A 144,179-nucleotide genomic window follows, 5' to 3' on the forward strand; every position below is an offset into this window, starting at 1 on the left:
CTTGGGTGGGGTTGTAAATTGGATGAGGTGAGGTCTCAGGGAATCACCAGGGTGGAGCAAACAGAAATGGCTGCCAGTCAGCCCCATTTCTGGCAAACAGAAATGGCTGCCAGTCAGTCATAGGAACAATGACCCCTGCAAGCACCTCCATCTGGGAGAAAGCCGCCCCAGAGTTTCTGCCTCGATGCCAGACAATCCAGTTTCTCTTCATATGTGCCAGTTTCCCCCAGAGCCTCGCCCTGGTGCTGGAGCTCAGAGGAAGCAGGATCGTACAAGTTCAGTTTGTGTGCTTGCCTTTTAAGAGGAACAGCTGGGTCTCCAGCAGACTCTGTGTCATGACTCCCAATCCCCTCTGGTTTTAATAGCCCATAGTTATGGGGATTTCTTTTCCCAGCTCTGGGACCCTGGGCTGGGGGTCTGGTATGGGCCTGGCATCCCTTGCTCCTCTGGGTGGCTTCTTCAGAGAAGATCTCCCTCCTGATTAAAAAAGTGGCACATGTGGGTGGCCCGTTCCACGCCTCTGCACCTTTTTCCAGTCTCTGTGCTTTCTTCTTTACTTCTCTAGTTGTAGGACTTCCATTCAGCCAGCTTTCCGGCAGGTTCTGAATAATGGTTGTTCTGTATTCCAGCTGTAATTTTGATGTTGTGGGAGGAAGCGAGTACAGGCATTTGCCTACACCACCACCTTGGTTTAAAAAGCATCTGATGCTTTTTAAAATATATATATTTTTTTATTGATTTCAAAGAGGAAGGGAGAGGGGGAGAGAGATAGAAACATCAATGATGGGAGAGAATCACTGATTGGCTGCCTCCTGCATGCCCCTCACTGGGGATCGAGCCCACAATCCAGGCATGTGCCCTACAGTGCGCAGGTCAATGCTCTAATCCACTGAGCTATGCTGGCTGGGCTCATGTGCTTTTAAAAGATTCATTTTACCCTTTAGAAAAGCTAAGTTCACAATCCTTAAATGCCCTCACTAAGTGGCAGATGCCTGGTGTTTGATCCACTGGATTTACTTTTTCCCAATTCCGATGAGGCTTTCTGTTCTAACTGTAGCAGTAGCTTCCCTTCTTTCTCTCTTTTAATCAGTAAATATATTTACATATAGAATATGCACCATAAATACATAGAGATATATATGTACTCTCACATATACACGCATACATATTCACTTATATACCTTTAAAAACCAATTGAACTTAGGAAACATTGAAAAAATAACCTCAAATATAGTTTTAATATATTTCATACCCAGACTAGATTACCAAACTTGATTTAAAGCTCACCTTATTTCTCTTCCTGAGGTGATTTCATGACGCTGGGACCTCAAGCTCTTGGATCAAAGCTTTGCTACATCTCTGCAGCTGTCTTAACTACTCTAGAGAGAACAGTTTGAGTCCTACCAAGCTCACCAAAGAGACATTATTTAGCCTTTCTCACACCCCAGCTCTCAGAGCACCACTTCCTGTCTCCCATATGCAGTAGTCTAAAGGGAAGAAAGTGCTATAATAGAGGGTCATTCTATTGAGAGGATAAATGCCCTCCCGACTAGGTCTTCTTCAGTCCTCAGTGTTTTTCTTGCCATTTTGCTCTTGATAAGTGTGAGAGCAGTTAATCAATCATAGTGTACTGGCAAGGAGTCAGGTGATTTTAATGACTGTCCAACTTTGCCGTGAGTTAACTGTGTCACTTGGGCAAATCACGGGTTCCCTAACTCACCAGTTTTTTTAATTTGTTTTTTTGTTTTCTGCAAAAAGCTGTATTTTCATTTGGTCCAATGCATGGGAGAGGCTCCAGGGTGGTTAAAAGGATGCCTAGGCTTTCAGGGAGAGGCTGCAAAAGCCAGACACCAGTGGAATGCAGAGGGGCCTCTTAAAAGGCTCTGGACTCCAAAGGCTCCTCATCGTGCTTGAGGGTGAGCCTTTCCAGGACCTAGTCACCGAGCCCAGCCTGGGGGCTGGACAGGCTGCAGAGGTGAGTCAGGTGTCACCCATCTTCTTAATGAGTTTCACCTCATCCAGGATGTGTTTTTCCAGGAAGTCACAGAGCTGAGGGTCCACACAGGTAGAACTCAGGGCATGCAGATCCAAAAGGGCCTGGTTCGGGTTCTTCAGGGCCATGGCAGCTTCCATGAGTTTTGCCCCACTCACCTTGGGAAAGCATCAGCATGTCCTGGAAGAGAATGTGGCCAGTGTGCTGGTTTTGTATTGTTCAGAGACACTCAGCACCCTCATACTTCTCAACCAACTGGAGGAAGAAGTGGCCCACGCCCTCTAGAACCACATGTTGAAATAAAGCGCAGAGAGAGGAGGCCTGCAGAGGCAGTTGATGGCAGCCTCCACCTCAGTGAAATAATTCTGACAAATTTGGGAGCTCATGGTTGTTCAGCAATAAGGAACTAAGGTATAAAAAATAAACAACAACAACAACAACACACATACACACACACAGGGTATTGGCTGGTTTCAGGAAGCTGAGGATGGCTAAGGTGGTTTTGAAGGTGGTGACTGGAAAAGAGGTTGGAGGGTGGTCAGAGGCGGGAAGAAGGGGTGTCCCTGGGTCTGTTCCGTTCCGGTTGAAGCAAGAGACAGATATGGGGGACCGCCAAAGGCACTGCCTAATTCTCCAGTTCTTCATCTATAAAATGAGATAATGGGATATTTTGATCTTAAATTTCCTTAAAATTCTAGTACAAATCCATTCCTGACAATCTCCTTGTCATGTTGATCTTACAGGGCAGGGAAAAAGTAGGTTTACAGTTGTGAGTACACAAAACATGGAGTTAATAAAGCTATTTTAATAATCATAACCTGTGTGTATTTTCCCATACAAACAACTGTAAACCTACTTTTGTTCCATCCTGTATATGTAGTGATTCCCCGCCCCCCAACTCATTGTTGACTGCAGTCATTACCTTGATTTATAATATTTTCTTCATAAAAATTAAAATTCCAATATTCTGGCATATAACCAAAGCTTTCTGAACAAATTTAAACAAAAGATTCAGCCAAGTTATATTATATTAAGCTCTAGATTCTTCTACTGAAGTGTCTTTGTCAGATATTTGTTGAAAAGTTGTCATTGCACATTAATGTATTACAGTATTGAGAATTTGTTCACTGACATTACCTATAATGTTACAAACTACCTTTCGAAATGAAAAATGTAAAGTCACATGACTGGTAACTGAACGATTATGTTAGTAAATACAAATGTGATATTCCAAAAAGGCAGGCTAGCTGGGCAGAATTATAAAAGCCCTGAGAGTTTCCAGCTGGAGTGGAGTTGAGGACATGGGAGTGGGGAAGGCTTCTGGAGAGAATGGGCTGAGGCCAACAGAAACCCCAGGCATCCTAACATTTAAAGGATTGGCAGCTGGAGAACCTCCATCCAGTCAGAGAAGCTAGGAGGGAGAAACTTTCAAAAAACAGGAAGTGGTCAATAGTGTAAAATGTTAAATATAATAAGGATTTAAAAAGGATTTTTTGCTAGGAAGAAGTCCACTCAAGTGACAGTAATTGGGGTTTATTTTAAGGGTACTTTATGGAGTTTCAAATAAATCCAAGAATAAAATCCATACACAACTGGACAACGAAAGGACTGGCTGCTGAGATCTGAAAGGCCACCTGGAGCCAAAGCTATGCCCTCGTCCCTTTCCCAGTGGTCATCTCTGAGCAGCTGTTTAGTTATCTATTCTGAGCCAACACCTTTCTCTGTGGTTTCTTATATATGACTGCAGTGGCCTCCTAGATCCATTGCCTCCTCACCAACTGCCAACTTTCCTTTGATCTTAATTCAAATTCATGCCAAGCTCTTCTTTTTGAGCCTGTACACACAAATCACAAATTTTGGGCCATTCTTTGGATTGACTGCCTTTAGATCAGATATCTTCTGTTTAATCAGTTGTGATGGTCTGGGGAGTTGCCAGGGGGGAATCTCATGGTAGAAAGAATATCCAGGTCTACTTGACAGTGTCTGTGGGCTGTGGCACAGCAGGTTCAATTAGAAGGGGTGTGGATTGGCTACTTTAAGTCAAAAGAAGTTTGTGCTATAGAATAAATTGACCAGCATGTCCAGCACAGGGTCTATTTAATTGAGCTACTGAATTGCATATATCATTTTGGGAAGAATGCTTTCAGTAGAATGGGAGTATATAAATGAATACAACATGTAGATTATTTCAGGCAGGAAATAAGGGAAGCTAAAGGAAGTATAAAAACTTGATAAAGGAAATTTTTTTTAAAATTGAAAATATAGGAATACTGTTAGAAGTTTTTTCCTGAATGGAATGAAGGGAAGGTAGAAAATAGGAAAAGAGAGAGAGGGTGATTGATGGAACGGGTTTGCTGAGGAGAGAGAGCAAAGGGAAGGATACATCTAAAATGGCAGAGGTGATGGCATATTTTGTGATGTAGGAGGAAAGATGTTTCAGTGAGAATTGACTAGAATATGCTTCACTAACAAAAAACTCTAAAATCTTAGTCTTTTTAAAAAAGAATTTAATTCTCACACTACTACATTTCTACTTTTCTTTGCTCTTCACGGTAACTTTGATGGAGCTCAGATATCGCTGGTTTGTATGCTGAGGGGAAGAAAGCTCTGGCTGGTCTATTTGCAATTAAATGCTCTGACCCCAGAAAAACACATGTCATTTCTCCATGGGAATTATTGGTAAGAACCCATTAACTACTCTCCAATTACTAGGGAATCAGAGAGAGTGAGAGTAAAAAATGCTAGAAAGGTGCATAGTTGGGGTATTTGGTGAACAACTTAATGACTACAACAAATAAAGAAAACGATGAGAGTGAATGTCAGGGACTCTGTGATTATTTCTGAGAAATTGAGAGAGACTTGTAAAGCAGAAAGTGAGCTGCACATTAACGGGGAGGAATGAGTTAGTGAAGGTTTGAAATAGTTGCTTTTCATCTGTCTACATTGCCAACCTCAGTGTATTGGTTCTTTCACAGACTTGTTACCTCATGTGTGCAAGATGGATCTAGTACATCCCCACACAAAAACAGAAATGGAAGACAGGGGGCAAAAGGTTTTTGTCCTTGCTTTTTCCCTGTATCACAGAAGAAAATACTTTCTTTATATCTGTTTGAAAAGAAGTACATGCTCATTTGTAGGCCAATCACTGGTCAAGAGAAATGGGGTTGCACTGATTAATTTCAGATGGATCATTGCTCATACCATGGGACTGGACACAGCTGCTTGAACAACACTAGGGTTCTGTTATTAAGGAGAACAGGAGAAATTGCTATTGGATAACAGTGACTGCTATAAATAGGGACTGCTCTTCTCAATGCATAATAAGACCACATGCTCAGGATGCAAAATTATTATCATTGCTTATTCAGGTTTTAAAAAAAATGTATGGATACAGGCTTTGAGCCAGCTAAGAAATTTTCACCAAGGGGATAGCATTGTAATACTGTGTCAGAACATTGGATTAGTACCCCTAGACACCTAATTTTTCTTGGTTATACATGTTGGTTCGAAGAATTTTGCTGATTGATCTATGTGCATAGTTTTTTCTCCCATCAGGTTGCTCTTAGTTGAAATGGCTACCATAAGTATGGTAAAAGATCTGGTCACTGTGGAACTAAAAATACCAGAATGGTAAATGTTCACTAGTCTAGGTCCGTGGTCGGCAAACTGTGGCTTGCGAGCCACATGCAGCTTTTTGGCCCCTTAAGTGTGGCTCTTCCTAAGCCTTAGGAGTACCCTAATTAAGTTAATAACAATGTACCTACCTATATAGTTTAAGTTTAAAAAATTTGGCTCTCAAAAGAAATTTCAATCGTTGTACTGTTGATATTTGGCTCTGTTGACTAATGAGTTTGCTGACCACTGGTCTAGGTTATTGTTTTAAAAACTTAAATATATAAACTTATTTCCTTGCTTAATTTTTTCACAGGGATGCTATATGAAATGAAGACATATGCCCCAAATTCAGGTCTTGTATTAGGTATCGTTGACACTTGAACAATGGAGGGGGTGAAGTGCTGACCCCTTGAGCAGTCAAATATCCACATATAATTTTTTAAAAAATATTTTATTGCTTTTTAACAGAGAGGAAGTGAGAGGGATAGAAAGTTAGAAACATTGATCAGCTGCCTCCTGCATATTCCCTACTGGGGATGTGCCCGCAACCAAGGTACATGCCCTTGACTGGAATCAAAGCTGGGACCCTTCAGTCTATAGGCTGATGCTCTATCCACTGAGCCAAACTGGTTAGAGCCACATATAATTTTTGACTTCCCCAAAATGTAAGTTGTCCCTTGGTATCCCTGGGGGATTGGTTCTAGGACCCTGTGTGGATACCAAAAAGATGGACGCTAAGTCCAGGAGGATAGATTTCGTCTAATATGATTTGTCTGCCTCTTCTATCCCCCACCTGCTCGGGATCTTTCCTTCAGCTCTGGCCTTACACATAGGCCCTATTTGCTGGTTACCTACCTGGCATAATTTGACAAACACTAACCAAGGTTACTAGATTCTCTGCTAATCACTAGGATCTACAATTCCATCATTGAAGATGTACTCCTGTCTTAGTCAATTCGCGCTGCTATAACAAGTGACCTTAGACTGGGTGGCTTGTGATTAACAGAAATTTATTTTACACAGTTCTGGAGGCTGAGAAATCCAACATCGATGTGCCAGCAGATTTGGTGTCTGGTGAGAACCTGCTTCCTGGCTCATTGATGGCTGTCTTCCTGCTGTGTGCTCACGGGACAGAAAGGTACAACTCTGGTCTCTTCAGTTCATTATAAGGGGCTCCACTCTCATGATCTGATCACCCCAAAGGCCTCAATTACTAATATCATCACATTGGACATTAGACATCAACATATAAATTAGGAATGGGGCATAAACATTCAGTCCATACAACTTCCTTGGCATTGCTTTCTATTCTTATGCTAACTCCACGGCCTCTCCAACAGGTAACACATTTGCCTGAAAAGTGTGTGGGTTTCATTGTGCCTGCTTCCATTAGCTGTGGTACTCTATGGTATTAGCCATCAGTGGTTTAGGTGGGTGAGAGTTGTGGGTTGTTGCAGTGCTGACTCTGCTCCATGGCCTATTTTCTGTGCATAGTCCGCCCATAGATTGTCAGCAGAAACTTCAGTGGGCCATATGAAGCAGAGTGAGAGTCTTCTTCATGCCACCCTCTCCATCTGCTCCCCTTTCCACCCTTGCATAAATGTTCAGTTGACCCTCCCACCCATTCTCCCTCCAAAAATCAGTCATCCTTTTGAGAAAATGATGTCTCAGAATTTTAGCACATTTAAATTTAAATGACATGGTTAAGAGAGGTAAACATGTGAAAGTTTGTTTTCACTTATGCAACAACTGTTTATATAAAAAATTATTTGTCAATCAAATTTTTATAAATGAAAATATGTTTTAAATTCTCCAAGGAATATTTTTTACCTGAAGGAACCCAGCATTGAGACTTCTAGAAAGTAAAGATTCCTTTTTCGGGGATACAGATAATCAGAAATTGTTCTGTGAGTTTGGAGTTTAAAGACAGTCTCTCTCTCTCTCTCTCTCTCTCTCTCTCTCTCTCTCTCTCTTTCTCTCTCTTTGTCTATTTCTAATCTATGCAGGTGTTATTCTGTTGTGTACAAATTGAGATTGTATACTTATTACAATGTTGGGGGTTATTTTCAAATTGTGAGGCAATAGTTCCCAGTATAAACCTGAATTAATTCTCAAAATTGATCAATAAATCTCTCTCTCTCTCTCTCTCTCTCTCTCTCTCTCTCTCTCACACACACGCACCCCCCCCCCCCCACATATCCTAATATATAAAAAGTCAGGGGCTGTCATGACCTAAATGACCAGATGGATGACCGAACAGTAGGCTGTGCGGGGCAACCAGGCCGGCAGGGGGGTTAGTGAGGGACAACCAAACAACTGAATAGCAGGCTGCGTGGGGTGCCCAGGCCGGCAGGGGGGTTAGTGAGGGATGACCAAGCGACTGAACAGCAGGCTGTGTGGGGTGACCAGGATGGCAGGGGGGCTAGTTAGGGGCAATCAGGCAGGCAGGCAGGTGAGCAGTTAGGAGCCAGCAGTCCCGGATTGTGAGAGGGATGTCCGACTACCGGTTTAGGCCCGATCCCGGGGATTGGGCCTAAACCAGCAGTCAGACATCCCCTGAGGGGTGGATTGGAGAGGGTGCAGGCTGGGCTGAGGGGACCCCCCACCCATGCACAAATTTCATGCACTGGGCCTCTAGTATACTTATAAATGACACTGCAATTGAAGCATGGAAAGGAGGGACTGTGTAATTAATTCTGAATAGTGAAGGGGACTGAGAAACTTGAGGAATGTTGATGAGTGAAAGTTGTGATTGGCAAAATGATTTGCAGACCTTGATTGGAATTTTCTCTGGGGACTGTTTGTCTCTCAGTTATAGCTAGTTTGATTTTTTAAAAATAAAATGTGAATTTGATTTTTAAATTATGATTTAAATCTCTCCTAGCACAGTTGGTACCATCACTTTGTGATTGCTAACCCATGCTTATACGTAAAGGAATTTATTAGGAAGCAAAACTATCTTTTCTAACTATTCTTTCTGCCAGAGTGCAGTGATATTACTATTAACAACAACAACAACTAACACATTTGGGCAGATTCACTTAATTTCTGTGTAATCTGAAGTTTTCTTTCCTTCTTGACATTCATCTTATTGTCTTTAATAACCTAATTGCTTGGACTGTTAAGTAAACAGAGAGGATCAGTTTATAATACGGGTCCTTAGATATCCTGCTGCATTTTCCTGGTCCTGATAGCAGGATCTTGGAGGGTAACTAGTGTTCATTTAAATGAAGTTAGTACCATGTTCTGGCTGAGCACAACTCCTCCCAACAAATAATTTGATTTGTCTCCTTTAAATCCTGCAGATTGCAGAGACCAAAAACAATCCATATAAACCTAAACAGAGGGTATCAGTTGTTTGACTGCTGTAAAGAACACAGGTCCTGCAGAGTGAGAAGGATTTTCTCTGAAGTTGCTTTATGTCATCTTTGCTACCTGTGAGTTATTCAGGGAGACATAAAACCCAGAAACTAATGATAGTGTTTAGATTATTTTGGATTCCACTTGTGGCAACCCAGAGTTTCTGATAGATCTAAACAGCTAAAACTTCTTATGGGATTCTATCTTTTATGCATTTTGCTAAGCATAGTGATAAATAATATTAATTATGTGAGAGACCATAGACTTCCTGAAATTCTCATTGTTCTTAAGTAACCACAGAGAAAGGAGATTATTTAAAATAATTCTTTAATAGGATATTAGCATTACTCCATTAAAACTTAAAAGATAATAATGGGCCCTATCTAGTTTTGCTCAGTGGTTAGAGCATCAGTTTATGGACTGAAGAGTCCCAGGTTCGATTCCAGTCAAGATCACGTACCTCAGTTGCAGACTCGATCCCCAGCCCCTGTCGGGGCACATGCAGGAGGCAACCAATTGATGTGTCTCTCTCATATCAGTGTTTCTCTCTCTGTCTCTACTCCCTTCTTTCCACTCTAAAAAAATCAATAGAAAAAATATCCTCCGGTGAAGATCAGCAACAACAACAACAAAATGATAATAGAATATTATAAACCAATGGGAAAGTAATAGATTAGTTCACGAACAGTATTGGGGAAATCAGTTAAAGTTAGTGTCCTCCCTCACACCTCATATTTTAAAATTAATCCCAGAAAGGTTAAAGAGTTTAGTGTAAAATATGAACACAAAACATACAGAAGAAAATATAGGTGACTATGCATCTTATTCCATAGCTTAAATAACAAACACTTATTTCTCATAGTTCTGGGGAGACTGGGAAATCTAAGATCAAGACACTAGCAGATTTGGTGTCTGGTGAGAGTTCGCCTCCTGGTCCATAACTGTCTTCTCATTGTCCTCTCACATGGCAGAAGGGGGAAGGGAGCTCTCTAGAGTCTCTTTGTAAGGGTGATAATCCCATGCTTTGCCCTCATGACCTAATTACCTTCCAAAGGCTTCACCTGCTAATACCATCACATTGGACATTAGGATTTCAATTTATAAATGTTTTGGGGACACAGACATCAGATCATTGCACTATTAAACTAAAGGGAGGGGTTCTAAGCATGAAAACCATCAGAAGAAATGATGCAAGTAAAATAGTTCTATTTGACATTCATAGTTGAACTGTTTCAGAACTGTGGGAGGATGTCCTCTAGCAGTATGAATTCTCCTTAGTTTCTGAGTTGTGGATGAGCTGCTGCTGTTGTGGGTGTGATCCTCAGAGCCATTTCTGGAGGACTAAATAGAGTGAATGTGCATGCCTTGGAATGTGAGCTGGGGACAGCCATGTAAATAGCCTTGTACTGTGTTTGAAGTCTTTGAGCTTTTTGAAATCATACAGGGGTAGCAAATTACAGTTACTTCAGTACTCTTAATTTGCTACTGCTATATCTCTCCTACTCTCCCTATTAGAATAACTTGCCACAATTCATTTATGAAATGATAGCACTGAAAAGTGAAAGTGGAAAGAGAGAGAAGGAGATAAAGGAAAGGAAGCATAAAAGGAAAGGAGAGAAGAGAAAAAAGAAATAAGATCCAGTCTTGAAAAATGCAATTTTTTCATGCCTTTGCAGGTTGGACAACCTGATACTTCAAATTACTGAGTATTATGGTGAGTATTTTCTTTTATCTCAAGGCTTCAAGCCAAAAGCTATACCTTCCTAGTATTTTTGGTCTGATTGAGAGAAGCCGAGGTGAGGTAAAACCCATGGGCATTTTCTCTGAAAAGAGAGCTAAACATTTATGCTTAAACATTGCCAGCTGAATGTGCAAAAATCTAGTCAGGCCAGTTAATGCTCTTTCTTCAGAATTGCATAACTAGCCCGCATAGAGTCACCCAGAGGTTCTTTCTGACCCGCTCCATACACTTTATTTTTTTCTTCTGTTAGCTGTTCACCCTCTGACACTTACTAAAATACTGTGTTCTCTCATGAATACCTCTTCCTCATGGTAGTCTTTTTGATTCCTTAAGCATGACTTGTTGTGACACTTCAAGACTGTGGGTCTTTAGTTATGACTTTGCTTTGATCCTGGGCCAACACTTTTCTTTTGAAAGGATCTACTTGTATAAATACATTAAAACTGCTGAAGGGGTCCTCCCCACATTGACATGGTGAAGACAGAGGGCTGCTCCTTCCAGAAACCAAAAGTACCAAGGAATCCTGATTGGTTTTCTGCCCCAAATATTGTTGTGGATGTTGAAGCACAGTGGCTCAAGTTTCTTAACTAGACATGACGTTCCCCTTTTAGAAAGCCATGTGTAACCTACATAACTAACTACTTGAGTGACCCTACTTCTTCTAACTTTATCTAGTTAGCCAAGACTGAACATGTCAAATGGGCAAGTTGTGTTGGGTAAATCTCATAAAAGGCAAAAAGCTAGAGACCAGCATGGGACCAAGGAATAGAAAATCAGGATGTAATTGATGATTCTTCTTTTTTTTTATGTGAGAGGAAAAAGTATGAATGTGTCGGCTGGAACATTAAAAGCTCTCATACTTGGGAAAGTTCTCCAAGTAGGCAACTGACAAGAACACACCCAATATTTCACTCTCTTGAAAATGAAATGTGAGTTATAGTCATCCTTAGAGTTTGGGTTTTTAAAATTTTGGGGCTCACATTCTGGAAATGTACTAGTTGACATGCTCCTTCCTCCACTCTCTCTCACGATTTGGTATACTAATCTCTGTTTTCTAAGTCATCAGCTAGCATGTCTTTTAAAAGATAAGAGTTTTAAAGAATGTAAGCATATATTCATTGACCAAAACTACTCCCATGAGTTGGCATTACTGTTGTGTGGCACATTGAAACTAATTTTTAAAAAGAGGAGTTAAAATAGATTTAAAAGGTGGAGAATTTTGTCTGATGTTTGGTTTGTATGAATAGATTATACATTCATATTAGAAGTTAGGAAAAAGATACTGAGGTGTAAAATGTTAGAAATACAAAGTTGAAACTGAGCCACAAACTTTGCTAAATTTGAAGTTCAGGTTATGTGGATGGTAGATAGGACAAGGACATTTAAAGGAACCCAGACATGCCCATGAATGAATGACTGTCATGTTGCTTATTAAAATACATTTCCCCGACCAGAGCTGATGTTGTGGTTGGACTGGCCCTTGTGGTTCTTATTATGATTGCAGAACTCACCTCAGAGGCAGCAACCATCATGGAACTTTTAGAAAACAAGGTTTATTACCCACATTTTCTGCAGGATACATGGCAGGCTCCACAGTGAGGTTCAAGTTGCCCGAGAGGGAGGGAGCGTGGACCTAGAGCTCTGCCTTTATTTAGAGTTGAGGGTGATATAACTAGGGTTTTGAGGGTTCATTCTTTATTGGAAAATTTAAAACATAAGAGCAAAAATTAGAGAGTGGGAAGGAAGAAATAGGGTCACTCAAGTGGTTAGTTATGGAGGTTACACATGGCTTTCTAAAAGGGGAACGTCATGGGTGGGAGTGGCTTGGCCATATCTAGTTTGCTTATAGTAGCTGTGTCATACAGCCAGCACTATATTTATTCAAGATGGGTACATTGGCAGTTAAAAGCTTAATATCAGGCACTTACACCACTTTTGAAGAAAGAAAGGACCTGAAGCAGTAAGAGAACCTAGCTCCCTTCTCCTACCCTCTTGACTGGCTACTAAAATTCTCTGCCCTCCCCCCAACACTCACCTTTTTTTTAAAAAAAAATTTTATATTAGAGTATATTTGGTTTGAAATTTCAAATAAAATTTCAAGTTAGAATTCATTTTTGAAATTAGAATACGCTAATTTGCAAGTCATTTCACAATATGTGAGCATTTTAATGTTAGGCTGAACTTCAGCTATGAACCAAGGCTCAGGTGGATGATCAGAGTGAATAATCATATATGTTAATTTTTGGCATGACCTTTAGTGGGAGAGACAAGGAGTTTATTAAATATCTCAAGAGTGGAAAATTCAATTAAAAAACTAATGCTTAGGAGGTCAAGATTTTCCATAAAATCCCCTGTACCTTTGCCTTTAGGAGTCTGGCTAAGGTGCTCTAAATTCATCTGCTTTTTTTTTAAAAGGGGAGAGTCATCTGTCATGGTGAAGAATGACTTTCCTGCCCACTTCTGTGTCAGTTTTTATGATACCTGTGGCAAAGAGCCTGTTGGCAGGCGACCCCCCAGTTCCATGAATGGGCTTTATTTTTTAATCAGAGAACTTGTGATCCTTGACAGGTGGACTCTAGTGGCTTAGTGTTTGATGCACAGACTTGAACTAAGGAAGCCTGGATTTTACCCACCAAAAGGCAAGAAATACTCTTATCAGGGTCCCACAGGGGACTGCTGTTCAGGAAACTTTTGCGGTGTGGAACTGTCACTCACCTGTGATTCTGCATAGGGGAAGGAGGATGCATACAGTGTGAACTTAAAAGCTGGGAGGGTAGAAAGTACAGGAATCTTTCCTTTACCCAGTTCTGCAAGTATCCAGTGAAAACCTGTTTTAATTGGTTCAGATGCACAGCCACACTATTGGAGATTTGATTTACAGACAGTCACTGTATTCTGAACTTCATCTTCTTTAAGGAAAGAGCCATGGACAAGATTGCTAAACTTTTACAACAAACTAATCCCAGTTCTGGATTGAGAAGCCTCTTATGTGCAGAGGGTGGATAACTCTATGAATATACTGAAATTCATTGGCTTGTATATTTTAAATAACTGAATTTTATGGGATATGAATTATGTCTCAGGAAAACTGCTACAAAGCAATAATGACAAAGAAAAACCTCATGTAACCATGTACCAAGTAAAGAAATCAAACACCTATTGCATTTGTTTTCAGATTTGTTGCTTGTTTATGTCAACCAATACTGGTTTTGCATTTACTGTGGTTGTCTACAACTTAACTTCAAAGAAATCTTATTTAGAAAACCAGTGATCAGTATGAAGAAAAATATTATGGTGGAATGCAGATATCTGAAATGTAGGAAAACTAGAGTATGCAAGATGTATTATTGGATTTTGTTTACTTTAGAACACAGCCATTTCATCTGCTATTTCCTCATTATTTGTTTAGGTTTTATTTTCTGAGTGCCTACCATGCATCTGGAACATGCTAACTGCCTTTCAGGAGCGCACTGTCTAGTAGAGATGGTAAGCAAGACTAAGCATTCCAATCAGACTGTATGTAAATCTTGAAGGGTTCCCTGTTTTGGAGGAGATTGTTGCAATGTTTTAGGAATATGAGGAACAAATAGGACAGGGAGTAAAATCATCAAGGAAATAAACACAGATGGAAAACACTTTGAAATATGGTCAATGCATTATGAAGTTATCTTTCCTTCCCCAATTTTTTTGAGCAAAAATTGATTGGAATCAGAGAGTACCAACCAGAAGTGGTTAGGAGCACTCTGCTGAAAGGGAAACCTACATAGAAAAACTCTGAAGAAAAGAAAGGAAATTATTTGGTTAGTTATCATTTAAAGCCTACTTGGTTGTTATGATTGGTTGTCTTTAGTGTTTTGATTTTGTAACTGTAAGGCATTCACAGGCTTAGATTTTGTTTTTGTTTTTTTTTTAGGTTTTCTTGCACAGGCCACCATGGTATTACAGCCACATTAGTCTAAAGGCCTCTTTGTTTGATTAAACTCTTCCTCCCTGTCTTCCTTCCTACTTTCCCTCCTTCATTTTCAGTAGGATCCATGTGACTTGAAAAAATTTAATCCTTAATAAGATTATTTTGGGTTTCTTATCACTTCAAATAAAGTTCAGTACTTGAGCCACAATTTATTGTTTTTGTAAAATATATTTTTATTGATTTCAGAGAGGAAGGAAGAGGGAGAAAGAAAAAGAGATAGAAACATCAATGATGAGAGAGAATCATTGATCGGCTGCCTCCTGCATGCCCCATACTGGGGATGTGCCCTGACCAGGAATCGAACTGTGACCTCATGGTTCATAGGTTGGTGCTCAACCACTGAGCCACGCTGGCCAGGCAGAATTTTTAAAAATATGCAATACCTGACTATATAGTCAGTAACTCTGACCTCTTTTCCCTTAGATTGTCAAATCAAAAAATAACAATAGCCAACACAACAATAGTCATCCGGTGTGAATGCCCTGTCTTGAACTATAAATATATAGATCATATAATAGAGTTGAATCTTGTTGGTCACATAATAAGGTTGAGTCTGATTGGTTACTTCTTGGTCCCAGAAATCATTATGTACAAGTATAGGCACCTGATTTTTTAAAAAGTAATTTTGGAGCTAAAAGGGAAGGTAATTACTATTATTATTATTATTATTTTGTAAATATATAAAAATTATACCTTTTTTTTGGTCACATTGGCAAAAAAATAGAAAATGGGTTTTTTTGTGTGTGTGAACCACAGAATTTTAGCAATTAGATTTTGTATGCCATGAGATGAAAAAAAGTTGAAAATCACTGTTCTAGACCACAGAAATCAAGATGAGTAGGAGCAAAGTGAGAACATGGAGGGCAGATGAACACTGAGAGAAGTGGTAATATCAGTGGACTGAAGTCCCTGCAGCAAGGAAGAATGACTGGAATTGAGCAAATAAAAAAGTCATCAGGAAGGGCAGGAGTTAATAGAGAGAGTGGGTGCTTTAAATCAAGATTTTGAAGGTGATGTGACGGCGATGTTTGAGGCTAGTGGATACGATGTTGAAGAGATTTTGGGGGGTAAGGAAGTTCAGGTACTGAGAGGCCAGGATATAGGAAACCTGGCATAATGGATATGGAGATCCCCAAGAATGTCAAAACAGTATGTTAGAGAGAAACACATCAATCCAGGGTGTGGTCTTTCCCAAATAAAGGGAAGTGACTGCAAGATCAATAGATGACAACAGCAAGTGATTGGTGATACAGATGTGTCTCTCAGGCTTTAGAGCAGTGGTTCTCAACCTTCCTAATGCCACAACCCTTTAATACAATTCCGCATGTTGTGGTGACCCCCAATTTCATTGTTACAAATTAAACATAATTAAAGCATAGTGATTAATCACAAAAACAATATGTAATTATATATGTATTTTCCGATGGTCTTAGGTGACCCCTGTGAAAGGGTTGTTCCACCCCCCAAAGGGGTCGCGACCCACAGGTTGAGAACCGCTTCTTTAGAGGAACAGAGGAGAAGAGGAAGACAGGCAATGACTTGGTTGATAGGGATCAAAAATCTTAACTCAGTGGTTCACAGGCCATGGGACAGAAAACAGCCACCACTTGAGAAAGCCTCAGGGAAAGCAATTTCTTTGAGGCATAGCCAAGTTTCAGTCCAAGCAAGGAGAGGCTGAGGACAAAGGACGTTAGTGGATAACTGACCATGAATTTCATAGTGTACATTTGAGGGTTTAGGTATTTGGGGAAAGATAGAAAATGAGGACATGTTAGAGAATATACACAAACAGAATGGTGATAAGAAGAGCAGTGAAGATGGAAAACTTAGTTGATTTAAATAGAAAATATTGGGACACTGGATGGTGATCATCTGTAGGTCATGTGATATGGTGGCTTAGGAGAGGGTCAGGGCATCCTCCTTGGGACAAGTTTCCTAGGCAGTCCCTATGGCTCTGTGACTCTGAGAAACCTGTAGTAAGTGATGTAAGGACATCTGTGTGGTCTGTTTGGTGTTTTCAAAAGCCATTCTGCTTAGGGGAGATAATATAGGTCTTTGCCAGAGAATGGGGGAAGGGAAACACTGGATTTTTTTTCTTGCTTCTATATATACTAGATATAAGTACACGAATCTATACCTCTAATGTTCCCTATCAGAAGAATGGCATCTATCGTGCAGCAAACTGTAGAAATCAATGTGTTCAGCCCCTAGAGACTTGGCTAACAAGGAGTTCTGTCTTTTCTTTTTCATCCTCCTCCCTAGTTTTTTTGTTTTTAAATAGGTCCTTGGAAAATAGGGTTTCTCTCATGTAAGAATCTCTCTGCTTGGCTGTCAATCACTCTGAAGTTCATGGTGGCTAACCCTGCGGCTACCTGTGCCATCGCTGTCCTCCTTTATGTCCATTGACCCCTGATGTTCTCTTTGACTGACCAACCAGCCCCTTCTGTTTCTGTTCACATAGAACCACAAAGTCCCAAGTGACCTTATACATTTATAAACTGTAGCAGGAGCCATGGATTCTGCTAATATTCAGGCCTACTGCTCAGTCTGGCCCACACTGCTGGCCATCTTCTCTCTGGTGACTTTCTTTGAGGAGCCTGTTATCATACCCTTTATCTGGCCTGAAACTCAGTTGGGAACTGTGTTCTTATTCTCTTCTGTAAGCTTAAAGACCCTGTGCTAATTAATGCATGTGGCTAGGTATTTGTTTTAGTGTCCCTGGATAAATAATAATCTGTTAAGAAACTCCTGAATAGTCCATGATAGTTGGGAGACTTGTCTGTCTAAAACAATGGTTCTCAGATTTTGACCTATACTGGAATTATCTGGAAGGCTGTTAAATCAGATGACTGGATTCATCCCAAGGCTTTTTATTCTGTAGACCTGAAATGGAGCCAGAGAATTTGGTAAGATCTCAAGTGATGGAATGCTGCTGGTCATGGAATCACACTTTGAGAACCAATGGATTAGAACATACTGGAAACTTCTTTGAAATTGTATTGTCCAATGCCAAATGTCATCTCAAAAGAGTTTCAACTGTGACTCAGTCAAAATATTCATATACTAGTCAAAATATTCATATTCAAAATTCATGCACGAATAGGGTCCCTAGCGGCTGCCTGCTGCCAGCCACTGGCCTGGCCAGGGCCTCCCTTCCCCTGCTTCCTGCTGCTGGCTGCTGGCTGGGGCCTTCCTTCATTCCACACCTCCCCCTGGTGGTCAGCGTATGTCATAGCGAGCAATTGAACTCCTGGTCGTTTAAACTCCTGAGGGGACACCTTGCATATTAAGCTTTTATATATATAGACTAGAGGCCCGGTGCACAAAAATTTGTGCACTTGGGGGGGAGGAGGGCCCCTCAGCCCGGCCTGTGCCCTCTTGCAGTCTGGGACCCCTCCGGGGATGACCATCTGCTGGCTTAGGCCTGCTCCCCAGGGGATTGGGCCTAAGATGGCAATCAGACATCCCTCTGGCAGCCCGGCAGCCCTCAGGGGATGTCCACTTGCCAGCGGGGAGCAGGCCTAAACTGCAGTCGGACATCCTTAGCGCTGCTGAGGAGGCAGGAGAGGCTCCCACCACCACTGCTGTACTGGCAGCCATCAGTCTGGCTTGTGGCTGAGCCGAGCTCCTCCAATGTGAGAGCGCCTTGACCACCAGAGGGCAGCTTCTGCATTGAGCGTCTGCCCCCTGGTGGTCAGTGTGTGTCATAATGATCAGTTATTCCCAGTCCTGCTGTTAGGGTCAGTTTTCATATTAACCTTTTACTATATAGGATTGAAGTCTGGTGCACGGGTGGGGGCTGGCTGGTTTGCCCTGAAGTGTGTCCCGGATCAGGGTGAGGGTCCCGCTTGGGTGCCTAGCCAGCCTGGATGAGGGGATGATGGCTGTTTGCAGCTGGTCACACCCCCTTCAGGGTGGGGGTCCCCACTGGGCTGCCTGGCCAGCCTGGATGATGGGATGATGGCTGTTTGCAGCTGGTCACAACCCCTTCAGGGTTGGGGTTCCCCATTAGGGTACCTGGCCAGTCTGGGTGAGGTGCTGAGGGCTGTTTTCAGGCTGGTGGGCAACTGAAACTCCCAGCCTCTCCTTTTTTCATTTTTTTTTATTCTGGGATTTATTTACCTTCTATAGTTGTCACTGGAGCTGAGAGCCGGCTCCAGCTCTGAGGCCATTGCCGGCTGAAAGCAGGTACCTGGGTTTGTTTAGATTCTATAATTGAAACTCTGTTGCCATCACTGGCCGCTCTAAGCTCTGAGGCCGCGCTGGCTGAAAGCAGGTTTCTGGAGCTTGTTTAGGTTCTATAATTGCAACATTGTTTCATCCGGAGCTCAGAGCTGGGCTGCGGCAGGTGGGGAACCTTGGCTTCCTCCTTCACTGGAGTAAGCAAGCCTCATGTTCTCTTCAGCTGCCTGGCTGCCGGCCACCATCTTGGCTAGCAGTTAATTTGCATATCTCGCTGACTAGCCAATGGGAAGGATAGCAAAGTTATGGTTAATTACCATGTTTCTGTATTATTAGATAGGATTATAAAAGTTAAATAAAAATTGAATTTATATTCTTAATTGTAATCTTTTTGAGAATAGTCACTATTTCTTTTTTTCATCTGTGTATCCTCTACAGTAGAAATCAGACTCGAAAGAGCCAGGTAAAAACTAAGATGAAGGGATACGGTTTGCATCATGTATGTCAGGAAATTTATCTAAGAATGGCTATATCCAGGTAAAAATAAATGGTTTCAGAGTCTAGATGTTATGGGAGGGTCAGCCTTTCTCAAAGGGAGTTAACATTCATCTAGCCATCAGTCAATCCCACTGAGGTATTGATTGATCCAATTTATTTCCTCTTCACAGGTAAATGAGATAAATTATGTTGAAATGAGGGTTTTGCCCACTGGATAATTTGAGTGAGAACAAATAAAAGCACTTACTACTCTACTAGATTGAAGCAGGAAAAAAATTGTTTACTTATTTGTTTACAAAAGATGACAATTCTAGAAGGGAGAAGGGAGCTAAGGAAACACATCTATAACCAGAGCCCATAACACACATCCCAAAAAGATAGGCTTCTTATACCTTAAGGATTCCATAATTAGTTATTTAGATGCTAAATTTAGAGCCAAGTTCATCTCTTTATAACAGGATTTATTGTTTAAGAATCTGCAACCTATCTTTGATTCCCTTGCTTCTCATTAGCCATCAGCCTAATTGACGTTAAATCCCATAAAATTGAGTAAAAACTTTGTAATTACTGTTATTGTGATAGGGTTCATACATTGTTCAGCAAGGATGGAATTCAGTGGAGCAGGCAGAGTGGGACTCTGAAGTGAGCTGTAGACAGAGGCCCCTGAGCTGTAGACAGAGGTCCCTGAGGGGTACTCAAGACTCGGCGGTAGCAGAGAGGAGAAAAAAGAAGAAAGAGATGTGTAGGAAGGGAAGGTTCAAGGCTTTGAAATACATAACTTTGAACTTGGTTTTAGTAAATTCTACAATACACAGTATTCTACTGTGGCTGGCATATGTGAGGGGTGGTTATGAATAGCAACATAGAATTGAACAGTCAGTCACTAACTCTTAGGGGAGAGTCCAAACACTTGGTGAAATTTGCTTTTGCAATGCTTTCTTCTGTCACAAGAATTAAACAAGGGGTTGCTCTCTCCATTCCACTCCCAATATCAGTGTCTCTAGTGCAAGTGCAGAGTAGGCGCATTGACTTCAGCTTATATTCTCATTCTCTTTAGGACCTCTTGTTCACCTCTTCTGATTCTCTAGGGCACTTGTATAATGGTTTTGTGTTTCTGCTATCAGAACCCTAAGTTTAAAAGGCAGAATCGGTGTCACCACATGATCCATTCACCCACATGATCCATTTATTTGTAATGCTTAAAAAAATTTCCCTGAGAACTTAGCACAGTTTGAGTGTCTGTAAGTGATTGCCTGGCATATCTGATACCCTAGCAGAGCTTTTCATCTTAGCAAATATCTTCCTGTGATTACATTACAGTCCATTTACTTGGGCAAGGGCTAAAATGTCCTAAGTCTCTATGTGTTGAGGGTGAATGTGGATATTGAAGCAGAAGGCTAAACATGTGAGTGAATTGTTCTTGATGTTGTTGTTCTCTATTATAATTCCCCAGGCTATATAGTTAGGAACAAGAAGCAAAGTGCCTTAGATAGTTCCATGGTTATCATATCCACCCCTCAGCAGTCTTGGGAAGCATAGACAGTAATTCTACAATGGCGTTTGTGCTACACATTTTCTTTATTGTTGTAGTTGTTGCTAATCCTCACCCGAGGATAGTTTTCCACTGCTTTTTAGTGAGCGTGGAAGAGAGAGGGAAAGACAGAGAGAAATATTGATGTGAAAGAAGCATATTGATTGGTTGCCTCCTGCACAAGTCCCGACCAAGGCCCCGGCCAGGGAGGAGCCTGCAACAGAGGTGCGTGCCCTTGACCGGAATAGAACCTGGGACCCTTTGGTCCGCATGCTGATGCTCTATCCACTGAGCCAAACCGGCTAGGGCACTACACATTTTCTTTTACCTCACATGCTTTAGTTGGCAATGCTTGGGGGTCCGCTTATAACTCTGTGAACAACTGTTTTAATTGAGTGATAGATGGGATATTTCCACCCAAGGTATGCTTTTCATAAGAGAACTAATCGCTCTTTATCAAACTTTATGTAAATATAGCCAAATTAGGTTTATTAAGGTGATGAAAGAGAATAGGGACTTTTTAATGGGTAGCAATGCTGTGCATTATCTAAAAGCCCAGCAGATGTAATGATGCATTAGAAATGCCAAGAAAATTTAATCAGTTTAGAAAAAATATAATGAAATGGTTGTTTAAACACTGTAAAGCTAATGTTAGAGTAATTATTTCCCATTGAGCAAGACATGGAGCACATTACTTAGGCTCTGTTTGATTAGTTATCCTGCCTGCACCATCTGGTCCTTTGATCCATTTTGATTTTCATATGATTTCTGAACTTCTGAATTTAAGTTTTAGGATGAATGAATAAATAAAATGACTTCTGCAGGAGACAAAGTTTTCACTAGCTCATGACGGGTTAAAACCACACCCTGTGCTCACTCCTGTCTTTCCTCCCATCTCCCCAAGTTCACCCTTACTTCTCTGTGAAAGAGAACCCTGAAATCCAGGATGGTGGACTTCCTTATTTTTTAAAAAATTGTTTTTATTAAATTTTAGAGAGCGAGAGGAAGGGAGAGTGATAGAAAGATAGAAACATTGATGAGAGAAAAATATTATCAATTGGCTGCCTCCTGCATGCCCCCTACTGGAGATAGAGCCCACAACTGGGCATGTGCCCTGACCAGGAATCAAACTAGTGACCTCTTAGTTCCTGGTTAGGTGCTCAATGGCTGACTCACAGCAGCCTGGCTGGACTTCCCTGCTTTTAAGATTAGGTAGCAAATATTGAAAAGTTTTGGTTTTCTTTAGGTGGTCTTTCTCTTAATGTGCAAGTGGACATAGGAACGGTTTTTATAACAATTATCTTCTTACCCATAGATAGGAAAGAGTGGGTTATAAGAACTAATAGTTTTGCTTCCTCTTTATGAAAGTTTATGTTTACTGTTGAAAATTCAGAAAATATAGATAATAAAAATAAGCAAATAAATATCACCCATAATCCTATTTCCCAGAAGTAAACATTATTAATATTTTGGGGGAATTTTTTACTAAAAATTTATAGTAAATCTACTCCTCTAATCTAATAATCATATAACTCAGAAATTAGTGTTGTGGGTAAGACTGCAGGAGTCCAATAGCCTGGATTCAAATTCTGATTTCACTTTGGATAAGTTATTTGTTTTCTTGGCACCTAATTTTCTCCACTTATAAAATGAAAATTGTAATAGTAATGACTTCATCGCATCATTGTAAAAATTCAATAAGATAATATACACAGTGGACTTAGAACAATGCCAAACACATGAGTATTATAAATGTCACCTGTTACTACTACTATTATTAATAATACTGTGAATATTTGCATACACATTTTTGTGTAGACATATATCTTCACTTCTTTTGAGCATATACCTAGAAGTGGAATTGCTAGGTCATAAGGTAACTCTATTTTACCATTTTAAGGAACTGCAAAAACTATTTTCTAAACTGGATGTACTATTTTATGTTCTCACCTAGTGTGTATGCATTCCAGTTCCTCCACATATTCATCAATACTTGTTACCTATTTTCTTTTTCATCCTAGACATCCTTGTGAGTGTGAAGTAATACTTCACTATGATTTTGATCTGCAATTTCCTCATGGCTGATGCCAATTTTACTCTCATAGTTCTCTCTTTCTATCCCAAAAGTGCCTGCAGAAAAATCTCTACTCTTCTTTCCTGGCCTTTTGCTTTATGTTCTTTCTTTACAACCCTAATGTCAGTCAGCTCAGAAGAACATAGGAACATCTCTGGATGTGGATTTTCAATCAGGATTTAATATAGGGATGTAGACACCTGGGAGCACTGGAAGAACAGAAGCGAGGGGCGCCTCTTATCTATTGATTGAAGGACTGTGGCTGAATGCAAAGATCAGGTCACTGCTCCAGTGTGGGGAAGCACGGGACTTGGTTGGAATGTCTGTAAGGAGGATTCTCCACAAGGTCGGGGCCTCTGGGGGGACCTTGCCAAAGGCGGCAGCCCCTACCTTGACTTTTCCAAACAAGTCTGAACCCCCAGGTTTTTAGTACTTAGACATGTCCTTGCTTAAAGGACACATGTGCTTTCTCCAGGATACTTACCCTGCTGATTGTATCTAGAGGTTAATCTTAGTTTAAGCTGTTATGACAACAAAAGTGAAAGTGGTCAGGCAAACAGGGCTACTTGGTGGTGATAGCCAAGTAGTCCCTTAGCCGCTTCAGAGCAATCTGTTCATCCTTCGCTCAGGGTCTGCTGGTCAGCCACGGTACTCCAGCTATGGATTCTGCTGCTGCCACAGTTGGCTGTTCTACTCTGGAATCCTGAGGCTGGCTGCAAAACCTCAAGTTCCTTTGATTCTTCCAGCAGTAGCAGCAGGAAGATGGTTCTCTCTTCATCCCCAAAACTGCTGCAAGTGCCTCTCCTTGAAATAACCTAACTTGCATCCAGAACCCTAGGCTTGTTTTTGCAGTCCAGCCCCATTCATATCAGAGAGTATGCAGAAAGGAATGTGAATTAATGCTGAGTGCTCATAGATTGTGAGGGCTGCTGTAAGTTCCCTTAAGATTTGGTTGAAAACATTGATTTGTGAATGGTCACAACTTTCCCTCTCTCTCATCTCCTGAAGAGAAAGGATCTTTTGCCCAGCTGGTGTGACTCAGTGGTTGAGCGTCAACCTATGAATCAGGAGGTCATGGTTTGATTCTTGGTCAGGGCACATGCCCGGGTTATGGGCTTGATCCCCAGTGTGGGGTGTGCATGAGGCACCCAATCAAAGATTCTCTCTCATCGTTGATGTTTTTATCTCTCTCTCTCTTTCTCTCTACCTCTCCCTTCCTTTTTGAAATCAATAAAATATATATTTTATAAAGATAAAAAATCTTGTGCTGTCAGTGACAGCAATGAGTCTGGGATTTGGTTGAATGTATAATGGATAGAATTGGGAATTAAAAGAAACCAAGAAAGGCTAAATTTGAGTGAGATTTACATTGGGAAGAGTAGCATTAATATTGGAAGAAGGGTTTAGTTCAGAAAAATCTGGACTGATGGGAAGAGAAGACCCAGTTGGGTTTGACTCTTGAGGAACTATTTGGGGAAGGGCTGAAGAGTGAGATTGGGAGGGTGTGTAGGTGCCTCTCAGATGGGTGAAGAGGGCTTGGACACTGTTGAGCATAATGTATAGTGACCCCTTTTGGCATTTTTAAGAAACCAGATTAATGTTTTAATTGCCTTTTAACTTCTTTATGCATTTCAAGCATAATGTTTTTTTTTTTTCTGAATGTGACACATGCAGGACCTGGTTGAGAAAACCCCCACCTTATTCTAGATTCATCCTGTCTTCCAATTATTACTAATAATAGTGGGTCAACATTTATGTGGCCTGAAATGAAATTTCCATGGCTGAGGGATAAAGCATCCATGCATAAAAACAGCAGAACTTTGAGTGCAAGGTATTTGTAGTTAGCACTATCTCTCTTCTCACACACTGACAGGGGAGGATCCCTGGGAATACCCCTCAACCCCCTGAACCTCCTAGTTGAGGTAGAGAAGGAGATGGAGAAGGAAGGAAGTGGACATTTCATTTTCAATGGAATAACATATATTATTCCAAACCTAACTAATGAGACTCTCTTTGTTCAAACCATTCTGTAAATTGTGTTTAAAGTCTGTTTTGTTATACTGAAAATATATTTAAAGGTACTCATTGTGAAAAAGATTTGACACTTCTAATAAAAGACTCAAGAGAAAGTGTCTCTTAGTAGGATAAAATTACTTAAAATTGAAGGATTTTGAGAGTAGAGTTAATTTGATATTTAATACAGGGCTCAGTAAAAGTGGTCTCACCGTGCTGATAAGCTTTAGAAGAGGCACTGCTTGTATGTATGGTTGTCAAGTGGAACAAAGGTAAACTTTGCTTCTGTTCTGGAGAAACATTAATTAGATGGATGCTAAATTCTTTGTTCTGACCTCCTTTTGGTTTTGGGTGTTGGTTCAGATTGAAGGAGTATTCATTTCTAATCCTGAAGAGAATCCACAAATACCTTGGAATTCAAGGAAAGAGAAGAATTAAATGAGAACAGATTGGAAGGAGGGAAGCTTTCTTTCCTCTGTTTCAGGGATAGCATTCAGAATTCATGTATTTCCTTTAACAAATAGATTGGACGTTAAAATCAAAGGCAGTTTCAGAATTTTTGGATTGGAGTGGACTTTAGAATTTATCTAGTCTTGTTCCCTCATGTTTCTGAGGAGGAAGTTGAAAAGTATAGAAGTATGATAAATTTCCCCAAGGTCATACAGGTTGAATTTTGCCTCTGGTCCATTAGATCTTCTATTGCACTGAAATCTATGTACTGAGAGGCCATAATGGGATTCAGTGGTGTCTCTCTTATACAAAGGCCAGAACTGGCGATACAGTTAGGAGTTGTAGAGCCACTCAGAGCAATGCATATGATCCAGAAGTTTCACTATATGAAAAGTCCTAACTATGTTGATATCCAAGATTGAGCAGCAAAGACAGACATGAGTAGAGCCAGAGTAAGGGTTACATCTCAATGTAACATCTCTCTGTAACTTACTGAGACTTGTAGCCCTATGTTAATTTATCTTTTATAGAGAATAATTTATAAATCAAGATTTGAAAATACAATACTTGACTGAGTTGTCTTTTTGTAGATTGGCTATCAGTTTATCATGTTTAAATTTGAAGATACCTGAATTTTAGAATTGTGTTGCCTATAATGTTCTTGTTTATTTGTTTTCCTATTAGACAAATGTAACAGGTACTTATGTATAAGAAGGCTTCTTGTCCAAAGATATCTCAACAACTGTTTTATTACTAGTGTCCAAATGCTGCCAATAGAAAGCCCTTACTTTGATTTAAACTTTTCTTCATTAGGCTGTTTTTATTTTAAAATTCATATATCCCAGGAATGGATAAAGGAAGGAAAAGTGGGTGTGAGAAAACAGATTTCACTTGCTTGACAATTTGCCCCATGTTCTGACCAGGCATTGCAAAATTACATAAGTTTATGTGTGTTCTTTTTTATTATTATACTTCATACCACATATATGTTTCACAAGTACTCTTTTGCATATATAAAATATAAAATAAAATATTTAAAATTAAGTTATTGGATGAAACAGAAACAAGAATAGGGATCATTTGGAATTTTCACATGTGTATTTTAAATAAAGCCCTTAAAATATCTTGGCCAAAAGTATGTCATACTTTAAAAGCCAGCATATGAACAGGAAGCATCTTTCTAAATTCTGTTTGTTTTCAGTAATGATCCTTATTAGAGTCCAGTCTAGCTGAATTCTGCACTATGTGACCTAGCCAAATGAGTCTCAGTGGTTCTGAGGACTTAGCTCAGACTGGACATATGGTCACCATCAGCTCCAAAACCAAACTTTTAAATTTTCAAAACATGAGAGATCTAATTCAGAAGATTAGAACTAATAATATATTTTGGAAACACTTTGAATGATATTCGTTAGATGTGTAGTCTTGGATTTTAATATTAGGAAATGGAGGATGTGGGAGGAGGCCTTTTTTACTCTGAGTTGCTGAGGCTGTGTATACAAACTGGCAGCTAAATAACTTTAGTGTATGGGAGGAGTTAATTCTGCTTAGAAGGAATGATGTCTAGTTCTGTTCTTTGATCTGTTTTGAACAGATAACCCAGAATTTGAGTGTTGCCTGTTGTATTAGTCAGGGTTCTTCAGAGAAACAGAACCAACAGCAGAATATATATATATATATATATATATATATATATATATATATATATATATGGAGAGAGAGAGAGAGAGAGAGAGAGAGAGAGAGAGAGAGAGAGAGAGAGAGAGAGAGAGAGAGGAGATATTTATTATGAGGAATTGGCTGATTTGATTATGGAGACTACATCCCCTGATCTTCCCTCTGCAAGCTGAAAATCTATAAAAGCTGGTGGTGTAATTTAGTCTAATTCTGAAGGCCTGAGAACCAGAGGCAGGAAAAAACACAGGCAAATTTGTCCTTTTTCTGCCCTTGCTCTATTTTGCTCCTCAGTGGATTGGATGATGCCCACCCACATTGGGAAGTCCAGTCTACTTTACTGAGTCCACTAGTTCAAATGCTAATTTCATCCAGAAACAACTTCACAAACACACCCAGAAATGTTTAATCTGGGCACCCCATGGCTGGTGAAGTTGACACATAAAATTAACCATCACACTTATGTTATGACTACAACCTTCCTGGGGACAGTTGATAGCATTGGATTTTTCTGTACTTGTTTGCTTTCCTGTCAAGCAAGTGAAGTCAACTTGGCACGACCGCAAGGCCTAATGTGAAACCGTCCACTAACATTACTCTTCTAGGTGGGTGAAGCATTTATGTCCACTAAAATGTGCTCTCGTGGTTTATTTTTTTTTGGATCCTTCATCAGCTTGTAGTTATGTGGCTCAGTTTTTCTTATTCTTATTTTTTGGATGATTAGACTGAGGTTCAGATAGGAGAAATGACTTGCTCAAGATCACATGGCTGGATCTGGATCTAGATTATAGATTAAGTCTTCTGACTAATTCAAAATAAAATAAAAAGAACCCCCTTTAGTGCAGACCAATCAGAGCCCTAATGTTTAATACTGTTCTCTCTTCCCAGTATTCACCATAAAACCATGCTGTTGCTTTGACAATATGCTCCAGTAACTCTGCATTCTGCTTTAAACTGTTAAAAGGAGCAGGGAAAGGAAGAAATGCCCCTTGAACCTGATATTTCTCTAGACCAGTGGTTCTCAACCTTCCTAATGCCGCGACCCCTTAATACAGCTCCTCATATTGTGGTGACCCCCAACCATAAAATTATTTTCGTTGCTACTTCATAACTGTAATTTTGCTACTGTTATGAATTGTAATGTAAATATCTGATATGCAGGATGTATTTTCATTGTTACAAATTGAACATAATTAAAGCATAGTGATTAATCACAAAAACAATATGTAATTATATATGTGTTTTCTGATGGTCTTAGGCGACCCCTGTGAAAGGGTCATTCGACCCCCAAAGGGGTCGTGACCCACAGGTTGAGAACCGCTGTACTTGTTAAGATCCTCCATGTAACTTTCTCACATTAGAATAAGCGACAGTTTAAAAAAATTTGGAAAGTCTATAAATGCCTAGTGTAGACCCATGAGGAATTTAGTATATGGGAGGAGTTAATTCTGCTTGTCCTCTGTTTTATGGTTTGACTCTGGATGGCCAACCTAAAGTGGATTTGGGCCCCCTTGGAAAAATTGGGAGTCTCCCAGCAAGAGGGAGACATGTATTGAAATGGAAATAGTTGATCACGACCCCATTTTGGGTTTCTGGGCCACCCCAAAAGCGTGGGTTGCATTGATATACCATATCCACAGGCAGGTGTCATCAGTAAGGCCTGATAATTTGTACTGGCTTCTCCCCATTCTCCTTTCCTCTCAGCCCTGATGTTGTGTTAGGTGGGTTTACATAATGTTTTAGGGGCTAACATCTCTGGTTCCAGGGACAGTGGAAGCTGAGTGTGCTTGTGTATTAGGAGAGACCCAAACATTACTGCATGTTCCTTCCTGAAGCTCTGCCTCTATCTGCGGCTCTAGTCGGTATTGCAGCTTCCTAGATCCCTGATGGGTCCCAAGTGTTAACTCCAGAACCCCGTGTTCTCTGTGGCTGCTGCAGGCAGGACTGGCAGTGCCTCTTGTTTTCAAGTAGACACAGTAGCACTGATTTGTTGCCTCAGATGTTTTCCTGTGTCTGGCCACCAGCTTGTGGTCACCCATGACAGCACCCCAAAGAGCAGCTGCTCAGGTCAGATGTTAATAAGGTCAATAAAAATAATAACCAGAAAATGAAACATTTAAAAGGGCCATTGAACTTTTCCAAATGTAACTGTTATGTAATCACAGATTCTTGTTCTATTGCTCTCATTGGGCTGGCAATGGTAAATATATGCATGTAAAATTAGAACCATAAGCCAAGCTTGGAAGAATTTGAATAAAGCCTGTTCCCATTTCTCCCAATTTAAGGGTGAAAGGCCACCCCCCACGCCCCCCACCTCAAGCACCCATCTTGGGAGACTCATTTTTTTACCTTATGGTTATTTCTATTGTCCTCAAAGGTACAAACAAGGTTATCAAAGTCAAGTACTACCAGGGGACAGCCGGTTGGTCACATGTGTGAGTGTGGTCACCTGGGCAGGGGCCTAGGTGAAGTGTGGGGCACCACCACACCAGCAGACGGTTGGCCTTTAGTAACCAAGCCCCATTGCCATACCTTCTGATTTCATCCCAAATCAGAAATCTGGGTTTTGAATGTTGATGACTAATTCAAAGTAAAATAAAAAGAAATCCCTTCAGTGCAGACCAATCAGAACATAACCGGGGGCTAAGATCCCTGCTGTGCTACCTCTGGATCTTGCTTTTCTTCAGACCCTAGCTTGTGAAATTCCCTTAATACTTTTCTTTTTAAAAATGTAAGTTCTTTGTTGTTTAATGTATTACATAAGTCAACTTTTCCCTCATTGACCTCACTTTTCTATTTTCCCTACTCAAGTGGTTACCCAACAGCCGTCACTTAAAAGTGCAATAGACAGCTAACATACTAGCACAAGAGCTCTGTACAGCATGCCGGCCCTTTCCACTGTGTGCTTTTCTCTTCTCTGCCTTTGTACATAGTTTACTTTTACTTTTTAGCTTGTTCCTGTTTCACTCCTAGTCTACCCAGATCCCTCTCCCGCTGTAAGGCCGCTCCTGAAAGTTTCCTGGCCTCAATCCTGGCTGCCAGCTGAACAGTGTGCAGCACTTCCCCTGTGGCTAAGCTTTTCATTCGAGTTAGCTCTTTTCCCACTCCTGAACTCAGAGCCTCTGACTGTTCTGGAACTCCCACATTTCTCTCTGGCTGTCTCTCGTGCTCACATTTCTGCAGTCCTCCAATGCCTGAGTCTCTCCCCTTTTAATCCATTGTTCCATTTCCTGAGCAAACCTCTTCTGGCTCATGGTCTTAAGCATTACAGATGATGAGACACATTATTTGACTGTACATGTAGCATTAGATATCTGTGTTTATAAATTTATATTTTTTGCATATGATTGAGATTGAACAGATTACAAAGTTTCAGCATCATCAGACAATAATATCACAGTATCCCTCCATGTGGATGGAAAAGTGTTATTGACCTCATATAAATAGTTGTATTAAATACTGAATAGGTACAAAGGAATACTACAATGTACGTGGAAGATATTACAAGTAAACCATACCACATGTCTGTGGGTGCTGCTCAGTTTAAGGCATGGAATGTTTATAGTACTTTTTTAAAGTTTATTTTTTATTATTGACCTTATTACAGATGTCACCTATTTTCATCCACCCTTCCATCCTCCCTGCTCCACCAGTCCCAGCTCCATTCCAGGCCTTCACCACGCTGTTGTCTGTGTCCTTGGCCTTGCATAAATGGATATGAGTTCTTTGGTTAATTTTTGAAGTCCTTCAAGAAACTATCTGCCTTTCAGAGGAAACATATGCTTAATTTTGTGTTTGTTATTCTTTTGCTTTGTTGTAATATATCAAAATTTGTTGTTCAGTGTTGCAGGTTTTGAATTTTATGGGTAAAAAATATACTGTATGTAATCCTCTAGTAGTTTTGCTGAGTTTTATTTTATTTTTAAAAAATATTTATCCATGTTGAAGAGGCTACTTGTAATTAACTATTTTCTATTGCAGTATAGTATTTCATTGATTAAAAATTCTACAATTTATCTCTCAATCTACTGGTATGAACAGTAAGACTGTTTCCTAGTTTTTCTTATTATAAAAAATGTTATTATTAATTAGTATACAGGTCTCTTGCTAGGCGTGAACTATATATAGATACTATATATAGATATAGATAATCTATATATAGATATATATATATAGGTAGATATAGGATATGTGAATGTGCAATACACATATATGCAGCAATGCCAAATTGTTTCGCAAAGAAATGACCATAGAATATAAATTCAGCCCTAGCTGGTTTGGCTCAGTGTATAGAGCATCGGCATGTAGACTGGAAGGTCCCCGGTTTGATTCTGATCAAGGGCACATGACCAGGTTGTGGGCTTGATCCCCAGTAGGGGGCATGCAGGAGGCAGCCAATCAATGATTCTCTCTCATCATTGATGTTTCTGTCTCTCTGTATCCATCTCTCTTCCTCTCTGAAATCAATAAAAATATGTTTAAAAGAATATAAATTTCTATTGCTTTAAATTCTTGCTATATTTTGGCATTTTTAGACTTTTTAATGTTTGCCAATATGAGGGGCCTAAAGTAGTATTTTTTTATGGTTCCAATTTGCATTTTATGAGGTTCAGGTTGAGCATCTTTTCTGATGCTTGTTTTTCCTCTTCTGTGAAATGACTGCTCCTGTCTTTGGCCCATTTTAAAACTTTTTAAAAAATTAATCTTTATTGAGATTATTACAGATGTCCTTCTTTTTTCCTCCCATAGCTCCCCTCCACCCAGTTCCCATTCTACCCCAGGCCCTCGCCACCGTATTGTCTGTGTCTGTAGGTAATGCATACATGCATATAAGTTCTTTGTCTAGTCTCTTTCTCACACCCCGCCCCCCCCCCCCGCCCCCGCACACCTCCTTCCATCTGACAATCATCAGTCTGTTCCATTTCCATGCCCTTGATTCTATTCCATTCACCAATTTATTCTTTTCATCAGATTTTTTATTCATTTGATTTTTAGATTCACTTGTTTATAGATATGCATTTGTTGTCACTTTGTTGTTAATATTTTTTATCTTTACCTTTTTCTTCTTCTTCCTCTTCTTTTTTTTAAAAATATATTTTATTGATTTTTTTTACAGAGAGGAAGGGAGAGAGATAGAGAGTTAGAAACATCGAAGAGAGAAACATCGATCAGCTGCCTCCTGCACATCTCCTACTGGGGATGTGCCCGCAACCCAGGTACATGCCCTTGACCGGAATCAAACCTGGGACCTTTCAGTCCGCAGGCCAACACTCTATCCACTGAGCCAAACCGGTTTCGGCCTTCTTCCTCTTCTTAAAGAATACCCTTCAGCATTTCATATAATACCGGTTTGGTGGTGATGAACTCCTTTACCTTTTTCTTGTCTGTGAAACTCTTTATCTGACCTTCAATTCTAAATGATAGCTTTTCTGGGTAGAGTATTCTTGGTTGTAGATTCTTGCTATTCATCACTTGCCAACCCCTTCTAGCCTGCATACTTTCTGTTGAGAAATCAGCTGACAGTCATATGGGCACTCCCTTGTAGGTAACTAACTGTTTTTCTCTTGCTGCTTTTAAGATTCTCTCTTTGTCTTTTGCCCTTGGCATTTTAATTATGATGTGTCTTGGTGTGGTCCTCTTTGGATTCCTCTTGTTTGGGGGTTCTCTGTACTTCTTGGACTTGTAAGTCTATTTCTTTCACCAGGTAAGGGAAGTTTTCTGTCATTATTTCTTCAAATAGGTTTTCAGTATCTTGCTCTCTCTCTTCTTCTGGCACTGCTATAATTCATATGTTGGTACACTTGAAGTTGTCCCAGAGGCTCCTTACACTATCTTCATATTTTTGGATTCCTTCTTATTTTTTTCTCTTCTGGTTGGGTGTTTTTTGCTTCCTTGTATTTAAAATCATTGATTTGATTCTCGGGATCCTCTAATCTACTGTTGAATCCTGTATATTATTCTTTATTTCAGTCACTGTATGCTTAATTTCTGACTGGCCCTTTCCCATTTTTTTGGCATTCTCACTAAGATCCTTGAAAGTCTCACTAAGTGCCTTGGAGGTTTCTACAAGTTTCTTGAGTAACCTTATAACCATGTTTTTGAACTCTATATCTAGTAGTTTGCTTTCTTCCATTTCTTTCATTTGTGACATGTTTCTTTATCTCTACATTTTGGCTGCTTCCCCATGTTTGGTTCTATGTATTGGGTAGCTGCTAAGTCTCCTTGAGTTGATAGAGTGGCCTTGTGTAGTAGGTGTCCTATAGGGCCCAGTGGCTCAGCCTCTCCAGTCATCTGAGGTGGATACTCTTGTGCACCCCTTTGTGGGCTGTGTCCACAGTTTTGTTGTAGTTGAGCCTTGATTGCTGTTGGTGTCACTGGGAGGAATTGACCTCCAGGCCAAATGGCTGTGGGGACCAACTGCGACTACAGTGGGAGAGCTGCTATGCAGGAGACACCCTTATGGAGCAGGACTTGCTTCAGTGGGGCTTTGGTGTTCACTGAGTCTGCCCCTTAGGTGTGTTGCTTATGGATGTGAAGAGTTGTAATATGGTATGATCTCACACTGACCACTGGTACACTGGCTCTTGGGTCTCCAAGGAGGTGCAAAGTCAGCCACTTCCTGGGGCCACTCAGCAGGAGCTACAGAGAGATCTGCAGATTCTTCCTCTTTTTATTGGGTTTGGAAGTGCCCAGACAAGACCCAGCTGGAAGCAAGGCAGGCTGGTGCTGGTGTCGGTTTTTTGTGCCTTTTATTGATAGGTTTGAAGTTCCCTGACCCAGCTGCAGCTTGTTTTATAGAGTTTTTGCCTGAGAAAGGACATACCATTCATATGCAAAAGCCACTGCACACAGCTTGGGTGGGGTTATAAATTGGGTGGGGCGGAGTCTCAGGGAATCACTAGGGCAGAGCAAATAGAAATGGCTGCCTGTTAGCTCTGCACTGGAGAGGTCCCAGCACAGGAATAATGACCTGCTGTGAGCTTCTCCATCTGGAAGAAAGCCACCCCTGAGTTCCTGCCCCTGATGCCAGACAGTCCGGTTTCTCCCCATATGTGTCTGGGTCCCCCAGAACCTCGCCCAGCACTGGAGCTCAGAGGAAGTGGGAGCTTGTAAATTCAGTTTGTGGTACCAGCCTTTTAAGAGGGGCAGCTGGGTCTCCAGCAGCCTGTGTGTCACTCAGCCCCAATCTGCACTGGTTTTTACAGTCTGTAGTTCTTACAGTCTGTAGGGACTTTTTTCCCCAGATCTGGAATCCTGGGCTAGGGGTCTGGTGTGGGGCTGGAACCCCTTGCTCTTCCAGGTGGCCTCCACAGAGGCTAGCTCCCTCCAAATTAAAAAAGTGGCACATCCAGGTGTCAGACCACCCATTCAGCACCTCTGTACCTCCTATCAGTCTCAATGTGCTTTCCTCTTTACCTCTGTGGTTGTAGTACTTCCCCTCAGCCAGCTTTCCTGCAGTTCTGGTTGATAATTGTTTTGTATTTTAGTTGTAATTTTGATGTGGTTGTGGGAGGCAGCAAGTACAGGCGTTTACCTATGCTGCCATCTTGGTTCTCCCATTTTTTATCTTTTGTTTTGTATTTTTCTAGTTCATTTGTAGTTCTCCATATATACTGAATATAAATGAATCATCAGGAAGTCCTATAGGTAACAAATTTTCTTTCAGTTTGCAGTTTGTCTTTTTATTTTCTTTATGGTATCATTCTGCCATCAGAAGTTCTCAATTTTCACATAGTAAAATATATTTATCTTTTCCTTTATTGCTTGTTGTTGTGTGAATGTATGTCTTAAAAAAAATCTTTTCACTCCCAAGATCATATTTTCCTCTCTGTAATACATATTATATCTGGTGGGTTGTCCCTCCCCTTATTCCACAGGAATGTGTATTACTTTTGTTCTTTTTTGTTGTTATATTTTCCCCATTGATTTTTTAGAGCGAATGGAAGGGAGTGGGAGAGACAGAGAGAAAGAAACATCAATATGAGAGACACATCGACTGTTTGCCTCCCACATGGGCCCTGATCTGCGCAGAGGATCAAGCCTGCAACCAAGATATGTGCCCTTCATGGGAATCAAACCCTTGACCCTTCAGTCTGCAGGCCGACATTCTAACCACTAAGAAAATGGCTACGGCTGATACTTTGTTTTTTACATAAATTTTAGAACCAGCTTATAAATTTTTTCAAAAAGTCTGGGATTTTTATTGGAATGAATTTATCTCAGATCAATTAGAGAATAGTTTACTTCTTTATAATTATATGTTCCTATCTGTTAACATATTATATTTTTCTATTGATTTAGATCTTCTTTAATTTCATTTCATGAAGTTTTATTGTTTTATATATAAGGTGCTCATATATTTTTTATTACATTTATTTCCTGGTACCTTGTATATTCATTGCTATTGTAAAGATTAAAAATAAACATACTACTTAACTGTGTATTGTGTTTCTGTTTCTTTAGTATCAAGTAAAACAATAGAATTATTTATATTGATTTCTTTCTAGCTACTTTGCTAAACTAATAATTCATCTGATTCTTGAGTTTGTTTGTTTTTTACAGAAAATGAAATTATCTGTAAATAATGACAGATTGTTTCTTCTTTTCCAGTCCTTATCTATTTGTTTTCCTTACCATAATGTGCTGACTCGGTGTTCTGTCACATTATGGTAAGGAAAATAATGATGGTCATAATGGGCATCCTTGTATTTCTCCTGATTTTATTGGGATTGTTTTCAGTTTGCTATTATGTATGATGTTTTCTGATTCTTTTATGAAAGAATCTATAAAAGGAGGATCCCCTCAATTTGCTATGATTAAATTTTCTTGATGATGAATAGATGTTCAACTGTACAGTACAGTTCTTTTCTTTATTTATTGAGATGTGTAATAGATGGAGACTTGCTGTCAGAGCCACCTTCAAGGAAGGGTTGTTCTCTAGCTAAGGGCATGTAGGCTGCAGAGGGTCTCTGTCAGTCAGCTTTTTTACAGCCTCCTCTCTCAGGTTCACACCCTTCCCAGAGCAGCCTGCACTCAGTGACTGAGCAAGGTGAGGAGTAAAGGTCCAGTTCACTCTGCTGGGGCTCCCTGCCGGCCCGCCTAGGTTTTGTTGGGTTATAGTGCTATAGTGCAGTTCAATTTCTTCCTCTACCAAACCCTACTTTTCCTCCCTTCCTTTCACAAGTGTCAATTTCTAATAAACATTAGACACTCCAAACTCAGTCTCAATGTCTGCTTTTGGGGAACCCAGCTTGTGCCAACATGATATTATTCCCTTTATTCTGCTCATGTAATGAATTATACATTTTTTCTGATATTAAACCAACCTTGCATTTCTGTAATAAACTCAAATTTATTATTACCCATTATCTTTTTTATACATTGATCCTTTTTGTTTATTAATTTTATTTCATATTCTTCTATCTATAACTCAATGATATTGGCTGACATTCTTTATATGTACTATATATTTCTGCTTATATAATTGAAGTTTTTGCTAGATTCACTAAATGAATGTGCCATTTTTCTCTCTTTTTCTGGTAGAGTTTATATGAGTATGTACTTGTAAAAATAATTTACCAGTGAACATCTATCTAGTGCTTTCTTAGACATTTTAGAAAAGATTATTTTGTATCCTTTCTGAAATCTCTTTAAAAATAATGGGTCCTCAAACAGGTGGATTTTACCCAGTGTTTCCTCTTAAACTGAATGCAATTAGAGAAAATATTTGAGAAAAATTTCTAAGTTTATTCATGAAGGCAATAATGTATCTGTATGGTCACCATGGGTAGTTGTTGTCTGGGGATTCCAGATGAGCGTCCCCATTCCTTTCCTATACCTAGGGACTTCTTGATTTTATGTTACAGAAAATCTGTCCAGTACCTTTGTTAAAGGCAGACATTTCTTCCAGCTTGAACTGATGGAGCATGTGCAATTAACTTACTCAACACTAACTTAGATCTGGAGATCTTGGGAGTAGTCTTGGATTTTCTATATGATAATTATAGACCTCAGGCAAGTGTGAATCCCATACTGGGAGTTTTCATCTGTAATATGAGATATTGGATTAAATGTTATTAGAATATTGTAATGTACTGATTTAATGGATATGGGAAATCAGATTTTCTATATATTTTTGAGCCAGTTTGGTATGTTTTATTTTTTTCTAGGAACTTGACATTTTTATCTATGCTTGCATGTTTGTGGCACAGACTTTTTAAATAGTATTCTTCTATAATTTCTCCAGGAGTTATATCTCCTTTATTTACTTGAATGACTATTATTTCTACTTTCTCTCTCTTTTTCAAGATTCTGATTTTTTCAAGATGAACCCTGTAGATGTTTACTCATTATATCTTTCACTAGAGGCCCGGTGCACGAAATTCGTGCACTCAGGTCCCTCAGCCCAGCCTGCACCCTGCTGCAGTTTGAGAGTCCTTGGGAGATGCCCAACTGCTGGCTTAGGCCTGCTCCCTGCTCCCTGCAGGCCTAAGCCAGCAGTCGTGCATCCTTAGCACTGCTGTGGAGGCAAGAGAGGCTACCACCACCACCGCTGCACTTGCCAGCCATGAGCCTGGCTCAGGATTTCTGGATGAGTGGCGCTCCCCCTGTGGGAGCACACTGACCACCAGGGGTCAGCTTCTGCATCGAGTGTCTGCCCCCCAGTGGTCAGTGCGTGTCATGGAGACTGGTTGTTCCGCTGTTGTGTTGATTTGCATATTAGCCTTTTATTATATAGGATAAAAACCAACTTTGGCTATGTTGATTTTTTTTTCTTTTGTTAATTTATGATCCAAAATATTTTTCCTTCTATGTATTTTTTGGGGGTGGTTGGAATTCTTTATATCAAATTCTTAAATTTGGTTGCTTAGTTCATTAAATATTAGCTTTTCTTATGTACGTTCTTAAGGTACACAATTCTTTTTAAGTAAAATTTGGCTTCATCAAACATTTTGATATATAGAAATTTAAATATTTATAGATTTTGTAACATACATGTTGCTTAAAGGTATGTTTTTAAATTTTCAAACCTTTGCAGTTTTTTTATTTATCACTCTGTTATTGACACCTAACATAAAGGCATCATGGTTAGACAATATGTTCTGCTTGAAGGCTTTGTGAAAATACCTGCTCTGGTTTTATTTCTACCAACTTGTTTTGTGCTTTCTATTTGTCCTGCCTTTTCTGTATTCCTCTTTTTTCCTTCCTTTCTTGTTTTCTTTTGGATTGACTCTCTTTCCTACTTTTACTTTCCCCCTTTATATTATAGTTTGAAAATTATACATACAATTTTTAAAAATTTTATGAATTTAAAAAATATTTTCATTGATATTTTTAGAGAGAGAGGAAGGGTGAGAGAGGTAGAGAGAAAGATTAACGTTTATGTGAGAGCAAAACATGGGTTGGCTGCCTCCTGCATGCCCCCTACTACCCACTGCTGGAGATCAAGCCCATAACCCAAGCATGTGCCCTAACTGGGAATCAAACCAGCAACCTTTTGATGTATGAGAAGACACTAAACCAAGTGAGGCAAACTGCCCAGGGCTACATGCTATTTTTTAGTAGGTAGATGAAATATGCATGCTTAATATTATCTAAAATGAATATTGTTTACTCTCCATCAGAACAATATATGAATCTGAGGATACTTTATTTTTTATTATCTTCCATCTGACTTATACTCCCTTATTAGACTATACTTTAGTTTCTTTACTTTAATTTAGATAATATTGTTGTTTTATGTAGTTTGTTTAGATTTTTCCACATATATGCCATGTTCTTTTTGCACTACTACATTTTATTTTCTACTAAGAAGATTGTTTTAGTATTGTTTTTTCCTTCTGCCTGAACTACATTCTTTATAATTGCCTTTAGAGAGGGACTATATGGAAACTCAGTTTTTGTTTGTCTGAAAATATCTGAATTTCACCCTCATTTGTTTTCAAAGGAGATTTACTAATCTTAGTTTGAAGTTCTGGTCTCTTAGAATTTTAAAGGTATTATTTAACAGTCCTCCGGCTTCTATTGTTTGTATTGGGGGATATCTCATCAATCTGATACTAGGTTCTTTGTAGGTAATCTGTAATTATTCTCTGACTTGCTTTAATGTTTTCTTTCATCTTACTATCCTCAAATTTTCCTATAATGTATACTAGAGGCCCGGTGCACAAAAATTTGTGCACTTGGGGGGGAGGGGGGGTCCCTCAGCCCGGCGTGTGCCCTCTCCCAATCTGGGACCCCTCAGGAGATAGCGACCTGCTGGCTTAGGCCTGCTCCCGGGTGGCAGAGGGCAGGCCTAATCCCTAGGTGCAGTCCCTGGTCGGGCTCAGAGCAGGGCCGATTGGGGAATTGGGGCGCCGCCCCCTGTCATGCACAGAGCAGGGCGGATTGGGAGGTTGCGATGCCACCCTCAGTCACGCTCAGGGTAGGGCCGATTGGGGGGTTGGGGCACCACTCCCTGTCACACTCAAGGCAGGGTCGATGGGAGGTTGCGGTGCCACCCCCTGTCACACACAGAGCAGGGCGGATCAGGGGGTTGGGGCACCGCCCTCTATTACCCACAGAGCAGGGCTGATGAGGGAGTTGGGGCACCGCCACTGTCACACTCAGGGCAGGGCCGATGGGGAGGTTATGGCTCTACCCCATCACACACAGAGCAGGGCCCGTGGGGTGGGGGGGTTGGGCGCCACCCTCTATCACCCACAGAGCAGGACCGATCAGGGGGTTGGAGCACCGCCACTCTCACACTCAGGGCAGGGCCGATGGGGAGGTTATGGCTCTACCCCGTCACACACAGAGCAGGGCCCATGGGGTGGGGGGGTTGGGGCGCTGCACCCTGTCACACGCAGAGCCGCAGGGCGATCAGGAGGTTGGGGAGCTCCCCCCTATCAGGCACAGAGCAAGGCCGATCAGGGGGTTGGGGTGCCTTCCCCTGTCAGGAACAGAGCAGGGCCGATAGGGAGGTTGTGGCCCCGCCCCCTGTCACACACAGAGCCACAGGGCGATCAGGGGGTTTGGGCGCTGCCCCCTGTCATGCTGATCCCGGTGCCGGGAGGCATATTACCCTTTTACTATATAGAATAGAGGCCTGGTGCATGGGTGGGGGCTGGCTGGTTTGCCCTGAAGGGTGTCCTGGATCAGGGTGGGGGTCCCCACTGGGGTGCCTGGCCAGCCTGGATGAGGGGATGATGGCTCTTTGCAGCTGGTCACACACCCTTCAGGGTGGGGGTCCCCACTAGGGTGCCAGGCCAGTCTGGGCGAGGGGCTGAGGGCTGTTTTCAGCCTGGGTCTGAAGCTCCCAACTGCTCCTTTTTTTTTAAATTCTGAGCCAGCTTTAGCTCTGAGGCCCCAGCTCTTAGGCCTCCACTCCTGAAAGCAGGTATCTGGTTTGTTTCAGTTCCACAATCGAAACTCTGTATCAACTCCAGGTCTGACTTCCCGGCTAGCTGAAAGCTGGTTTCTGGGTTTTTTTTTAGCTTCTATTTTTGTAACAATGTTTCAAACTGCAAGCTCAGAGGCCGGCAAGGCAGGCGGGGAACGTTGGAGTCCTCCATTACTGAAGCAAGCAAGCCTCATGTTAGTTTCAAGCTGCCTGGCTGCCGGCCGCCATCTTGGCTGGCAGTTAATTTGCATATCGCCCTGATTAGCCAATGGGAAGGGTGGCGGTCGTACGCCAATTACCATGTTTCTCTTTTATTAGATAGGATAAATGTCGATTTTAAAAACTTACCTTTCTCGGCATTCATTGCAGTTCTTTCACCTGTTTTATTGTTTTAATTTAGTTCTGGGAGACTCTCAGCCATTCTCTCTTTGTAAATTTATCTCCTTTATTCTTTCTTTCTTTTCTGCTGATTTTCTTATTAGAGCGTGTTATGCCTTTTCACTCTAGTCATGCTTTTAAAATTTTAATTATTTGAAATGATCATCTTGTTTATTTGTGCTGCATTTGGAATATCTTCAAGTATACTAGTTTTCAAATGCTCTCTTCAGCTGTTTCTAATTTACTGTTGATTTTATGTATGCATTTTAAATCTCAAGTATTATATATTTCATTTCTCAAAGTTTTATTTTTCCATTTTTCTTCATCTATGTTATAGTTATTTTCTTCTCATTTTAAATGTCCTCTTTTATATCTTTAAACATACTAAGTATCCTTATTTTGCAATCTGAACTTTATAATTCCAGTGTATAAAATCTTTATAGGTCTGATTTCTTCTGGTTCTTGTTTATTTGTGATTTATGATATTGTTCTATGGGTTGTGAGCTTATAATTCTTTGGAATGTTATTTAATGGAATTTTTGTAGCCTGAGAAAAATGCATGTTTGTTTTTGAGGGATGTTTGGTGGCACTACTGATGTAAAAAATTAACTAATTAGCTTTATGTTTTTTGAATCACAAAGGTAGTGTTAGAACTCAAGCTGGTGGTTATGAAACATCAGAGGAGGCCAGTGGGCAAGTTGAGAAATGTTGTTACTTTTCTGTCTCCTTCTGAAAAGAATGTTTATTTCCATTTCACTCTTTTACAGGCATTCAGATTCCAACTTTATGCAGCCATTTTCCATTAGACAGCTCTAGGCAGCTCCAGGCTTTTTTCTTTCCCCTTTTAAAACTGAGGCTCAGGGCCACTAGGTTGGTTTCATGACCTCAGGATAAAGACCTTCCCCAGAGCTCTGCTTACCTTTCTGGGTAGCTTTCATGTCTTTTTTCCTGCTCTGAAGAGCCCTTATTTGCTTGCCAGGTCAGTGACGAATTTTAATATATATATATGTTGGAAATGTAGTCAAGTTATTCCCATGCTCAAAGATTAAGAAATAAGTTCAGAGAGGACAAATGTCTTCCCCAGGTCATGGGACTGGAAGATGTCCATGGCTCTTGTCATTTCCTGGTCCTCTGAAGACTTCAACCCTCATTTAGAGGAGTATACATAACAAACATACTGTTAGAACATTTTCTACACTATTTTAAAGCATTTTTTCCTGTTTGGAAAGGAGCTCGCTAATTGATTTGTAAGCAATATTTTATTAAGGAAACAGGTAGGCATTCACATCTTTTGATTTAGAGACTGACACAGCAGGAATTCACAACCAGCTGAGGTTAATGCATGCAATTTTTTTCCAAGTCAATTTTGGGAAGTTTGAAAGTAGCTTTTAATTTTCAAAGAATTTAGACAAAAATCTTCAAAATAATGTATAATGATTATTATTTAATTTTTTATATTCCCCCTTGGAAAGCAAGAAGCAAAGTATGCAGATGTGTTTTTTAAACAATAAACCACTTGGAAGTTTTTAAAAGTGAAGTTTTGTGACTTTGAGAAGTACTTCATATTGAAGAATGTACTGAATGAGCCATTTAGTAAATTTCTAGATTTAGGACAAATTTTTCTTTCCTTAGATAATTCTATGAGCACTGATCAGCGTATATGAGGTGAGTGAAAAGGGACGGCCAATTCCATGTCCCTGATGTCTGGGAGCCATTTGGTAGAGTTGCTACTTTTGCTATAACCCTATAATATGAAAGATGATTATAGGATTATTTGAGATGGGAACAGGTGATGCTCAAGTAATATCAGGCTGAGAAGAGATGAGCAAATGGCAGCAGTTCCAAGTGGCCCAGGCACAGTTACTATAGTGTTTGGACAGGCATGTCCCCTAATGTGATTTCGTGACACCCAGGTTAAAGACCTGGGTTTGAAATCAAAATGTGCAAATTTGGTGTATCACCTTGTGTTCAAAACAGAGATGACAGAATTCTAGCAGGAGAGCTTCAGTGTTTGCCAGGAGCACCAGCAGAAACATTGTTCTGTTTAGGTCTCTCATAGAACAAAAACTGACTAGAAATGTGAAATTTGTATTAGAGAATAAGGAATGGGTAACATTATAAGAATACTTTCTTTAAAATATAATTTTTATTGATTTAAGAGAGGAAGGGAGAGAGATATAGAAACATTAATGATGAGAGGGAATCATTGATCTGCTACTTCCTGCACGCCCTCTACCAGGGACTGAGCCTACAATTCCAGCATGTGCCTTGACTGGGAATTGAACTGTGACCTCCTGGTTCATAGGTTGATGTTCAATCACTGAGCCACACCAGCCAGGCTATAAAAATGCTTTTAAACAGTACTGTCCATTTCTGTTTGGTTTTTGTATGCTTATATATTTAAAAGTAAGTTTTGCTCTCCATTGAATGATTTTAGCTCATTCAGGATTATTTGATTCTGGTCAATACTCAAAATGAATGCATCAGAGATCCCACCCAACTAGTCCTGTAATCAGTGGCACTGAAATGGATAGGGAACAAATCCTAGGGCCGATTTGTCCTTGTCAGAAGAGCAACAATGCTTAGGACCAAAAACTCAAAGTTATACATAACTCTAAAAAGAGCAATTTGTCAAGCATTTCATTGGCACAAATTGAAATGAAATGAGGTCCCGGGCTCTTGAGGTCACTTTGCAACAGGAAAAATTCATTATCTAACTATACACAGAGGAATATGCCTCACAATTGTATTTGCTTGTAAAGGATGAGTGCCCACACATAAAGCCAAAGCGGCAGAGGTCACTTACCAGAAATAAACTACATGAAAGCAGAGACTCCTGAAAGTGTCAGTTCCCAGGCTGATAGCCTCTTGCTTCTTCCTCCTGGTCAGGGCTGCTTTGCAGAATATTGCTCAATGTACTGAGGGAAGCACTTGGGAGAGCTTTGTTATTTAAAAAAAAAATAACTTGTACAGGTCTTGCTGATTTGTCTACTGAGAGCCTGGTGCAGTCTTCTATGTCTTTCCTCCATGGGGTTGGGGAGTTTGTGCCCCGTCCTCCTGCAAATTCCATATTGTCCTAAAGTGTGCATTTTCTCTTAAGGCATTTTATGGCATTCTCCTCAAGATGTGGAGAAGAGGCAGCCTTGAATATTTTATATAGCTCACTGGGGAGTTACTGATGGGGTGGGAGCGGGGATAGGTTTCAGTTTAAAAAATGGGGTGTAAGAAAGTACATGTTGAACATATCAGTTTTTTTTAAAATTCTTTATTGTTTAAAATATTACATATGTCTCCTTTCCCCCCCCCCATTGACCTCTCCCTGGCCACTCCTACCTCCCAGCACATGCCCTCACCCTCCTAGTGTCTGTGTCCATTGGTTATGCTTATATGCATGCATACAAGTCCTTTGGTTAATCTCTTAGCCTTCCCCCCATCCCCTCCCTCCTCTGCCTCCCCTATGAGGTTTGGTGGTCTGTTAGATGCTTCTCTGTCTCTGGATCTATTTTTGTTCATCAGTGTGTGTTGTTCATTATATTCCACAAATGAGTGAGATCGTGTGATATTCATCTTTCTCCTATTGGCTTATTTCACTTAGCATAATGCTCTCCATGTCCATCCATGCTGTTTGGAATGGTAAGAGTTCTTTTTTTTTTACAGCAGCGTAGTATTCCATGAACACATCAGTTTTGGAGATTGTTTTGAAGATGCCACACTAGTATTTAAAACTAAATAGGGGCAGTCCTGGGTTCATAGTCTTCCATCCATGCTATTGGGAATGGTAAGCGTTCTTTCAAAGTGTTTATAAGTAACTTGGAACAGCGAATTAATTACTTCATTTTCAGTTGGGCAGGGTTTATGTTATCTGGTAAGATAATAAAAAAAAAAAATCAAAGTCCCTTTGAATGAAAGAGAAAAATGGCATGGCTAAAGGGACTGGGTTTAATGGGGTAAGGAAGTAGATGGAGATTAACTCCTCAACCCTCCCCCAAATCAGCTATCAGGAGGGAAGGACTAGAGAAGCTCATATGTCAAGTCCAGTGGCCATTTTTCACTCCTACATCCAATCAAATATCCTAGTCCTTTATGTTATTTTTTTTTTTTAGCTTTTTTCTAATAATGCAGTGTTTTATTCATTCCTTCTCACCTTTTTATTTCTACCACTATTGATAGGAATTACATTGAATCTATAGGTCACTTAGTGTAGTATGGACATCTTAACAATATTAAGTCTTTCAATCCATGAACATGGGATATCTTTCCATTTATTTGTCTTCTTTATTTTTTTTATTAGTGTATTTTATAGTTCTAAAGTGTTGGTATAGGTGGCGGCATGTTTGTGTTCTATTTTTCTTGAGTGGTAGGTAACGTTGTACATGATGATGGTGCCCTTCATTAAGATACAGGGTACATGAAGGGGAGCAGTATGTAGGGCACATGGAAGACCATGAGCCCAGTGCTGCCCCTGCTTAGTTTTAAATACTAGTGTGGCATCTACAAAATGTACTTGGATGCAGAGATTTAGAGCTAGACATTTATGATGGATAAAACTGTAAGAAAGGATGAAGATATTTAGGGAATGTGTATACAAAGACAAAAAAAACCAGTTTTATTCTCATTCTCATTCTCCCCAATAATAAACCATACAAGTGAGACAGTATTCCAATTTGCTAACCCTACTTCTTTTTTGAATGCAAGCCACAGCAGCCATCAAGAAAGTAGAAAACACTGAAAGGGGTGTTCAGACAAATAGTCCCAGGTATCAGGGTAGCAAAAGCATATGTACCTGCTTCTTGCTTTCTTCTAAGCTGCTTGAAGATCATATTTTACCCAGTAAGATTTCCCTCTAAGGGCTTTTCAGGCATGTGATTATTTCCTCATTTCCCCTGACAGAAATAACTTTGGTCTTGAAATCTTGGGGAGGAAGAGACTTGGCTCCATTTCTCCTTGTCTAATCATTTCTTCATTATTCTCTCTGGTTTCCAGTTCAATTGACAGGCCCAAATGTTTTCATTAAGGCCTTTTTTCTTGTCCATTGGAACCCAATCTCCTTAAAATACCATTTAAGACATTTAAAAGGCGCATAGATTCTCTCCAGTCTAGAATAACTTACATGTGCTATGGCATGGAAGGAGACCAGACTGGGTGAACAGCCAGCTCTGCAATTCAATCACAGAAGTGAGACCATGAAGAGAATGAGCCCCTCCAGCTCCTCCTCCCAAGGGGGTGGTAGTATTTTCTAATTTCTTGGTCTAATTCAAAACCCTTTTCATCATTTTATTATGGTTCGCATGTGATTTAGATGTGAAGGGGATTGAAGATATGTGACATTGGTGATCATTTTCCTCATAGCACTTATGATTATGGAATTTGATATTTTATATTTAATTGTTATTAGGATGCAACTCTAATGAGGGCAGGTCCCCTGTTTTTTGTTCACAAATGAAGTTTGTTCACATCCTCATTTGCAGTGGTGAGAACAGTGCCTAGCAAACAATAGCCGCTCAACAGAGAGTAATTGAAGTAATTTTTGTGATCAGACCATGTATTGGATATGTGTTCCTTTTTGGTTTGGAAGATATGATAGCTGTGGTCATGTGACTTTGCTTTAAACACACTTCCTAACACATTTCACAATTTATTTTATAGTTGCTTTGATGACTTTTCCTCATACCTTAGTTTACCATTGGATCTTGGGTCTGCCATTGGATACTGCTGTCAGAAAGGCAGTGACTTTAGTCAAAATGTAGAGATGTCGATATAAACCTTGCATTCATTGTTACTGGTCTGGTCTCCAAAGAGACATTGATAATTGACAGTTGTATTCAAGTCCTGAAAGGACTCAGCGCGCTGGTGATTAGGGGTTCCTTGTAGCTGTCACTTTGATTTCGGTGGGATTGCACTTCAATGCTCTGCCTAGGAGCACTAGAAGAGAGACAGTTTCCTTTACAGTCTCCCGGTAGAAAACTTCACCAGCTTTATGGAGGGAAAAAAAATGACACCTACTGACATACTTTTCATCTGGAATTAATGCAATCAGCGACATCTAAAGAAGGTAGATAAGGTGTGTTTTCATTTCAATGAAATCAGGATTTTCAAAGCTTTTGAGCTGCTAATACTTTTCCCTCCTGTCTGTTACTTTTTCCTTTTTTCTCCAATTCAGTGTCGGCATCAAAGCTACATCTCTGACATGACCAGAACAATCAGAGGCAAGGAGAACATGCAATTCATGATGATCGCACACTGTTACTTCACAGAGCAGCAGCAGATCTAAAGTGAAGTTGGCAGTAGTGCCCCATCCTGATTGCTATCACACCAGGAAGTGGCATGAAAGGTACCAGGTTGGATTATCCTGGGGCTTCTTGGCAGCCATGAAGTTGGTGTACCCTTTAATGAGAGGTAAAACCATTAAGGAAAGCCAGGTGCCAGAAAATGAACGGGGAATGATTTTTTTCTCTGTGGACAAGACCCGTTTCCTATTGTCCTGTCATGGTTTTGGGAAATGACTTTACATTGCCAACTGAGAATAATGTTGCTGGGAGCTGGGGGAGTGGGAAATGCTTTGTGGATCAGGTGCTCTGGCTTGCTAATTAGGATAAATTTAGACCGTGACATGTTTGTACATGAAATACTGTTACAGTAGAAGAGGTGGCTATGAATCCCACACCAGCAGCAGAAACAACAAAGTCAAAACAAGGTATTATATTTGGGAACTCACAGTTGTATATATCAGCATCAGGCAGTTTTGGCCTCCTATCTTGTGGAAATTGGGCACACTACTTAAATTGAGTATAGCAAGAGTGGAAGAAAATACTAAGTTGGAAAATGGTTTAGTCTGTGCATTATAGAAAAAGATCTCTTAGATTAGCTTTTTAGATCTGGTGGACAATCTCTCACTACATTTAGGAATGGTTCCAGTTTTCTGCAGGAGAACCAAAGAGGGAGGTTTCTTTGTGAACCTAGATCCTCTCCTTGCAATTTTCAGTTCTGGGGCTCAGGAAATCTTAACTTTTCACTGCATCATTGACTTGGCCTGCCACTCAAAATACTTTGCAAAAGGGGAGATGGATGACACTAAGAGATTCTATTAATATAAGATCTACACCCCAAAGACAGAGGGCTGCATGCCTCTCACTTATTTAAAATTTTGTGTGGCTGTTTAGAGGCAAAATCTTTACTTGAGCCATCTACCTAATGAAAAGTCAGGCTTAGGTAGAGCACATGTACAGACTGTGATAGGAGTCTGGGGTAATGAAGTAGTAATGTCTAATGGTGGAAGGCAGTGGATTGGAGGAGTTAGGAGTTTAGGCTCTGGTGTCATTCTGCATGGGTTTGTATCCCTATTGTGGGTCCTTGGGCTCTTGGGCAAGTTAATTAGTGTTACGGGCTGGAGTATGCAGGAAGCCGACTCTGAGATGAGCCTAGCATGCGGGTCATTTATTCTGGTGTGTTCTTGGTCCAATACCTGAGGGATGATGGGACAGAAGCAGGATTGAGTAGAGAGACAAATCAAGCCGCCATGCATGGGGGCTCTGAGCTAGAATAGCCTTACAGAATTATGCTGAGCTCGGCAGAGATACCCTCCGATTGACCAGTCATTGGAGGTGGGTTGCCCCGAGAAAGGCAGTGACTTTAGTCAAGACAGTTCTGCTGCTGAGGCATTCTTGAGGGGCCAGGAGTGGAAGGCTCCCTGCCAGAAACTGGGACAACAGGTCCGTCAGTGAAGGGAGATCTGGGTGGCATCTGTGTCCACAATGCTTAGCTTCTCTGGGCCTCTGTTTCCTAAGAATATTTTTTGAGAATTAAATTAGATGATACATGTAAAATGCTTAGAACTCTTCCTGGCATGGAATAAATAATTATTGCTGGGCTCCAGGCAGAGGATGCATAATATCCCCAGGGTCTCCTAGGTGTAAGTGATGCAGATGGCCTTGAAACAGAGGCCTGACTCTCTCCAGTCTGTTTTTAGTTATAACAGCAAATATCTAACATGCTAGAACCCATATTGTTTTGAAGTGGTTTACTTCAGTCATGTTTGCTCAACGACTGTATCTCACATAAGAAAGATCTCCTTAGGCATGGCTGGCTGCAGGGACTCTCCTTCTCTCTAGTGGCCAACAGTATTTCTGTCTTTTTCCTTCTACAGGGTTCTCTCATCTTCCACCCACAGCCCCCTTCCCTGGCTTCCCACTGTCTCTAATGATGATTTGGAGCAGGAGAGCTGAGCTAAGTAACAAGGGTGGAAGGAAGGAGGAGAGGTAAAAAAAAAAAAAAAAAGCCTGGATTGCTCTCCCAGTCTCCAGACTCCCACTTTCCGGTCCCCATTCCCATCCCCGCACCAGGCTCCATTCTTTATTTTTCGTGCTCCATCCTAGGTCTAGACATGAAATGCTAGGATATTCTTTGTGGGATAAGATGCTAGCACTTACATTCCAAACTTAGATGAATTTTAACTCCACTGATTTTTGTATCCATGTTGTAGATCTTCTGTGGGAAAATCTTTTCCTAGGGCCTGAAACAGACAGGTTAGTTATCAACATTTATTTTTAAAAAATGTGTGTGTGTGTGTGTGTGTTTCTTCTAAGAAGAAACTGTTGGGAGGCAGGAATTAGGTTGAAACTTCTATCTTGGGTAGACCCTGTTCAATTCAGCTGAACAAATCCTTATTAGGCTCCTGAGATGAGCTGTGGTGCACCAGGCCCAGAGGACACAGACATTGATAGGACACACGCGAGGTGCTTTAGATCTTATAAAGGGTAAGCACATAATGGAATGGGGGGAGGGTAAACCAGGGGTCAGGGTAGAAGAGTGGTTATTCTTTTTTTAAAACTTAAAAAAAAATCTTTATTGCTGAAAGTATAATAGATGTCCCTTTTCCCCTCATTGGCCGCCTCCCCTCACTCAACTTCCCCTTCTCCCCAGGCTTTCACTGGCCGTGTCCATGGGTCATGCATATATGCATAAAAGTTCTTTGATTGATATCTTCCCACTTCCCTCTGAGATTTGTCAGTCTGTTCCATGCTTCTGTGTCTCTTTTTCTCTATTTATGATACCGCTACTGAATAAGCAGCCCTTGGGTTAGGCTATAGGGTCAAGTATTAACCTGGTGATAGGAGTAGTGAAAAGTAGTCTGATGTTCTTCCTCCCATGTCAAATTTTGAATAATGGGAAGAGGAATCGTCTTAATTATATAGAGCAATATAGATAAGCAATAAAGAATATGTGGAACTTGACTGACTAGGTTCATTGCCTTGCTTTCTAACTGTGTAACCTGTGTCAACTCCTCTGTTTCTGATTCCCCACATGAGAAACTAGGATGATAATGGTGAGGATTAAGTGAGCTAATACAAGTAGGATGCTGAGCACAGGGCCTGGCACAGAGGGTTTTTCAACAGAGGTTAGCTCCTGTTATTAGTTTTTATAAAGAATGTGCATGTGTGTAAAAAATTTAACTAAACTAGTCCACGATATTGCTGCTTTGGCATCTATTTTGTGCAGCCGTGCAGCCTGCAGGGCTGACACTATCCCATCTGGGAACCCCATGCCCTAGACAACAGCCTCAGAGAACAGACCTCGGAATCACAAGCAAATGTCCTAAGTGTCTGGTGCAGCTTCCCCAGCAATCTTTGTGAGGACCAGTCTCCCAGGACCTCTCCTCATGTGCCCCTTAGGTAAGACCACTTTGGAGCTTAACAAAACCCTGATGCTGATGGTTTGAACTGACCATTCTGGTCTTAGTTTGAGAAACCCCAAACACTCTGCTCATGGTCCCTGATAAAGGCATGTGCCCTAGGTCCGGCTGGCTCTCTGCCTGCATCCTGCCCTGACCTCCTCCTGTGGGACCTCCAGGTGTGTGCTGTGTACTTCCTCCAGGACTTGTGAGTAATCGACCTCTCTGTTTCAATTTCCTGTGTGCTCTTTTGTTGAACAAAAGCTAGAACTCCCAGTGCCCCAGGGCTCTACTTAATTGAACAAAGCCATCACATTGTGGCATAAGAATCTGGAGGAGAAGATAAACCAGGAAGATGAGAGGGTTGATTTTCTTTATAGCTCATCGAAAGGCGTTTTAGGTCGGAGACTTTCTTCACATTCATGGTGGAGACAGATACAATTAATAGCAGAAGGGGCATACACATCCAGAGAGGAAAATCAACTACTGCCAAGGATTAGCTTGTCATCTACTTGGCATAGCAAGAAAGCTTGGTGCTCACCAATCACTAGTGGTAACAAATCATAGGGTCACCATATGCTGCAAGGCAGAGGGGTTTGCAGTTTCACCAAATCCCACTAGTTTTAGATGAGTGGCGATACATGAGGCTAGATCTTACTGTTCTTTAATCACTGGAGAACTACAGATACTGATTTTAAGTGCTCATTCTGATTGTGTTTGAAAAGTTGGACAAAGTGCTTATTATTGAATTAAATAAGGCACTTATTGAATGCCTACTATGTATATGGGTCCATACCAGGAACTTATTAATTGTATAGTTTAACCTCATAAAAACTATTCAAGGTAGATGTTATTAACTTGATTTGTAGATAAGAAAATTGAAGTTTAGAATCTTTCCAGAGACAATAAAATGGTATTTGCTGACATTTGAACTCAGGTCTCTAAGAAAATATCTTAAAAGTTACATAGATTTAATGCCATTTATTATTAGCATACTGTCTACTACTTTTATAAATTTTAGAGAATTTTAGAAATATAGAAAATTGTCTAGAAGAAAATAAAAATCACCCATAATATTACAACTCAGAAATAGTCACTATTTAATTTTTTTACTATTTTCATCCAATTTTATTGCATACTAGTATGTATATGTCTTTTTCCTGACAAAAGTGAACTTCTGCTTTTATTTTAAAACTTCCCTTTGAGTAATATGTCATGCAGGCTTTTCTTTATTTTAAATAGTTTTGAAAAACCTGACTTTAAATTGCCACATTTCGTTATGTGGATGAAGAAAGCCCTTACTGTTCAAATGTATGTTTCCCATTTCTCCCTATTTTAAACAATGATGCTATAAACCTCTTTATGTATAATTCTTGTGCATATCTCTAACTTTTCTCTTAGAATAGATTTCTGAGGAATAATTACTATTTAAGTGGTTGTTCCAGTTATCTACTGCTGTATAACAAACCAACCCAACATTTAGGCACATTAAGCAATCACCATTTTATTTTTCTCGTGGATGCTGTAGGTTAGGAATTCAGAAAGGACACAGCAGGGATGGTTGTTCTCTGCTCCATGGTGTCTGGGATGTCAGCTGAGAGACCCAAAGGCTGAGCTTACCCAGGACTTTTGACTGCTGTTCCTACATGTGGCCTCTTCAGCCTGGTGATCTTAGCGTGGTACTTTCATGACTTGGCTCAGGACTCCAAGAGCATTTCAGTGGCACAAGGTAGACATATATGGGCTTTATGAACTAGACTTGTCAGTCATATGTTGTCACTTCTCTGATTCAAAGAGGAGACGATATACACCCCACCTCTCAATGAAAGGAATGTCCAAGAATTTATAGCCATATTTTAAAACTACCAGAGAAGATAGAAACCACTGTCAGGTTTTTGACATATATTATCAGGTTGCCCCCTACACATGTTACATAAATCAACACTTTTTCCAGTAGTGGCTGATAGTACACTCTCACCCACACTGGATATTACACCTTTAAGAGGTATTTATCAATTTGGTAGGCAACAGATAACGTATCATGTCATTATAATTTTTAAATACCTGAATACTAGTGAGATTTTTATATGCACTTTTTTTTTCAATCACTTGTCAAAGTTTTATGTGAATTTTCTATTTTTTGCTTGTTTTTCCATTGGGGTAGTCATCTTTTTCCTCATTAATTGGTAGGAGTTGTTTACATATGAAGACTAAGTTTGTTCTGTCTCTAAATTGAGTTCTTGTAACACTCCTAAGCAACTCTAATCAATAGGTATTTTTATTACTATGAGTAAGGCACTGCTCATTTGTAATCTTGACTCTACTTCTTCCAAGCTATGTAACTTGAACAATTTAATTAAGCCTCCTGGACTGTGGTTTCCTCTCCTGTAATATTGGGACAATAATATTCCTGTCTTATTAGTTGTTAGGACTCAGTAATGTTCATATAAATGCTTAGAAGAAGGCTTATTACATGTGTCTAATAAAGGTAAGTGCTTATTCTTAATATTATTATGGTTACCATAATGTTGAATATGAGACCTGGGTACTTGTGAATATCCCAGTGATTTCTCATTCTTTCAACTGCCTGACGTGTAACTGTGTAAATGTGGGTCTGCTGGTCATGTCTAAGCCATTTGGCTTCTGAATTCAAAAGCCATGGTTACTCCAAGAAAGATTTTATATTTTGATTATTTTAAACTTGTTCTCAAGTTTCCCAAAGGAGATAAGTCACTAACAGTGCAGGATGGTCTTTGGAGCAGGGTTGTGGGGACATTTTCCTTAATGGGTGAGACACTTGGAAATAGTCACCCTCCTTGATTGCCCTGCCAATATAATTAGGAGAAAGGTGGAAAATTCATTTTTTTGTGAAGTTCCTCAGAGAGAAACTAAATTTGATGGCATTTTCTCTGCTGCTTTCATTTGCCTTATTATTCCATTAGACTGAGCACAAAATCGAGTATGTATCATAGAATGTAATGTACAGCAGCATTGTTGAAAGAAAAGTAAAAACTTTCTTTAAAAGTGAAGTCCCTAAGGGATAAGTCTACTTGCTTTGACTCAGGAGGGGCTGTGGAACAAAAGGACAGGGTCTGTATCTGAAGTGACATAGGCAGGGCTCAGTGTCCCAGGCTCTCATTACCTCCAAGTGTGTGCCTTCCTCCCAGCCCAACTCAGCCTTCTTGTGCTCTTTCCTTCCAGAGCCTCACGGGGGTGTTGGAGAGCCATGCATTGATGGATAGGGGGTGGGGGGACATGGAGTGAGGCCTGGCTGGCCCCATCCCTACCACCCCTGGGCATTGAACATTTGCTGTCTCCAAAAGGGGCTTCTCTGGCTCCAGCCCAGCTGTCCCTGTGTGATAACCACCATGGCTAATACTCCAGTGATGAGCCACTTTGGGTCTCTGCCTCACTGCCTCTGATCACTGTGAAATATGAGTTGGGGGAGGTTTCTGTAACAAATGCCCGCTTGACTGAGCCTCTATTCAGGCATCCGGTGTCAGCACTTGTCCCAGACAGCCGCTTCAGCCACCCAGCCAGACAGTGACAGATTCAGCCTCCTGCTCAGACTGTCAGGGGAGTCTCCCCTTCAGGCTTGGACTTGTCACAGGAACCCCTCGCCCAATCCTGCCAGGGCTCTGGGCTGCACCTGTGCTTCCAAATGTCTGTGGGCTTGAGAGCCAGCAGCTTTCCACCACCCTTCTCATCAAGGTCAGCTGGCATGATGGGGGGAGGGGAACTCCTGAATTGAGACAGACCTGTCTCTTTTGTTCTTTGTCCCTGCATCAGAAGACAGACCTTTCAATACCAGGGATCCCAGAACTTGTCAAAGAGCATTTGAGTGGGTCTTTGGAAACACACACACATGCGCGCGCGCACACACACACACACACACACACGCACACACACACACTCCAAAACAAAAAGCAAAAACAATTTGCCCAGGGATAATTTGTCCAAGCAAGTTTACTTCTTTGCGATGTCCTTTCCAAGTTTTCTTTAACATTATCTTGTTAGTCTTGGTTGAATATGAAGAGAAAGAGAACAAAGGCAGTAATGGGTAGAGGAAGAAAGGGTTCACATTAGTGGCCAGTTTTGAGATTCTGCCAGAGTTGGCCATATGGTGATCATAATGGTGATTTATAAATTAGAAATTACAACCTGATGGCTTATGGACTGAATTTGGCACACAGGATTTTTATTTGGCCTAGAGAGTTTGTTTTTAATGGCGCTTTATGCCAATATTTAGAATTTAGAATATTTCACATACAAATGTGCTTTCTGAATTCTCTTCAAAAAACTAAGCTCTGGCAACACTGGGCTTGCATTCTTGTATAGGGGCAACTAGGTTAACCATGTTGCCACTGCTCACTTCAGACAGGGCATATTCTCTAGTTTGCCACTGTCCTCTCCTCTTCCTATCATTATACCCGACCTGACTTATTTCAATTATGGGTGATCCTGGCAGATATTTGAGTTGGTGACCCTTGGTACAAGTGCTGAGCTTCATTCTATACTCAATCTTGAATAAACTCTGGTACTTTTCCCCCACTGGGATGCTATGCAATAGGACTTGCATGATTTAAAAGCAATGAATAAGAACAGCTAAAAATGGTGGTTTTATTGATATGTTAACCGTTGCTAGGCTTTAGCTCTTGACCATAGACAAGCATTCCTTAAATAATAAACTTTGTGACAAGTTTTGATATTTCTATTGAGAGAGGAAGAGAAATACATTAACTGAAAGCTGTTATATTACTTGGTTTTTAATCCTTACAAAAATTCCTCCAAGTTAGTGATATGGTCTCCTTTCCATGAATGAGGAAATGTGACTCAGAGTTAAGAACCTTACTCAATATTTTAGAGCTAGAAATTAAATGAACCAGGACTTGGTCCTTGCTCCTTCCCACCCAATGGAATCCTGTGGCATCGATTTAGGCTAAGATTCAAGTACAGTTATTGCAGAAGAGATCAAATGTACTAACTTGATTAAATAGGCTACATTTGGACATTAGAATGCTACATTAGAAGCATGTGTTTAAGAGTCTTTGATAATTAAAAAAAGAGCGTTATTCATGCTGAGGATTTTTTCCCTTAAAGTAATTTTTAACCCACATGATTTATAGATAATACTGGTGCTTTATTGATTTTGGCTATGAAAATAAGAGCAAACTTTACAGAGCACTATTTGTTTATATAGATTACCTCATTTAACCCTCTCAACAATAAACAAGGTAGGTAAAGTTATTGTCCCAATTTTAAACTGAGGCACAGAGAGATAATGATGAGAGACTTGAAAAAATTGCTTGATAAACCATTAGGTGGGTTGGAATCAGAATAGTTAATGTAGCTTAGCCTTCTATCTTTCCAACCCTTGGTGAATATTAGCCAAGATATTGGACATGCTGTAATTTCTATCTTCCTGCAGTCTGTATCTAGTGTGCCAATCATCTGTGTTCTGTTCTCCAGGGGCAATACTGAAAAAACCCCTTGAGGACTTGTTTGTCTAAATAGAATGCTTGTAAGTGCTTTTATAAATGATGGTTTAGGAAGGCCTTTAGTAGGTCTGATAGCTTTAAATACATTGTTTTGAAGTGATGGTTATGGGATGGATCACTTATGGTTAAGTAATGTGTTATGGGAATTGTCTGAATTTTCAAATATAATGAGTTTTATTGTTTGTGAGAAAAATTATTTTGGATGATAACTCCATTGTGCTAGGTTTGCTGTTTGAAGTCTGTATAGATAGGGTTAGTTTAAATGTTTCCAGTATTTGGATGGAATGAATTTGAGGTATAGGAAAGTGATTAAAGCCTATCAGTGAGGGACTTTATGGAGCCACATCACCCAACCTGAAGTGGAGAAGTTACCTTCAATAGATTTGAAGGCCTAGTTCCTATGGCCTGTCTTTGAAGAATTTCTCGTCACCTTCTGCTCTTAATGCAGTTGGAGGCTGGACTATGTCTTTTGGAGCCCAGAGCCCAGTGATCCTCTGCTGTTACAAACATGTGAGCAACAGTTATATCACCCTGCTTTCCCCCTCACCTTCCCCACATTCTTGGGCTAAGTTGGTATCTAAGAGGTGTCCATAAGACTGTGTGCATGCAGCTACACCGGTGGCTACGGTGCATTCCTTCGTTGTGACCAAGTTTTCTTGTTTCGGGGAACATCTTGGGTGGTAAAAAACCTGAGCAACTCCTGGTCAAGGCACTACAAAACCTCTCTCTACCAATTTAAGTGGTAGCCATCTGGCATACTCTCTTTCCCCTCTCTCCAGATATAATGGATTAGAATAATCAGGAAAGCTATGATTGCCATATGTTTTGTAGTTGCTGGTTAAGTAAAAGCCAAGTCTCAACCCAGTACTCTTTTTACTATTACCTGCCATGTTTCCTTGTGGGCTATTTCTCTTATAGAATCCTACATCTCAATGTTCCCAGGTTTAATATCAGGCCTTTTCTTATTGCTTCCCTTCTATATCCTCCAGGATGATTTTGTTTAAAAAGCACCTATGTCTTTAGCTACCACTTAACAGCTGTTGACACCCAATGCAAACAACCTCAGACCATTTCTTTCCGCTGAGCTGTCCTGTGTCACCTGCTGCCCCTAGAACCCATTTCCATGCATGTCCCATTAGTTTCTCAAGAACAGCAGGCTTTAAACTAAGCTCCTTACCTTCCTTACGATCTCACATGCTCCTCTTCCTACATTTCTTACTTTTGCACAGTGTGCATCAATTTTCATCATTCATAAATTCTCATTCATTAAGTCTGATGGGATAAGGAATTGACATGGTTTGCAAACACTTTTAGTAATTCTTATGTTTGTGATCCATATACAACACTAAGAAAAACACATTATCTCCCCAAACATCTTAGAATGTGCTTCCCTCCACCTGGTCACATGAGCTAGAAATATTGGAATTATCCTAGATCCATCCCTTCTACTTGTCCAAAGGGCTACAGTGCCTTATTGATTCTAATGTGTTTCAAAATCAGTCCCTTTCTCTCTGTCCCCACTGCTGCTTCCTTCATTCTATCCTAGCTCATCCCAACCATTTCTTTTTTTCTCCTTGGTTCACTCTTGTCCCCTCAGTCCAATCTCTAATATCATAGAGTGATATTTCCAAAATGCAATATCATATTGCTAATTTCCTTCTCTAAAGTTTTCAGTGGCTCTGTATTCTAAAGGATAAAGACTAACCTCCTTAGCGTGGCATATTAATTCTTTTGTGATCAGGCCCCGCCATATGCACCAGCTTCTCCTCCTTGTCAATTCCTATTTCAACCTATACTCCAAATACATTAAGCAATTGGTAAGGTTGAACATTTTTTAGTCTCTGTATCCTCTATGTTATTGTGCAGGATAATTTTTAAAATCTATTTATTTATTTATTTATTTATTTTTGCTTCAAATAGCCTTCTTTTTCTTTGGCTGGCTAAGTTTTACTCTGACATTCAGTGAATCAATCAAACATTCCAATTTGGGAAAGACTTTTGCTAACTGATTTAAAGATTTCTTTGGTTAAATTTCTCTGGAACTCTGGTCCTATAGACATCAGATCATTTATTACAGAGTGTTATATTTATTGGTTTACTTTTTTTAAAACTAAAATGTGAGTTGCTTGGAAATCTTCACTAAGTCTCCAAATTCTGTCTATCCAGTAGTAGGCATGCAACTATACATGAGAATGAATGGCCATATGTTTTAAAACAATATAATAAGACTTCAACCACATTAAAATTCAGAATGAAGAGGAATGTTCTTTTGTCATGTGGTACATTCACACAATGAAATACTACTTGGCCATAAAAACAACAAAGAAATCTTACCTTGTGCAATAGCATGATGGACCCAGAAAGTATTATGCTAAGTGAAATAAGCCAGTCAGAGAAAGACAAGTACCAATGATTTCACTCATATATGAAAGCTAATGAACAAAATAAACTAACAAACAAAATAGAAACAGACTTTTAGATACAGAGAACAGACTGACAGCTGCCAGAGGGGAGGCGGATGGGGGACTAGTGAGAAATATTAAGGGATTAAGAAAAAAGAACCCACACCGCTTGAACAGACAACAGTATAGAGATTACCAGAGGGAAAGGGGGTAAGGGGACACAGGAGAGGGTAAAGGGGGATAATTGGTGATGGAAGGAGACTTGGGGGTGATGAACATATAATAGAATATACAAATGATGTATTATACAACTGTAGCACTGAAACCTATATAATTTTATTACCCCAATAAATTCAATAAAAAAGAAAATGGAACAATTGGTTATATTTCTTAGCTTCATATAAAACTTATTCACTTATGCTTCTTTTCCAGAGAGCAATAATTGTTTTCTACATAAAGCACATTTATGTCACTGATGAGTTGGCTGCAGATTCTTTCTCTAAATAGAGTGTTCCTTGAATATATTACCCGTTCAAACATCTGGTGTTCTCAGGATATTTCTGGAGGCAGAGTCGCTCTGTTTCTTCTAATACTGAAGAGCAGGACACCTCTAAGAGTTTCCAGCATCGGTCCCTCCTGGGGGAGCTGTTTCTGAGCCACCATGGGTGATTAGTTGACGGAAGGCAAAGATCTTTTTCTTGCCTGGCACTGGGCCCAGAGGAACAGACTGTGCTGCTGCTGCCCCTCACCAAGAAGCCAGGAGAGCCTCCATGAGGGAGTGGAAATCAGCTTATTTTGGGACTCAGGAAAAGCCTCAAAGAGAGATTATATTGAACAGGGGAACTTACATTTTCTAAAACTGATGATACATTTTTTAAGTCTCATTCTTGTCAATACCAGAGGCTGGGCTCAGTGGGAACCTGGGTAACCTTATGAAGGGTAATCACTCAGAACATCCCACTGAACCAAACAGCAGAATAACATCATTCTTCCTTGGGGGGACCCCTCAACCATCTAGTGCGGACAATCAGGGACCTCTGATTGCTCCCCTCTGTCCAGTACTAGCAGCACTAACTTCCCTCTAACTGAGGCTTGCATGTCACTGGAGCATGGGAAAAAGCTGGGAGTTGAGTTCAGCTGAAATATTTGTAAAATCTGACCCTCTCACTCTCACCAAATGCAGCAATCTGGATTATAATGTAGCTGTTAAAACTAAATTCCCATAGGAAGCAAATTAATGAACTTATGCCATATTGTTGTACAGATAACAGTATTATTATATATCATATTATAATAAATTAGGAATAAAACTTAGAGGAAAGAGCCCAAGATTTTTTTATTGCCCTTTATTATGCAAAACTATAAAAGGTGTTTTGAGGGGAGTATGATGACGTAATAGTCTACTTATCCATTCTCACCCTTTTAACACAGAATAGGAAGAACTTGAAAGAACAGTGTGAAATCCTTAAAGTGGGTCTCTACATAACATGATATTCCCAGCTGATGGGATTTCCTTCAGACAGAATTCTACCATTGTGCTACTGAATTTTAGTCTTATTTGAGGCTAGAGTCTTAAGGATCTTCTCCCAAAAAGCAAATTATACCCTTCATGGCACATTCTTGAGTTTTTTGGTGTTTATGAGAGCTTGTTGGGGGAAGTTAGGGATCTAGATTGTACTCAGGCTGGGATTCTAGCTGTCAATCAGACAATTACTTGGGTGCTTTATTAGATATCTTCTTGATCCAGAGTTTACCTTACTTATACTAGAAAAGCCCTTTTCTCACTTTTGATGCCATTTCACTTTTCTATCATTCATTCATTCAGTAGATATTTATAGATTACGTGCTTATGTTTCAAGCATTATATCGGGTTAAGAAATAGTGAAAAGCAGAATCTTACTTCCAAAGAGCCCAATATATAGTGTGTATGTGGGAGTCGGGGTATATGTGGTAATTGATCAAATAGATCAATAACAACTATCCAACAAGTATAATAACCTATGAGAAGTAGTAGGTGCTTTGGAAATGAATACTTCACTTAGTCTTTGGAGATGGGAGCAGAAAAAGTCAGCTTCCAGGAGGAAATGGCATTTAAATTCAGCCCTGAGCCCTATCCGGTTTGGCTCAGTGGATAGAGCATTGGCCCACGGACTGAAGGGTCCCAGGTTTGATTCTGGTCAAGGCATGTACCTTGGTTGCAGGCTCAATCACCAGGAGGGGTTGTGCAGGAGGCAGCTGATCGATGTTTCTCTCTCATCAATGTTTCTAACTCTCTATCCATCTCCCTTTCTCTGTGTAAAAATCAATAAAATGTATTTTTTTAAATTCAGCCCTGAAGGAGTTTTACTGAACAAGAGGATGAGGGCTTAGACCTGCAGATAAGGTCATATTCAGAAGTAAGGGTTTGCACAAGGATTGAGAGAGAGAGAGAGAGAGAGAGAGAGAGAGAGAGAGAGAGAGAGAGAGAGAAGACCACACACACACACACACACACACACACACACACACACACTCTGAATGATGTTCTTACAGGGCTGGAGGGAATTCAGCATGAAAGCCACAGCATAGAGAAGAAGGGGCAAATGGCAGGAGACAGCTGGAAAGTGGGGTGAAAGCAGGTCATGAAGTGCATTGTACTTTGAACCAGGAGTTTGGATGTCATTCTTAAGATTGGCAGAAAAACGGGAGCCTTTGACACAGGGGAGTGAAGCTTTCAGCACTTTGCTTTAGAAGGATCTTTCTTTGGCTACTGTGTTAGAAGGTGTTGTGGGGATGGGGGAAGGGGCTTGGCTGGGGAACACTAGATGGGGCGGGGGGTGGGGGGGTAGAACCAGTGAAGATGCTTTCATTTTTTGACAGGGCTACCAGCTGCGTAATTGGAAGAGTTTTCCAGGCTGGTGGAGGCAGATCCTGTGGCTGCTAGGCTAGGAGTGAATGATGAGAGGGCACCAGATGCTGCTCTCTAAACCTGGGCCCCCTCTGTGAGTGCCTCAGCAGACTGGAGAGGAGCTGCTCACTGCCTCTACTAACCTGGGTGCTAACTGAGGCATGTCTCCTGTCCAGATTGGAGCTGGCATTTGCAGCCTCCCCAGGAGTGGAGAAAGAAGAGCCAACTCCCTTTCAGGCTGATAGGAAGGCGCTGAGGCTCCACGGGACACCATCAGTGAGGATTTGCTCATTGCCTGGCTGAGTTGTCCAAATGGGTCCATATGCCCCACAGTTCCTGTCCTTGCCCTTGAATGACCTTGTCACTCTCAGCTTTTCCTTTGTAGACTTATATGATATTTGGAATTTCCAAAGAACATGCAAACTTCTCCTATGTTGGGAGGAAACATCTTGATCAAGCTTGCAAAGGGCTGCAGGGTCCTGGATGAGGGCCTACCAGATACCCAGATAGGGGCAGGGCTGCAAAGAAAAACAGGCTTGGCTGTATATCTCAGGGCCCTCTGGAGCCAGGTAGACAGAAGTGAGGACAAGTATTTGGCAGCTGTACCACATCTTTTTTTTCTCTTTGTTGATTAAGGTATTACATATGTGTCCTTATCCCATTTCCCCGCCACCCCCCCACTCATTTCCTCACCCCCACCCCCATCCCCACCCCCGGTGTCTGTGTCCATTGATGAGGCTTATATGCATGCATACAAGTCCTCCACATCTTATTCACACCTGGACAGCAGAAAGTTTAGTAAGGTGGGCTGGGATTGGCGATGAGGATTGCTAATTTCTCTCCTCAGAGGAATAGGTGCTTATGCCTTTCTTTGCTGAGCTTTATACTTCTGGGTTGAGGCTTCATTGGGTGTCAGTCCTTGGTGAGCCTGTACAAGGCCTACTTCAGGCCTGTGCTTTCTGAAGGGGCTCTGTGAGAGTGTTATCTTGGATTGCAGTTTGTCCATCACTATTACACATAATTGTGTGTTTAACTCCCTCAGTAGATTCTAGTTCTATGAGAAAAGCAAATGCACGTATCCATACTGGTTTTCCTGAAAGCACTAAGGAGGGTACCTTGTGTCCAGTATGTGCCCAGTAAATGCTTTTTGGAATATGTGCTTAGGTTTGCTCACTCAACTTTTAAGAGTTTAATATGGAAGAGACAGCCTGTACTCAGGGTATGCTGTCATCAGTTATATGCTTTAAATGATTAGATTCTAACCTTTGGTGGTTTACTGAGATAGACAAGATCCCAGGCAGAATAATTTCTGGGGGTCATAGCTCACAGCCATGGGCAGGTTTATTGAAAACACAATTTCATGTATTCCCAAGGGCCTTGGACACCATTTGCTGATCATCACTCATCATATCACAACATGTTTCCCACATGCCAGGCCTCAGGGTCAGGCCCTGTGCTCAGTGCTTCATGTCCAGCATCTCTGTTGATCCTCATCACAGCCTGTGAAAGCAGTGTTGCTATTTTTAAGATGTGGACACCTAGGCCCACGGAGAGTATGTCTTTTTTTCAAGCTCAAGTCATGTCAGAGCTGGGACTCAGACCTAGATCTGCCCAACTCCAAAGCTCTTCTTTCATTGCACAGCTTCACTGGGTGTGTTAATGGGACTGGGTCCTGGACAGGTGGACCAGCATCCCCGGAAGCTCCACTGACCCTGGAGGACTGGGCACAGGCCTGGGTGTGTAGGGATTTGATTCCTGGAAGATGCCACAGCAAGTGGAGGACTACCACACATTCCAAACTGCCCCCTCCTAGCCCAGGGGTAATGCCAGTTGATTGCCATAACTTCTGGGTATGTCCAGATATAATACAGAACAGAAGGAAGAAAGATGCGATTCTGGCAGAGGGTCCATTTCTGGGCAAGACAATACAATAGTGTGTGTATGTGTTGGATATGGGGCTTGCTGACTGCAGCTCTCTGGGCCCTCTGATTGGACAGCTGTAAAAACATTAACCTTAGAACATGGTGTGTTTGTTTGGACTCTGAGTAAGGCGACCTGAGCAAGTGGTACCTAGTCTCTACCAAATAGCCACAATCAGCTATTGACTTAAGGAATAGCCCACTTGGGGGTCAGTGAACTAGTCTATGGAGCAGAGAGGCTTCCCTTTGTGGTTTACCCAGATTGAGGGGTTGGAGTGAGGAGGAGTTAGGAAGTCTAGAAACAGCAAGAGATAAAGCGATCAAAGAGCCACTCATTTTTGTGTTGTTAAAATACTCTGTGTTTCAGCTTCTGAATCTTTACAACAGGTAGAATCATTCCTTCCTCTTGGGGTCTTGAGGACATGGAAAAGACAATATTCTCAAATGTGCTCAATGTTTGGCAGAATAGTATGAACCTAACTAAGGTTATTACTATAATGTAGCAATTAAAAAATTTATCTTTATTGTTGAAAATATTAAAATATCACCTTTCCACCCCCCATTGATCCACTCCACCCACCACCTGTTAAATGACTTGTGCAGATACCAGCCAACTTATACGGTTCCTCAAAAGCCAAGCTATTATTTGAGTTGTTTCAGTCAGTAGTGCTATCGAGAATTTTTTCAACAAAGGAGAAAGAAGACTGAAATGGATTTAATGAGGCTAGGGTATATGGTGAGCCAGGAATCCTTCCCCCCAGGCCTTCACCACACTATTGTCTATATCCATGGGTTATGTATATATACATATAAGTTCTTTGATTAATCTCTACCCACTTCCCCTCTGCCTTCCCCATGAGGTTCATCAGTCTGTTCCATGCTTCCATGTCTCTTGATCTATTTTGTTTGTCAGTTTATTTTGTTCATTACATTCCCATATAAGTGAGATCATGTGATAATGTAGCAATTTTTGCACTGCCAACAGTCCTAATATTTTCTTGTGAACACAGTCAAGAAGTTGAGACAGTTTTCCAAAGATCCTGAAGTGCTTGTTGGAAAAGTAAAAGATGCTCTTCAAGGTAACAATTGCCAGGGGTCTTAATCCAGCATCTAGAAGGGTTTAGGAATCTGGAGAAGGCGCTGTGTGTAAATTAATCAGGAGTCCAGAGACGAAACATAATTTTGGAAGGCATTATGGGGGGCCAGAGAAGACTTAGCTAAAGGAATGAAGTTCTCAGGACCCTTTGCCTTTTATTAATACAAATTGTCCTAAGGCAAGGTAGATAAGCACATCAAAGGCCAGGGTTTTGGTATACAGAATCCATTGTCAGATTGGAGGAATTGCCTTTGGCTGTTCAGGTGTTTGGCCAGTAGGAGGCAATAACATGTAGATTGAAATGCCCTCAGCTGTCTGGCAGCAAGCAATCATTTTATGCATCCTTTTCAGGTTTGGGGAAATGCCCTCAGCCATCTCCAGATGATTCAGCCCTGCTGACATGCTGGAATTGGCTTCCGGCAACAATCATCATTCTAGTGAAAGTTCTCTTCCTCCCTCACAAATGGACTATGGACTATGTTTTGGAAGATGAGGGAAGAATTATAGAACTGAGCATGTAGTTTTGATTTATCTGTTTCCCTTATTATTATTGTTATTATTTTTTTGGTGGGAGGGAGAGAGCATTTTGTTTAAAAAGGATCTGGAAAAACTTTCAATCTAATTAAAGGCATTTTCCTAGAGATGCTAGATAGTTTCTTAGAAATCTTTGTCATTGGCAGAAGAAATGGTGGGAATTTTTTGGGGGGTAATCTATTCACAGGAGTGAAATGTCTGTTTGTACCTGCATAATCAGCATACGGTATTTCCTTTCATTCTGACAGGCTTAATTCTTTCAGTGATGCTGTGAGTGGTCACTTTTTGGTCTGGCTCTTACATGCTCAAGTCCACCACAACAGGGAGAAAACAAAGAAGATATATTGTGGTCACTCAGCAGAACAAACGATTATAGCGCTACCTGGTTTCACTACTGTTCCCCCTAACAAAACAAGTACTGTGAGAATTGATCTGTTTACAGAGACAACTTCAGAACATAATGACCCATTCCTGGCTCACCATATACCCTAGACTCATTAAATCCATTTCAGTCTTCTTTCTCCTTTGTTGAAAAAATTCTCAATAGCACTACTGACCAAAACAACTCAAATAATAGCTTGGCTTTTGAGGATCCATATAATTTGGCTGGTATCTGCATAAGTCATTTAACTAAGTTAAGTTAAAGAAAATTGTACAAGTGAACCTTATCAAACATAAATGTGAAACAAACTTTTTGATAGAATATTGGCTGCATTTTTTCAAATGGCATATATCATTTTAAAGTCTCTTTCGGATTCAATAAAGCCTATACTTCTGAGTGACAGTAGTTATAGCGACCGAGGCTTATTTGGATCAACTCATATGGACAAATGTTCATCTGTGGCCTGGGTTTTTAATCTTCAACTTGTCCTCCTTTTCTGTAGAATCCAGCAATTGGCAGACCTTAGACATAAATTTTAGGGGGAGAAAAGCTGTGCTCCTGAGATGTGAAATGTCTTGAAATAAAGTTTTGCTTGAAGATTGCTATGGGGTGCTTCTTAGCTATTATCTTGCAATCATTAAGATGATTCTTAGCTAAGGAGCGGCTACATAGGATAGTATGAATGCGAACTTCTGGCTTGATGTTTTTTCAAGTTCAGTAAGAGCCTGGGGGCAAGAATGCATCTGTGACATCATCAAAATAACACATTTTTGTGCTTCAAGGGATACCACCAACAGAGTGAAAGGACAACCCACAGAATGGGGAAAAAGGTTTTGCAAATCATACATCTGATAAGGGCTTATAATTAGAATATATAAAGGATTTATTACAACTCAAGAATAAAAGGGCAGCTCAATTACAAAATGTCAAGAGAGCTGAATGGACATTTCTCCAAAGAAGAAATACAGATGGCCAAATAAGCAAATAAAAGATGTCTAACATTATTAGTCATCAAGGAAATGCAAGTCAAAACCACATAATATGCTCATTAGGGTGGCTATCATAAAAAAGACAGAAAATAACAAGTGTTGGTGAGGAGGCGGGGGAGTAAGAACCCTCAAGTACTGCTGGTGGGAATGTAAAATGCAGCGCTTTGGAAAATAGTCTGGCGGGTCCTCAAATGGTTAAACAGAGATTTTTTTTTTTTAAAAACCTATTGGAAATCTTGAAGGAAGAAAAATACAAAGGTTACATGTGAAACCCACAAAGTTCAAATTTCTGATTCGACTAAGCACAGCTAAACCCCAGAGTTGGGCGAGGTGGCACAGAGGAATTGTCTTTCAGTGCTTTTCTGCTTTTATAACCAAGAAACAAATTTTGTAGGAATGTGATAGTTAAGTAATTCCAGTAATGGCTAAAGCAGGCAGTGTGCAGACTTGAAACTGACAGGAAAGAAAAACAAACAGGGAGGAAGAGGCCCATTTCTAAAGTGCGTGGAGCCTTTGAAGCCCATGTTTTTGTTCTGCCTGATTCTTCCAGGGCTGGTGCAGACACTCCGAGGGCCTGTGTGTCTGTGGTTGGGAGATAAAGAATCAAAGCTATGCTCATGGCTACTCTCCTTAAAACTACACCTTTTTGAAGGGCTTTATGTGTCAGCTGCCGCTGTTATGTGTTTGGGACAGAAATTGTTAAAAAGAAGATACAACAGAGAGTGTGCAGGCGAGGCAACATTGGCAATTGTCCAGCCATCCCAGGGAGCACGCACAAAAGAGATTTTTAAAGCAAGGCTTCATTCTGAAAGAAAGCCCTTAAGGGAACATGTTTTAAAATTCTTTATAAAGTCTTGCTTGGCACACGAAAGTGAAATGACCTGAGGGAAGATGAAGAAGTTAGCCGCAGTTGAAGTCCAGACTTCAGGGCAGTTATCTGTTTTCTGTTCTTCCTTATTGTCTTCCTCATTGGATCAGCTATTCTGTTTCCATTCATATTTTAGTGGTTGATGAGGGAGAAAAAGGAACATCAGAAGAAAATGGCATAAACTTCCTGTGAATTGGATTTAAATAGTACCCAGGTGGCTGGCAAAGAAAAAAAAAACAATAGCACCATCAGTCAGAAACCTGCTCCAGTTTAGAAGTGTAGTTTATGTTGTGGGTTAAGAAAAGGATTCAGAATTATTGGGATTTTTGCACTCCCACCATTCCTCTTTATTTGGTTCAGTATGTGTTTGAAGAGATAATTAAAAAATATAAAATAAAATAAAGTAAAAATGTAGTGGGGGAGCCTGAAACAGAAGTCCTTCTGTAACTGGACAACCAAGGGGTCCAGGCTGCCTGTTACTACTTGAGCCAATTAAGCAGAGTCAGGGCTGAATCATATATGAACACTCATTCCAGTACTGCTGGCAGTATGGGGAGAGCAGCAGGTCATCCACAAAAATCTACTCTTCACTTCTTCACCCCCATCCCCCTCCCCACTCCCTGCCAATAAGAGAGCTGCTTATATTGGGTAGAAGGACAAAGATTACATGGGGAAGTAGGCAAAAGGAATAAGAATGGGCATGCAAAAATGGATATAATGGTAATAGTTTACAGGCCATGCAGGCTGGGGTTTGCAAAGAGCTAGGGGGTTGCAAAAGGCTGGGGGTTGCAAAGGGCTGGTGCCTCTGGTTTCTGCAACAAGGTTGTTAATCTTTCCATGTTAATAGGCAGCTCCCAGAGGTGAAGGATGGGCCGAATTTCCAGGTGAGCTCCCAGGTCCTGCATGCAACTTCAAATCAGGTTAGAATGTGCTTTTTAAAATCAGACTCTACTTTGAGTGGGAGATGCTGAGTCCATCAACAAGTAGAGAAAGGCAGGTGACATTAAAAAGGGGTCAGTGAATCCATGCTCTTCCCCTCAACCATACTGCTCTGGCCACACTGGCCATTGCCTCTTTTGTTGAATAATCCGGGCAAGGCCAAATATCTTTCTGTCTGAGGGTCTTTGGCTGAGCTGGCTGATTTTTCCTCTTGGATGCTCTTCCTCAAGATATTAGCTAACTCCTTTGCCAAATTCAAGTCTACCTCCATGAGGGTACCCCACCATGGTTCTGTTTGCTTTGCCCTGATCTCCTTTAAAAAAAAAAGTTATGAATCACAATCTAGTAACACTTAAGTAAGAAGCTCATTTTTGTTTTCTTTGTCTCCACCTTCTAGAATGTAAGCTCTGCAAAGGCAGGGCTCTCAACCTGTTTTGCTCACTGATATACATCAAGCCACCATAGTCGGTGCTGAATAAATAGTTGTTGAATGAATGAATGGGAGAAAAGGATTCCAACAGTAAACAGAACTAGAGGTTGAGCTGCAGGGACAAAGCAAGGAACAGCAGCAAGAGGATGGTATGGGCATAATAGGATGCAATGCTCAGGATCTGTTGAGAGAGAAAACTCACATCCAGGTCAGTGAGAGAGAAGATATATAGAGAAGCCAGATGTGAGGAAGGAGTTTGGGATGTCGATGCAGCTTTGATTAAATTTAAAAGCGAGGAATTATGGTCCAATGGAAGAGACTTACTACTCTTGAGGAATCCAGAAGAAAGCTTACACAGTAATTTAACTTGAGAATTGGAAGTGGAAGTATGTAGGTCCTAACCATTTGTAAGCTAAAAGTACAGGGCTTGGAAAGGAGGCTAGAGAAGGGCGTTTGAGGAGAATGCTGACAAGTAGTGCGTGGAAAGAATTGCGCTTAATATATTTATATCTGAGCTGTCACCAAAAATGTTAATGGTACGATTGAGTGCTTTAATTAAGTCTGAGCAGTGCTGACCGTACAATGTGAAAATGTAAGCATTGTGGTACTTTAATGGAATATGATTTGTGTGAAATCCCCCCACCCTCTGCTTCTCCTCTGACTTGTGTGTATTGGATTCCTCTGAATAATCAGTGGTTGTGGCTGGATGGTGGTAGAAGAGGCAGTCTAGAAGGACTAGCTCTAGGGATACTAGAAACAGGGGTGTGGGCCAAAACCAAGGGTATGGGGTAAGCAATGGGGTAGCACAGCCTTACACACACACACACACACACACACACACACACACACACACGTAGACACTCCTATAATGTCCACTTGGGACCAGTAGGGACCATATTTTATACTATTCCTGTTTGCCTCATGGAATTACCAGTGTGGTAAGAACTTGAAATTGATAATACTGATGTTTGGGAATGGCTGGTGATATACAGAGAATGTTTTGCAAGGGGTTCAAAGTAGTGATTTAGTTCCTTACCCCACCCCACCTAGCATGGGAAAAGAGCAGGCAAACTGAGCCCGGGACTGTTAGGTAATACCACCTGATTGATCACGTAGACCTGCTTAGATAGTAGTGCTTTATGTCTCACTGAGGGAAGATCAGGTATTTCTGGTGAGCTAAACATTCCACCTCTCTCACAGGCTTGGTGTGTTGGGAGGGGTGGAAGGGAAACTGATAGCAGGATCCAGGTGAAATAGTCTGGGCATATAGCTACAGCTTCCTCCTTCAGTTCACTCTTCAGATGGTTCCTTCTGAAACAGCTCTTAAAAATAAGACTGCTTACACTAGCATGCAAAGTCTTTTGAAGTCCCAGGACCCTTTTCTCCTGGTCCCTAAGTCTCATTGATGAGTTTTAATCCTGGGCATCATCCCAATTTTTTTTGGCTTTGATTGCTAACATAATGGATATGTTGTTATTTTCTGTAAACTCTACAAGCACATCTTAAATAACCTAATTAACATTGATGCTAATTAATAGGGAGGAAATTGGCCTCATGAAAAAAGAATAAAGATATGTATACAATATCATTATGCACTGAAGGCTAGAAAGGGAAGAGGGAAATATGGAATGCTGGCTTTTTAGGATTAATAAGACTAGGCTCCATTTATGTACTTATTGAGAAGTAGAATACTTAGCCCGATGTATCTCATTGTGAAGAAGATTATGGGAACAGCTGAAATCCTCTTCATTAGTGAGATCCCACAGCAAGCTTTTCTCTTCCAAATTATTTACTCTTTAGGGCTTTGGGGAAACAGAACTTGAAAAGCTGGAAAATAGAGCATCATGGTCTCTCTGACCCAAAAACTTATAAAAAAGATAAAAAGAGAACAAACTAGATGATATCATTGAATTAAACACCAAGCACATTAGCCCTTTGAGTCTGTACTATACCAAAAGAGCAGCAAGAGAAATATTTGCTTTGTCAAAAGAAAAATGCATAGAATTTATATGTTATGTTAGTCATTTCTATTAGTTGCCAAATGAAAATCACTTACTACATTTTTTTAGCTCTCTAAATAAAAATTATGAGAGAAAAATGACGCAGTATTCTGGATGTCATAATGATAATTCTAAAGAAAGAACACAGACTAGTAGGCAAAGGACTGGTTTGCAAGCCAGTGATTTTATTTGTGACCTTTCAGAGGACCAAAAGGATAAATGTTCTCTCATCCCACCAGACTTGTAATGTGAACACAATTAATATGAACAATGGAAAAATTTACTAGTTTACTGCCTGTTAGTGGGTACTTTAGTGAGTACTTAGTGAGTACTTTGTCTATATAAAAGCCCATGATGACAGAGGAAATTGAAGTGCAGGGACTAAAAGATGTCCCCAAACCTGAGATGTTAGATACAGATTTTGAATGTGAGAGGGTCAGGAAAATGGAGGCAGGAAGTACAGCAGAGAAAGGATGTTCCAGAATTTCAGAGAAATTATTCCATATCTCGGGCAATTTTATTTTCAGAAGACTCAAAAAGCTAGAATGAAAATGGTAGCTATGGGTCTGGTCCCAGAATATGTGAAAGGGGAAGGCTGGCCAGGAAGACGGCTGGAAGAGAGATGCGGAAGCTGTGGGAAGAGAGTCCAGGAGCCAAAAACATTTGATTTTTCTGTTTTGTCCAATTTCTAGGTAAAACTTCCTTTTGTGCAGGGGAGAGTGAAAATACATTTCTTATTGGCAGGCTGAATGGCTTGGCCAGAGCGCAACTCACCCTTTGACTGCTAACAATCTCTACACCTTTAACAAACTCAGGGCTTGATAGTACAATGCTTTGGGACAGCCAGCTGCCTAGTGCCTCATCTTTACACTTGGAACAGAGAAGTTAAAAGTATTGACTTTTGGAAAGAACAGCTTTGGAAGGCAAGAAATGGTATCTTCTTATGTTAAAAACCTGCTTAGTTTGGGGTTGCTGTCAAGGGCAGTTTTGGAGGCTTCCTACCATCTCTAATGGTGACTATAGAGATATATGCAGTTTTATTAAATTGCTTTTACTTTTTTTTTACTTTTCGCTACTCTTTCAGTTTAGGACATTTATCAGGCTCCATTACCTGCTGTTTACATTGGCTTGCTACTGAAATCTCCTTGGGCCTTGAATATGTGAAGTCCTGAGAAGAAGTGAATCATAGATTTGTAGGGTTTCAAAGAGACCATGAAGGTCAGCATTTTTCATTTTTATTTACTGTAAGGTTTTTAAGACATTTTACAAAGATCATTATGTCTAAGCTAGAGAATGAAATGGGACTAAAAACAAAGAACCTAGCAATGTGAGGACTAAACCTGCCCTAGGGCTGTGTTCCCCGGTTTGGGTTTCCTTTGTTTAGAATTATTAACAGAATCCAATCACCTGGGAGAAGGGAAGACACATCACTTCACTAGGTCATTAGGACTTTTAGGGGCAAGGATGGCATTATGCCAAGCTGCCATTTCAGGGGGTTTCAGGCAGGAACTGGACTGTGCAATGTGATGGAAGAGCAACATTTACCACCCGCACTTTGATACTAAACACATAGGGGAAACCCCATAACTGTGGCTGACCCCAGAACAGGTGGCTGGTCTTCCCTACACACTAAACGTAGACATGCATAATTTCCTTCAGAGATTGGTAAACCTCTGAAGAAGGAAGACATTTCTTTACCTTTCAGTAGCAAAAAAGAATGCTGGAATATACTCATATTATGCCAAGATCTGCTACTGAAATTTAGCATGTGATAGCATTAGAAGGCTGAGAGGAGAGGTGGGTTTTACTGCATCATTTAAAGATCCTGCTCAGAAATTTCATTGTATTGTAGACCACCCTGATAAAAGGACTCCTGAATCTTTCCAGCCTAAGGATCTCCCATAGCCAGGAGGCAGGATAGTATGTGACTGAGGACTCATATAGGTGTGCATGAACTGAATGGAATGAGAGCAGACACTGTGCTTGACCCTGGAGAAGGAAAGACAGAGAAGACTTAGTACCTGCCTAAAGTGGGAAGGCAAAAGACAGGTGTAGATGGATGTTCTACTACTGATGTAACTTGTGTTTGCATTGTCCTCACTTCCTCAACTTCTACTCATTTTGGCTTCTGTCCCATCAAGTCAGCAAACCTGCTCTCATTCAAGTCACCTATGACTTCTCTGTCACTAGAGCCAATGACAGTTTCATTCCTCATCTTACCTGACCACTTATAGCATGCCTTCCTTCTTGAAACATTCTCTCCCTTGGCTCAGAAGAAGCAACACCCTCCTAGTGTTCCTCTACTTTGCTGATCACTGTGTTTTGACTCCTCCTTTATCTGGCCATTAAATGCTGGAATCTTTCAGGTGTTGGACCTAAACTCTTTAAACTAGGAATTCTCATCCACATCTTTAGTGGAACTCTGTTGGTTTTACTGGTCCAATATCTTTAACCCCTTCTTTAGTGCCAACCCACCTCTATCTTTCTTGAGGGAACCACCTCCCTTATACCCATTGTGTGTAGTCTTGATGGGACTGCCAGGCAAGGTGCCCTGCTCTTTCTTGAAGAGAAAATCAGAATTTTATTCCTGGGAATATTTATCTGAAATGCCAGGGGATGGAGAGTATTTGGGGCTAAAGCTTTCCTGTGTTGTGGCTCTCTGAAGTTGCTGTTTATTGATGTCCACTGCCTTAATCCCCAGAGCTGGCCTGGTACGTTCCTCCTGAGGCTTTAAATGTGTGTGTGTGTGTGTGTGTGTGTGTGTGTGTGTGTGTGTGTATGTGTGTTGTGTGTTGTGTATATGTGTTCTTGTACTAAATTCACCTTTTTGTTTCTTTAAGCTATCTAAAGAGGATTTCTAATTCTTGCAACCAAATAACTGTGACCAATAAAACTGCATGGCCTCAAATTTTACCTCTAGACATATGACTTTTCAACTTGTAGCTCCAGCCCAGAACACTCTTGAGATCCACTATTATTTCCATGTAACTACCTGACATTTCCAAAGCACCTTAAATTCAACACGTTCAAGACTGAACTCGTGGTCTATACTTCATATCTTTCTCTTTCCTCTGAATGGCACTACCAATCGTCAGTTAAACAAGTCAGAAGCCAAGGAATTGAAACTCCTCACACCCACCTGCCACATACTTAATGTATGAAGAAGTTTTTTAGATTTTACTACCTAAACTTCTCTCAAATATCTCTACTTCTCTTTCTCCTATTATCTCCTTAGTCCAAGGTACCAACATCCTTTGCTTGGATGGGGTCATCTCCCTCATTCCCCACTCCTGGAGCTAAGAGGGGAATGAAAATAGGTTGATTATTCCAGTGATGCTTATGATGGGAGCTTGTGCTTCTGATCAAAGAGTTGGCTGTTGATATAAGCCACCACACCTTTGAAGGAATGATAGGACAATCATGAAACTATAAAAACGTATGTAATAAAGCTATTCTAAACCTTATGAAATCATTGTAATGCACTTTATACCTTGGTGTATGTAAGGAATTCCACAGTATCGTAAGTGTTACTTTAGCATATAAAATGGAACTCAATTGCATCTTAAAATTGGAACTCTTTAAAACCAATATGCTAACATAATGAGCACTCATTAAATATTTAATTAGCTAAAACTTAGCCTGCGTTTTAGAATGTGGTTAAGTTTCCTTATGGGCAGGATAGTAATTAATCCATACTCTTACTAACAATGTGTTCTTAAAAAAGCCCTTAACTCGCTGTATCTAAGTTACCCATTTATAAAATGGCACACACATTATAGAGCTATTGTGAGGATTAGATTGGAATGGCTCCCAGTACATAGTAGGTACTATGTTAATATTTACTATATTCATTATGATTTGGGTAGGCTGAGTCTTAATGTCTTAAGTTATGCTTTTCTGTCACTGCTACAAACATGGGTATTAAGATTTATCTTTTGATTATTATTCTTTAATTATCTTATTATGCTATTGCAGGTCACCTATGATATCTATATTATAAAAGGCCTGTGGCCCTAATGCCTTAAGGACCAAAGATCGGCATGGGCGTGGGTGGGTGGGGCTGCGCAATTTCACGCACTGGGCTTCTAGTGTAGTTATAAGGGTTTGGAAAACAAATGTACCTTGTATGTTTGTTTGTTTGTTTGTTTATTTATTTATTCTTTCACTGTTTTCTAGAGATCTAAGGTCCTATCTATTCAGGTATGCCATAATTCTTTCTGACTCTCGCAAAGTTCTTTCAGCACTAAATACTTCAGGTATTATGATGATTTTAATCACTGTAATACCCAAATCTATTTATATACAGAATTCTTTCAAATGGTAGAAGATACAATACCATAGCATTCGCTAGTTGTAGCTACACTTTCAAAGGTTATATTGAAGATGAGAAAAGTTAGAAGAGATGAATGTTGTATGTTGGAACAAGGAAGGAAGGAAGAAGCATTAAACCATCTTCTTGTTTAAATTTGCATTTCTGGGATTACTAGTGAGGTGGGCCCCTCCTCACATTTCACTACTTTTCTTTTCTAAATTGTCTGCTCCTGTCTTTTGTCCATTTATCTGTTGGGACTTTTACTGGTTTGCACCTTGATTTACACGAGATCCTCAAAATTATGAAAATCTTGTTTGCCATATTTGTGGTAAATATTTGTTCTTACTAGTTGTCTTTTGATTCCAGATAAAGTTTTAAAACTGTACATAACCAAATCTATTAACCATGTGTTTTGAGACTTCTTATGTTGCTTTTAAGGTTGAAGAATGTTCTTCTCTACAGAGATTTGGCAGAGTCACTTACATGGTTCCAAAGTTTGTAAATTTTGATTTTTTAAGGCATTTAAAACTCTTTTATGTCCTTGGAGCATATACTCTCATTGTTTGAGATCTACACAAGATAATTTTTTCTTTTAAGCAAGGGAGAAACTGTTTCAATACCATTTATTGAATTCATGGTACTCCTTTTATAACACAATAATTTGCTTTAGACTTTCACTGTATGAAACCATTGAGCACCTGAAATATGGCCAGGCCAAGCTGAGATGTGCTGTAAATGTAAAATACATACTGGATTTTGAAAACTTAGAACAACAACAAAAGAATATAAAGCACCCCAATAATGCTTTGCTATTTATGACATGGAGAAGTGATAATATTTTGGGTGCAATAAAATATATAGAATATAATATATAAATTATATATAAATAATATGATAAGCATTATTAAAATTAATTTTACTTTTTAAATTTTTAAATTGTGGGTATTAAAAATGTTTAAATTATATATGTGGCTTATATTACATTTATGTTAGACAATTGTTCTATATATTAGAGTTTGTTTCTATATAATTGATTTTTCCCCTCAATGCCACTTGCAATGATTGTAGTTTTATAATATGTTTTCAGATTGGTTGAACTAGTTTCTTTTATTTCTATTCTTTATCAATTTTTTTTATTTATTTTCCCCTATTTATTCTCTAGATAATCTAAACATTTTTGCCAAGTTCCAGGAAAATTAAATCCCTCTAGGACTTTGATTTAAATCGCACGATGTTTGTAAATTGATTTTGAAAGAGATGATATCCTTACAAGGCTAAGTCTTTTTTCCCAAGGAATGGTCTCTCTTTTCATTTTTATCTTTTTAAATATTTCTTAGCAAATTTGGTGTTTTTCTTCATATAAGTTATATATTTTCATTCTTTGGATTACTCATAGATACCATGTTTTTATTGCTATTGTAAATATGAGTTAGTATCCTAATACATTTTCTAACTGGTTTATGTTGGTTTACTAAAGGTGATATTTGAAAATTTACCTTGTAACCATTTTACTTAGCTTTTTATAAATTAATTTTAATAGTTTTTCAGCTGATTCTTTTGAGTTAGTCATGCCATATTGCAGTAAGCTACAAATGAGTTTCTAGAGTTCTTTCCAAATTCTAGATGTAAAAATTTAATTTTTGAAAAAAGGAAAATGTTTAAGTATATAGTCCTATTGTTTATTTTAGATGGAATTTTATTACAACTTATCTGTAACATTGGAAATCACAGAGGTAGAATGTTTTTTCTTGTGTGTCTTGTTTCCAAGGACTTGTTCAAGGACTGAGGAAAATAGCCTATAATTCAGAGAGCACAGCTAGTCAATGCACTTGGGACAATGGGTGGATGTGTGTGTGTAAGACTAGTTATAAGAAAACATTGTTGACTTCTGACAGTTGCCTTTTGATGGGCTTTTAAGGTTGCGTTCACCACCCCAGATGGGTACAATGGCTAGCTAAATATCTTTCTAATTGAGATTTCACCTTGAAACTCTCAGCCTTTTTCTTGAATCTCTGAGAGCCTGGGGCTTAAATTTCATTCTTGCTTCATGATTATAGGAATTCAATTTTTATTCATTCTTAAATACCTTTCCTTTCTGTTCTCTTCTGACATCCTTTTTCTAATGCTTTAAAAAGCTTTCTGTCTTTTCGCGTAGCATGAATAACACTTTTATTTCATTAGAATGGTAGTTTATTTTTAACAAAAATCTTTGAGCACAAAATTGCTCAGGCATTACAATGATTTCAGTCATCTCTAAATCTACTTATATACAGAATTATTTCTAATTGCAGAAATTATGATGCCATTGCATTCTCTCACAATAGCTGCAATAGTACAAGGCAAAGTAAGGAAGAGAAGGGCCTGCAGGAAGGGACACACCCCATTAGAAGGAGTGTTGCTAATCAGCACTACCAGAGATAAAACAAATTAATATAAAATTTTCAAAATATAACACATATTTGTAGATTAATTTCAATCCTCATTTTAAGGGGGAAAAGAATGTTCTCCATTGACATAGTATTTAAACACGGTTACCTGGCTACCCACAATTAAAATGGTTCATCTCTAGGTAACTTATGGGCCGAAAGGCAGGCTCTAGACTTTTGTTGTGCTTATGTGGGCATGTACCCAAGACTTCACCTCTCTACCCACCCCACAAGGATTTCATCAGGGTGCTGCCACATGACTGGCAGCAAATATGAATGTGATATTTGGAAACATGAAATGGCTATTATGTTATATAGAGTGCATATTAAGTGCCCACATGCACATGCACTTCATGTGGAATGAAGTCTTTACTGAAAAATGTTACATTGACATGGTGCAGGTGTATGTGTATGTGTCGGTGAGACTATACTATTCCAACCAACTGGGACTTTTATGTAAAGGGAGATTATTTATATGTGGTTGGCATGTGGAATGTGACTTTCTTGCCAAGTACTCTAGTTGTTTAGCTTATCCTGGATAATATAATCAGAAAAGCTAAGCCCATAGAATGTAAGGTGTTTCACATCTCTTCAGCCCCGAATGAGAAATCATTTTAAATAAGACAAGTATATGTTCATTTGTATTCCAAGCAGAGGTAGAAAAATACCTTATACATTTTTAATCCAGGAAATGCATGCATTATCCTGAGTTATTGTCCTGGGTCAACCTGCATTTCCCACCTGCTCACTTTCCATCTGGAAGGGAAACTGCTTTAGTGTGGAGGACACAGCCATTCCTCCCTGACTCCCAACCCCCCGAAAATACCAAAATGATTAATTTTAATAAAGGAGTAAAATTTTTGGAGTTTATTCTTATCCACATCCTAGTCCACCAGTGAACCTCACTGAAGCAACGTGGATTTTTCTTTTTTCTCAAACCAACACTGAACTCATAATGTATTTTAAACTGAAAGAAAAAACAACTCATAGTTAAGAAAGGAGTATATGTTTTTGGTTAGGATTCTTTATCTACCTGAGGTGTGGAGGTTACATATTTGAGGTAGAATTTGTATTTTAACAATACGTTTTTATTGATTTTTAGAAGAGAGCAAGGGAGAGGGATTGAGAAATAGAAACATCGATGTGAGAGAAACATCATTAATCATCTGCCTCCTGCGTGCCCCCTATTGGGGATTGAGCCCACAACCTGGGCATGTGCTCTGACCAGGAATTGAACCAGTGACCTCCTTGTTCATGGATCGACCCTGAGCCATGCCTGGCAGGCATTGGTGTGTATTTTAGGTTTGGAGTATTTAACAAAGTGGATGTGTATCTGCCCTTAATAGTATAGTGAAAATGTCCTCTAAATAGTTGAGTGGCTAAAATTCTCTTAAACTCTGTCATATACCAAATTCTCCATTGTGACTTAGTGACTTAGGGCATAGTATAGTGCTAGTTAGTATACATAGTTATTCAGACTGTTATTGTCAAGGATTTGGAATATTGTGAGTATGGGGAGGTTGCTCTGGGAACATGACTGTAGTAGGAGCCAGGCTGAGCAGTTCCTGTCTGATGTGTCTTCGGGGATCCTGGCACTGACGTGAACCCTGTGAACTCTGGGGATGGCTGTTGATGGAAAAACATGCTTTTGTTAGAGTGTAGTTTCCTTAATAAGAACATTGTAATAGAATAGCATTTGGCAGTCAAATTCAATATACAGTAAACTATTTTAAAAATTGTGCTGACTAAATTTCAGAGGGCATCCTGGGCTGTGACATCCTCCTCTGAGAGAGAAGGTCACAATTTCAATGGTGCCGGGAATGAGGACCTACTGAAGAGTTAGGTCATGGGAATGGTCTGGTTCACAGTGGGAGGGGGGCCCCCTGATGGCCAGGAGGACCTTTGATGTTTGGCCCCTGGGCCGGCTCTGCCTCACCTCTATTTCTGATCTTAGACTGAATAAGCTCCTAAGGAACCTAATTGGTGGTCCAGCACTCTCTTCCTGCTGTTTAGCCCCAATTCCAATGAAAACAGCTAGAAAATTAAGCTCTTTCTCAGCTGCCTCAAGCCTGGCCTTTGTGACAGCTTTGGCCAGCAGGCTGGCTGACCCTGCGGAGCCCTTTTGCCATCATCCCCTTGGTTTGTTGGGGCAAACTCTTAACCTCCTTACATTGAGGTCTCTTCATTGGGCACTTTTCTTAGCCCCTGCCTGGTGCCAAGCAGACAGTTCTCTTAACACTGGACATGCCCAAATTATCAAGGCACCATAAATTACACCCCACCACGCCTTACTCTTGACTGCCTCCTTCCCTTACCTTGTCACCCCTTTGACCCCATTTGAACAGAGGTTTTTCACACTGTATTCTTAACAAGGTTATTTACTCTGCATACCCAATGAGATTGTGCCCTATGTGATAAGTTCCCAGCTTTGAGATAGTATGAGGGGCAGACTCTTCAGTTGCTAAAAGAATTAACCTTTTAGCTGAAGATGGCCTTTATTGCTAGTACTTTCATAGCCCAAGTGTGTGACCATTTAGGAATGTCACAGTAATATATGGAGATTTTTACACCTACATATAGATCAGTGTCCCAAGTCAGAGTAACCAAGGGAGAGTACCAATCTATGCCCTGTGTAGTAAGAATGCCAATTAATTTTTAAATGGCTCTGTGCAGTTAACTCCATTATTTATGAAAATAGGAGAAACGAGTGACAATGATGATCAAAATCCACTCATAATTTCAAACCTCATTTGGACAAGTAGTTCAACCTACTCTCTGCCTGCCAGAGGGAAGGAGAAAAAAGCAAATGGGTCAGACAGTGGACACATTAGATCCCTGGGATATTGAGGTCCTTGGTGTGAGAGAAAATGTTTTTTTAGTTTTATAAATGTTTTCCCAGTTGCTTGGACTGATTTGATAACTATATCTAGGGCCTGGCGAAAGGTAGATGTTTGAAAAATGCTAATTTCCCTCACTCTAATGTTCTTGCTTTATTTCTATGTGTACATGGATATATTTATTCATGCTGATAGCACCTGCATCCCAAATACTCAGTACTGCCACAACTCCCTCCACCCCTCCCTTCTTCTCTCTCTCCCTCCTCTTCTCCCTCTCTTCCTCCTCTCCTCCCTCTCTCCCTCCATCTCTCTCTCTCTCTCTCTCTCTCTCTCTCTCTCTCTCTCTCTCTCTCACACACACACACACATACACTCCACTTTAGATTCTATCCGCAAAGAGGGCACTTTTACAATCTTAAATACCACTACCCTTTTGTTTCTTCTTGCCTTTGTCCAGATATATTTTCACGTTATTTCTTGTTCTTCTCTGCTTTTCATTGAGAGAAGAATGGCATTGAGAAAGGAGGATGAGAGATGGCAGCAAAAAAGTAGGTTAAAGGCCTTAAACTTGGTGCAGCTGAAGAATTTTTGTATTCAAAAGGTGCCTCTTGAATGTGGATCAAGTGGTAGCTGTACGGTGCCCTACTCTTGATGGCACTTGAGGATAGTCATGATTGCAGGGTGAAGGGGGAGTAGAAAAATTGAACAGAGCAGATTTGGAATTATCTCAAACACAAAATATAAAAACAGAATGATTTCACAAAAATATTGCATGGAAATTACTGAGCATGAAACTCTAGTATGCTGCTGTGTCGTCCTGATTTAAAGTGGAAAAGACAGACCCTTGAGCTCTCTAGCCTTTTACCTGCCCCTCTACAGTGAAGTAGGTTGTAGAATTGAAGGTTTGCTGAGAGGAAGGGAGGCTGGTCTGGGTGCAAGGAAGAAAGAGTTTAGTTCAGTGAAGCTATAGGGAAGAGACTGCATGGGGCTGCCTGCAGATGTCCTGGGATTCCTCTGAAATTTTTCCACTTATTCTCAGAGTAAGAGGGTTCTCATCTTACTAATAAAAGCCTTGGTGGTCCTCACGCCGTCACAAGATGGCTGCGCACACAGTGAAGGCAGGGTTCCCACAGCCCCACGCGCCCGCCACGGAAGCGGGACCCCTGGCTCTGGTCTACCTCTTTGGAGCAATCCATTGAGAAGCCCTGGATGGGTGGTAGGGGCCTACCTCTTTGCGGTGATCGATCACGGGGCTCCCGCATTGTGAGAGGGCACAGGCCAGGCTGTGGGACCCCCCCCCCCCGCCCCAGTGCATAAATTTTATGCACCAGGCCTCTAGTGCTAAAATAAAGCAATTGTTTCCCTACTTTTTATTGAAAAATAAGTAAGTGGATATAAATTTAAGTTGCCAAATCTTTGACTTTTGTTGCTGCTTATCTATAGTAGCATCTGGAACAAGATGGTATGTAATTTAACCCCAAATGTTAACATTTTAATTTCAACAGATTGCCTTGCATGGTGCTCCAAGAGCGCCCCCTGCCTTCCTCGGTTCTGCCATCTTGGAAAGCAAGTTATAGTTGTATGGGCGCATATCTCAGAGTTAGAGTCCTGGCTTCATACTTAGGTTCTTCAACTACCTGGCTTGCTGTTCTTTAGAAAGTCCCTTTACCTCTCTGGGTCTGTTTTCTCTGAGATTCTGCCAGTTGGGATCCTTACAATGAAGCCTAGGGCTGGTATGATGATTAATTGCAATTGTGGGTGTTTAAGGTGCTCAGCCCTCACTACGATGTGTGACAGTATGTACACAAGTTATGTTTTCCCTCTTTCTTTCTTCACTCTTCCCGAACAAGTAGGACAACTACCAGTAGAGGAAGCACAGTGTTTTAAGCAGTGTGATTTCTCTGAAAGTAATCTAGATCAGTGATTACCGATCTGTTCACACAGGTAACTATGTAAATACTGCCTTCTCATGAAATCTTACCTGAAAGCTCTCTATGAAACAGATAAAAGGGAGCTTGGGGAAGGGCGTGGGGTCCCACTCTTTAGTGCCCCAGGCAGCATTTACATAGTCTCCTGTGTGAACAGCACCCACATTCCGTGTGAAAAGTGACCCTTGGAGTTGTGCATTGAGATATGTTCCTGGTATCCCCATGAGCTACTCAAACTCTCTGCTATGGGGGTTTTATTAGAATTGCTTGTTTCCCCCTAATTTACTTATGATATTTACTTTCTTAATGGTATCCTATACTGGATTCATGAAGAATGTACCAGAATTCTGCACCATGTATTCTCTCTGGACCCAAAGAGAAGCACATGCTTAGGAGATTCTGAGACATTAAGTGTTTGGACCCAAGATATGCACCAAATTTTGTTGTGAGAAAGGGCATTTCATTTTTAAGCAACATGAACCTGTTCTCAGCACACTTCTCGAGGATTATTGCTTGTCCTTGGGTATACTCTGATGCCAGAGATCAGGATGAACTAGTGAAGTTACTCCAATCCCTGGCATGAAGTGCATTTCCTTCTGACACTTCGTAAACAGTAGATTTTAATAGAAAGTTAGGGGAGAGGTTTCTTGAATAACTGAGCTCCCTGATATGTGCTCATTGATGCTTAGCTCAATGAAGCATGAGCACCCAGAATACTAAATCCTTTTTACACAATTTGGTTGTGCGCTTATGCATATTAACAAGGTGTGAGTGTGGGATGTTTATCTTCTTCCTGAGGATTATAGATTCTTTTGGCAGGTACTGTCTCTTTCTATTTCACTGTGTAATGTGTGCCCAAAGGCAAATGTTCTTTGCCAGAGTGCATCCTCCAAACAGCAGAAATCAATGAGGCCAGAGCCTGTCATGAATTGTATGACTCAAATATGTTGCATTTCTTTAGTAATTCATGCAGTAGTCACTTGGTGGCTTTCCTTCTTGATCTGTTATATTTATTATGTTGGGTTTTAAAGGAGATCCTTTATGTTGTAATTGTTTAAAAGTGGAGAAATGAAAGTTGGTAGAGTATAAATGTCATATTTTGCATTCAATTTGTGACAAATACTTAAATGCCTAATGCAAGAGCCAAATCTTAATCCTCAACTGCAGTTGATATTTTGAGGTTGGGAAAATGTCCTTACGCTCTCATTGTATTTGCTTGTTTGTTTGTTTTGCTTGTGCCAATCTTGCTGTTTCTGTGAACTGAAGTAAAGGTCTTGACTAAGGGTGTCTTTGATGTCTCCAACCCAGTGTGTAACAGGCAATTGAATGAGAAAACATAGCTTTGGAGTCTGATTGCTGGACCAGGGAGCACTGAGCCTATCCTTACTCTTAGGAGGGGAACAGCCCTGGGTTACAAAGAGATTAGGAGCAACAGGAAGAAGGTGAAGAAAATTTGCCATATCTATGGATTTTTTGAATCCAGTGATCCATATGACCATGCCAACCATGTGCAAGTGGTTTGGACTATGTTGTGGACATTCACCATTGTGGTCCTAGCAGATAATTTTCTCTTCATCTTTTTAGTTAGAAGAGAAAGCAATGGTATGCTTTGCCCTCTGATGACTTAGTAATAGATGCTTCATAATCCCCTCCTAGGCATCCAACGTTGGGCTCCCTAGTCACGCAAGGGGCTGTGTGCTTACTACATGCAGTACATCAAGTTGACATTTTGGTTATTTGCTTCTTCCACTCTGTTAACCACAGTGGATCTCAGTCCTTATACATGAAATCAAGAGAGGTGATTTGAAATGAAAATAAATATTAATAATCTATCATGTAGGTGGCTGCTGGCTGTAATGCATTCTGAATTGTGCCAGTGAGGACTTTGAACACCTGCCTGAGGGTCTTCAGACGTTCGACTGATTCTGTCACACTGAGGCAGCTGTGTGCAACTACACGCCAGCAAGCTTCAGTGTGTTTCTGTCGGCATATCTTCTGGGAACGTAATTTTCCTGTGTCTGATATCACCCATAATAAGGATATTGTCAATTGGGACTGGGTCACAGGCCTGTCATAGAGGCAGATCTTTGTGTGTGATGTTATACTGATACCATGCATGGCAATGTGTTTTAAATAAGGCCTGATAATGCTTGACATTATCCTCATGTTGTAAATGAGTAGGTTGAAAGTTGTCTGGAAATAGTGTGTGTGTGTGTGTGTGTGTGTGTGTGTGTGTGTATTGCATGTTTGGAATAAAAGTACAAGCTTCTTTTTTCTGAGGTTGTATCTAGAGTTTAGGAAAGAAAAGTTAGAAACTTGATTCAAGGCAGGTGGGCTTCAGTGGGGAAGAAATTCTAGGGTGAGTTGGGAAAGTTAGCTGCCAGAAGACTTGGATGGGATAGAGGCAGGGACAGGACCATCCCCACAGTGTCTCAGGGCCCCAGGGACATCGTGTATTCTCCTGCGTCTCCTGTACAGATGTTGGCAATTCTTTTTATTCAAGGCAAGAAGAGAACGTGTGGAACAGAAAAATGGTGCCAGGGAGGTACAAGTAATAGGAGAAATCTGAAAGTAAATCCTTGTAGGTTGTTAAGGCCCGAGAAAATGCTGCTAAAATGCTGGTGCTGAGTTTGTGTGGTGGGCAGCTTGGGGCCCTAAGGAAATTCCAATCCACTGCAATAGAGCAGGTAACAGAACGACAACATCAGAGACAGCAGCAACAACGGTAGTAGGGACCACCGACATTTATGGAGCAATTTCTGGGTGGGGGTTATTGTGATCAGCATTTGACATGCATAACCTTATTTAATGTAGCAGTCACAGAAAGATGATGTTACACATTTTGCATATGAGGAAATTGAAGTATACAGAGGTTAAATTGCTTGTTTAGGGCCACACAACTAGTATTAATAAGTTAAATTTAATCAAAAAGGAAACAAATTGCTCTTAGGTGTTTGTAGCTTTGTAGTATTTTTGTTAGAAGAGTGAAGCAATGATTCTCAATCTTGGCTTCCCATTAGAATTATTTGGGGAGCTTTATAAACTGGTATCCAATCCTCCCTCCTCTCCCAGGCATTCTTTAGTTCAGCGGTTCTCAACCTGTGGATTGCGACCCCTTTGGGCGTCGAACGACCCTTTCACAGGGGTCGCCTAAGACCATCGGAAAACACATATATAATTACATATTGTTTTTGTGATTAATCACTATGCTTTAATTATGTTCAATTTGTAACAATGAAAATACATCCTGCATATCAGATATTTACATTACAATTCATAACAGTAGCAAAATTACAGTTATGAAGTAGCAACGAAAATAATTTTATGGTTGGGGGTCACCACAACATGAGGAACTGTATTAAAGGGTCGTGGCATTAGGAAGGTGGAGAACCACTGCTTTAGTTGATCTAGGGTGCAACTTGGGAGTTTGAAAAGTTCCCCAGGAGATTCTAATGTGATGGCCACGGATGAAAACCCCTTCTCTAAAGTAAGTTCTCTCTGCTTTTCTCTAGACATTCCTTTGATTCCAGAGTGCAAGTTAATCATGATTTGTTATTGATTGTATGATAGCTTGTTTTGTCGGTCCCTCCTAGCAGAACATAGGCTCAGTGAAGGCACAAACCATCGTTATCTTATCCACTCCATATCATCAGAGTCTAGCATAGTGCTGGGTAAGTGAAAATGCACGTGTCATCTCTCTATAAAAATTGTTAATCACCAATCAGAAAGTATCCGTGCTGCAACTTTTAAAGCCAATGTTTTCCACTGTTATTGAAATAGTAACTGGAGGTATGAGGGCTGCTGCCAATTTCTCATGTACAACAGACAGGAGCCGAGTGAGGTCAGTGCAGTGGAATTGTCCTCCTGAGAGGAGCATTCTTTACACAAGGATTTTTCAGGGTGAGAGATGGGCTTTTGTCTGGTTTAAGATGACATTTTAAGCTTCAATTTAATTTTTGATTCAAATTCTTAAAATTAGTGTAAAGGAACCTTGATGGACACTGCAGGATGGATGAAAAAAACCTGGATAAGGAGCCATTGGCTTACCCAGTGCTACACAGAAAGCATCTGCTTTCACAATGTACAAGCTGGTAGGCCTGGCCAGGGCTGTGCTTGCAAGAGATCGTCAGAAGCAAGGCTCTCCTGTGTCTACTTTAGTTCTGGGCTCAGTGATTAATACAACCAAAGGCAGCTTTCAACCTGAAGACTTATTCAGGCCCCAACAGCTCATCAATCTGCTATTGCTTTGCAGAGAAAAAACTTAATACATAATAAATAATGTTTCACTGCCTCAAAAAGAATAAAAATTTCTTTGTAAAAATATTTCCCATTTTAAGGTTAGCCATCATCATCTCCTAGTGCTTGATCACACACTTAATTTGAAATCCAAACACTGAAGACTTACACTGAAATTTTACTCACAAATGAAATAATTAACTTGGTAAGTTGCGGTCCTAATACTTAGAAAGATAGGATGTGGAGGAGGAGTTGGAAGTCAAGCTGAGTGGGAACACATGCAGTCAAGGTATGTGTTTATATAATTAGTGTCATGCCGGGGTCCAACCCCAGCGGGTCCAGGGGTTCCCAAAGGTGTGGACGGAGTCGGCGAAGAAGGAAAGACTCGGAGGCAGTGTTCAGTTGATCAGCATGGTTGGGTTCTATTGCCAGGTTCTGTAGGTTCTCCAGCCAGGTTTGGTCGCCAGATTCTAGTCAGGTTCTCTTGCCAATCTCTGTAGTCAGGTTCAGTCCAGGATCCCTTGCCATGTTCTCCCGCTAGGCTCTGTCTCTAGGCTCCGAGTAGATTCTGTCTTCTTGATTCTGTTCTAAGTTCTGAGTGTTTCTGTCTTGTTACAACTGTATTTATACCAGTTGATTCAATCCTATCAATCTCTATTACAAAGGTTAGGGCGTTTCTTATCTTCATTCCAGGGAGAAAAGATTATGTAGTTTAAGCATGATTGTTCGTAGTTAAAGGGATTAATTACCCGCCTGGTACTTAGTTGAGGGGTTTTATTCCCTCCCTAACTTCAGGGGAAAATCCCTACCTGGGGAAACAACCTTTCTCAGAGACCTTGGTTAAAACACATAGTGCCAAGAAGGTGAGCAAACATATTAAAAACAGTATGCCATATATGCCAGGTCCCTTGAAACAGCAAGCATGGACCGGCTCCCGGCAAATTCCCCCTTTTTTATTTTTTAAAAGCAGGCATTAAAAAGAAAAACCTGAAATGCTCTCTTATATCCATTTTAAGAGTAGGATTGGCGCTTTCCGCTATTAGCTGAGTCCTGATCTATCATCCCAGGGAGAGCTTGCCAATCCTGCACTTTCCCAGGGTAGAAAGGCTGCAGTGGGGTTAAGGATAAGGCTCCTTGGGCCTACCTTCTCCCATGCCATTACATTTACCTTTCCTTCCTCAGAAAAGCATGGACATACTTCTTGTATAAAACGTTCTGTCTGACTGGGAGTAACCTTAATTCCTCTGCTAGCAAGCATATATGTTAAAAGATCAATACAGAGTCTTCTTTCTTTGGACTCAGTATGGCACATCTTCTCAATCTAAGTTCTGTACTATCCACCTTCTTACCCTATTTATCCTCTATAGGGGGGTCTGTAGCACCCTGGTGGAGTCCTATCCGTCCCGAGTGTGGGGGTTTTCAATGGGGGGGGGGCTTACCTAGGGGAATCCTTTTCCAGGGGTTCCCAAAGGTGTGGACGGAGTCGGCGAAGACTATCCACCCTCTTCCTACGGTGGAGTCCTATCCATCCCGAGTGCGGGGCGCTTACCTAGGGGTCCCTGTTCGGGCGCCATATGCCGGGGTCCAACCCCAGCGGGTCCAGGGGTTCCCAAAGGTGTGGACGGAGTCGGCGAAGAAGGAAAGACTCGGAGGCAGTGTTCAGTTGATCAGCATGGTTGGGTTCTATTGCCAGGTTCTGTAGGTTCTCCAGCCAGGTTTGGTCGCCAGATTCTAGTCAGGTTCTCTTGCCAATCTCTGTAGTCAGGTTCAGTCCAGGATCCCTTGCCATGTTCTCCCGCTAGGCTCTGTCTCTAGGCTCCGAGTAGATTCTGTCTTCTTGATTCTGTTCTAAGTTCTGAGTGTTTCTGTCTTGTTACAACTGTATTTATACCAGTTGATTCAATCCTATCAATCTCTATTACAAAGGTTAGGGCGTTTCTTATCTCCATTCCAGGGAGAAAAGATTATGTAGTTTAAGCATGATTGTTCGTAGTTAAAGGGATTAATTACCCGCCTGGTACTTAGTTGAGGGGTTTTATTCCCTCCCTAACTTCAGGGGAAAATCCCTACCTGGGGAAACAACCTTTCTCAGAGACCTTGGTTAAAACACATAGTGCCAAGAAGGTGAGCAAACATATTAAAAACAGTATGCCATATATGCCAGGTCCCTTGAAACAGCAAGCATGGACCGGCTCCCGGCAGTGTCATGGACTATTTTAAAATTTGTTCAACAGACATTTGATAATACTTATTAGGTACCAGGCATTTTATGAGCACCTTACAACTATTAACTCATTAAAATATCATATTTTTCTGAAGAAATACTATTGTTATCATTTCCATTTTGTAGACAAGGAACCAGCATACAGAGAGGTTAAGTAACTTGTTGGAGATCACACAGTGCATGGGTGACACAACCAGGACACGCCTCAGTGGTCTGGCTACAGAGACTGTGTATCTAACCTTGTGTGCGTTACCTCTCTAGGAAAATGCCTCCAGGCCCACGTGCTTTCTTCTTAAAGCTGAGAGACTGTGTCCTAAGGAAAAATCCATTCTTGTTATTTCCACTCAAGCCCTTATATTCCTAAGAGGAAGATGAAATTTGTAAGATTGTTGAACGGTGACAAGTGGTGCGATAGGTGGATTCTGAAGGAATGGCCATCTGGCCATCAGAGATGCACTTATCTGACCAGCCCTCCCATCCGTGGTGGGAGTGGGTAAGACCAGGAAATCCAGCTCAAATGTTTTTTTTTTTCCCTTTAACACAGAGAAAGAAAACATATATAGGATGGATACAGAAAAAATAGCCTGTAGGAAGTAGGTCAAAGTGTGTGGTGAGTTGGAGACTCACTTTGTTTTCTGAGGTGCACAATTTTTTCCTTTTTAATACTAGGGAGGTATATATTAGTTTTATAATATTTTCAACAAAAAGGGTTATCACTCTGCATATGTATCAATTGGAGTCAGACTGGAATCAGGGAGCCTAGCAGCCTAGGTGGGTTTGCAGTAATACATGGAGATATTGTAAGTATCTGAGCAGAGATGGACTAGATGAGCACAGGAGGGCTTGGGTTTGGGGCTGTTAGGGAGAAATTACCGGTAGTTGTTGGTGACCCATAAGTTCTACCTCCTTGGGATACACACCCACTCATAGGAAAGTGAAGTGTATCTAACAAGTAGGTTTCTGCCCCAGGCCATCAGTTTTAGTGACTTTCGAGCAAATGGAGACTGAGGAGGTCTTGGAGAATGGGGGCACGCAATTCAGGATATGTGACATCTGTGGTGCCCATTGGGCGACTGCAATAGTGGCAGAACTGAGATGCACGATCTTAATGCCAGGGGCATGCTATTTGGTGCACATATTCTTGTTGGGACTCTAACCCTTAGATAGGCCTTATTTTGACAACTTGTTAGTAGGAATTTTACATAGAAGTAGTCTATGCCTATGTAAGCGGACACATATTTTGCATTATATATACTGCTTTAAGTTAATAGGAGAATTAGGTATCATGAATTAAAATGCATATGATTAAGTATTTTTAAAGCTGTGGTTAATCAGATTATGACAGACTTCAATGAATAAATTTTAAGCCCTTATTAATGTTTCTAATGTGAAGCATTTACAATTAAAATCAATATTTTTCTCAAATTAATGACTCTAGATGCTGGATTATATCATTTAAGCATAAAACTTTCTGTGATAAATATGCATTGGGAAGTAATTTCACACCTAACTTTCTTTTAGGAAAAACGGAATAGTTAAAGAGTTTGGACAACACCACATGTATCAATTTATTATTTTATGTAGAAATAATTTTTTCAATAATAAATATGCATTTGAAACATCAAGAAAGCCTGCATTCTAGAATACTACATGAATTCTAAAAAGGCAAGAAAATTATTTTTAGTCAACTATTAGATTAATGTTTATAATAACTAGTAATTTATACTTAGAATTATCAAAATTATGATAGAGTACAATTGTGTATTTTATATGTACTTTGGGGCCCCTCATATAAGTAATGTGTCAACATTAATAGGAACATCCTTTTAATATGGAGCTTAAACATTTTATTATTCTTTCCAAATTCTTTGTTTTCCTAAGAGAGTCTAAAGTATAAGTTTTTTCTTTTTCCAAGGAAAGAGGGAAAAACTGCCTAGGTTCAAATCCCAGCTCCAGCCCTTGTTAGTAGTATGACTATGGGAAAACTATTTAATTTTTGTGTGCCACAGTTTTCTAGTCTATAAAAGGTATACTAACCTCTAGTAGATGTGGCAGTTAAATTAATTAGCATATGTAAAGCAATTAGGACAATGCATACATGTAATAAATGTTCAATTAATGTCAGATATTATTAGCCAAAGCTAATGACTAATAATAGCTTTTGACTAACAAGGTCTATTCTAGGCTCTTTGCATGTACTCTTTTCATGTATGTAAAGAAAGAAAGAAGATAAAATGAATTAATGGGCATAGAAAAAATGTCTTAGGTAAACATGACAAAGTACTTTTCCTACATCTAAAAGAGCACTTAAGTTAGCATGAGAGACCACGGATCCTGGTAGGAGAATGGCTGTAGGTCCCCCTTCCTAGCAGCACAGCCCTGAAAGAAATGGCTGATAGGTGTTTTTGGGACCATGCGATCATGGGCACTTTTGTAAAAGGTTCCTAATGGAAAGATTTCCATCATGGCAATATCAAAGGGTCACTGTTCTAACTTGTCTTGTCCTGCAGATCAGACAGCTGTCACTAGAGGGCAAACTCCTCACATTTGCTCATAAGGACTAGGCTAGCTCTCATTTCCATGGAAATCTCCCAAAACTTTCATTTAGAAATTTAGAGCAGTCCTTCCACCAGGAGAGGTTCCTGCCCAGTACAGAGAATGACCCATTCCATGTGTATATCTGTCTTCTTCTCATGGCTCTCGAGCATATGTGTGAGACCAGAAAGGGTGGTAGGGCCCTGAGAACTTCAGAGGAATGGGATAGTGTTTTTGTGGAGCTGAATTGAAGTTTCTAATACCCCCCAGAGCTGTGACAGTAGATTAATGATCTCTACATTATGCTAATATTTGGTGTAAATTTGTGCTTATTCAGAGACTTTTAAAAAAAAGAATAATATATCCTATAGTAAGACAGAAGTGGTATATTCTATACTTACATTTCCCTAAATCTGTGTAAACATAGGCAAGTCATTTAATGTTACCCATATTTATCATTTGAAGAATCAAGGGGTTAAATTATAAGACTAGAGACAGGATGCATGAAATTTGTGCAAGAGTAGGCCTTCCTTCCCCTGGCTGCCGGCACCGGCTTTCCTCTGGCACCCGGGACCTGGGGTTCCCTTGCAGCCCTGGCTTCATCCGGAAGGTCGTCCTGAAGGACATCCAGTCTAATTAGCACATTATGCTTTTATTATTATAGATGATGTAAAAAAATTATAACAGCTATGAATACTCTGACTGTGAGTTAGAACCCAATTTGATGATTTTGAATGGTTATATTAGGTCTTGGTTAGTCTTTGAAGCAAGATTGTAATACAGGGTGGTGACTTGCAGATGGCCAGGCATGAGGGTTGATAAAAGGAGCATGACTCTTGGAGCAGTCCTTGAGGATGGTGGCAACAAGTTGGGTAAGGAAGAAAAAACATTGGCTGGAGAACAAAAGCAAGATGGTGACTGCTAGAAAAAAGTAATTGAGGGCCTTACCTTCTGGTGATGTCAGGATTGAGTTTAGAAATCTTTGTATTTTGGGTGGATTTACAGGTTGACAGTTTGTAGACTAAACTGAGTAATTTACAGCTTCTTTCTGTTTTCCTTAGGTTACTTGATCACTTTAACCCTGAGAATTTTTTTTTAAATATATATTTTATTGATTTTTTTACAGAGAGGAAGGGAGAGAGATAGAGAGTTAGAAACATCGATGAGAGAGAAACATCGATTAGCTTCCTCCTGCACATCTCCTACTGGGGATGTGCCCGCAACCCAGGTACATGCCCTTGACCGGAATCGAACCTGGGACCTTTCAGTCCGCAGGCCGACGCTCTATCCACTGAGCCAAACCGGTTTCGGCTAACCCTGAGAATTTAAGGAAGAATAGAAATCTATGCATTGGGTACCTGGACAAAAGGGAGAAGGTATAATGAGTGGCAGAAGTAGCTTCTTGGCTTCCTGGTCCCTTGCTTGGCTCTGGGATGTAGTCTTTCACAAACCCAGGCAGACTTTCTTTACGGAGGAATGTGGTATAGAGTGAAGAGATATTGACCATTCCATGTGGACTAGGGTTATAGCTGTATGAGAGGCATGTCTAACTGTGATCTTGAGGAGAACCAAGAAATAGAAATGGGTCACAGGGGATAGATATCATGCCAGCCATAGCATTTTGTGACTCTTTCAGCTTCTGTTCATCAGAGTTGAACCATCTTCTCACTGGTTTCTCATTTCTAAAGCATTGAAAGTGGGCATTTATCTCTGTTTTATTTCTTCTTCAGACAAATAAAAATGGAGGCTGCATCTACTTACTTTATCTTACATAAGGATACATATTTTAAAAATAAATTTAAAAAGATTTATTTTTGGCTTAGTTCCATGTATCAGTTGAGGATTATCCATGTATCAATTGAGAAATATTCATATATTTTTGGCTTAGTTCCATGTATCAGTTGAGGCCCGGTGCACGAAATTCGTGCACTGGGGGGGAGGGTGCCCCTCAGCCCAGCCTTCACCCTCTCCAGTCTGGGACCCCTCAGACATCCCTCTCACAATCCAGGACTGCTGGCTCCCAACCGTTTGCTTGCCTGCCTGCCTGATTGCCCCTAACTGCTTCTGCCTGCCAGCCTGATCACCCCCTAACCACTCCCCTGCCAGCCTGATCGACGCCTAACTGCACCCCTGCCGGCCTCTTTGCCCCCAACTGATCTCCCTTGCCTGCCATCTTGTGGTGGCCATCTTGTGACCACATTGGGGCAGCCATCTTGTGCGAGGGCATGACAGTTAATTTGCATATCGCTTCTTTATTATATAGGATACGCACACACACACACATATTACTTTTCAGATTTTTCACATTATTGTTATAGTATTTTTTAAAGGGAGAGATTAAAAATCTGTAGAGGGATGTTTCCTTGACAAGGCTGATATCTCTTTTATATTTTCTTGTTCTAAACTTCTGAGACAGAGGTTCTTAGATTTCTCAGATCAAGGTGCCCTTAGTGATCCAGTACATGTTTTGCAGCACACCTTGGCCAAAAGAAACACCTAACAGTTCTGTTTATTAGGTTGGTAGGTCCAAACAACTGAAGTATTTATACCAAACCACTTAATACTAATTTAAAAAATAGTATACATGAATTCAGAATTTTATTTTTAAAGCACAAGTAATTACTAATGAAATGTGTGTATCAGTTTGGCTTTCCCAGTTTCTCAAACTTTGGAATCAGATTGAACCACCTTCACTTCCTGTTCCATATTGATTTTCATGAAATAGTTGCTTTAGAAATAGCAACTGCCCAAACTTAATTTTTCAGAGATGTGACCATCTTTAAAATGAATATGGTGTGACCTAATGTTGAAACTATGAATTATCTGGAGCTAAGAGTTTATGTGATGTCTGAAAGATATCAAATATCATAATTTTTTTCTCAAAAATTTAAAACACCTGAGATCACAGTGGTGTCCTAGGGTGCCTTGGTCTCACACTTTGGGAACTGTGACTGTAAGATTAGATCAGTGGTTCCCAACTTGGGGCACACACACCACAGGGGGGCAATTTGAGAATGAGTTATTAACAGTGTATTTTTTGCATTTCTTATGGTTCTAGGGGGCTTCATATACAGTATATAAGTATATATTGTGACATATTTATGCATTTCAGTTGTCTATTTTATGTTTTGAAACTTTATTTGCTATTTTTTCATATCACTTCACATTATTATTATTATTTTTTAAACAATTTCTTAATGATTTCTTCTTCAGTACTTCAACTGTCCTTTTGTTCTTTTATTTTTCTCTTTCATGGATGCCATGTTCTCTGGAAGCTTCTTTAGATCAGGTTAATGGCCTTTTAGTCTTCCTCCACATGAATAGGTGCTCACTTTTTGAATAATAAGAATTATATGTCATGGGGGAGGGGCATCAGAATTATAGAGATGCTTAGGTGGGGCATGGCCAAAAAAAAGTTGGGAAACATGGGGTTAGATAATGAAACTTAAAGAGTAGAATGTAAAGAAATCCTATCTAATAAAAGAGAAACATGGTAATTGGCGTACAACCACTACCCTTCCCATTGGCTAATCAGGGTGATATGCAAATTAACTGCCAACCAAGATGGCAGCCCGCAGCCAGGCAGCTTGAAACTAACATGAGGCTTGCTTGCTTCAGTGATGGAGGAAACCAACGTTCCCCACCTGCCTTGCCGGCCTCTGAGCTTGCAGTTTAAGAAACATTGTAACAAATATAGAAGCTAAACACAACCTCAGAAACCAGCTTTCAGCCGGCTGGGATCTCAGAACTGGAGTTGATACAGAGTTTTGATTATAGAACCAAAACAAACCAGATACCTGCTTTCAGGAGCAGAGGCCTAAGAGCTGGAGCCTCAGAGCTAAAGCTGGCCCAGAATAAAAAAAGAAAAAAGAAAAAAAAGGAGCAGTTGGGAGCTTCAGTCCCAGCCTGAAAACAGCCCTCAGCCCCTCACCCAGACTGGCCAGGCACCCCAGTGGGGACCCCCACCCTGATCCAGGACACCCTTCAGGGCAAACCAGCCAGCCCCCACCCATGCACCAGGCCTCTATTCTATATAGTAAAAGGGTAATATGCCTCCCAGCACCGGGATCAGCGGAGCTGCGAGGCCTCTAGGCACCAGGATCAGCGTGACGGGGGCAGCGCCCAAACCCCCTGATTGCCCTGCGGCTCTGTGACAGGGGGCAGTGCCCCAACCCCCTGATCAGCCCTGCTCTGTGCGTGACAGGGGGGAGCTCCCCAACCCCCTGATCGGCCCTGCTCTGTGCGTGACAGGGGGTGGCGCCGCAACCTCCCCATCGACCCTGCCTTGAGTGTAACAGGGGGCGGTGCCCCAACCCCCCAATTGGCCCTACCCTGAGTGTGACTGAGGGTGGCATCACAACCTTCCAATCCGCCCTGCTCTGAGCCCAACCAGGGGCTGCATCTAGGGATTAGGCCTGTCCTCTGCCACCCGGGAGCAGGCCTAAGCCAGCAGGTCGTTATCTCCTGAGGGGTCCTAGACTGGGAGAGGGCACAGGCCGGGCTGAGGGACCCCCCCCCCCCACGAGTGCACAAATTTTTGTGCACCGGGCCTCTAGTTCCACTATAATAGGGAGTTACACAACTAACATCTTGCCCACTGCCTGTCACTATCCAGGTGGTGGCAGGGAGAAAAGATGATGGCTCATTCAGGAAGGAGTTGAGAGAAAATTCTTGGTTTGTTCCAAATCAAGGAATGCAGTTAAGGCCCTAAGAAGACAGAGCTAAGTTCGCTCCAAGGTGTCCAGCCTCAGTGCTTGCTGGTGAAATTAATGGGTTTGACACAGGTAAAGCGCCCAGGTAGTCTGTCTATAGAGCTTTACAGTGTAATGTTTGATATGTGCATCATATAAAATGTTATGCTACTTAAATAAGTGGAGTTTATGAGTTTGGTCATCTTCTTTGCATTTCATATAGTAACCCCAGGAGTGCCGAGAAAGGGGTGATACGCTGTCTGCCAGCATTCCTTATGAAATTCCTTATGAATATTTGCTGTTTTAAAATATCATTTTCCAAAGTGCATTCCATGGAAATTAATTAGTGCTACCTGAAAATAATGTTCTTTAGTTATCCATGTTTGATGACTACTGGATTAAAACAAATAAAGCAAGGCTTTAAAGAGCCATTAATATAGTAGTGGATATTGTCAAGCTTCAGGAGGAGAAATAATAGCATTGTATGTTCTCAAAGATTTGTTGACTAAGGAAACTTTTTATATTGAAAGAAGCATCTTATGAGACTCATATTTCATAAATACCTTTGGGGGAAAATAGCTCCAAAGGATCTTTTTAACCTGCATTTTTTGGAATTAATATTGGTAAGGTCTCTGATTTATTTTATGTTGTCTTTTAGGTAGGATTACAACTTCCAGCTCTAACATTGTATCTATGGGAGAGTATCTGTTTTAAGTGATTCTTTTGCATACTGGTTTTCTGTAATGTAGTATAGTTAAAGTATAGATCATCTGTATAGTATTATTTGGTTTCTGATATACAAATGCTGAGTAAAGTCTGTAGCATAGTCCATAATTTATTGACAATCTCCTTGCAGGTTATTAGAGTATAATAATGTATATTTATTTCTAGGCATCTTTAAAATCCTAATTGTATTTTGTGCCATATAAATTGGGCCCACCAAAAAACAAAACAAAACAAAATAAACCCTCTTCCTTTTGTATTTTTAGACAAGTTGGAGGGGGAACCCCAAGAAAATATGGAGACCAAAATGTCACAAAATATAGCAGATATGGTTTACAGTCTGTTAGCTAAATGGCCAAGTTAATATTGAACACCAAAATTAGGCAGACTTATCCATTCAGTTCAAGTTAGTGTTAGAGTGAGGCAAGCTTCTCCCTGCAAGATAGGCTCTGTACAAGTTATGCAGCGGGAGTGGAGGAAAATGTATGTTTTCCTCAGGTGAGGCCCTTGCTACAAAGAAGGATGAAGCTGAGCTTAGCATATTTCTTATGTTCCCAAATTTACCAGTCTCCAGGAGCAGTGTGAGTCTGGGCCAGGGAGAGGTCAGGGACTCCTGTGATTAGCATCTTGGTAGGAGAGAACTGTCAGGCCTACTGAAGAAGTATTTCCAGTAACTTCAGGGAGTCCCTGTTTGGTGCTGAGATTGTAATGTCACTGTTTAGAGACTTCCAACTCATGACAGCGCATTTTTAAGCGTTAAGTTTTGGAAGGTTGTTTTTATGATCCCAAACTCTTACAGAAAGACAATTGTGTATCTAATCTTTTGTTTACGGTGGTAAGACCCTAGTCCATCAGAATCAGAAAAAGAGCAGGCTCTAGCTACAAATAACTGAGATAACAAGAAGTGGGACTGCCTACCCGCGCTTATAAAAGCAGCGATCCTGCCCTAGCCAGTTTGGCTCAGTGGGTAGAGCATTGGCCTGCGGACTCAAGGGTCCCAGGTTCGATTCTGGTCAAGGGCATGTACATTGGTTATGGGCACATACCCAGTAGGGAGTGTGCAGGAGGCAGCTGGTTGATGTTTCTAACTCTCTATTCCCTCTCTCTTCCTCTCTGTAAAAAATCAGTAAAATGTATTTTTTTAAAAAAACGGCGATCATGAGATTTCATGTGAAGGACTATAAGGGCACACTCTTTGGCTTCTGTGCTTCTCTTTACCAGGAAAAGACTGTCCAGCCTGGTGTGGGTGGGAAAGCTAGTTAGGAGCGCGGGATTTCGCGAGAGCACCCGCCCCTGCGCTGGGAGTCAGGTGCGCGGGAGAGCTCATCCCACGCAGGCTGCGCTGCATTGCACATGCGCACTCAGCAACCACGGGTCCCTGTCTAAGACCGGACGCCAATGCCGAGGCGCTCCTTCCACACGAAGGCAATTAAATGCCTCGTTTAGTGCTCATTTTAAACCAGTAGCTGCCTTTAAAAAATAAAAACTGCCAAGCTGGGGAGAAGGATGATTTAACGTTATGAAAGCAACTTGAAACTGGTCTAGAGGAACTAGAATCCTGGACCCCTGGGGAAGTTTGGTCTCCAAGGTAAGAATTTAGAGCAAGTTAAAAGTGAGGTCAGTCCACGCGGGGAACAGGAACCGGGGTTAGAAACAGCATTTGTTACTAGCTGCTAAGAATAACAAAACTAGTAGTAGTCCAGATATTTGTATTTCTTTACACCTTGTTTTAATTGAATGCCCTTAAGAACATATAAGGATCCTGTTCAAAATAAATTGTAGTAGGCTTAATATTGAGGCCTTTATTATTATTTTTTTAGGTGAAAAGGATTATTAAGCAGCAAAAGGATCTCTTTCTCCCCGTTTTTTTTTCAGTTCACCAAGCTTATCACAGAATTTGAATATACAAATTTTTATGGCATAACCATGCACCCTTTCTTTTTCTGATGGCTACCTATACAAATAATAGATAAAGCAATTAAGAAAAAAACGGCTTCTTGATGCAGAGTTTTCTGTCTCAAATATCTATAATAAAGTGATGCCTGTATAGTGGGAGTAAGGGTTTCTAGTAATGAAAATACCAGATATGTAGCCATGATTATTTTTCTGGGTAAATCTAGAGGAAACAAATCAATTTCATTAAAAAGGGATTTCTTTAAGTACATATTTTATATAAAGAGTCTTATTTACGGTATAGAGGTAAGGGCTAGTAGTTTAGGACCCGGGAGAGTCCGTATCTGTGGCGTGCAGGGTTGCAGCAAGAAGAAAGAACTGTGAGTTCTGCTAGCTAGATTTGAATACGGTAGCGGCTAATTTTGGAAGGTGAGGGGCATTGTCTGAAGCAGAGCTTGACCCATAGAGAGGGGACTGGAAAAGGGCTGGGAGGTGCCGAGGCTGCAGCAGCACAGCTGAAAGAACTTCAATTCTCCTCCACACTGGTCAGTGACACACGAAATCAAGCATGAAAACAGGAAAAAGTGGTTTTGAAGCTGAGGCAGTCCAAGCCACCCACGAGCACTTTGAACAACTTTAAGCATTCACCTCAGGAAATGACCCTTCACATTTCTTGTTCACAGTCTGGCTGGCAGCCCAGAAGTGAGGGATTGAGGAAGACGATTATAAAATTCAGAACTTGCTTAAGTAAGGCCAGATTAGTCTGCAAGTTCAATACAAAACTGGTTCAGTGATGTGGATGGGGCTGGGTGGGAAGGAGAGTTGTCTGATGGTGATGTGTTCTGTTGTTAAAAATAGTGTTTAGAAATTATTAGGAAGTCCTTTGAGAGTTTATTTAGATTAACTGAAACAAATTATAAAATGTTTCAACTTTGATACATTTATTACACACTTTGGGGTAAGATTGATGGAAATGTTAAATCTGTGGGTGTCGGATGCTCCAGTGTGTATCTGAGCCACAGAAAATTAACATGGGATACACTCTACCGACCATCCAATCCAACTTTGCAGTTGTAGAAATCATATCTTAGAGAAGTTCAATTTCCAAAAACCATGACGTTATAGAATTTACGGAACAAGCAAGACTGGTGCCTGAGTTATTTGACTTGGCAAAAAACTTGTTCTAAGAGAATGTAAGCAATGGTGCTGTAACATTGCATTTACAGGCTAAGACATGGAATCTCTTGTTAAACTGAAATGAGTTTGATTACAAAGTTCCCAAGTTTCTGTGCACTTAAAGGCAGTACTTTAAGTAATAAAATTTCTTTGGATAAATTTTTTAAAAGTTTAATAGAAACCTCTTTTCTCAAAGTTAAGTAGGAGTCTTTTTATCGGTGGGTCTAACAGGTCATCTGGAAAGGTGATATCTTATTGAACGAGATAGCATTTCTGCCAAACCTAATTGGCTTACCTTGAACCCTAACTGTTTTTAGATGACAATGATAACTAAAAGCACTTCTGTGAGCTTGTGATTAGCTCATTGGGTATTTGTGCCAATCCCTGTATCGGCCAGTAAATGTGTCTTCAGTCATAGCTCTGGGTTTGGCAGGATGGCCCTAACAACCCCGGCTTTCATGAGGGGTCGGGATACAGAGTCTGCAAATGGAAAGCACTCTCGCTCTTGGTTCACACATTGGACTTGGGAAGCTTTCTTCCAGGAATCTGACCAAACTACCCAATTACAGGTTTCCTTTAAGTGAAATTTCAATCTATCCATATTAACTTTAAATACTTTTTACACAACTCTAAGACTTTTGCTTTTAATGCCTGTGAATTGCAACACAGTTCATATAAGAGGGAACTTGGGGTTGGCATAGAAAGGGGTGCAAGGTTATATTAAAGCCAAATCAAGCCTTTTGGGAGAAATAGTTAGCGGAGGGAAAATGGAAGAGGATAAGGAAGAGGAAGTGGTGTGGGATAGAGGAGGAGAGGCAGGGAGGAGAATGAACAGAAAGAGACAATAGGTGTAGTTCACTGAGTATTGCCAGGTCTCCTTGCCTGTGAAAATGGACAGTTACATTCCCCCCATTTCTGATGTGAGTCATGACCATGTGGCTTACTTGACTAATACAATGTGAGTGGACATGATATGTGCCACTTCCAGGCAGAAAAATAAATGATGCAGTTCTTCACATTTCCTTCTTTCTGCTGTAATATAGAAGTGCCCGCTGACATGAAGCCCTGTCAGCTTGATCCCTGAGTGACAGTGATCAACAGAGATGCTCTGCCAACCTGCATGGAACATGTCATGTGAGCCAGGACATAAACTTTTGTTAAGGCATTGAGATTTTGTTCTCATAGCATAAGCTACTTATCCGCTCTGATGCAGATATTGGAACCTCTAAAGAGGGAGCTGGTGTAACAAAACTACAAAATAGGTGGCATTGGCCTAGCTGCTGAATAGCAAAGCAACTTATCAGAAGCTGGAAAGATCATGATCCATAGCAAATAGTGGCAACACATTTGGTAAAAGTGTTACTTACAGTAACTTTGAAGGCAAATAATTTACCTCAGAAATTTGTAGCCCCAGAAACAGAGGCTGAGAAACAGAATCTTACTATGATTTGGTTGCTATAGATTGTGCTTAGCAAGTTCAGAAAAGAACTGGCTGATGCAAGCAGGAATGAAAAGGAAGAGAGGGAGTCCAGAAATTTGGAGATTTGTGGGCTTGAAAGGGACAACTGTTCTCAAGCCCAACTGGTGGAAGAAAAAACTGGGCAATAAGGACTGATTACAACTCATCCTCATGGCAAATAACAAATCAAGAGTATGGTTGTCATATGTTGTTAAAACCTTCGGACGGGTTAAAGTGTCTCAGGATGAGGGTCCAACTGATGAGGCATTACTCAAAAAGTTCTTTCCATGGGACAAAGTGGATCATGGAAAAGAGACTGAAATTGTGGCTTTGGCTCTGTAATCTGATAGACCTACCATTCCCACAATCAAGGAGAGAGAGAGAGAGAGAGAGAGAGAGAGAGAGAGAGAGAGAGAGAGAGAGAAGAAAGCGAGAATGAATGAGGTTGAGGCAGTGGGTGAGAAAACAAAGAAATCCAGTAAGTCTAAGAAATATGTCTAGAAGGGAACCATGGGCATGGCTATTGGCACAAGGAGCTGACAGATCTCAGTAACACAGTTTTTAGGAGATTGTATTGTCAAAAGAACAGCTAGCTTACACTAAGGAAATCTGTGACGATTGAAGACCTAAAACAACTTTTGGGTGGAAATGCACAGAGAAAGCTGCTCAGTCCTCATTGAGCGCATGTTCTCAATACTGTGTTAGAGATCACCAAGGATGGCAATGGAAAAAGAAACAGCCAAGGGCCACCTAGGGTAACAGCTGCAGAGCTCCTCCCAGGGAGCATAATTGGAACCTATTCCAGGAGGTTCTCCACCCCCAGGATGGGGACCTTGCTATGCCTGTCCAGAGGGATTTCAGAATTTTTGCAGACCCTTGACTGCTGAAGGTCTTCCATTTCTTCTCTCATTTGACCTTTCTATATGAGTGTGAGTTGGGCCTCCAACTTCCTGGTCCCTAGGTTTCCAGATCAAGAGGAGTTACATCTACACCTTTATAGAGACTCCCATGTATTGCTCAGAAATCCTAGACATGCTTTGACATGGAGAAAATATAAACTAAGCCATAAGTCCAAGACCAACTAAGGAAAGATAATTGCATGACAGAAAAGGGCTAAGTGAGTATTATATTAGGAATAGCTATATATCAATAAAGAAAAGCAGGCGTGGCTCTGTTGTTTTGCGTCGACCTATGAATCAGGAGGTCACGATTTGATTCTTGGTCAGGGCACATGCCCCAGGTGTGAGCTCCATCCCCAGTAGGGGCATGCAGGAGGCAGCCAATCAGTGATTCTCTTTCATCATTGATGTTTTTCTCTCTCTCCCTCTCTGATTATATATATATATATCTCCAACACAACAATAAAATGATGTGCAAAGGATATGAACAGTTAATGTGTTAGCCTAGGTCCTCTGAGAAGTAAATACCAAGACAGGATTAAATGTACAAGGTGAATTGTGTTAGAGGAAAGAAGGAAGGAGTGGGGAGAGACTGGGACAGGACTAAGATCACAGTGTGAGTCTGATACTAAGTGAAGGAGAGAGGAAAGGAAGTTAGAGTGAAAGTGTCCTAAACCATGAAGCAGTCTAGGGGACACTTCTGCAAGGTTGTTGTGGAGTCCTTGAGCCAGAGTCACCATCCAAGGAGTCTCATGGGATAGGCCTGCCTTACTTAGCTATTGGCTGGGAGCAGAGGACAGCAGCTGAGACCCTTGGTCAATTGCCACAGTCTCTGGTCACCACTGTTAACTCAAAGATGTTAAACACATTAAGAGATGGACAACTTTCCTCATAATAAATAGATTCCAAATTAACACAATGACAAGAAATTCTTTTTTATCCCTCATACAGATAAAATAGTAAAACCATTGGACAGTACATTGACAGAGATGGGGGAAACAGCACTCTCATCCTAAGAATATAAACTGGTCTAACCTTCCCGGAGACAATTTTCCATATCTCTAGAACTCACAAATGCACATGCCTGTGGCCCAGCAATTCTGTCTTTCTAATGCATTGCATAGATGCATTCACACATGCACAGAATAGTATGTCCCAAGGTACTTATTTAAGCAATGATTGTAATAGTGCAAGATTGGAGACAACTTAAATGCCCATCAATAGGGAACCAATTATATAAAGTATGTCTAGCTATAAAATGAAAAAGGTGCCTTTAAAATAATGAGGCACGTAACAGTAAGGCACACTATCTAAGATATAAGTTTAAAAAGATGCAAAACAATGGTAAAATATTCTAACATTTGTGTTTCAAAAAGCAGTCTTATATATACATGCATCACTTGTATCTCTGGGAGGTCAGGTGACAAACGATCGGCAGTGGCTGCCCTGGGGGCATATCCAGGGGGGGACATTGGGAGACAGGATGGCGAAGGAGACAATGTTTCATTGTTTATTTTAGTACTATGAGCATGTATGACTACTAAAACAATTAACAATTAAAAGATAGATAATAAGGAAAAAAAAATCCCTTCTGTCACCACAGCCCCAATGTATCAAATTCATTTCTTGTCATTCTATTATATGGTCATGTAAAGCTGTCCTCAGCTGGCATTAGTACACAGTAGTAAATTGAAAAGGAGAAGCACTGAAATGGTGTTTCAGCTACACTGGAATCCTGTGCTAGGGCAGTTTTTGCTGGATTGGGAAGATTTGCCTTTTACTAGAGCCTGCCCTCTAATGAATAGTGCTATAATAATCTAGAGAGAAACCAGAATACCGTGTTATAATTAAATTTGGGACATGATTTTAAGCTTCCATTTATCACTTTGCAAAAACAAAACCAAACTCCAGTTTCTCTAGGTCACACATTAGTATGAGGCTGGGGATGCTATTAATGAAGAATGCAGTGTGACACACTCCCATGGTTTTCAAGGAAAATCAGAACAAGACATTATTTTTTTAAAAAAAGGATGGCCATTATTTGCATCTATGTCTTCAAAAATATATATTCTTGGCTCCTGTCTGTAAGTCTGAGATAAAATATTCCAGAACCACACAACTGAAAGGATCTCAAAGAGGGATCCCTCTCCTTTCCTCCTCTCATTTTAAAGATTAAAAACAACAACCCGAGGCTCAGAGAAATTAAATTAAATAGATTTCTCAAGGTCACAGAGAAGAAAAGTCAAATTTTCCCACTTCCGGCATCAGAAAGCTTCACATTAGCATGACCCAGTTGTCACAAATGCAGTGTCTCTGGCCACTTCTGGCCACAGGACCCAGGAGCTCAGGAAACCCTTTCTGTGGGCTCCTGTGTGGGCCCTTTCCCACCCCATGCTTGTGCCTTCCTGAAAAGACTATCGGTTGGTACACGTTGACTGGTGGTCCAGATAGTAAGATTGGCACAAGGAATCGAGATAGCTTACTTTTCTCCATTTTTAAAATGTATCTTGAGCAATTTCTTCTTCTTCTCACAATTATCCTATGAGTATTGATTTTAATTAGTTCTGTCTATTAAGATTCCCCTTAGGTTCAGAAGCCAGCCTGGTAATTAACTGTTTAGCCCTCGTCTTGCTGGCAGTGTTGTCAGATGAGTTACTGCCACCCTTGGTCACAGACTGGGACCAGGTTCCTCTATGGCTCCACCCTTAGGGGTCCACACATAGATGGGGATCTTGTCTCGGGTGTCTTCCCTGTCTTGTTACGGACAGGGGAGTAGGAAAAGCAGGCTCTCAGGTCTAGAGCACGTTCCTTCTTCATTAAGGCAGGCATACTTGTACTAGTATCAGAGCCTCCAAATGGTATATAGGTGTTGGCAAGTATTGTGGTCATTTCTAGAAGGGTTCTATGAAGCTTGCCTAGTATCCCAAACTGGTGATGGCATAATATAAAACTGTGTCCTTTGTATTTCCTGACTAAGCTTGGTACTTTCATTGGGTGGAGTAGGGCTTAAAGATGACAGCCAGTATTTTCTTCAGTTTGCATTTCATTCCGAATTCCAGGAAAGGTAAAGAGCGCTCCTCAGTGGAGGGTAAAGTGGGGATAAATGGTGATGGAAGGAGACTTGACTTGGGGTGGTAAAAAAAAACGCACCTCAATAATTTATTGGATAGATAAAATCCAATCTCCCAGAAAATGTATGGGATGTTTACAATTTTAGAATAAAATTTTTGAGACTCATCCCCCAAAGTGCATGTCTGTATTTATGTGGATTTTATTGACCAAGTTTGTATTTGGGTTTGTAACCACAGTATAATAGGTGTTTGGGGTAATGATGGTAATTCTGGACGTTGTTTGTAGATAATCAATTAATAATTGGGTGAGAGCCATGACAATCCTTTTAGATTAAATCAAATTCCTGCCTTTTCTGGGCCGATTATTGGGTGCAACCCATTATTTTAAACGATACAGCTAAACAGCTTAATGTACCTTTTGTGATGTTCAGAAGCTTTGGTTTACTGATGAGACCACACAATTGTCTGTGTTCACTCGAATGAATAGTGAGGGTGGAGACTGTCCAGGCCCATCTGTTCCCTGTGTTTTCAGTGTCCTTTAGGACTGCACTCCCTCCTACAGTGTCCCGTCTGCCTCGCAGACTCTCTCTTGGGCACCTTGCAGCCTTTGTAATTGGAGTTTATTTCCTGAGGATGGTAGCCAGGACTGTCAGTCAAAGCTTAGGATTCAGTTTGCTTGTGATTTTGCCCTCTTGCCTGGTCCATCTGGGAGAGTTTGACTCGAATGAAAGTTGAAGTCACATCTTAAGGGCCAGAGCCAGAATAACTGGGTCAGAGATACAGAGGAGTCATTATTTTTAAAAAACAACAACAAACACACAAACACACACAACCCCCCCCCCCCCCCGCAAAAAACCACACACACAAAAACCAAAAATCCACAAACCTATATAATTAGATGACTCTCTTCTCTCACCTGCTCCTGGATAATATTTCTAAGCAACCATCATATGGCAGGCAGATATGAGGTACCTGATGTCCCTTGTCTTATGTTTAGCAAAATATCACTGGACAAGAAAAACAGGGATGCCACCCAGATCTGTGGCATTGCCATAGACTTTAGGAAGAAATTATTGATATATTATTGTCACATTGTTGGCACAGTTACACAGTTTACTCAATCTTTATTTAGTGAGCCCATAGCATTTGCATATCAACATCATAAGATACATGACCTATAGGATTCCTGCTCTCAAGGAGGATATATCGGGGAGTGATTTAGTCTTATCAGAGACAGGGCTCTCTGTGAAGGGAATGAACTGAAGTGGGGACAATGACAGCCTGTGAGCAGCTGTCACAGGAATGAGCCAGAGGAGAGGGCATTTATGTACTCAGCTCAGAAAAGACGTGGGTCACATGTAACTACATGTAGGAACATGCCTCACAGCTGGATTTTAAGGGCGATTATGCAACTATGACAATACTAAGCAATATCTGATTTCCCTTTAGGTTTGAGACCTGCAAAATAGAACTATGTTATCTATCTCCTCTCACAGCAGTGCTTAATGATGTGTCTGTGCAACAACAGAACAATCCTTTAAGGGAGCGCGTGAGTGACAGTCATTGACAAAATTTGCTGGGAATTAATTTTCTGCAGTGCCCCAGTGAACACATGCATTTTATATTTCAAGCTCATTGTTGCAGATGAAAGAAATGTAGGATCAAATGGGGCTATAGTCGATACATGGTGAATATAACACAATATTTTCAGGGGAAAAGTGTTCCTATTTGTTCCAAAAAAGGTTATATAGAGACTGGAGTTGCTGGTAAAGAAACATTAAATGCTTGAGGACTAACCCACCTTGAGATTGTTTAATAATGTTACCTTCTGAGGCCTGATTGCTTCAGGTTTCTGATGTATGGTTATTTCCAATGTTCCTCTTCTAGAAGATGGTGCTCCTGGGAAGAATAAACAGGACTGGGAAATAAGATTTTTACAAAAGCAATTTCCTTAAAGTTACTCACTTATCCTCTGAAAGGATTTTTTTAGAGGAATAAACAGGATGCTAAATAGGATCCAAATGCAAGTTTTGTATTAATAAATGACCCCCAAATAGTATAAGAGATAAAAACTACCCTTAAATCAGACCTCCAGATTAGCTTTGAATCCTGGCTTTGACACTTACTAGCTGTGTGATTCTGGCCAAGTTACTTAACCTCTCTGTGCCTTAAAATGTCTACTTCATAAGGTTGTTGTAAATAAGTTAACTCAAGTTTCATGCTTAACATGTGTTGGAAGTAGTCCAGTTACTCCTGCCTTTGCGCAAGTGCTCAAGTAGTGCTGTGGTTGTTATTGTCATGATCTCAAACCTTAGCCATTTGCTGTTAGATCATGCTGAGGGTCACCAGGTTTCATGCCCATAAGTGGCTGCTGATTATGGAACCCCAGAAACATTTTCAGTGGCGGCAGAATAATTATAATTCCTTATATGAAGGCCAAGGCTAATTCCTAAGACCTCTGCTTCTTTCCCAAATACTACACCTTAGAGAAATTTCCCTTTATTATAGGGGCATATCATTTATTTCCTATTTCCAGAAATGATTCAAAGTATTGATTAGAGGTCTGATTCCTTCAGCTACTCTGGCATTTCCTGGGGGATCACTTCACAGTTGTATACGTTCTCCGCTACGACTTGGCCGAACAGACATGAGTCATTTTCTTGTTGGAGGCCAATCTGGTTTTCTGAATATAAATTCCTATTGAAATTCTGTCTCAAGAGTTCTCTTTGGCTCCACGTAGATCATAAAGATGCACTGGTGTCAGTGTGCTCTGATGCAAGAGCTACCTCCCACCCCACAAGGACTGTCACTGTCACTATGTCCTTAGCACCTGCCATGTGCAAAGGAGAAAATATCTTTTTACCTTCCGAATATCTATTTCCCAACAGAAAGCATTGCATGTCCAAGTTCCCCCCTTGTCAAGTACCGGAAGAGGTCCAACAGGAACCTTCTCAAAGTTCTGTGTTGAAAAACAAAACCAACCAAAATTTAAGATGGCGAATTCCTCTGTCTCCCCCGGTAGAAAACATCCCAGTGTATCAGAGCACCAAGGGCAGGGCAGCCCGAGAAAGGGGAGAGGGGCACGGTGCCCGCCTGCACGACTGTCAGAGGCTGTTTGGAGACACCGATAGGCCTGCCCTCCATTCCCCTTGGTTTGTGTTTTCCGTCAGCTTCACACCCACTGCAAGGAGACTGCGGTCAGACCCCACTGGCTATGCTGCCCTCTGTCTCCTCCCCAGTTCTTGAGGAAGCTGGTGCTCTCAGACCTTCTGCAGTCAATCCAAATCTCATTAGGCTGTCACTCTGCTGTCTCGGTGACAGTCGCCAAAGAAATAAACAAGGTCCCTGTGCTATCTTTTCTGACAGTCACCAGAGAAATAAACAGTGTTACATTGGCTACCTCCAGGTCACTTAATTCCGGGGCAGGTTGTGTCCATGCATTTGTATGAGCCGGGAGAGGTAAGGATCAATATGTATTTAGGAAAGAATGTGAGAATCATGGCACCTTAGCTATTAGTTGTTTTTGTTCCTCTGAATAAACCAAGATAGTCGATGTTCAGCCATTAATCTGCTGGTGGGCCAATTTGATTGTTTCCGGTAAGAAATACTTAGAGATGTGCAGATGAAGTAAAAGTATACCAGCATGCATGGGTTAAAACAGATTGCCCTCGGATTGTGGGAAGAGGAAGGAGAGGGAGAACTGTACCTTTATTTTATTTCTTTAACAAAAGCTTTATAAATTTTAGCCTGGTGTAGGTATTCGTTTATCTTAAGAGGGAAAAATAAATTCACCCCCACAGCATGTAGGGACATGCTTGTCTGTGTCTTGGGGCGTGCCCCAGTTTTGCTCTTCAGAAGTCATGGAGGGGGTGTGATCCTTGTCATGTGCGTGGCATCTCTTCCCCTCATCAAGGCGAGATTTTTCTCATTGTCAGACCACCCAGGGCAGCCTCCTGGCCTTCAACTGCTGTGAGGTCCAATGTCAAGGACCTTCTAGTTTCCACAGCTCTGGCAAGGAGTTCAAAGGAACTGTCCCACTGTGTAATTTAAAGTCAGAGCTGTCCTAGGGAACCCAGGGCACAGGAAGCAGGACATGGTGGGAAGCACTGTATTAGATTACCTCTAGCCACCAAAGTTGGGATGGGGAGGAAGGGCACCTGTCATGTGTCCTTTCAGCGTGAAGCCCTCCCCGATAGTGTGTCAATCACTGGGCACTGACTATTCCACGTGGCATTATTTACAGTTGCTAATAGCTCTGTGCTGGCTCATTTATTCCGCTCACAGCTGGCTGGTGATATGGACATTATTTTATTCAGGTACATTACCTTTTGTTTCTTAGAACTAATGGATCTACTCATTTAATTGCAAACTATGTTTAGCTTTATAGTTAAATGGAGAGGGACAGAATGCAAATATGAAAAAAAAAAAAAAGCTATGAGGGAACAGGAGTTAGGGAGAAGTGATGGGAAGATCACCCATTCCAAAGGTTGGGTTTGAGTTCTGCTGTTCAGGTTCCCATCTGCTGGGACTGGTCCGAGATACCTGAGGCCCTTCCTACTGCTTGGTTCATCCTGTGAAGTCCCCACGTGTCTTTTCTCTATTCTCTTATCAGGCCACTCTTATCTGTTCCTCTCTTCCCCTCCCCTCCCCTCCGCTCTCCTTTTTCTCTTCTTACTATCCTTTCTTAAGGCATTCACACAGGAGAAGGGAAAGTGAACTGACATTTATTGAGGGTCTTCTGTTTGCTGGGAACTTGACCTATGTCATGTCACTGAATCCTTGTAACAATGCTGAGTGAAGTGACTGATTATTTTCATTTTAAAATATTTTTATTATTTCATTTTAAGGAGGAGGACACTGAACATTAGTGATATTAAATACCTTGGCTAAGATCGCATAGCTAATGTTGGCAAACACACATCTAAGTCCAAAACCCCATGTCCTTCCCAGTGCAGAGCACTGCCCCCCACTGAGAGTGTCCTGCTCCCGAGGTTCCCAGTACTCTGAAGAGCTGACCGTGACCCAGTTTTGATGAGTAGGATCTTGGTGCCGCACAGGCCTTCCCTCCTCACTGTTCCTAACTCTGCCCTAAGGCAGGCAGTTCCAGCTTCCTTTCAGCCTCTCCAGGATAACTTGGGGTCCCTTCATGTGTAGATATCAGGATTCTTAACCTTTTACAGATCATCGGGGTAGATAATCCAACAAAAGTTATTTTCATGAGTTCACAGGCACACACACATATGCACCCACTTTTCATACTTTTGCATATAACTATATATACATATATACATATATATGTATATAAATATATATATTATAGATATATACATATATATCTATATATATAATTGATTTCAGAGAGGAAGGGAGAGGGAGCAAGAGAAACATCAATGGTGAGAGAATCAATGACTGGCTTCCTCCTGCACGCCTCCTACCTGGGATCGAGCCCACAACCTGGGCATGTGTCTCGATAGGGAATTGAACAATGACCTCCCGGTTCAGTGTAGGTCAGTGCTCAACCATTGAGCCACACAAGCCGGGCTGCATATAATTTTAGGATATTCAGAGACTTCTCTGAGGCCTAACTCTGGCCCCTGTTACAGGTTGTTTGATCAGGAAGTTCACTTTTCACTGGTCCTCACCTGGAAAATGTCCAATTTTCTCTGTCCTGGGCAGGCAAAGTAATTCATTTTCAGCAGCAGGCAAGGAAGGGCATGGTGCCCATGCTTCATACCAGGTGACGTTGTTCCTAGATAGATGTTTGCCTGTGTGTACCTGGCTTCCTTGGACTGGCAAGATCAGTGGGGCAATTAAGTAAAGATGATCGATACGGCCGGGGTCATATCTGTGCCTCACTTTTACCACCTGGAATACTGGCATGCTTCCTGTTTTCTCTGCTTATCAGAGTGAAGGTATCACAGGATAAGGTATAAGAGCACTTTGAAAATAAAGCTAAATGTCAATGTGTCCCTGAGGAAAACCCCCTGGGCTTGGCCATTTTTTTGCATAGCCTACCATTCCAAGGCTCCTTCTTGAATCATGTTGATTCCAAACAGCTGCAGCTGACATTACTCAGACTTTCTGAAGGAAGGGAAAATTTGGTATTCCACCTGAGGCTTAGCGAAGGACCAGCGTCGGCTGATGTGCTTCCCAGCTGCTCAATCCTTTCATTTTAAATGCACTCCGAGGCTTAAATTGGACAGACCTTTCCACTTTGCATTTTTCTCTGAGAGCTACTCTGTGCTGCTGGCAAATTTATAGCTGGCTGGTTTGGTTAATTAGAAAAAAAGTCTCATGCTTGGGATTATGGACGCCATCGAGCACTGTAAAGTAAGCATCTCCCGGGTTTCACAGGCAACCCAGGGAAACGCGACACCTGTCCTTAAAGTGCCTGACAGTACTCTATGTTGTGAACTTGAAGTTTGGGATATGCCATGGCCATCTCCCCGCTGTTCAACTAAAGAGAGACACAGTGCTACTCAAGCCATAACATGGGCTTATTATAGGCATGGCTCTGGTGTCTTCAACAGAGGGAGCCATTCTGACTCATTTTCTCGTTGTGATGCAGAAGGTACTTGCAATTTGAATGCTGTCTTTGCTACCTATTGGAGCCCTTTTAGGACTAATCATTTGACTTTGCACTAATGAGATTAAACCCAGCAGGGGCAGATATTTTCCTTTTTAATTTTCATTCCTGTTATTTAATTGGCATTGCATACACATAATGAGACTAGGAAAAAACACCCTGTAGCAATCTGTTCAATGCAAATGACTCAGGCAGATGCAGCCAGATGTATCCATGGTGACCTTCTTGACTCCCCTACTACCCACACATTAGGGAAGAGGGCCAGAACTCTTAACTCTCTGTTTGCTGAATGTGTCAGAGATGCACTTTCGCCCTTACTTCTCCCACAAGAAAGGGCATGTGTTTCTCCACATTGGCAGTGGTTTGCTCAGCATCTGTGTAAGGGATGTGTAGCCTGGGGTTCTGAGTGGCGCTGGTTCCTGGTGTTTGTGCTGGCGGACTGCCCCGTGGCTCCAATATTATAGACAAAGACACTCTCCGTCTGCTCCCAAGGCTCCATCTTACAAGATTCTCGATGGAGGAGAAAGGCGGAACCACAGGAGAGGCCATCAAAACAGGTAACAAATGTGAAAATTTCCTTCTTGTGGTTTATGTATCAAAACCAGTCTTCTCTTCGGTAAAGGATACTCTCTTCTGCAGACATTATGTGTATGAGGAAGTCCCGTCTAATGGGCCACAGTGGTTTTAATCTCTCAGCACCTTTCCCTGGATTCGGGATCCCAGGATCAGCTTCTTGATCCACTGGTGTCTAACTAAGAGCATCATCACGGGGTGATGACCACGGGGCTTCCTTCAAAACACTGTAAGTCATCCTCTCTTCCAAAACAGGTCAGGTGACAGTCATTCTAAACCCCACATCCCGTGGAACAAATTGGGTGATTCTGCGATGTACCCTGGAACGTTCCTTTGTTTACACAGCATGCGGAACATGGAAGTTTCCATGCCTGTGAAATACAGGACATTAGCACAGTGTTGTGCATTTTGCCACTGAAAGAAAGGTGCAAAGTCTCAGCCTCAAAGGAGGCACCTTTGAAACTCCCTCCCTCTTGTCCATGCATGTACATATTTTCACTTCTGCTGCCACCACCATGGCCAAGCACCCACGTGTAATACAGGATGAGGGTAATAATCATCCAAGCATCCTCCCTTTTAAAAATCTTGGCCTTTTGCTGTTCATCCCAGCAACTAGACTGCTGTTTGCAAGAAATACAGGTCAGATCAGTTCACTCTAATAGTTGCTGCCTTTCAATGGCTTCCCAATTGCATTTCAGCAAAACAAAACAGAAAACCAAACCCAATCGAAACCCAAACCCGCATCCATTAAACCAGGGGTCTTCAAACTTTTTAAACAGGGGGCCAGTTCACTATCCCTCAGACCGTTGGAGGGCCGGACTATAGTTAAAAAAAAAAAAACTATGAACAAATTCCTATGCACACTGCACATATCTTATTTTGAAGTAAAAAAACAAAACGGGAACAAATACAATATTTGTATTTGTATGTGGCCCGCGGGCTGTAGTTTGAGGACCCCTGCATTAAACCCTTACCGTGGCTCGCAGGGCCCTGTGTGATCTGGAACCTGGCCCTGGCCTCCTGGGATGCCAGCACCTATTGTTTGGGTAACTGCAGCAGCCACCTCTTTACTGACTTCGTATCACCCTTAGATGAAAACATCAGTGTCTCTCCCTGGCTCTGCATTGTCTGTCTGTGACTCTCCAGCCTCACCTTTTACTGCACTTCCCTTCCTCCTGTGCTCCAGCCACAGCCATTGGTCAATTTCCTAGCACTGGGTCTCTTCCTGCCCCAGCACTCTGTACCTACTTGTGACTTTCTCTGGAACATTCATTCCTCTCATCCTTTATCTTGCCAGCAGTTTAAGTTGTGGCTCTCCAGAGCAGCTTTCCTGGCTCTCAAGGTCATATCATGTGCTTTGTCATATGGGTTGTAGGACTGTGATCCCTTCTTATTTACCTCTTACTAGAAATCTCCATCTGTAAGTGACCCTGATCTTCTACTTTCTCAATGAGAAAATCTAATTTTGTTTCCAAACTCAAATAAGTAAACTTTAAGAGTTATAGATGAAACAGTCAGGAGTCCAGTTATTATATTTAATTTAGGTGTACAACATGTTTTAAATTCCATTAAACAAAATAGTGTACACTTATGCTTTTTTTTAACTTTCATTTTCTCGGTGCTCTTCACATTCATCTTTGACATTATGTCTTCATTGTCACTAAAACCACTTTTGAATTTTCTAATGCACTTTTGTACGACATGTCATCTCCACTTCTATCTAAGTTGTTTGAGCCACAGCTCTTTTTGAATCATGCATGATGCTGTCACTGGAAATTTATCCCAAGCCGCTAGAATCCATTTGTGTAATATTAGGACAGTCCTCCCCCCACCCCCACCCCATTTTTCCAGTGAGTATGTGTTTATGATGGCCATACCCTAACCACTCACTGCATTGCTTTAAAGGTGATCTTTAAAAGGCTTGTTTGCAATGACATTCAACATTTGCAATTGGTAGGTCATCCCCTCAGGGACAATTACTAAATCTTAGTTAAATTCTATTCTTTCTTTATTACCAATTATGTCCATTCTAGGTTAATTTGCTAAAAGACAATTTAATGAACAACCAATTTGCTTAATTTACCTGTTTCTTTTCACTAATTTCAGTCGACAGGCTTTTTTTTTTTTTTAATTCCTAACAACATTTTAAGGAAGTGAAATTGGAGTCTGCCTCCGTTCTCTGCTTCTTGAACTAGACACTGTTTACCAATTCAGCACCCACAGACACCTCCCCACACAGTGTTTTTCCCAATAGAACCTCCGTTTTCTTTAAGTACCTATCCCTCCTTCTGGCCTGGGGCCCTTGGAAACTGCTCCCATCTCTGTTTTGTCCATGTTTATCTTGGACAAAGAGAAATCAGAGAGAGTTTCACAGCTTTGTTAGACTTGCAGTTTCCTGGGAGGAACATGGTCATGCTACATGGGGACACTCAGGGGAGGATCCCAGCTACTTCAGGACTCAGAGAGGGAGTAGGGCTGTGGACAAGTGCCTTTATCTTGGTTCCCATTGGGAAGGGATGGGAAAGGCAGTCTTAGGACTGGCTACCTAAATTTGAAAGTGATGCCTCCATGATATGGTTTGGGGCTATGTAAAGTTTCCAGATGTTTTTGGGAGAGCCAGGGTTTATTTGGGAATAGTTAGTAGCCATTTTGTAGGTGTCAAGAAATTAAAAGAATGGTTAGTATAATCACCACTTTTAGTGTGAGTCTAAGCCATATATAGCACGCCCCTGGTGACGTATGACACAGTTTGCCCAGTCCTACCTTAGACTGAGGTCTCAGAAACATGACCTGGCCACCTGCAGGATTGCAGACTTCATACGGGATGCCAGCATGGAATATTGAGACCCAGGTGAGGCAAATTACATCTAGCAGAGGCCAATGTGGGCAGGGAATTTTCATGGACAGACTGCCCCATTCCTCCTGATGCCAGCAGATCATACACAGACCACAGATCACCCTCAGGAAGAAAGGGGTGGGAGGGGATAAGGACTGCATGTTTATCCACATGAGTCTGGGGTAGGGGGGCAATAAACCTCTGACACTGGCACAGTTAACTTGAATTGACATGATTAGTTTTCCACCATGAGGGTCTAAAAGCTAAATTGAGATGTTCAGAGATAAAGAAAGCAAGACTATTAAATTCATCCCTCTTCTGCAGCAAATATTCTATTTTGACATCTTTAAATGGCCTTTTTTGGGGGGGGCGGGGGGTCCCGTTCTTTTTTTAATATTCTTTATTGTTTAAAGTATTACATAAGTCTCACTTTTCCCCCATTGACCTCTCCCTAGCCGCTCCCACCCCCCAGCACATGCCCTCATGCCCCTACTGTCTGTGTCCATTGGTTATGCTCATATGCATGCATAAAAGTCCTTTGGTTGATCTTTTACCCCCTCACCCCCCCGCCTTCCCTCATAGGTTGGACAGTCTGTTCAATGCTTCTATGACTCTGCTCTATTTTTGTTCATCAGTTTATGTTGTTCATTATATTCCACAAATGAGTGAGATCATGTGGTATTTATCTTTCTCTGACTGGCTTATTTCATTTAGCATAATTCTCTCCAGTTCCATCCATGCTGTTGCAAATGGTAAGAATTCCTTCTTTTTTACAGCAGTGTAGTATTCCATTGTGTAGATGTACCACAGTTATCTAATCCACTCATCTGCTGATGGGCACTTAGGCTGTTTCCAAATCTTAGCTATGGTAAATTGTGCTGCTATGAACATAGGGGTGCATATACCCTTTCTGATTGGTGTTTCTGTTTTCTTGGGATATATTCCTAGAAGTGGGATTACTGGGTCAAATGGGAGTTCCATTTTTAATTTCTTGAGGAAACTCTATACTGTTTTCCACAGTGGCTGCACCAGTCTGCATTCCCACCAGAAGTGCATGAGGGTTCCTTTTTCTCTGCATCCTTGCCAGCACTTGTTTGTTGATTTGTTGATGATAGCCAGTCTGACAGGTGTGAAATGGTACCTCATTGTTGTTTTGATTTGCATTTTATACAGAAGTTCATAGCCACATTTTGCCTTTCTAAGTTGAGTGTTTCAGTTTGCTCTACCTATAACTTTGGCCTGCTCACTGTTCTTTTAGTATAGCACCTCTCATGGGTATTGCCAAAATTACAGGGGTCCAAGCCTACAGTGAATTACATTTCACTGGATATACTACTGGCTTGAATGTAGTAAGTGGAAATTAACTAAAGATAGCATTTTAATGTACTTATTTTTATATTAAGTTATTTGACATAAGAATGCCAAGGTAAAATTACTTAATCCTTCAGGGGTGGGCAAACTTTTTGACTCGAGGGCCACAATGGGTTCTTAAACTGGACTGGAGGGCCGGAACAAAAGCATGGATGGAGTGTTTGTGTGAACTAATATAAATTCAAAGTAAACATCATTACATAAAAGGGTACGGTCTTTTTTTTTTTTAGTTTTATTCATTTCAAATGGGCCGTAGTTTGCCCACGGCTGTTCTAGACTAATAGGCCACAATATTTTGACCTCTCGGTAGATATCAGAGATAATCTGTCAGTCACCTTACAGATATGGATGCATGTATGTCCTTCCTCTCTTCTTTCCCCTTTCATTCTCCCTTACATCTAGATGTAGTGTGACAGTACTCTTTAGATTACATACTACCTTTCCTATTTTTATGTTGTCATTTAACATTTTTTATTATATATTTAAATGTTCCAAAGGATGTAATTGGTAAATATTGACACATTAAAATTCAAAAGACCATTTTGATGGCCTTTTGAATGTATCCACCAAATATGAATTTCATAGTAATTTGATTCCAACTATTATCTTTTTCAAAAATGAATAAGAAGCTCTTTTATTAAGAGTCTGGTTCTAGAAATCATATTTCTATTTCACTTTCTGCACAGAAATGTGTTCTAGTGTAACATATTATTACGTTTGGAAGTTTTTCACATCATAATACTCCTCTAGAACAAAATTAACTATATAAATTTAAATTTTTCCTATGACCTTAAGTGTCTTAAGAGTGAATATATCCTTCTAGATTGAGTTATCATTACAATTATTATTGATATACACTGGATCAAAAAACATGAATTTATTATCAATTATGATCAATTATGCACAAAAGTAAAATTTTTATAGGAAATGCATTCCATAATGAAATGGATTAGGAGAGATTGTTAAAATAGGCAAAGACAGCCTATTAAATAAATATTGTTAGGAAAATTGAACAAATACATGCAAAATAATAAAACTAGACCACCATTTTACACTATTTAGAAGAATAAACTAAAGATGGATTAAAGACTTGAATGTAAGATTCAATACCATAAAACTCCTAGAAGAAAACATAGGCAGTAAAATCCCTGACATTTCTCATAGCAATAATTTTTCTGATATATCACCTCAGGCAAGGGAAACAAAAAATAATATAGACAAATGGGACTGCATAAACTAAAAAGCTTTTGCACAGCAAAGGAAACAATTAAAAAAATGAAAAGACAACCTACTAAATGAGAGAAAATATCTGCCAATGATACGTCTGACAAGGGGTTAATATCCAAAATTTATAAAGCACACAACACCAAAAAAAGAAAAACAAAGAACAATCCAATTAAAAAATGGTCAGGAGACCTGAGTAGACAGAGGACCTGTTATGTTCGTTCTCCAAAGAGGACATACAGATGGAAAATAAACATATGAAAACATATATGATATCACTAATTATCAGAAAAATGTAAATTAAAACGAAAACCATAATTGCATATCTCCTCACACCTGTCAGGAATGGCCATCACCAATAAATCAACAAACAAGTGTTGGTGAGGATGTGGAGAAAAGGGGACCCTTGTGCAATGTTGGTGTGAATGCAGACTGGTGCAGCCACTGTAGAAAGCAGTATGGGGAGTCCTCAAAAAATTGAGAATGGGACTGCCTTATGACCCAGCGATTCTACTTCTGGCTATATACACTAAAACACTAATGTAAAATAAAATGTATGCACCCCATGTTCATTTCTTTTTATTTTCTATTGTCTAAAGTTTTACATATGTCTCCTTTTCCCCCAGTTATTGCAGGATTATTTATAATAGCCAAGATATGGCACCAACCTAGTGCCTGTCAATAGATGAGTGAATAAAAAAGTGGTGATATATATAAATATTTCTTGGCCATAAAAAAGAATGAAATCTTACCATTTGCTACAGCATGTATGGACTTAGAGGGTATTATGCTAAGTGAAATAAATCAGTCAGAGAAAGACAAATACCATATGTTTTACTTATATGTGGAATCTAAAGAACAATGTAAACAAACAATTGAAACAGACTCATATATACAGATAATAGATTGGTGGTTGCCAGAGGAGAGAGGATTAGGGGGCTAGGTGAGAAAGGTGAAGGGATTGAGAAGTACAAATTGGTAGTTACAAAATAGTCACATAGATGTAAAGTACAGCATAGGGAATATAGTCAGGAGTATTATAATAACTATATGGTGCTAGGTGGGTACTGGAAATATTGAGAGGAACACTTTGTAAAGTATATGAGTGTCTAACCACTATACACTTGAAACTAATAAAAATAATATTGAATATAAACTGTAATTGGAAAATAAATTAAAAAAGAAAAAGTTAACCTTAAAAAAGAGCCTTGCTTAAAAGTGTTCATCTTGTTCCTTTTTGGCCACCCAGTTTGGGCACTTGGGAAAATGCACCACAGTAGGACTTGCCATAGATACTTTTCCTTTAAGTCACTTTTAAGTGTATTGTGAAAGGGGTGAGGGGCAGTATGACCTCGGGTACTGTCCTGAGAACATCAGTTTTAGGGAAGGGCGCATAGAGAAGCTGAAGATCTACATATCAGCCTCACGGTTTTCAGAATGTCTTTGTGTTACCCTCAGGGGAGTCCATGCCCTACTGTGACAACCACTGTTGTTCAGTACAGGAAATAGCACAGAGATGTATTTCAGCAAAATATCACCCCATTTCTCAGGCTGACAGTGGGGAAAGGGGGGACACCAGAACAAGCTTGTGGCCCACCTTGCAGCCTGGGAATGCGCACTCTGTCAGGTACCTGAAGAAAAGTGGTAATTCTGCCATGGCTGAAAGGAGAAACTCATATATTATTCGCAAGGAAAATGTCTGAAAAGCAAGTTAAACATGATAGATGACCATTTCTTGAAGAACAACCCAAATTCTCAGGTTCTAGGGAATCAGGGTAATTTGGTGAATGCTGAAACTGAATTTATTCTTAAAAATCTATAGCAGTTTTTGTCCTGATAAAAACAACTACATTATTGTGAAGGGTAAGATGACTCAAGAAATCACAAGATCTTCTGAGGCCCAAACAAACAAACTATCAGAGGAGACATTGAAGGGAAATCGGAAACGATTTATTATAGAAGGCAGGAATACCTTCGGGGAAGGTCCCTTCCCCCCAGGTTAGCTAATATGCAGGCCGAGCGAATTTGTCAAATGTAAGACAAATAATGAATGGTCTTAATAGAACTGCACAAGTGAACCACTCTGATGGAATTGGATCAAGGGAAGGCAGGAGAAGGAACACATTGGTACAGGGTGAAGTATTGTCTTAGAATGCAGTGTCCCGTGAAATTTGGCTTTCAAAATGGGCTCAATTTAATTTTGAGAATAGCCATTTGAGTTGAAAATACGCCTTCGGAACCTGAAGAGGAATAATAATAGTACGGGGTTGGTTGAGCCGCAGACAGTCCGAGGCTTTATTCAGCTTTGGTGGTAAGCTTGGCTTGACCTGCCCTTTTCTAGTTCCCTGGGCAGGTCGCATGTCCCTGCTTGTGACTTTGGCAGGTGCACATGTCAGACCACTCTGCCAGACCTCTTCGGCCTGGTCCCAATCCCAGGGTCCCCTTCCTGATAACGTTGTTACTGGGCAGGCAATTACCTAGCAGCAAAGATCACCAGTGGCCTTCTGTTCTCACCTTGGTGCTTTGGCAGGTGTGATATACTATTTTAATATAGGAAGTGTTACAGAGTGTGAGGTTCTGGAAGCCGCAACAGATTTTTTTGGGGGCAAGTGCGAGGGTTTTTCCTCTGCATTTATTTATGTTCTGGTTTCCTGATGGCGCAACTTTATTGAGGAGATGTAAATATCTCTGTTTCTGTTCATTTATTTTCTGATATCTCTGGGGGTGGTGATTTTTTTTTTCTTTGCCTATAGAAAAGATAATTGTTTTGAGACTGTTATTTTATATTTTGGGGGCGGGGGTCCTGTGATAATTGTAAATCATGTCACTAAGTAGTTGGAAAGAGAAATAGGTCATTATTTACATTTCAGGTGACATACAATTACAAAATATTGCAATTATATATAGTTCTATGAAATTTTAAAAAACTCGAATGAATATTATAAGATAATAACTTAAAATTCAGAAGTTAACAAATAAGGGGAAATGGGTTATATTTTTCTAAGATTGTTGCATTTCATAGGATCCAGCCTTCTTATGACAATGCCATAAATATTAGATGAAAATATCATTGATCCAAATAGTATTTACTGTTTAAGTCCATGACTATTCTAGCTACATGCATGACAAATATATAGTGTCATCATATTTATATTCAAAGTAATTATGAAAGCCATAGATACATGACCTGAATTACGCCCTTTGAAATTTTGCTTATTCACACCAAGTCACCTTGAGATTGCTCAAGGTCATTCGAGCATTTTGGCTTTCTACAGATCACAATCCGGAGGTACACCGAGAAAACATAAAGGGAATGAGGAGAGGGTGGTGAGGCTGGGAGAGCGCCACACTTAGTGAAATGCTTAGTTGGGATTAAAGAACCTTTCCTATAAATCAGAAGGAACATTGTCAGCTGGTACTTTCTCATTTTCAGCATGTTCGAGCAGCAGGAAAATGAGGCAAAGCATTCTTTGAAGCAAAACATTACATGCAATGCAATTCATTCTCACCATTGTCTCTCTTCTCCAAGAAGCTAATACTGAAGATAAATCAGGGGAGTGCCTAGTACATCCCGCTGCCCCATGGGCAGCTCCTCTGAGCAGCATCTTTATTTTCCTGCCTGAAGCTGTCTTGCCCTTCCAAGGGACAGGAGTCAGATAAGGTGACTGCATGCTGAGCTAGCTCCCTCGATAAGGAAAGGGGTATTCTGCAATATTAAAAACAAAAAGTGCTTGGCTCACGGTATTTCAGAGGATGGTTGTGGATCCTTTTAAGTTTCTCGGAACAAACTACAAAGTAACGGTGCTCTGCTCTTCCTGGAAATGTATGTACTGGTTTGGAGTCATGGGAACTCTTCCAATACACGCAAAGTCCCACCCATCCTGGCCATCTTCTTACTCATAGTAAAATGTCAGCAATCCCAGTGACCACCTGACAAATGCCCAAATGTCAGCATGCCTTTTTCATTCTCTGAAAAAGAAGTTTTATTGTAATTTACTGCTTGTTTTTATCTGGCCCACCCTACCTTTCCGAGCTTGTTTCTTCTGACATCAAACTTGTTTCTTTATCAGGCTGGCCTCTCTTCTGGGTTCATTCATCATGTTTCCCCATGCTATTTCCTGCTCATACCTCCCTTTCTCTCCTCTGATCCCCTCAACTGTCCCAATTTCATACCCCCTGCCCACTGCAGGTGAGCCCAGGCCTGATACTTTCCTTCCAACCCATAGAACTCTGTAATTCTCACTGACTTCCTCACTGTGACTCAGATCAGGATATCAGGGGAGAAAATACCCCGAGAGCTCTAGGTGGATCTTACCCAAAGGGGACAGTAATGAGGAGTCATGGTAATGGCACAAATTATATTTTTCACTGACTCTCCTTTGGTTCCCAGTCTGTCTTTGAAATCATGTCCTTGCATCCTGTAGCCCTGCTTTGGAAATGCAGAAATAGGAGGAGCATCTGCATGGCACACTCTCGCTAATGACCCTTATTCCTTGGGCAGTCATCCTGCCTGTGTATTTATGCTCCTAACTTTTGAATAAGAGCACTCCTGTCCTGAACTGAGCAAGAAGCTCAGCAATACAAGAGAATTAAGCATCAGTCTGGCCTCCTAGGAACTCTCTCATCCCATTCCTGTTCATATGCTCTTAGGACAACATAAGAGAGGGTTTTCAGGGATCCTGCCTGTGGTCTGGGTGGCACATGGAGGTCTGGGTGCTGTGCCCAGCAGGTGGGGTGGGTGGGCAGCAGAGCATCGTAGTTGCTGCACTGCAGGTGGACAGCCCCACTCTGCCCCCACTGCAGCTGCTGGTGCAGGACCTGTGGTTCCAGTTACTCTTGGGCTCCCTTTGTCCATGGACAGACTCATAGGCCTTAAGCTTCTGCCTCATGTGTTTTGGTAGATGGTTATATTAATTCCCTTTTTGGTAAAGAATGGGCACAGCCCTGACCGGTTTGGCTCAGCGGATAGAGCGTCGGCCTGCGGACTCAAGGGTCCCAGGTTCGATTCCGGTCAAGGGCATGTACCTTGGTTGCGGGCACATCCCCAGTGGGGAGTGTGCAGGAGGCAGCTGATCGATATTTCTCTCTCATCGATGTTTCTAACTCTCTATCCCTCTCTCTTCCTCTCTGTAAAGAATCAATAAAATTTAAGAATGGGCACAAATTTTTAATAGGGTGGGGTTAAAAGAATACCACAGCTAACATTTGTCGGCTTTTTCTGTATGCTGAAATTTGTTTGCATTATCTCACTTAATGATAACAGAAGGGAAAGACGAAGCACAGAGGAGAGTTATTTGCCCAAGGTCACTTGATCATTGAGCCGTGAGGCTAGGATCTGTCCCTGTCAACCTAACCCCAGAGCCCATGCTCTCACCCACTGAGAGTAGTTGGGGGTTCAAATTAGTTTAGTGACTCGGACATATCAGGGCCAGCACCTCTGTCAGTTTCCCGAGCTTTCCCTCCAAGGTGGATGGATGCTGTCGTTTAAGCTCTCACATTAAACCTTCAAGATGATGCAGGCGAAGGTTGGTATTGTGAGATTTCCAGGTGTCTGTCCTCTGTCATTTGGCTATTTCTAGCTACAGAGGAAGGTGGGGTAGTGAGTATTTTAGCTTTGTAACCTTTCTAGTTCAATAGGCAAAAGAGCGGTGGTTTGGGCTTGGTTGTGGGGTGAGACAATACTTCTCGTATTTGGCTTTGGCGCAGATTGCAGGAAAAGGACATTCTCTCTCTCCATGAGCACTGTTATTCCCTGTGGAAGGCTGAATAATGTTCCCCATACATATTCAGGTCCTCATCCCAGGAGCCTGTCCTTGAATCCTTGCATCCCTTATATGGATAAAGGACTTAGAGAATGGGGTCAAGTTAAGGATCCTGAGATGGGGAAATTACCCGGATTATCCACATGGAACCTAAATGTAATCAGGAGTGTACTCCGAAGGAGGGCAGAGGAAGAGTTGACTGGAGAGACAGAGGTAATGTAATGACTGAAGCAAGATGATATGCTTCTGGTCTTGAAGATGGAAGAAGGGTTATAAGCCAAGAAATGCAGCTCAAGAAACTAGAAAAAGCAGGGAAGCAGGTTCTCCCCTGGAGCCTCTGGAAGGAGGGTGGTCTTGCTGACACTTTGACTTTGGCCCCGTGAATCTGACTTTGGGCTTCTGACCTCAAGAACAATAAGAGAATAAATACGTGTTGTCGGAAGCTACCAAGTTTGTGGTCATTTGTTATAGTAGCCTCTGTGTGTGTATGTGTGAGAGATAGAGAGAGAGAGACTGAGAGAGAGAGCGAGCGAAAGGCCAGGTGATGTGGGGCTGGACACAATTCATGGAAGTTCTCTGCAGGAGAACATGGGTTGCTCAGTGTCTTTGTTCATAGCTATGGTCCTTAGTAATTAAATCTGGGAAAACAGGAAAATAAATCCCATTAGATTCCATTAGGCACCTGCTGCTCTCCTATGACATCTATAATGGTAAGGTTTAAAATAATAGGGCCTGGAATCCTTTCAAAGGCAAGAACTTTCATATGTAAGTAGAAGGGACTGGTTAGATAAGTGAGATTTCTCCTTTTCACACCCACCTTGGCTCAAGTAAGGGGTCAGTTGATGTCAGGGAAGTATCATGATTGTGCAATCAGTTGTCAGAATAGGATTTTTCTCTCTCTTAGTTTTGCTGAGGTCCTAAAGGTTGAGAACAAAACAACAGAACCCCACCTTTCACAATGAGTGTCAGATCTCCCATGAAGTACTGACCCAGGGAGGGGCTGAAATCAGCCCGTAATCTTACCTGGAAGTTACCTAAATGATTGGGACCAAAAAGGAGAGAATGTTTAGGAAGAAGACTGTCAGAGAGCTGTGGCTTTCCCCTCTTCCATTACTGCCCTCCTCTCAAGCTGAGAGATTGGGGTTGTAAGAAGTCCACTTGCAGAATTTTCCACTCTCCTGTGGAGTTTGTAGGGCATAAGGGACAGATGTCTGACACATTTCGGAGGAGGTGGCTGGATCTGTGTGCCTGGCAGTAATAACACACACCGAAGGCTACACCGGAAGCTATTCCACCCTACTTCAATAGCAAGGCAAAATGTGTGTGTTTTCCCATGGAGCACGTAGATCTTTAATGATTGTGGTAGACTCAGCAGTGGTTCTCAACCTTCTGGCCCTTTAAACACAGTTCCTCATGTTGTGACCCAACCATAAAATTATTTTCGTTGCTACTTCATAACTGTAATGTTGCTACTGTTATGAATCATAATGTAAATATCTGATATGCAGGATGGTCTTAGGCGACCCCTGTGAAAGGGTCGTTCGACCGTCAAAGGGGTCGCGACCCACAGGTTGAGAACCGCTGGTGGTAGAGGGAGCTGACCTAGACGCAGCCCTGGAAGCCCACCTGGGTGTGGCAACACATTAGAGTCTAGGAGTCTGCTGGGGCCCTGGAGCTGGAGGAGGCATCACCACACCGAGGGTGCCTGGGTTAGACATCACCGGGAGGAAGTCTTTGTGTTACATTCCTACTGCCTCAGGAGATAATGAGCTGGATTAATGCGCGCCAAATGTCAGATCACAAAAGCACCAGCCATGCTAAGAGCGTCCTTTCCATAATGTCTTCCTGTCTTGGGCCCAATCCTGGAGGGAGGAGGAATGGAAGAATAAAGCTGGGGACCAGAGAGGCAGCCCAACGTGACTCCTCCCCCCTTATGTTTCTGGGCCTAAAACAATAACATGTTAGAGAAGGAAAGGGACTCTAAATTAGATAAGAGTTTGGGGTTTTGATTTTCATGTTTGACTGGCCAATTATCTCCAAAATGAAATTGTTCTTATGCCTAAAACAAATTGGAAAAAAAATTAAGGGATCTGCCAGAGATTTTGTCCAAGAGGCAGGGAAGAATGAGTCTGCAGATGAGGTTTGAATGGGTAGTAAATGTAAGAATCGGTTGTTTTCTGCTTGTACCCTATGGTGTGTGGCTTGTTCCGTTAAACAGCTACAGCTGTTACTGTCCAATTCCTGGAGCAGCCAGACCTCGTTTTATTGTGCTTCGCTTTATTGAGCTTCACAGATGTTGCGTTTTTAACAAATTGAAGGTAAGACCCTCCGCCAGCAAAAAGATTATGACTCAGTTTATTGAGATACTTGCACTATTGCAGTGGTCTGGAATGAAATCAGCAATATCTCTGAGGTTTGCCTGTACACCATGCAGATTAGCTTTAGATACAGTCCTAGGTAATCTTCTTGTTTTTTTAAAAAATATATATTTTATTGATTTTTTACGGAGAGGAAAGGAGAGGGATAGAGAGTTAGAAACATTGATGAGAGAGAAACACCAATCAGTTGCCTTCTGCACGCCCCCTACTGGGGGTCGAGCTCGCAACCAAGGTATACCTAGTAGTATATGCTCTTGACTGGAATTGAACCCGGGACCCTTCAGTCTGAGGGCTGACGCTCTATCCACTGAACCAAACCAGTTAGGGCCCTAGATAATCTTTTAAAACATGTTCAGCCAGTCTGAGGAAAGGTGGAATTTTCTCCTTCATGATGCGTCCACGTATCTGGTCTGCGAATCAGACCAGAGTCTGATTCAGAGGTAATGTCTTCATCAAGCCCCTCATGCATATCTGGTCTCTGTTTGTTGTGGTTTACTGGAATGCAGGCTAATGGCCTTGGAGTGCTTTCCTCTGAGTCTAATAGCATTCTCAAGGCTAAATTCTGTGAACATTGCTTCTGTTTGGCCTTCCACTTTAACCCCATTTTCCTCTTCTCACCCTCAAATCTCTCTTCCAGTCATTGCCTCGAGTGTTCTTTGGATATAGGAGCCAGGGCTGCAGTGAGAATTGGTGTGGGTTAGGGGTCATATTCACAGCCACAGCCTGCGTGGAAGACAAATTCTCTTTCCACTGTTGTTGTGGGGGCTCTTGCTGAAATAAAGGAGGGACAATATGGGGCGAAATTGAGGAGGTGGTCTGTATAAAACTGGGCATCAGTTTTTAGCTCAGATTGTGGGGCCTCTCAGGAAAAGACTGATTTCCCTGTTTTCAAGCTCTACTTTTTAGAGGAAAAAAGATTGATTTAGTGAGTCATTTCTGAAATCCACTGAAACATGCATTTGGAGGCTCAGAGCTGTGCCACAAATTGATCCTGACTTAATGTAGTTCAACAATGCTTGTTGAAGCAATCACCGGGAAAGGGACGCACTAGCCATGCCGAGGAGCTGAGGGGTGGATGGGTTTCAGCTTTTCTCAGCGCTGAGCCAGAAACTCCTCATTTGTTTTTCTTTTCAGAGAATCACCTCATGCTCTTCAGACAAGGCGACAACCACGCCTGAAGAAGCTCTGTTAAGCCAATTTACTTCGGGCGTGTGGCTGCAGATTGTAGAGGGAAGCTATGAGTGATGAGAAATTGTTTTCCCAGCTCAACAAAGCTTTCCAGTGACCAGATAACGGAGTTATTCTTTTGAAAGAGTCATGAGGTTAACTTAGGGGCTCCAGCTCCCCTTCTCCCCCTCACAGGCTATGTGAGACCTTGGCCCGTCATTTAACCTGACAGGTCTTCAGCGGCCTCACTTGTAAATGGTAGCAGGCGGGCTAACGCTGGGGGCCCGTGTAACTCCAGTTCTGCAGTTTTCTGACTTCTGTTGATGGACAGTCAGTGTGGACACATAGGTGACTTTAACCTTAGGATGCATCTGGCTTTGTGATGTCCAAACAAGCCTTGGTGGCTGAGGTGGCCTTGGCATCTCCGCCAAGGTGTCAGCACTTTTGCTGTCCTGCTTCTCTCTCCTGAGAAGTGACCAGGACTGCATGCAGATTCCATATTCAAAGAAGCAGAGCTAACAATACTTTATTTGGGAGTTAAAAAAATAGATCTTGGACTCCTTGTTTCCAGGTATTTAATATTTCAATTCAAGATTGTGGTATTTCTATTAATTCTGAAAAAGGATTATACACTCAGACTCAACTCATTATTCCTAGTTAAGATTACATGTATAATGAGCTCTGTTTAATGTGCCTTTTGTTGTCCTCAAACATTATTTTGGGTGGAGGTGGATGAGGGAAAACCATTTTGCCTCCTTTCTTATGCTGGATTTTATGGCATTTGGCGAGAGAGATAAAACATGACTGCTATTCTGAGTGACAAGAGAGTTGGAGATCAGATATATGAATAAGAAAGAGATGATACGGAAAGGAGATTCCTCACAAATAAATATGTAGCTCTTAAGTGTGGAGGGCCCAGGTGAGGACTGGGTGGTATGTGAGTAGGTGGAAATGTTCTTTATAGCTTGTTTCACTGCATATGGTATAGGATTTGTCTGTGAAGCTTTGGTATCTGTGGCCTGTTGTCTCATTTCAGTCTAGAAGTCTCTGCATTTTAATTCTCCCTGCCCTCTCTGGATGAGAGGAGGAGCTTTTCTGTGTGCTCCACATCACCCAGTACTTCCCAGGGGGAGTTAATATATATCTGATTTCTTATTCAGTTATAGTCATGCATTGCATGATGATGTTTTGGTCAAGGACAGAATGCATATACAGTGGTAGTCCCATAAGATTATCATGGAGCTAAAAAATTCCTATTGCCTAGTGGTGTCTTAGCCATCCTAAGGCCATAGTGCAATGCATTACTCAGGTGTTTGTGGTGATGCTGGTGTAAATAAACCTCCTGCGCTGCTAGTCCTATAAAAAGTATAGGACATACAAGTATGTACAGGACATAATACTTGATAATGATAATAAATGATGGTGTCACTGGCTTATGTATTTACAATACTATAAATTTTATCATTAGAGAGTAATCTTTGTACTTATAAAAAAAAGTTTGCTGTGAAGCAGTATGCCGTGTTATACTGGCAGCATTCTCATACATCTCCTGCTTACTGCATCTCCTGGTTGCATCATTTTCTCCTGTGCTTGGTTTAATTTTGTGATGTTTTGTACATCATGGCCCCTAAGCATACAAAATTCACTGCTAATGTTGCCAGGAAGAGGCTTTGTTAAGTGTTTGAACTGGAAACAAAATTGGAAGTGTATAAGGACTGCCCTGGTCCAGTAGCTCATTTGGTTGGAGGGTCATCCCATTCACCAAGAGGTTGTGGGTTCAATTCCTAGTCAGAGTATGAACTTAAGTTGCAGGTTTGATCACTGATCAGGGTGTATACATCAGGCAACCGATCAATGTTTCTTTCTCACAATGATGTTTCTTTCTCCACCCACCCCGCCCCCCTCTCTCTCCATTCTTCTCTTTCTAAAATCTATAAAAACATATCCTTGGGTGAGGATTAAAAAAAGTGATTAAGGACTAAAAAAGGTGGAAAAATCAGTGATGATTATTACTTGCCTGCCAAACATATCCTATTCCACCATAACTATGATCTTGAAGAACAAGAAAGTGACGAAAGCCATTAAATAAACTGCTTCATTGATCTGCAGGATTGTATGTATTTTAAAATAAGTGCTATTACTAAAGAGTTGAAGTTAAAATAATTGAAAAGTTTATAAAGTTACAGTAAGCTAAGGTTAATTTATTACTGAAGAAAGAAAAACATATTTTTATAAGTTTAGTTTAGCCCAAGTGTACAGTGTTTATAAAGTCTAGAGCAGTGGTCAGCAAACTGCGGCTCGCGAGCCACATGCGGCTCTTTGGCCCCTTGAGTGTGGCTCTTCCATAAAATACCGACTTCTGTGCATGGGCCACAAAGTTTCAATTGCACTGTACGTGCGCACCCGCACATAGTATTTTGTGGAAGAGCCACACTTAAGGGGCCAAAAAGCCACATGTGGCTCGCCAGCTGCAGTTTGCCGACCACTGGTCTAGAGTATCATGTAGTCAAAAATTGAGAAGGGCCTATATCAGACATGGAAAAACTTCTAATGACTTTGATGGAAGACCAGACACAGAAGTATATTCCTCTCAGCACCATGATGATCATGGTCAAAGCAAAAAGTTTGTGTTGTTGAAAGAAAAGGCTGTACCTGCCTATGATGTTGAATTTACTGCCAGCTCTGGAGTCGTTGCTCATTCATAATGTGAAAGTGACTGGTGAGTCTGTGAGTGCTGAAGTGAAGGCAGCTGAAGAATTTTGGGAAAGTCTAGATGACTTAATTGTGGAGGAAAATTACTTCCCAGAGTAAATATTCAATATGGATGAAACCTCCCTATTCTGGAAATGGATGGCCGAAAGGACTTTCATCCATAAGGAGGCCAAGTCAGTGCCAGATTTCAAGTCCTTTAAGGACAAGATAGTCTTGCTTGAGAGCAATGTTGCAGGTTACAAATTGAAACCCTTTCCAATCTGGCACAGTGAGAACACCAGGTTCTTCAAGGATATCAATAACAGCACACTGCCAGGTTTACTGTAGGAGCAATAAGAAGTAATGGATGACCCACCTCCTTTTCTAAGATGCCTTCCCAAATTGCTCTGCCAGTGAAATGAAGTACTGTTTGGAGAATAACATACCTTTCAAAATTTAGCTTATTGTTGATAATGCTCCCAGACATCGTTCTTTTATTGGTGTTATTCATCCCAATATCAAAGTAGTGTTTTTTCTATCCAAACACAATCTCTCGATCCAACCAATGGATCAAGGAGTTATATCAGCGTTAAGACCTACTACCTGAGGAGACCTTTGCCCAGGCTATTGCTGCAATGAGGATGACACTGGGAAGACACTGGTACAATTCTGGAAGAATTACAACATCTATGACTGCATCAGGAACCTTGCTTGGGCTTGGGGTGATGTCACCAGGGAGAGTATGAATGGCATCTGGAAGAAGACACTCAAGAGATTCATTCAGAGGATTTGCCAAAGATAAGGAGGTGGCAAAAATCAACAAGACTTTGGTTGAGAAGACAAAAACTTTAATCTGAGTGATGATATCAAGGAGCTCCTAGAGGTGGGTCCTGATGAACTAACTAATGAAAAGTTGCTGGAACTGGAACACAGCTGAAGAAGAGACAAGAGCAAAGGAAACTGCAGGAGAAGAAAAAAAAGAAGAACCACCCAGAAAATTCACAGTGAAGGTTTAGCAGAAGCTTTTGCAGATCACACCAAGCTCCATTAAAAGTTTGGAAACTTGATCCGCCAACACTGAAAGGTTATCATTAATAGAGTGATGTTCTTGGTGCATTATCTACTTATAAGCAAATCCATGATGAAAAAAAGAAACAACCCAAGCAAACCACCATGGACATATTTCTGAAAAGAGTGATATCTCCTTAAGAAGAGCCTGAGGCAGGTCCTTCAGAAAGCGTTCCAGAAGAAGGCATTGTTATCACAGGAGAGGATGCTCCATGGGTGTTATTGCCCCTGGAGACCTTCTAGTGGGATAAAATGTGGGGGTAGAAGATGGTGATAGTGATGATGCCTGTGTGCAGGCTTAGCTAATGTGTTTGTGTCTTAGTTTTCACAAAAAAGTTTAGAAAGTAAAAAAAATTTTAAATATAAAAATGGTTATAGAATAAGAATATAAAGAAAGAAAATATTTTTGTACAGCAGGATTGTGTGTGTTTTAAATGAAGTGCTCTTACTAAGGAGTTGAAAAGCTAAAATAATTGAGAAATTTATAAAGTTACAGCTAAGGTTAATTTATTATTAAAGAAAAACATATTTTTAGAAGTTTAGTTTAGCCCAAGTGTACAGTGACTGTAAAGTCTACAGTATCATACAGTAATGTCCTGGGCCCTCATGTTTGTTCACCACTCACTTTCTGACTCATCCAGTGCAATTCCCAGTCCTGCAAGCTCCATTCATGGAAAATGCCCTTACACAGATACTGTTTTTACCTTTTATACTACATTTTTACTGTACTCTTTCTATGTTTAGATATGCTTGGATACATAAGTACTTACCATTAGGTTACAGTTTCCTACAGTATTCAGTACAGTAACATGATGTATAGGTGTGTAGCCTTGGAACAATGGGCTATACCATATAGCTTATGTATGTACAAGGCTATGCCATCTAGGCTTGTGTAATTGCAGTCTATGATGTTCTCACAATGACTAAATCACCGAACAATGCATTTCTCAGAATGTATCCCTGTCATTAAGTAACACATAACTGTATCTTTCTCCCCAAATTTCTGTAAGCTTCACAAAGACAAGGGTCAGATTTATCCTGCTACTTTTTTCTCAGTGGCTGGTGTTTATTGAATTAAAACAATTGTTGATAATTAAAATAATAATTTGATTTTTTTCAAAGGCTACTTTAAAGTTTCCAGGATAGCTTTTATTGTTTTTCTTCTACTCAGCATTTCTGTAGTTATATTCCACTTTTCTTATGAGAGACTGAACATATTAGATGCCATTTATTAATTAAACAGTAAATGATTTTGCATCATCCATTTTTATGTATCAAGAATAGTTCTGAGTTGAGGGTTTAGCAGGGGTCCTCAAACTACGGCCCGCGGGCCACATGCAAATATAAATGTTGTATTTGTTCTCGTTTTGTTTTTTTTTACTTCAAAATAAGATATGTACAGTATGCATAGGAATTTGTTCATAGTTTTTTTTAAACTATAGTCCAGCTCTCCAATGGTCTGAGGGACAGTGAACTGGCCCCCTGTTTAAAAAGTTTGAGGACCCCTGGATTTAAAGGGTTGAACAAGACAGACAAGATCCTTGCTGTTCTGCAGAGCAAGAGGAGAGAGACAGAAACTAAATAAGGAAAGAAATAAACAGGGACATTTTATTTATTTATGTATTTATTTATTTATTTATGTATCTTTTCTGAAGCATTTAAATGGCTTTATTTATTTATTTTTTAAAACAGGGGCATTTTAGATAGTATTGTGTACTATTTTTAAAAAAATAGTAGCCCTGGCAGGTGTGGCTCAGTTGGTTGGAGCGTTGTCCCGTGCACCAAACACTTGTGGGTTTGATTCTCAGTCAGGGCACATGCCTAAGTTGTCAGTTTGGTCTCTAGTTCAGGTGCACCAATCAATGCTTTTTTCTCTCACATTGATGTTTCTCTCTCTTTCCCACTCTCTCTAAAAATTAACAAAAATGTCCTTCAGGAAGGATTAAAAAAGGAAGCAGCATATTGTTCTAGATTTTTGACAGGGTGGAGTGTCAAGGAGGCCTAAGGAGGAAATGTTTGAACCCCCTGAGAGATGGGAAGGAGAGAGCCATTCAAATGATGGTGGTGGTGTATGTGTGTATGTATGTGGGGTGCAGACAAAGGCAAAGATCTAGAGATAGGGACAGCCCAGGAGTGTTTAAGGACTGGAGAGAAGACCTGAGTGGCTGAATGGGAAGTGACAGTTAGTTTAATAATATGAAGCTAGAGTGGGAAGCAGAGGTCGGATCATTTAGGGCATTTTAGACCATATGTTTGGGCCAGAGCTCTGTCCGGAAACCAAAGGCATAATTAAACTGGGTTGTTTGAAGTGAGTTTAGATGTGGCAGGGTTTAGGAAAAGAAGCAACAGTGTTAGTGCAGTTTCCTAGGGCTGGTGAAGGAGGTTGGGCAAGGAGAGGAGGCAAACTCTTGACTCTGGAGGGATGTAGCCAAGTCACCTTAACCTAGTGGGGAGGCAGCTGGGGACAAACTATCTCTTCACTCCCCTCCACTTTCCAGAGTTCCTATAGATGCCTCCCACTGGCCAAACGAACGGAAGGCAAGGGAGCCCATGGATGCAGGCCGAAGCTTGAGCCCACCAGGTGTGAAGAAGAGTTCAATTCATGCTGCAGACAAATTTGTATTTTAATCCCATGCATAATGGAAAGCCCCTGGGGGATTTTGACAGAGGAAGTGATGTGGTCAGATGTCTATTTTGAAGAGATTACTCTAGCTGCTGTGTGGAGACTTGACTACGAGGCAGAAGTGGAGGCAGGATGCCCTGTTAGGAGACCCCTACTATGGGCCACAACTGCCACTGCACAGTAGGACCAGTCACTGTGAACTGGCCCCCGACCCTCCCTAATGTGGAAAAGGTGGTTGATCATTTGTCCAGGACCTCACCTACATGTGAGGTGCTGGGGTATTGTTTGAGGCTCATAGTGTGACACGGTGGAGGTGGGGTGGGGAGGGGTGGGAGACTGACCATGGCCTTCTCTCTGGTTTTCAGTTTGGTCTGAAACTTGACATGGGTTGACTAGCTAAGGATGGTTCTCTCTCAAGGAAGACTGATGAACATGTTTGTGTGCCACTCAATGAGTTCCTCCCCCGCAGCATGGCGTATTTGCTAGGCCTGTGCTCCGGTTTCTGTGTCAGGGCATCATGATAATTCCCATTCCTGGGGTTTGGTCTCTCTAAGTTGGGCCTTAGTGAAGGAAAATGGGATCAGAAAGAAATTTTCTGTGAACGCTTCGTAGTATGCTGCTCAGGCTGGGAAGAAGGTATACATTTCTGTGTATGTGCACGTGTGTGTCTTTGTGGGGAGTGGGTAGGGCGAGCACCCAAGTGAGGAAGTGGGACAGAGGAAAAAGAGAGAAAGTGAGAGGTTTTGACATTCTGATGAGTTCAGCTTACCTTCCAGAATGTTCTGTAGGAAATGTTCTAAGGTGTGCCCTGCCCTTTGAGGATAAAGGTGAAATTCCTGAAACTTAAAAAAAAACAACATACAAAACTGTCCTTTTGTGTTGGAAGTGTTGGGCTTACCAGTCTGAGACACTGTGACACTGGATGTAGTTTCTGCTATCTATAGTTCTGAATTTAAGGGTTTACAATAAAAATTTATAGAAAGAGTGTTGTTGAGTTAAAAAAACAACTTAATTTTGGACTTCATCTTCAGTCTAGGGCTATATAATGTGATTGGATGCTTGAGTTTTGAATAGTGTATTTCTGTTGTCGAATAGAATTTTGATAACATGGTAAGGAATAGAGAAGAATGGCTTTAGTTTTCCAGTAATTTGAAGAAGGTATTATAAAAAACAGGTTATAGTTTTCCAGATTGAAATTGCTAATGATCAAATTAAATGTTAATGATGGATAATATTTTAACATTCTGTTAAAGGTATATTGATTTAAATTATTCAGGAATCTTTGAAATATTAATTAGTATTCAAGAGATGGCTATCATGTAATGAGATGGCTTTTAACAAAGTCATTAAAATGCACTCAATTGACAAAAAATAAATTGGATGTAGACTATTTGTAAGGCAAGCGAGGGAAACTAAAATGCAAAAGGCATGGTCTGTGCCTCTAAGGTGCTTATGTATCATAATAATTTTGTACTTCAATATCATCACCTTGGGAAACTATCATCTTTTTTCAGTGAGATTAGTCTGCTAGACATTTAGGAACTCCTCCTTTGGGGCTGTCTTCGGAGCCAGTGTAACACATTTGACGCACACATGCACACACAGGTATATCCATCGTCACTTTCATTTCTCTAGAACTGGTCTCAACAAAATATGGCCTTCTAGTCAAATCCAGCCTGCTGCATATTTTGTATGGCCCCTGGACTAAGAATAGTTTTTCCATTTTAAAATGATTATTGAAAAAATCAAAAGAATAACAATATGTTGTGACACATGAAAATTATATGAAATTCAAATTCCATGTTCATAAATAACATTTTATTGGAACACAACAATGTTTATTCATTTGTGTGTTGTCTGTGGCTGCTTTCATGCTCCAATGGTAAAGTTGAGTAGTTTTGACAAGGACCATATGGCCCTCAAAGACTAAAATGTTTACTATCTGGTCCTTTGCAGAATCCTGTCTTTAGGATTATGTCTAATTTTAATTTTTAAGATTCTTCAATTAGATTCTCTACTGTCTTCCACAGATTTGATTCTGGATGACTTTTTTCCCCCCAATTTTCAAACTCAAACTTTTCTTCAGAGAAAAAAATATTTTATTTCACTTTATGGACATTTGAGGGAATCTGATTTAGGTTTTGAAGTTGTCCAGAGTTCCCAGATACCGTGAGCAATGGTGACATTGGTACTACACCGAAGGGAGCAAGTCCCAGAGTTCATTAGGATGTAAATAATCAGGGGAAGGAAAAGCCACCTCAGTAGTCACCCAAGAAGACCTCAAAGAGAAATGGAACAATATTTGGGTACAATGGTAACATACGAGTCTACTTTCTTAGCCCAAATGTCTTAGCTTTGTGTCTCTTCCTCTCTGTTGTGTTCATTGTGATTTTCTCCTTCTGAAGCTATTGACTGCCATCTCTCTCTTCTATATTTCCTATCCCATGTCTTCTTTTTGCTGGTGGCTTCCATTGTCTCATCTGCTTCTGCTTCTTATATTATATCCCTCTTGGTGTCTCACATTCAGACATCCTAGGAAGGAGGATCTTACTGGTTCTGTCTTTCACTACCCAGGGAAGTATGCCTTTGATGTGCAGAGTGGTTGACCTAAGTCCCCTCTCATTTAAGTAGGACAGTCCATAGACAACTATCAGGACAAGGAGATAAAACAGGCCTAAATAGTGACCTGTTACCCCCATTTTGGAAGGATTTACTCTCAGTCATCTGTTGCTTTCTTGGTCTATAAATATGCACCAGTATATGGATGTCCAGGCATCAGGGATACTGTCCACACTACAGGTGTCCTCGCCATTATTGAGGTAAACAGTCAAATGGTATCAACTTGGTGAATCAATATGGTGAAGAAATGCTAGCTGTGGCCCTAACCGGTTTGGCTCAGTGGATAGAGCCTTGGCCTACAGACTGAAGGGTCCCAGGTTCGATTCCAATTAAGGGCACATGCCTGGGTTGTGGGCTCTATCCCCAGTAGGGGGCGTGCAGGAGGCAGCCAATCAATGATTCTCTCTCATCATTGATGTATCTTTCTCTCTCCCCCTTCCTCTCTGAAATCAATAAAAATATATTTAAAAAAGAGAGAAAAAGAAATGCTAACTGTGGACCAGCTACTAGGAGGTGACTATAGAATAGTCTAAGAGGAAAATAAGTGCAGTTATCTTTGGACATTATCCTGGTAAACTGAAAGGAGGAGAGCAAGTCAGGATTAGGCAAGTTTGAAATACTCAATAATGGCCAACCTGTGACCCTTAAACTGGGATCTCAGTATAGCTTAGTTCAAGCCTGTTCACAAACCTGCAAATTTATGACTCAATAACTAACTAACTAACTAACTAACTAACTAACTAACTAAATAAATAAATAAATAGAGTTCTCTGGCATATGCAAGGTCCTCATTTGATATCAAGACATTTGAACCTTTAAAATAAACCAACTGCATTTCCAAACTCCTGACCTTTTTACTTTCTCCTAGACACGTTCCTCTCTCCACTGTTGTCATTTTCACTTGAACCTTTTCTGCCATGGTTTTATTTAAGTATTTTAAATGGAGTCACAGTAAACCAGAGGATAATAGAACATTCACTCTAGAGAGAGTTTGCTTTGTTCTAAACAAGGGTCTAGGATACACAGAAACAAGAGTGACCTCAACCCCTGGTTGACTCAGCCCAATGGCTCTGCCCAGGTGAGAATTTCTCGTTATTCACTTCTCTGTGACAGTCCCATCTGCCTTTCTTGACTATCTAGGGCACTCTCCTGTGGAGTACATGGGCGCTCTCTGGAGAATTTAGCTCTTTCTATGCCAGGTTGACATTCTCCTCCTAAAACTTGGGTCTTCAGTTCTGGGAAGCAAAGGAGATGAAGGCTTTGGCCACAAACACTTTGAGCTTTGTGCTATCTCAGGACAAAGTGGCTGTGCTAGACAACTCGGAAAATATTCAAGGTGGATGTCCACCAGGATTACTTGCATATTAGAAATTAAGAATTAAAATGCTTCTTAGCTTTGTAGCAGAGACATATATATGAGGTTCTTGATTTATTCTTTTATGAAATATTTATTGATTGCTTTTTATGTATCTGTTATTATCTCCCTTTCTACTGTTCTCTCTTCAACTATCTTTGCTTTTGACATCAACTGCCTGAGTTACCTCAAACTATAGGAGTTGACTTTGAGTGGCTGCCACCTTCTACTCCACCAATTAGTTACCACCTAATTGCTCCTCTTGATGAGAGAATTAAAACAAAACAAAACACAAAGTTCTCCTCTTGGCCCGCACGTTTGTATCTGTAGGAATGAGTTGGAAGGCTACTGCTATGGGAAAGCTTGATGCCTGGCTAGTAACACAGCTTCTCAGCATGATGGGGGAGGTCAATTAACCTATCCAGATAAGCGACAAAAACAATAAGTACATTTCAGAGCTGCAGACAGTTTTGAGCACCAGAATCATTTTAGAGAGAGTAAGATATTTTGAAATTATACAGTGATCTCTATTAAAGTGATAACAGCTGGTACCAACTTGACAAATCAAGGACTTTTATGAGAATGATAAACGGCACACTTCCTGCGAAACCTAGCCAGACTAATATCCTAGAGATTAAACCAGAAGCACTTACTACTGTCAAGTCAACACACAGCCCAGTTGACCTTTCATAAGTAGAGGAAAGTAAGTTTAACAAAACCCAGAAGAACATATTGAAAGATAGGCTAGAAGTGAATGGGATTGAGGTCAGAGAAATTTTACTAACCCAGCCAATCAGCAAGAATTGGTAAACTGTCTTCTCCCCTGAGAGCATGAAGACTGAAGTGGCCACCCCATTGGTGAGCCTGCTCATTGCTTGGAGGGCACTTTATTTGCAGGTTTTGTTTTGTTTTGTTTTGTTTTGAGCATATCTCCCCATAAGCTTTAACAGTAATGCCCATGAATCTGAACCTCATGACTGGTAAATGTTCTCTGGCCTTGACAATGAGTGTTTCTGCTTTGCTTAAGTGTTTGTTTTCTGGCAATGCCATGGCCTTGCAGCCCTGCAGTATTTGCCTTGCAGCCCAAAACCATTATCTGGGAATCATATTTCCATTTCATCGAACATTATCTCTTTTAAATACTTCTCATCGAAAATGAGCCATTTTGAGAGGATTACACCACATCAACATCTTTCTGTGGGAACCATAAGCCATTTTGCCAGTATATGTCTAGGTCCCTTATTAATTTCTTTTCTTGTGTCAGGGACACACACACAAACAAGGCTGGTCTTTCACTAGTACTTATTTATAATTCTTTAATAAGTGATCACTTTACTTTATCTCTCCTTACTCCCAGCAAAAAAGAATCCTTTAGCTAGGTCCAATGGTATGAAATCTATTTCTCTAATGTAAGCCAATGCCCACTACTTTAATTGAGCACAGAGCTCACAGAATTCCTGGAGTAACTCCCCCGGGAGACTCAACTCCAAGGGCAATGGGGCCAAGCTCTCCAGATGAAATGGGATGCAGGCAGCCCCATCTTTCTCTGTGGCTAAATAACAAGGCCATTATTTACAGTGCCCTCTCGGCTCCCCGACTCTGTTAGCATTTTGCTTTTCAATTTGGATCTTGGCCTGTATTGTGCCCCTCTCCTGAAGCACGTGCCATTATGATTTTAAAATAATGGGAAGAACGCTATGGCACTGCTCATTGGTGATATGACTCTCAGACTGTCTTCAGATTGCCGAGTAAGTGAAATGTTTTGACAGAGAGAAATATGTGTTGTCAACATTGCTTTACTCATGGCTGAGAAGGGAAATGGAAACTGTACCTCAGCAGGCTTCAGATGCTGATGACTGGAGTGGTCTCCTCCAAACAAATGACTAAAGACCATTTTATTTTCCTTTATGCCTCATTCTTCTCTAATGAAATGCCCAATTAAAAGCATAGGTCATGGGCTTTAAAGGAAAGCTCAGAAAGGATTCTGGGAAGGAGCAGTGACAGGAGCAATTCCTCATCACAGAGGAAATCATAGCACCATTGTGAAGAAACAGCCTGTGTTGTGACCTCCAGTGTCCTGCGTAGAGATTTTAAAAGAGACTAAAAGTAAATGTAGTCTTTTTAAGATAGGAGGGTGTGTGTGTGTGTGTGTGTGTGTGTGTGTGTGTGTGTGTGTGTGTGAGAGAGAGAGAGAGAGAGAGAGAGAGAGAGAGAGAGAGGGAGAGAGGAGATATGAGTTATTTACTGGCTAGAAATAGGGGGAGGGGGAGAATCCCCAGTAGAGTGATACATTTAGGACAACTTGTGAATTTATCTCTGGGATTAAGTGGAGCATAGAACTGTGCAGCTGTGTGTTGTCTTCTAGCAAAATGAGCTGCTTTCTGTTCCCCTGGCAGGAATGTTCCTGTCAAGAGCTTGTTCGCATTGGGGACACGGGTAGCCCTGCTGACCATTATCTTCACATTCAGGTCTACATTGTGGAAGCTGTTCTCTATTTTCTCCCTTAGAGAACATCCTCGATAAGAGAAAATGTTGACAACTTCGCCTTTCTTAAGAATCACTAAGGAAACATTTCTTCTTGTCATTCTCCTTTCATGAGCTGTTCAGGAGAAAGGAAAGAGGATATTGATTTGGGGATTTAACGTAACTTTCAGCATGCATTTAACAACTATTATTTTCTTGAGCACCTACCCTGTGCAGGATTATTTGCTAGTCATTACAGGTCATACAAAAATGAATGAAGATAATTCCTTATTCTTAAGTAGCTTAGCACATTCTCATTTAAAAAATTAACTTCTTGATTGGGAAGGGATAAAAGGGAAAAAGGTAAAGTGATAAGGGGATTTGTATGGGTTGAACTTCCTATAGCTCATGCTAAGGATTCTGCAATTAGGCAGATCAGTTTGAACACTGAATCCAATACCTCTTGCCCATGACATTGGTTGGCGTGGTGTATTTTGAGCTCTCTCAGTGTCCATTCCTCTGCTTTGTTAAATGAGAATAATGATACATGCTTTGTGGGTTGTTGGCATAAGTAAACGAGATGCCATGAGCGCAGTGTCTAGGGCAAGGCCCGGCACATATGAGTCTTCTTGGAATGTCAGCTATATTCTCACTTCTTTTATGCCACACTGCATCCCCTGTCAGCCATGCTGATGCCTGTGACAAGCCTGCCTGTACTCACAAGTGACCTACTGGCATTGTGGTGACTTAAACTCTGTCATAGCTCTGCAATATAAAGAAATCCAACACAGGGAAGTAACCGTGTAATTGTGAGCATGGTTTTCTGAAAACTAACTTTCCAAAGTTCATAGGGCCACATGATTCTTGTCCTTGTCAAAGAATGATCACTCAGGGGAGGTGTGGTAGTCCCAGGTCTATTCACCAGTGTTCCGACCTTCCTCCCCCTGGGAACATGGCAGGTTTATACTCCTCCATCCCCTTGGGAGTGAGGCACACCATGTGATTTGCTGTGGACAGTGACAAGTGGGCAGTGACTTGTGTCCCTTCCAGGAGATTTGGAAGATTCCATTCTCATTGCCAACATGATAGTGGAAGCAAAGGTTGGAATGGGGCTCACATCAGCCTGGGCCCATGAAACACTGTAATGAGCAGACTCTCTGAGAATCTGTGTTAAAAATATAGCACGAATGGGAAATTGACTTTTGCTGCATTGCACCACTGAGACTTATGGTTGTTCATGACCCACCTAGACTAATAGAGGAGATTATACATGTACCACTAATTCTGCCTTTGCTCAAAACATTTTGGTGATTCTCCTGAGCCTATAGGAGTGCATGTGCCCCTTGGAAGTAGTGGTATATAAACACGGGGGTGGGGGTGGGGCATTTGGAAGCAGTTCACCCAGGGGCAAGCAATAAGAAGATGTCTTGTTTATAGAAAATTTAAAATAATAGAACCAGTAAGTTACTGAGTGTTTTTTGTTATCGCCATAAGTGCTCAATTCTAAACAATGTACAGGACAAATGCTCCTCCCCTGCTCCCCCATCTCCCCCTTCATTATACAACTACTTCAAAAGCAAAGAGGAGTTTTCAGTTGTGATTGGGATGTCATGTCTCCACTAAGGTGACTATTTTCAAAGAGATAACATTCATTTGAAATATTTACTAAAAAGGATAAAGAGAGGTAATTCTACTTTATATTTTCCCTTTGTATATTAATTTGGATGTTGGCTAATGAATTTGTATCTAGTCATAGGTGCATTTGTCTAAATCCTGGGCCTCATTCATTCTTAGGTTTACATAAGGTCTGACCAGTACTGGGCACATAATTGGGCTGCCATATAGATAGCTGACTCAAACTAGGTTAGCAGCAAAATGGTAAATTCCTTTATTTATTTATTTATTTTAAATCAGAGGGACTAATATGCATAGCCCATGGATACAGACAATAGTGTGGTGAAGGCCAGTTAGTGGTGGGTGTTGGGTGGAGGGGGTCAATTGGAAAAACCCCCAAAGGGGACATCTGTAATACTTTCAACAATAAAGATAAATTTTTAAAAAGTAAAAAAAAGAAGATAAAAAGAAAGAAAAGAATCAGGGGAAGGCTCTGGCCACTGCTTTGAGGAATCTTCCTCTTGCTGATTGTGAGAAACTGAAAGTCTGTTGTTTGGAGAGAAACAGGTTCCAGCTGCTGGTGCTGACAGAGACCTGAGGCTTATACACCACACATGACCCACAGCCCACACCCACCAGAATAAAGGAAAATCGGGAGGAACGCCTCCCTCTGTGTCTGTACATAGTACATAAGCCCAGGACTGCTCCTCAGTGAATCTCACTGTTTCTCTGATGTTCTTTCCACACCCTGTCGTTTGTATGAGATGAATATCAAGAAGGAGAGGGGAAGAGAGGAATAATAGTTTTGTCTCAGGAACCACACCCTGAGAGTCCTCATTGCAGGTAGGATTCTGTAAGAGATAGGAGGGTAAACAGGGGCTGGAGAACAGTCTGAATGTTGCCTAACTCCAGACTTGAGTTTTGGGAAATCTGAATGAACATAACGCTTGTACAGATAGTGTGGTTGGGATCAACTCACAGCAGTCAATTATCGTAGGCAGCTCCTGGAACCAGGTCATAGCGAGCCTCGCCTTAAGAAAATAGTGCCCTCCTGAGCTCTCATTGTTTTATGGAAAAGTTATGATGGTAAGCGGTGGGGTCATGGGGAACTTGGGTGTCAGAAGGAGTCTTTTTCCCATTGTGAACGCTCATGTTAGCATTTCCAGGGTGAGGGTCTGAGATTGCGTGGAGTGTATGTAGCCTCTGGCATGTTTGGAGTCTGCCCATCTTTCCAAGGACCTTCCAGATGGAGAGTGGCCTTGGGCAGACCCTCCTGTGAACTAGAGCAGGTCTCCTGGGGTGGATGGATGTCATTTGGGACTTTAAGATGTGGCCCAAGCTCTGAGAGAAGGGAAAAAACCTCAAGGACTTCCATTTCTTCTTTTTCCAGGAAAGGATAGGGTCATTTTTGAGCTCCTAGGGTGAGATGGCAGAGAAGCTGGGAAATACCCCCATTTCTCTCCTGCAGGCTCTCTACATCTGGGTTTGCCAGTGGGGATTTAGTTGACTGACGTGCAGGTGCCTTTTGCGTTTGTGGACTTGACATGAGATCCAAAGAAAGAGGTGCCCAAACATCGGTTTTATTTTACTCCCTGAGAAGAAATGCTAGACTTTTTCACTGTCGTTTCTGGAAAGAACAGCTGGGTGAGCAAGCCTAAACTGATCCTGAATACAGCAGGTATATCTGGAAGAATGTCTAAGCTTTAAAAATAATTATTGCCTTAGGAAACATGGTGTGTATATGTTTCTTGCATTTCTGATAGGCTTTGGTAGATAAATGAATTTAGGAGCCACTGTTACCACCAGTTTCCTTACAAGAAGTCTTTGCATAATTTGTATGAAGATCTCTTTTGCTTTTGTCTATTTGCCATTTGTTACTCAGTGAATAAAAAGAAAACAGCTCTATGCATGACTTTGGCAAGTCAATCAACAGTTTTAAGACTGACATCTATGAAATGTCAGGGGTGGACCCAGTGACTTGAGAGGTCCCTGCTAGCACTGGAAATCTCTGATCTGGATGCAGGCAGAAGAAGGGGAAGCTCTGTGTGCACCGGTGACATTCCCTTTTCATAGCTTACATCTCCTTAGTGGTTAAAAACTACGACTTCATAGATGCTGGCTTTGGAATAGTGTTTTCTCTCTTCACTCTACAACATGATTTTAGGTTTTGCAAACAACATTCTGGATAAAACAACAATTAAAAACATCATTGAAACATTATTTTTAGGCTTGCACATTATTTCACAAACCTGTTCCCTTTGTCTATTCATCAAAGAGTTTATGCAGTTTGTTTCTCTGGCTTTCATCAAGCCTCATTTTTCCTTCCTACTCCGTAAGCTCTGCTTCCTTTTTCCTGGCTGGGTGAAAGCCTGGGTACCCTGCTCTTCCTGATAGAAACCCAGTGATGATGGTACTGGGAGTCATGTCACTCCAGATTGTCAATTTAAAGGGATAGTTTAGGGAAAATCAAGCTTCGTTTTCCTCTTCACATCTCTCCAATATACACTGTCTGTGTATTATTTCAGAAAAGCCATTCAAAAGTAGACTGTTCCCTTTCCTAACTCGGCACCAAATCAAGAAGTGGCACATAATGTATTGTTCTGTTTATTATGCATCATTTTGCTGCTGACATGGGGGCCATCAAATATTGGGAAATTTACAGCCAGGGTCCAGCCTGAAGTGAAGGACAAAGTATTCTGTTATCCATCTCCAGCTCTGGCCCTTTATGATCAGACAGTGAGCAATAGACTTATCAAAGTCAAAATAACCTTCCCTTTACAAAACACACTTGCCCTTAATTGCCAGAATAAAAATGCCTAAGCAGCTTCTCTCTTGATAATGGAATGGAGGCTGAGTTGATATAAGTTTTGGCTATTTTGTAATTGGCAAAGAGTGGTGTGCTCCGTTAAGTTTTAATTCACAAATTATGTGTGTATACTGGAGAAACGGAAAAACATTTGGCATTTAAT

This window comes from Myotis daubentonii, chromosome 4 (genome assembly GCF_963259705.1).
Source record: "Myotis daubentonii chromosome 4, mMyoDau2.1, whole genome shotgun sequence".
Lineage (NCBI taxonomy): Eukaryota > Metazoa > Chordata > Mammalia > Chiroptera > Vespertilionidae > Myotis > Myotis daubentonii.